General features: G+C 38.3%; 17 protein-coding genes and 1 long non-coding RNA gene across 22 annotated transcripts; 15 read left to right on the top strand and 3 right to left on the bottom strand.

Annotated features, from left to right (window-relative positions):
- Positions 1-3,101: 3,101 nt before the first annotated feature.
- LOC131325548 (lysM domain-containing GPI-anchored protein 2-like) lies at positions 3,102-7,021 on the bottom strand. The gene is made up of 5 exons (XM_058357863.1): positions 6,389-7,021; positions 5,072-5,321; positions 4,021-4,141; positions 3,746-3,936; positions 3,102-3,457 (listed from the first exon to the last, which is right to left on the bottom strand). Exons 1-5 carry the CDS (start codon positions 6,794-6,796, stop codon positions 3,354-3,356), a joined length of 1,074 nt encoding a protein of 357 aa, XP_058213846.1. The 5' UTR covers positions 6,797-7,021; the 3' UTR covers positions 3,102-3,353.
- Positions 7,022-12,903: 5,882 nt separating this feature from the next.
- Positions 12,904-19,633, bottom strand: LOC131325550 (glycerol-3-phosphate acyltransferase 9). Of its 4 annotated transcripts, XM_058357864.1 has the most exons (14): positions 19,261-19,554; positions 19,021-19,089; positions 18,156-18,292; positions 18,002-18,059; positions 17,460-17,578; positions 16,239-16,338; positions 15,687-15,782; positions 15,459-15,555; positions 14,784-14,871; positions 14,609-14,705; positions 14,003-14,088; positions 13,703-13,822; positions 13,470-13,568; positions 12,904-13,325 (listed from the first exon to the last, which is right to left on the bottom strand). In XM_058357864.1, exons 3-14 carry the CDS (start codon positions 18,260-18,262, stop codon positions 13,277-13,279), a joined length of 1,116 nt encoding a protein of 371 aa, XP_058213847.1. In that variant the 5' UTR covers positions 18,263-18,292; positions 19,021-19,089; positions 19,261-19,554; the 3' UTR covers positions 12,904-13,276. The 4 variants fall into 4 exon arrangements, with proteins under 4 accessions (XP_058213847.1, XP_058213849.1, XP_058213848.1 ...); XM_058357866.1 differs by lacking the exon at positions 19,021-19,089 and having other exon boundaries at positions 19,261-19,633; XM_058357865.1 differs by lacking the exon at positions 19,021-19,089 and having other exon boundaries at positions 18,156-18,273; positions 19,261-19,555.
- Positions 19,634-43,230: 23,597 nt separating this feature from the next.
- Positions 43,231-51,277, top strand: LOC131325551 (nitrate regulatory gene2 protein). Its single transcript, XM_058357869.1, has 4 exons — positions 43,231-45,164; positions 46,062-46,273; positions 47,688-47,911; positions 49,710-51,277. Exons 1-4 carry the CDS (start codon positions 43,685-43,687, stop codon positions 50,458-50,460), a joined length of 2,667 nt encoding a protein of 888 aa, XP_058213852.1. The 5' UTR covers positions 43,231-43,684; the 3' UTR covers positions 50,461-51,277.
- A 5,292-nt stretch (positions 51,278-56,569) lies between these two features.
- On the top strand, positions 56,570-61,131 carry LOC131325552 (serine/threonine-protein kinase BSK1-like). The gene is made up of 9 exons (XM_058357870.1): positions 56,570-56,926; positions 57,292-57,427; positions 58,458-58,591; positions 58,681-58,786; positions 58,935-59,020; positions 59,292-59,480; positions 59,649-59,813; positions 59,900-60,013; positions 60,677-61,131. Exons 1-9 carry the CDS (start codon positions 56,603-56,605, stop codon positions 60,929-60,931), a joined length of 1,509 nt encoding a protein of 502 aa, XP_058213853.1. The 5' UTR covers positions 56,570-56,602; the 3' UTR covers positions 60,932-61,131.
- Positions 61,132-63,262: 2,131 nt separating this feature from the next.
- Positions 63,263-65,889, top strand: LOC131325553 (uncharacterized). Of its 2 annotated transcripts, none has more exons than XM_058357871.1 (4): positions 63,263-63,418; positions 64,715-65,190; positions 65,298-65,453; positions 65,575-65,889. In XM_058357871.1, the coding sequence occupies exons 2-3, from the start codon at positions 64,741-64,743 to the stop codon at positions 65,448-65,450; spliced, it is 603 nt and encodes a 200-aa protein (XP_058213854.1). In that variant the 5' UTR covers positions 63,263-63,418; positions 64,715-64,740; the 3' UTR covers positions 65,451-65,453; positions 65,575-65,889. The 2 variants fall into 2 exon arrangements, with proteins under 2 accessions (XP_058213854.1, XP_058213855.1); XM_058357872.1 differs by having other exon boundaries at positions 63,265-63,418; positions 65,298-65,452; positions 65,632-65,889.
- An 885-nt stretch (positions 65,890-66,774) lies between these two features.
- LOC131325554 (uncharacterized) lies at positions 66,775-69,625 on the top strand. Its single transcript, XM_058357873.1, has one exon. It carries the CDS (start codon positions 68,540-68,542, stop codon positions 69,530-69,532), a length of 993 nt encoding a protein of 330 aa, XP_058213856.1. The 5' UTR covers positions 66,775-68,539; the 3' UTR covers positions 69,533-69,625.
- Positions 69,626-71,897: 2,272 nt separating this feature from the next.
- Positions 71,898-72,617, top strand: LOC131327474 (uncharacterized). The gene has a single exon (XM_058360638.1). It carries the CDS (start codon positions 71,898-71,900, stop codon positions 72,615-72,617), a length of 720 nt encoding a protein of 239 aa, XP_058216621.1.
- A 1,297-nt stretch (positions 72,618-73,914) lies between these two features.
- LOC131325555 (uncharacterized) lies at positions 73,915-75,073 on the top strand. Its single transcript, XM_058357874.1, has one exon. The coding sequence runs from the start codon at positions 74,134-74,136 to the stop codon at positions 74,947-74,949; it is 816 nt and encodes a 271-aa protein (XP_058213857.1). The 5' UTR covers positions 73,915-74,133; the 3' UTR covers positions 74,950-75,073.
- Positions 75,074-83,571: 8,498 nt separating this feature from the next.
- On the top strand, positions 83,572-84,405 carry LOC131327475 (uncharacterized). Its single transcript, XM_058360639.1, has one exon. It carries the CDS (start codon positions 83,572-83,574, stop codon positions 84,403-84,405), a length of 834 nt encoding a protein of 277 aa, XP_058216622.1.
- Positions 84,406-88,433: 4,028 nt separating this feature from the next.
- On the top strand, positions 88,434-89,405 carry LOC131327476 (uncharacterized). Its single transcript, XM_058360640.1, has one exon. The coding sequence runs from the start codon at positions 88,467-88,469 to the stop codon at positions 89,403-89,405; it is 939 nt and encodes a 312-aa protein (XP_058216623.1). The 5' UTR covers positions 88,434-88,466.
- Positions 89,406-90,822: 1,417 nt separating this feature from the next.
- On the top strand, positions 90,823-97,821 carry LOC131325556 (protein MAIN-LIKE 2-like). Its single transcript, XM_058357875.1, has 5 exons — positions 90,823-91,430; positions 92,671-93,315; positions 93,433-93,600; positions 93,682-94,239; positions 97,430-97,821. The coding sequence occupies exons 1-5, from the start codon at positions 91,218-91,220 to the stop codon at positions 97,553-97,555; spliced, it is 1,710 nt and encodes a 569-aa protein (XP_058213858.1). The 5' UTR covers positions 90,823-91,217; the 3' UTR covers positions 97,556-97,821.
- A 12,705-nt stretch (positions 97,822-110,526) lies between these two features.
- LOC131327477 (uncharacterized) lies at positions 110,527-116,743 on the top strand. Its single transcript, XM_058360641.1, has 8 exons — positions 110,527-110,822; positions 113,230-113,492; positions 113,574-113,824; positions 113,971-114,159; positions 114,279-114,371; positions 114,463-114,567; positions 114,659-115,016; positions 116,522-116,743. Exons 2-8 carry the CDS (start codon positions 113,240-113,242, stop codon positions 116,575-116,577), a joined length of 1,305 nt encoding a protein of 434 aa, XP_058216624.1. The 5' UTR covers positions 110,527-110,822; positions 113,230-113,239; the 3' UTR covers positions 116,578-116,743.
- Positions 116,744-124,342: 7,599 nt separating this feature from the next.
- Positions 124,343-125,574, top strand: LOC131325557 (uncharacterized). The gene is made up of 3 exons (XM_058357878.1): positions 124,343-124,404; positions 124,580-124,705; positions 124,981-125,574. Coding segments are annotated over exons 1-3 (318 nt in total). The 5' UTR covers positions 124,343-124,402; the 3' UTR covers positions 125,171-125,574.
- A 1,117-nt stretch (positions 125,575-126,691) lies between these two features.
- LOC131325558 (uncharacterized) lies at positions 126,692-127,374 on the bottom strand. The gene is made up of 3 exons (XR_009199739.1): positions 127,274-127,374; positions 126,908-127,160; positions 126,692-126,751 (listed from the first exon to the last, which is right to left on the bottom strand). It is a non-coding gene; the product is annotated as an uncharacterized LOC131325558 (long non-coding RNA).
- Positions 127,375-128,839: 1,465 nt separating this feature from the next.
- On the top strand, positions 128,840-129,664 carry LOC131327479 (uncharacterized). Its single transcript, XM_058360642.1, has one exon. The coding sequence runs from the start codon at positions 128,840-128,842 to the stop codon at positions 129,662-129,664; it is 825 nt and encodes a 274-aa protein (XP_058216625.1).
- Positions 129,665-131,754: 2,090 nt separating this feature from the next.
- LOC131327480 (uncharacterized) lies at positions 131,755-132,579 on the top strand. The gene has a single exon (XM_058360643.1). The coding sequence runs from the start codon at positions 131,755-131,757 to the stop codon at positions 132,577-132,579; it is 825 nt and encodes a 274-aa protein (XP_058216626.1).
- A 1,355-nt stretch (positions 132,580-133,934) lies between these two features.
- On the top strand, positions 133,935-134,944 carry LOC131325559 (uncharacterized). The gene has a single exon (XM_058357879.1). The coding sequence runs from the start codon at positions 133,997-133,999 to the stop codon at positions 134,819-134,821; it is 825 nt and encodes a 274-aa protein (XP_058213862.1). The 5' UTR covers positions 133,935-133,996; the 3' UTR covers positions 134,822-134,944.
- A 3,783-nt stretch (positions 134,945-138,727) lies between these two features.
- LOC131327481 (uncharacterized) lies at positions 138,728-139,572 on the top strand. Its single transcript, XM_058360644.1, has one exon. The coding sequence runs from the start codon at positions 138,728-138,730 to the stop codon at positions 139,556-139,558; it is 831 nt and encodes a 276-aa protein (XP_058216627.1). The 3' UTR covers positions 139,559-139,572.
- The last annotated feature ends 1,338 nt before the right edge of the window (positions 139,573-140,910 follow it).

Raw genomic sequence — 140,910 nt, forward strand, 5'->3', positions numbered from 1 at the left:
TTGCATCGTCATTATAAGAGGAATCTAAAAGGTTAAAAATTGTGATTGAAATCAAATTTTTTTTGAATAAAGATTAAAAATTCAAAAAATTGACGAAAAATTTAAAAAAAAAAAAATTTGAATAAGAACAAAAAATAAATCACTTAACTTATTTAGCCAAACGAAGGCCTTAGTTTGGTTCCTTATTTAGGATGGAAAGAGAAAAAAGTACCGTAGAATTCAAAATGAAAAACTCTTTTCCTTTTTCCTTTCTGTTGCCAAAGAGAAATGTTTTCCTCTTCCAGAACCTTCTCCTCTATTTTCCTCTTTCAGACCTTTTTCCTTCATTTATTTTTCTTTTGAAATCAAACAAGAGAAACTCTTTTCTCTCTTACTTTTCTCCAATTTTCTTTCTAGAACCAAACAAGATAAAGAGTCACATTTTCTTCATAATTTTCCTCTTAAACATTTTCTCTTCTTTTCCTTTCTCTTCCCCAAGTTCCAAACAAAACCTTTAAGAAGGAATTGCAAAACATGGAACTCGAGTGTGAAACGTTCACGCCTACTGATCACTTCCGGACTTCTCCTCTCTCACATATGAGTCCAAATTTCATATAACATTGTTCGTCTCGATGTGAAATTGGAGACTGACTTTGGAGTCTTTTTCTTGTCTTACATGAAATTTCTTCTACTTCGATATATATTTTTATACATTTGTGATTTTCCGAGTCTAGACAAACAATGTGAGGTAAAAATTGAACACAAATCTAATACACAAAATTTAAGAGAAAAATCGAACAACCTGTTTCAATAGATGGTGAAAAAGATTTCGTGAATGGGCCCTTTTCTTTTATCTAGTGCAAAGTTTAGCCTAACTTATTTTACTTTTATAAACTTTCGTTAGTTGTGGATTTGATTTCTTTATTTTTCCAACCAAAACGAGTTAAAAAAGTACTCCCTCAGTCCCAATTTATTTGTTCCAGTTCCATTCTAACTGAATTAAAAAAACTAGTTATATCTTTAAAGTGATAATGAATTTCATATCCAATATGGATCTTGTTTGATAGATCTCGATTTGTTCTATAATTCACTATTATCGAAATCACCTAAAACATTATAAATTACAAGATATAATTAATTGAAAAGTGACATGAACTCCAAAATATGACAAGTAAATTGGGACGAAGGGAGTAAAAATTATGATCAAAAGTTGAGAATTTTCACTTGCTCAAGATTTTATTGGGCTCCCCGTTAGTGAATAGTGAAATTGATTCGTGGTGTTCCACTTTCCAAAAAAAGTACTTTCTGGAAAAATAAAGTAATTTCAAACTCAAAAATTATATGTTTACACAAATAATTTTTCTACCAATATGGATATTGTTTGATAGATCTCATTAAGATCTTTTCAACGGTGCAAAAAAATTGAAAAAATATTTTTCATTTTCATTATATTTGAATTTGAAATTACATTCTTTTTCCAAAAAGTATTTTTTTTGGAAAGTGGAACACCACCATGTAGAGAGTAATGAAAGTGCATATAAGTTGACAAGAACACTCCGCGTTAACCAAAGAATAAAAGCTTGAAAATGCCAACCAAAGATAATTTTTTCCTTATTTTTTTTGGGAGGCGATAAAGACACGACTCCAAATGTTGGTGACACGGTATTTCTTGTTCTCTTACAATTATACCCTTTACTCTCGTCTCTCTCTCTCTTTGCTCTTCTGTACTTCTCTTCTCTCACTGCTGACTGAGCCCATAACTCCCTCTCCTCTTGTTCTTTTTTTTTTTTTTTCACAGCACTCCCTCTCCTGTTCACTTATCTCTCAGTTGCCTCTTTCTATCTCTCATCCCAATCGTTTCTACTTTTTGCCTGGTGAGGAGGCTAGTATAGAGGGCAACAGATTTTGATTCTATGGTTTGTGTCAATCCTTGAACTCTGTGTCACTTAACGCATCAAGTAGGAGTCTACAACATGACAAAATCAGATGGTGGGCTATGATGAAGATGATTCCATGGGGCGGTGGGGAAAATTGGGTCTTGGGGATGTGGTGGTAGTGGAGAAGGGGAAGAGAAGGGCGAGATATAAATGAGTCTAAGGGCAAGCTGTTGTATGTTGACGAGGATTGAAAGCAATGGAAGTGGGTTGACTAGATTGAAAGCTGTTCTAAAAAAAACATCAGGAGAGGGAGTTGCGGGCAGTGAGAGAAGAAGTACAGAAGAGAGGAGAGAGAGTAAAGGGTGTAATTGTAAGAGAACAAGAAAACATCGTGTCACTAACATTTGGAGTCGTGGCTTTATCGCCTCCCTTTTTTTTTTTTCTAAAACTTTTTTCATTTTCCATCTACAGTATTTTCACCTTTTTTTTAATTTTTTCGTCAAGCCATATCGTATGTTCTCACAGAAAATTTAAAAATTCATGAACAACATAAGCCACTTATAGAAATAAGTTGAAATAGTCGAAACTCAAGCTTAATTCTCTCTCTTTTTTCTTCAAGAACCAAACAAGAAAAGAGAGTTCTTCGAGTTTTTTTTCCCATTTTCTTCTCTCTGATCTGGGGACTAAAAATCGGTCCCGTACTTATAATTTTGGCTTTGGCCGGGACCGTCTCTTTGCATTGTGCCCGCGATCTCATTTGTGCCATTTGGTCCGAAAATTTGGCCGGGACCGTCTCTTTGCATTGTGCCCGCGATCTCATTTGTGCCATTTGGTCCGAAAATCAAACGTGCCCTTTCTAAGAAGTATAAGAACCAAGGAATTTGTACCAAAAACAAGAACCAAGGAATAAAGACAATCCGTAAAGCTCTAACATTGACCCTGCAGCATTAACCTGAGGAATCAGTTCTCAGTGGCGCATCGTTGTGATATTCGATTGTGGCTCCAGAAACTCTGGCAGAAATTGGTGTATCGGTGGTCCCCGGACAGCCATTCTTTCGCGCCTAGACTGGTTGTCGAGAAACGATCCTCTCTCGTGTGACACTTGATGAACATGTGACAGTATACGAAGTTTTTGAGGCAGAATATTGTGTCTAGCAGAATATGGGTATAAAGGAATAAGCAACTATCTCAGAGATTCTTGTAGTTGATTATACACATCAAATATTCATGTTCGAAATCATATCAGATCTCAAAGCAGTAAGTTCGAGATTTAATAACAGGAAAATACGGTTTTGTAAATGAAACCAAGTAACTTCGTACAATGACTTTCAAAATGTCAATACAACTCTTGAAGCACGGTTACATTTTCCGTATTTGTTTTGCTAGGCCTAACTTACAAACATCGATCCATGAAACAGGTACATGAGATGGAAACAATCACCCTCATCGCTACTAAAAAGGCAAAAACTGTGATATTTATACAAATATATGAACATCTCAGTTAATCAAACGACTACAGAGCACTACCAAGTGGATGGAGATGAGAAGGTAACTCCAACTCCAACCTTGCAAACTCAACTTTTGAGCATTATTCGCCGAAACTGTTACCCAGCAACAAAAAACAAGTCTCCAGTTAATAAATTTAAACCACGAGAGTCCAACTACTACGATTTAACGTTTTAAGATAACCAATTTTACAACTCATTGCATTGTTATGAGCACTTCAGTATTGCAATTTGTAACCGAAATGTAGAGGCTAACTCTAGAAGTTGCTCTTTTGGGTCTTCTACAGGGCGAAGAAAAGGCATCTCATTTCTTGCCAAATGTCAATATTTGTTAACAAGGACAATGATTGTATTTGGTAAGGTTTTAGTGCATCGGTGACTTACCTGGACAAGTGGACTCAGTGGAAACGGTTGTGAAGATCGTTTGGTTATTGTAACCAGCATAGGCACAAGAAGTGCGATTACAACTTGAAGTTGTGGTGTTTCCAATGTACAAGCTTTCTGCACCTTCACATTGCATAGAAGGGCACGTCTTCCAGAGGTTTGATTTAACTTGGGACGGCACACATTGTAACCTGAGCAATAATAACAAAAAAGATAGTAATGCTCTTAAAAACTAATGAATTTGCAGAAAACATGAAGTTAACAGTGACACTTACGTCCAGTTGTTTGCTGCGTCGCACGTGCACATCACACAGTTGCCAGCAGTAAAGATGTAGGTGCCATTACAGACGAGTAAAGGGTAGTCAAATGAGTTATTTCCCACCATTGACGTACAAGCTGTCAATGCACAATCAAACATCACTCTTTTGAGAAAACAGAAAACATACTACCGATAGATACATGTGTCGTGTGTGTGCGAGCTCGTAGTAAGAACACTGAAGAGAACACAAATCTTTTCAACAAAGCAATCCAAGAGTGGGATTTGCTCTCAATGTGGCCAAATATATCAGACTTCAATGGTCTATGCTTTGTGTTCAGGATGAGTGCTTACAAACTAGTAGTGTCATTCTACTGACCATTTAACTGAACGAAGATATAACTCCTATGAAAACGAAGCCCATTACGAAACATTCTTAGAGCAATTAACAGTGAAAATACTACTTCTATGACAGAGATGATGATTTAAAACTATGGAATTGCTAGGAAATTTATCAAGCACCTAAATGAAAAACTTAATTGCTCAACTCCCAGTTTGCAATCTAAAACTGATCTAGCTCAATTCTCTCAGACCTCTTACTGGTGCAGTTGACTGCTTGAAATTTGAGTCCATGGGAGAATCCGACACAAAACACATTCCATTGGACATATACAAGGTTTAAACAACATACCGCTCAATGGAAACAACATACAACCCGATTGGAAAAAGATTACAATGCGTTGAAGTGTTAGCCAAACAGGACTGCCAATCAAACTAAGGGACTCTAGGACCTAACAAACATATCAAGCAGTAGATACTTGACCAGCCCAGTATATACTTGACCAAGCTTAGTTTAAAAATATAACAAGCTTCAAAAATATGTTTAACTTATTGAGGAAAACAGCCCATCTCGAGCCACCTACATCGTAAGCCAGCCCAGTAATAGCTCGTTTGAGCTTGACTGAACCTTTAACAAGCCTAAAATATGTAACAAACCAGTCTTAAACAAGATTTCACTGCGAACACGGATTCGAATACGAGTAGCTAGGTTCTTTTTGCAGCCTTAATACCTTGAAGTGGAACATCAAGAACAGCACCAGCCAAGAGATCTTTAGGAGAAGCCAGACCATTGAGGGCGAGAAGTGTATCCTGTGTCGTATTATACTCCTGTGCAATCTCCTCCAACGTGGCCCCACCTGGCACCACGTACCCATAATGAACGACTCTCTCTCCACCCACCTCATCACAGCTACACGGCAGTGGGATCCAGAGATCCTCCCCCACATTAATCTTATCCGCATTCGATATGTTATTAACAGCCTGGATTTCAAGAACCAAGCCAGGAATTAGACCAATCTAAATACAGGCAAGAAAGAAAAAGAGGGATAAGGCTACTAGACTAAGCGGAAATAACTTGTCTAACGATCGTAAGCTATAGCATGGGTGTTGGCCTCATCCAAACAGATCTTAGCTGTTCAGTCGGGATGAAATCTGAGCCATCCATCATCGATCATGGACGACCCGGATGAGACCAATACCCATGCTGTCCCTTAGGAGACAGCAAGTCCCCGGGTTCAAGCTATAGACGGGCTTTTAATGGAAAACTCACCCTTATTTCTAGTACTTCACACAAAAGCATTATGAAAAGGTGAAAACTATTAAATTGTTAGAATTGAAAATGTTGTGCAATATGAAAATAAGTGAAGACTGAAGCCATACCATAATTTTAAAAGAATACTCACAAAAGAGATGACAACAAGAATTCAAGAAATTTACCCCAAAAACAAGAATTCAAGAAAATGTGAAGAATCATTTCATGTACTCTGTGCGTTCTAATTTGTTTTTTCAGTTTGAGGAATTCAACTTTAATACTATAAGAACACAATTACTTACACTTTCGTTTACACCAAAAACACATTAGTCCTTGTGAGGAAAATACCCAACAATTTTGAAATTTTGAACTTTTCAAAAATGCCCTTTTATTCGAATTAAAATTGCCTCAATTCTTGAAAGAAGAGTAAAAAACAAAAAACTAAAATAGGGAACAAAACTAAAATGGAACCGATTAGTATAATAATCCATCCGTCTCAATTTGTTTGTTCAATCATAAAATTCTAAATTATTAAAGAAACACAATGATTACGCTCATTTTCAAAAATGCCCTTCACTTCTTTGGTATTCAATGAGAATGCACTTTTTCCCCTACGTGATTTTTGTAAAGTGAAATGGCATTAAAGAAACTTTTTCAAGTAAACTTGTAGTTGGACAAATAATTGGAAACATGTTAAAATAAAAAAATAGACAAACAAGTTGGGACGAATGTAATTACTACAAAAAACTCGAGGGTGTCCACGACAATATCGGCCACCCTCTCGATTTGTCCTTGCCTGGATCTGCTGGTATGTCACCAGCCCGGCAAAAACTTCCGCCGCGATGTGGTACAGTCCGTCGCCTGGGACCACCGTGTATGCCGGGCGGTGGCTCCGGGGGAGCCCGGTCCCGTTGCGGCAGAGGCACCCGAAGGGGATTTGGAGGGTCTCGTTGGCGGCGACGGGGTGGGTGGAAGGGGTGGAGAGATTGAGGCCGTTGGCGCCGAGGAGGTTGCGGAGGTTCTTGATACCGAACAGGCTCTTGATGTGGCCCAGCGTGGTGGCGTTCGGGGACGCGTAGCCTACCAGGCCGTTGCAGGTGGCGCCCGTGGAGTTGCATGCGAATTGGGCTGCTGTCGGCGTTAATGTAAAGGCGGCCACCAAGTAGAAGGACAGGACGGGTAGCACCGCCGTGGTGAAACCCATTACTACTAGCTTTGAAGAGGGATTTTTTAGATACCTTCAGAAAGGGAAAGAGTGGTGGAATTTTGGACACTTTCGGAGAAAGGGTAAATATATGTGGGGGGTTTTAGTGAGGGGGAGTTTTGGGGGGAGTGTGGAAGGCAAGGGTGATTGGTGAACAGAGGATGAGTAAATTCTGAGTCTAGGAGCACAATCTTAGTACAACATAATTCTGGAGACAATTGTGTCCGGACAACGGTGATACATGCTGTCTTATGTATACCATAAGGCTCGGCTGTACGGCACGAATCTAAGGCTCCGTTCAGTTGTCAGAAAAGTGTAAGAAATGATGGAAAAATTAATTTTCTCATAACTTTTGTAATGTTTAGTTGCCAGGAAAGTAGTGAGAAAAATGTTTTTAAGTTTTCCTGCAAAATTTACTTTCTTGCAAAAGTGATTCAGCCAAAAGCATAGAATTTTGCGGGAAAGTTTTCTGCTTTGTGGGCCAAAATAATTGAAGGGCAAGAAAAAAAACGAATGACGCCAATACCAAAAAAAATACGAATTAGGTTCTTAGAAAGACATTTTAAAATTTACGTGAGCAATACCAATTTCGACTACTGTGATGCTTTCTAAGATAATTGTTGTAGAAAAAATTACTAATTGATTTTTTTTTGGAAGTATTTATTTATCTTGTCATTATTCTTCAATTTTATTTTGTACTTACTAATCATCAGTTTATCAATGAGTTTTTGTATCGGCAACTAATCAAGCATAGTTATTTAACATTTGTTTATTTAGTTATCATCTACTTATTTTTTAAGTTTCATGTTAAGACTTTGCATTAGATAAAATACATTTTCCGGTATGTGTTAGTTCTCAAAATTATTTTTAGTCATGGGAAATAAAAAAGTTTCTCATAAGTGTCTTTTTCCGACAAATGAACCACTAAATTTTAGTTTTCCTGCAAAAAAATTTTGTCAAATGAACACTCACAGGAAAATAGATTTCTTTTTCCTTTACTTCACTTTACTTTACTTTTCCTGAGAATAACTTTTCTGTACAACATTCTTGGCAACTGAACGGAGCCTAAATATAATTGTGTTTGAAATCGTGTTTTAAAGATATTCGTGAATCGTGGTATTGCTGGAGTAACTTTTATAGAGTATTTTCTTTTCTGACTTGTCGGAAGAAAGGAGAGGTGGGGTGGGTGAGAAACTTTTTAGTATACCAGGGATAATAACACCCTTGGTATTCTTTCCGGTCTGTTTTTAATTGTTTGGTCATTTTCCGATTACACTTGAATGATCGACTCTGTTCATTTTGTAGAATTCGACGAAAACCATAATCATATCAAAAATCGTGTTCATTGGACTTTAATAGATATATGATCAGCACACGTGAAAATTGCAAAATAAACAAAACTGGATTCCGATTTAGTGTGGTTTTGGATCCAGTTTTAGTTTTCTTCAATTTTCATGTGTGCCGATCATGTATCTACAAAAATTCGATGAACAATTTTTTTTGTTGAGTTTAAGATTCTCACCAAACTCTACAAAAGGAATAGAATCGATCATCCAATTGTGACCGAAAAATAATTGAAAAATTAGAAATAAACCAGAAGGGATTTCAAGGATGCTGGTATCCCGGTATAAAAAACGTTTCTCGGGTGGGGTGGGTGTGTGGGAAGGGAATGAGAAGTGGGGAAAGAAGTATGGTGTTTGTTGGGGAGACTGAAAAACTATTACTACGCGGAGACTTTTGACTTGTCATGATGAGACACTCTCTCTCTCTCTCTCTCTCTCTCTCTCTAGGGTGTTCTTTTGTGTTGGTACCGTCACTTTCTCACAGCAAATACGAGTAAAATATTTTTCTCCCTTAATTAAAAAGAATTTGAAATGTTATTTAACTTATTTAAGAAAAAGACTCAACAGCCCCTTGCATGTAAGTGAATATGCCATCCCAGTGGTTCGGGCAGATACTCAAGTTTTGGAAGTAAAAGTTTGGGGTTTGATTTCTCATCAGATGAGTATCCTGAAGTAAGTAGGGAGTCGTGACTGGTGTTGCCATATTAGCTCTCCCGGAGATTTGGGTTGCACAATCAAGTCCGTATAACGACTTGGTTGTAGCGTTGTTCCTCCGCTACAAAAAAAAACTAAGTGTTCGGATTAATTTACGCTCATCTTGACCTACGAATGAAACAAATTCTTGAATCTCAGGCCTAAACCACCGGCCAACGACAGAGTATGTCATCCTGACCATTAGTAAGATTTAATACGCCACAATTGTAAAACACCATTTCGTTCCTTTTTGAAATCTCCACTCAACCTTGTTGGTATTCTTCTGTTTGCATCATTTTTAATCTCGGGTCAATTAAGCTGATTTCTCAGTGCAAAAATAAATCAGAAGTCAAAACTAAAAGTCGCGTTCATTACGCGAGGAGGGGAAGGTGTCTTAGTCTCATCGGTCAAATGTCTATGCTTTCAACCCGCCGGATTCCTCTAGAGTAAACGATGTAAGTGATCAATTAGCGAGGAGTTGCCATCAAAAGATCGAGTAACGTCTACCTCCACACTAGAGAGGTTCCTACTCCAAGATTATTTCTAATCGCGGGTCGAGCTGATTTCTTGGTGATTGAAAATGACTCAAATTAAAAGACGTCTTGACAGAACTAGAAATCATGTCTTGATTATGAGAGGAAGGGGAGGGATCTTTTAATCTCGTGGGTCAATAATGCCTTCGACTGTGGGAAAACTTGCTTCGTTTTTCCACCAGCAATTCTATCGCCCTCACTCCCGCTGGGTCCCCACCTTAAATGTCAACCCTCTTTTCAAGGTTGCATAAATTGCCTCGAACATTATGGATGTTATCTGCCTTGTGTAATGCATTCAACAAATTTTTTTTATAACTCAGGTGTTTGGATTTGCTTACGCGTACCTCAACTAATCTTAGATAACTAATCCTATTGCCCAATTGCGGAGTCCCATTTAAAGTCACGAGTAGTTTTGTATGAATTGGCCCCAAAAGATTGATATCACTTAAGAAATTTTGAACCTGAAACCTTAGGAGAAAGCAAACTCTTAAATCTCAGGTCTTGACCACTAGGTCAAACCCCCTTAGGGATGGAATACATTTAGGCCGCCATGTTTGATAGTGTGTTAGACCTTAGGATATGATTGTTAATCCTATAGGGTTCCTAACTCTTTGTTTGGTTGCAAACTAAGGATGGGATTGAGAAGAGCATGGAATTAGTAATCCCACACTTACTAATACAATGGGGTACTAGGTATTACCAATCCTATGCCAAGCTCCCTCCTGCAAAATGACCACCTTGCCCATGTTTTTCTAACTCAATACCAATAATACCCTCCGTTGGTTGAAAGAAATTAATAAGGTGTTTCGTAGTTGTCAACAAAAAAATTTCCTCCTCTTTTAGCAGGTACGAATTGGTTTTGTGTGGACTTGGAGAGTTCAACCATTGCTATCTAATATTCATAGTAGACTATGAAGCTTCATTGAAAAGTGGGTTCAACTACATCTCTAGGGCCACCATTTTGTATAAATAGGACCAATCCTTCATCTCGTTTCCAGATCTAATTGGATATTAAGTTTTCTTTCCTATTTTGATTGCACAATATCAATGGCACAACGAGATTGGAGTGAGGAGGAGGAGCAATCGTTGCTCCTATGGCTTTCGAGCCTTTTGGTAAAAAATGTATGCTGGTGGTTGTCCAAAAATTGATTGGATGAAAAAAAATTGCAAATTCGTGAGCTAATCTTCCATGCAATTCCATAGACAAGGTTTTCACCCATGGATATAATTGGAAAATGTAATTTGTATCCTATCCCTTGGTGTTCTAATCAAACAAAGGATTGGGATTGGTAATCACAATCCAATGATTTTATCCTTGCATAATCAAATACCCACTTGGGATTACACTCGGTATTATTAATCTTATCTCCTTACTAATCCCATCTAATCCATCACACTTATCAAACGGGGCCTTAACCAATATTTGTTCTTAGTCCTCTTGAGTATGGTTGTGGACTAGACGGTCCAGTTATGCCCTTTTTGTGGGTTATTTTTGGGTTCAATTTTGATGATCAAAACTGTTCACTTTAGAACTCTTTACAAATATCAACTTGATTTTTTTGCGTGGTTGATGATCCAGACAAACTTTTGTAAATGTATACTCCATTTTTATCATCAAAGTGAATCCAAAAAAAGAACCCACAAAAAGAAATAAAGTAGACTGTTTAGTCTCATTACCCAAAAAAAGAGAGGACTGTTTAGTCTAAAACCAAGACTAAATTAAGAAGACATGTTTCCCCTAGAAATAATGGAGAAACGTCATATTTCAAAAATTACTCGAGAAGAGATTAGGTACAGTATTATCCATCCTATTTAGTGTTTAGTGGAATGGGGTCTTTTAACATGTGATGCAAGGGTGTTAGAAAAGATTTGTAACAATGCATTTCAGAATTGGGAGCTTATAAATTAAAGCCCACACTTCCAAGCTCAAAAACCAAACTCTTGGCATTTGTGTTGTCTGTCATCTTACCACAACGAAGAAGATTTTCTTTAAAACGAAGAGGGTTTTCTTAGGTGTTGAATAACGAGTTAACTAAGAAAGCAACTAAAATAGAGGATTGAAGGATGCAAAAGAAAAGCAAAATGCACACTTGAATATGAATTTCAATGAAGAACTTATACATATAAAAATAAAATACTTCTTCTACTTTGAATCGAACTCAAGAACAAGGAGATGATTGGCCTAACTATCTCATGCTTATTCGCACATTGATTTATTTAATGCACCTTCTATTAATTTACCCCAAACGTTGTCGTTGTTCGAAGGTTTACCTGATAGCCCCATCGAGCTGTGTGCCCGTATCCAATCAATAAGTCTACGTTTCCTGATCTTGGTGCCCGACCCAACCCCCGACGTTGATGTAACAGGTGGGCCCATGCCACATCAGCAACAGCCCAAATTAAAAAAGACAAAAAACAAAATTGCTGAAATTGTCCCCCCACCCCCTATCTGGTTTTGAAGGACTTCATCAAGAAAGAGAGAGAGGAGCACCACCACCGGCTCCACTTCTGGTAACCAACCCTTCATACTTGTGAATTGAAACTGACCAATTCTTCTAGTATTACTTTTCATTAAAAAACATAACTCACAATTCACAAGAGAATCAAATCATGGGACAAGACAATATGAGGTTCCTACCACGTCTGAGTTGATTGTCTGTTTGCTTCCAATACTATTTGCCAGCAAACAAACAACACACAGCTCACAGTTGTCTGCTTTAAACGCCTCAATATGGAACGATGATTAAATTTCAATATCTGGATCTTATAATTACAAAGAAAATAATAAAAAAGGGCTAAATATTACCGAAGAAAGTGAAGTGAAGCAATCTGAAAATTTCATTTCAGAATGAAGTAAATGAAAGTAAGAGAAATCAAAATTAACAACATTCCCATTGTAATGAGCAAATGGGTGTGGATAAGCAAATTTAACAATGCTCAAAAAACACCCTACATTGAAATAAGCAAAATTATAAGTCTTTTAACAAATAACTAAATTTCACTAACTTTTACCAATAACCAAACTCAGAACTCAATAACTCAAAAACACTCCACATTGGAATCGTCTCATCGAGACGAATAATTTGGTGTGATCGGGTTTGTGATCGGACAAATGTGCATTGTGTAATGTGGGGATTTTTTTTGTTTAGGGATACAAAAATAACCAATGTGGAAGTAGAGGTTGTTAAGTTTGACTATGGACTAAATGAATAATTAAATGCTGACGTGACACATTTTGGTTATTAATTTTGATTATTATCATTACGGATGCTCTAACAGATACTGAATGCTCGTACAGATATATCCATACGTAGTTTTACTCCCTTCCTTTCCTTTTATTCTCCCGCCAAATCAAAAAAATGATTTACTTAGGCTGTGTTTGGATCACGTATACAGGGAAAGATTTACTTAGCTTCTTCACATCTTTTCCTTTTCCCTCCATAAACCTCTAAGCAAATCCATGATCCAAACGAAACCTTCGCAAAAATTAAATTGCGAATATGTTCTCCGACTAATACACTAACCAAAGAAACTGCGCTAGTAACAATCCTTTAGTTCAAATATAAGATCGTAAAGCACATACAAGTGCGTAAAACACGAACAAATTATCTAACCTAACTGTATCTAACATCAGCAAAACCATATCGAGCCCAAATATGAAATAACTACTAAAATTTCAGAATAAACTACAAGCAGAATTTTAGTGAAGTCGAGGGAAGCAACTAGCTTATAACTGTTCCGGAGTCGCACCAAATAATCCTGCAGAATCTAGGGACAAATTTTTATTCAAGATGAGAGTAATTGAGTGGAAGGCGGCAACCTCCTATTTTGAGATAGCTAACCGGGGATACTTGTAATTACTTTCAAAGAAACAAAGAACATACAAAAGGCGAGAAGAAAGAAGTAATATTTCATTTTTCCTCCAAGCGTCGCAGCACTGATTCTGCAAAACTTTGTTGCCTGCACAAATCAAAATAACCAAAGTGCTAAGCTATCCTTTCCACCAAACAAATACAGAAGGAAGCATAACTTCAAAGATTTTTTTTCCTCCATACACCAAGATAAGATCACTCGGAATGACTAAAGCACAAAGAGAAAACTCACTTCATCTCTCTGTGCTTGGGGCTAGGGCGAGAGTATTTCAAATATCCATCCCAAGGAACCTTCTTGAGACCTGCTCGGACTGAAATAATGTCCCTGACCCTGACAAGGAGCATTGATTTTCAATGAGAAGCTGACTGCATTTCTGACAGCTCTAAAACATGCCGTTAATTCTAAGTAATAGAAACTGTATGTTACCAAATGGACATAATGCAAAACTGGAAAAGATTAATCACCTCTCCGCAAATTCAATGGGTGTCTCTCCGGGCTTCAGATTTTGAGGCTCCAAGTACCACACATCACAAACAACAGCCCACGATGTCATAAGCTGCAATAGATGCATTGTGAAGGACTGCCTGCAAATACAATATGAAATTCGGGTGCTATTACTGCCAGGTCTGTTAATATTCAAGTTCCAGGTAGAAGGGTGTGGGACATAACCAAACATGTGAACATATATCTTTTAGTGGATACATACACCAACAGCTGGTCATATGACTGTAAACATAAAATTAGCTTCTTTAAGGAGCTCTTACTTTCTACTGTTCCAAAAGGCATCCACAAAGATTTTGTTATACTTGATTGCTATCGGGCAAACAGTGCAGCCAAGCTCAAATGCACCCTAACCACAGAAGAACAAGCATGAGTGAAGTAGACAACAACCACCAAGAAAATGAAGAAAACTGGTCAAGTGAAGAAACAATCAGTTCAATTTACTTTGCCACCAAAAGTAAATTCCCACTTCTACAAAAACAACAATAACAGAACCCATCTAGTCCCCAATTATTGGGGGTATGAGCGGGGTAGGATTGGAGACAATCTAGTCCCCAATTATTGGGGGTATGAGCGGGGTAGGATTGGAGACAGACCTAACCTTCGGCAATGTATGCACAAAGTGGCTACTCTCAAAATACCACTACAAAAGTGGCCCCCTTACACCTCCAACAACCAAGGACCTAAAGGAATGTTTTGTTGTGAAACCGTGCCCCCAAATCAACACCGAAAGGCATCCGAGAAGGCGGGCCTAGAGACCCAAATTCCCACTTCCAATAAAAGAAATTATCTTCGACTCTATATATGATGCCAAATGTAGATTGTTCTTGTGAATAGATGCCACAAATGATGACTCCACACATATATACCTTTTTAAACATAACGGTATAATGGTTATTCACACAAGTTCCTTCAGGGAATATAAGAAGGGGATTATTGTCAGCCCCTTGAACGTGATCCCTCAACCTGAAAAAGAAAGCCATATTTTCAAAATTCTATAATATGTTGTAACAAACAATGTATGTCCTTTCCACTAACACATACTTTTTTGCTACTATTTCACGATCCTTTGCTTCTGAGCGATGGAACCAGATACATCCTACACTCTCCAAAATAGTGCTTTGCAACAATCCTGCGTAACAATACACCCAATGTTTAGCCCCACCAGTACCTAAACCCACCTCTGTGGTGGTCTCTGTTTTTTGCTCAAATGTCCATGCTACTCTTTTCAGAAGTAAATTTACAAGGGTAATAACTAATAAGCCAAGGGTAATAACTAATAAGCCCAGACATTCTTATCAAGCAAAATCATCATCAGAGCCCCCTAATCCTTGGCTACTTGTACATAATAAGTCAAACCGAATAAATAACGTTGAAAAATGATTTGGAATAAAAAATGTGCCAAAGCAATATCACCCTAGTAAACCAAGTCCTTCAGACAAGGAGGTACACCACTGTAGCTGAAGAAAAAAGGATGAGGAGAAATAAACAAGATTCATTTCAGTAGGTTACGGGCATAGATAATATGAGGAAAGTAAAACGCAGGGCACACATTTTTCATGGATAGGATAACTGCCAATCACAGAAAGTATGAAGCATAACATACCCTATTTTTCAGGATAAATCTTTTGTATTACGTTATGCAGAGAAAAAAAGATGGATGAAGACTGAATCCCACCAAAATATAGACATCAGAGACTCCAGAGTCTAGACACTAACCAACCCATCCAGGATGCTTCTGCATAATAACAGCAAATGCAGTCATCTGCTCCAAAATAATGAAGTCAATCATTGAAGTATGATTGGACACAAACACCTGCTCAGATCATGGCAAGGGAAACTCAGATCCATGCTCAAACACACGATAAGTCAATAACAGAATTATGCATTCACTGAAATAACTTTAGGCAAACACCTGAAAGAATCAAGGCTTTTCGTAAGAGATACCTGCTTAGGCCGCATGCTAGGCCGCGGTCCATGATACTTGACAACCCCGGTCCAAGATGCAACAAAAAAGCTGCAAATTAACTCCACCAGACCCCTCTGAGAAGAGAACACCAACACAATGAATGCTCATCAGGACCAATAGAAGGACATCAATTTACCAAAATAAACTGGGAATAAACTCCTCTTGATTAGTGCACCAAGTGCATTTAATTGGTTATCTTCCTCCAATAACACTAAGATAGATAGTGAATGAAGCAAAACAAGAGTAAAACATGAGAAAGGGTGACAAAATCCTCTTCCGAGATTTATAGCAAGAGAGCTCAAAAAATAATACATGGGATCTGTTGTTGTTTGTTGTTTGTTTGTTTTAGAGCTCAAAAAATAATACAGTTCCCCGCTCTGCTCAACTATCTAGATCCGTATTTAAATATCCTACTACATCGATATCACTATCTTAAGGAAACATTTTAAATACCTCTTGTAGAAAGAGCAACTGTTATATTGACCAAAACAATAGCAAGGAAGTGCAACGTAATTAGCAAGGGAGCATACCTCAAGCTTTTTCCTCAACTTATCATGCCCTTTCAAAAGTACATGCACAGGGAAGTACGCAGAAAGAAATATTATCCATCCGATTGTCAAAACCAGAACCCTGCAGATTTAAAAGAGATGATTGACCGTAAATTAACCAATTCCTGGTAACCATTAAAAATGCAAACTCGTGAAGATAAACATAAATTGTAATCACATATCAACTCCCCAAACACCTGGTCTCTTAAAATAATCTCGGATTAAAATACGGGGTCATTTGTTTAGTGATGAAAATAATGATGTCACTGGGTACGCTATACCTATGTCAAACTCAAAATAGACCACAAAAAATATCAACTCCCCGAACACCTGGTCTCCTACAATAAGAATGATGTTGTCACCGGGTTACGCTAAACCTATGTCAAATTCAAACTAGACCACAAAATATCAACAACTTCACTTTGGAAAGAGAAGCAGAATACTTGTATAGAACTAACACAATAGACAATTTAAAGAGGAAACACAGAGTTATGAGGTAGAAAGCACACCAAGACTGAAAACAAATGATGACAACTTTTTCAACCGTAAAAATCATTCAAGCATTACCAGCAAGTTTATAGGAACACTCTCCTAAAAGTTAGTCTCAAGTCTCTACAGGCACTATCTAACAATGCTGTGATACTCGATTTCAAAAGTTGGGCCTTGATGATTAAAGAGAATATGACGGCCCATCAAATAACTTCTAATAAAACATTCAACCTTCAGACGCTATCTAACAGTAGGCATCTCTTGTATTCCAAATTAGAGTAAAACCATCAAAATGCATTTAACATTGGTATTGGAAAATGTGGAACATCCGGAGCCTCATCAACCTACAGCAAACTACAAATTCATTAAAGCAAAGTGAAAAATATTCAATAGACAACAGAAAATCTCGTGAATACTTCTCCAAGGTAAGACATCATCTATCTTGGAATTTGTATGTGAGAGAAGGAAATGTCGCTTCAACAGACTGTATTAGAACTCTAATGGGGGTAGTTTTACCTGCAGAATTTCTTTCATATGGAAATCTATATAGCAAGGATGTGTGGAGGACATTTTCCTCTTCTGAGTCCATTGCCAGTGGTACGCCACTTTGCAATAGGCTCTCAGAAACCATCTTCTCTTTGTTTAGAACAGACTTCTCAAAGCACTTACATTGAAAAGGAATTCCACATGTTATTCAAGAGTGCAAGAGCTAACCTTAGCGGAAAAAGAATCAGATATCTAACTCCCACTCCTAAACACCAAAGAGGAAACAAATACACATTCCAGTTCCACGGCTCCGGAGGAATTGACTTGAAACAACGTGTAAAAGAGTCCTGCTCAAGAATCAAGGAAGTTTAATGGAGTCAAAAAAGCGAAGCATTGCATTATAACATTGTCAATGGTAATTATATTACTGCAAGGAGCAAGCGAATCAATGTCACAAAATAAAAATGCACAACGAACTCAGAATACACCAAAAATTATGCAATTAACATAAAAGCACACTTAGCAACATTGGGGCTCATAATGTGCTGAAGCTATGGATGGTAAATATACAATGGTAAGGGAGCATCCCACAGGATTCCCAGCAAATGCAAGTCTCTCCATCTTTCTACTGTTATTATCTCAAATTACCAATACCACTGAGATATAAACATCGCTTGCGGGAAAACAAGTATAATCAAAAGAAACAGGACAGACAGAAATATGATTGAGAGGAAAGAAAGATATTGTGCTAAGAAACATTAAAAACTTACATCGACGATGGCTCCAGCTGCTTCAGTCAAAGTTGGTGAAATGTCGAGTAAATCACGCCTGATCAAAATGTGTATTTATATGTTATGCATTCAAAAACAAAGAGAGGGCGGGCATGCGGGGGGTGGGGTGGAAGAAATAGAGTGAGAGAATTACAGGCGAAGCTCGCCGTTAGGCTCTTGGATGCATCCATAAGGGAGATAATCTTCGATATTGGGCCTATCCAAGTCCAACTCAGAGCTTGATGAGTTCATTTTACTCATTTCAGGCCTCCCTGTAGCTCTCACCGTCAGCTACAACCAAGAGAACAAACAAAGACCAGAGAGAGAGAGAGAGAGAGAGAGAGAGAGAGAGAGATTATGACAAATTGAGATAACTTACCCTCCAACACGAAATTTAAGCATATGACTCCTCAATCAAAAGAAAAAGTGCCACCTTCGGACAAGTTATACCCACGAATATAATATACTAGTGCAAATATGGATGCTACTCCCCAGAATTCGGGTATAATACTCTCTCTCTCTCTCTCTCTCTCTCTCTCTCTCTCTCCATGAAGATACATGTGACTAAATTTGATTCTAAATAAAGTTGGACCTTAAACATTCCAAGCTACAGTACAACTTGCCCAAGTTCATTGCCTCAGGGAAAAAAAACTTAAAAACTCCTGAAACTTCAAGAAAGAACTCACCAACCATATAATTCATTCATGCCTAATTCATACTACAACAAAGCAAAGCTAACAACAATAGGGGGTACTATATCCAGACCGGGAATTCCCCAGTTCGTCTACGAAAGTAAACGAGGCGAGCTAAATAGAGCTTTGAAGTGCTTGAGCTCGACTCGTCTAAAACCAGTATAGCTTGAGTTCGGCTCGAGCTCGAGTTGAGCCCAAATGGTCGAGACTTGTTTATTCTGGAGTTGTTTGATCTTGGCACGTTTATTAAACGAGCCGAGAGTTACAACAAATTCGAGCTCGGCTTGTTTAAGAAATGACCTTAAAACTCTAGCTCGACTGGTTTACCAACAAGCCGGTGGCCTCGAGTTGCTCGCGAAAAGCTCGATGATTCCTTGCAGCCCTAGTTTCAATCACCTACGACCATAAATACGTTTTCGTGTAAGTTAACATGTCCGGCAGATCGAATTCCTATCAAGTGCACGAATAACATACATGTTGCGGATATAGACACGTACAGGGCCGGCCCGGGAAGAACGAGAACCCTAGAAAGCATCTCTGCTAACCGAGAGAGAGAGAGAGGGGTACCTGGGTCGGTTCTGGACTGGTTCTGATCGGGTAGAAGATGGACGTGTGTGGCGAAGATTAGAAATGAAAACCCTAGAATACTCCTCGTCGCGAATTACTCCCTGTGAATTGGAACTTTTTTCAATTCAAATCCAGACGACTTCTGATTTAACAAACAACCAACCCTCTGTGTAACATAGTACTCGATTTCTCTCTCTAGAGAAGAGTGAGATTTGCTATGTTCTCTCGGTTTGTAGTGTACGGAGTAGTTTCGTAGTAGGAGTACTTTTTCCTGGTTCGTTGGTTGGAGAAACGATCCCCTTCACGCAATCCAAGGCAAACTGGCTACGCCACGTGTGTACGTACGTGTCGTCGACCAACCACACACTTCTCACCATGTGGGACCTACACCTAAAAAAAGGGGGTCCACGTAGGGTGGAATTCATGCATAATTCTACGATCACAAATACTTACACATAGCCCCTTGAGCCCGCTGTCGTCATGTTGCGTTTCGCGGCAAGACTCTTGAGCCTGCGTCAGCTGGGCTGGCTCCCACATCGAGAGTTTAGGTTTGTGTGTGTGTTAGAGCATCCGCAATGGGAATAATTAAAATCGATAATCAAAATATGTCACGTCAGCATTTGATTATCCATTTAGTTTATAATCAAACTTAACAAATTTGATCTCCACATTGGTTATTTTTGTATCCCTATAAAAAGTCCTCCCACAATACGCAATGCATTTATGTCTAATTGCAAACGGGTTCCAATCACGCACCCGACCACACCAAATTATTCGTCTCGATGAGACGATTCTAATGTGAGGTGTTTTTTAATTTTTTAGTTTTGGATTTGGTTATTGAGTTTTGGTTATTGGTAAGAGTTGTTAAGTTTGGTTATTCAAAGGTCAAAATTTGATGAGTTGCTAAGAGGTTGCTAAGTTTGGTTATTACAATGTGAGCACTTTTTTGAGCAAACATTGCTAACTTTAGCGACCTTTTAGTTTTGATTATTACATTGTGGATGCTTTTAAAGGGTTCACTCTACCTCTCCCTAGTCAGCAATTGCTTAGGTGAGTTTGATAGGTGAAATTACTCACTTGCTCTTCCTCAAAAAAAAAATACTTACACACACAATCACACAAATTCACTCACATTAAGTGACCTGATGTGGGTGAATTTATGTGCAAGAGCATCTCCAATAATTATCCATTTTTCCACCTAAATTTGAATAGAGATTTAGGTTAAAAACTTGATTTTGGTAAGATATCTTCAATGCTAAATCCTTATTTTTAGGGTAGTGATAATGCAAAAATTATTTTTGTTGGTTCCAAAACTCCTATGCATAAAATTATTGTACATTGCACATGGTACCAGACTTTTTTACACTAGAGTTTTTGCAACAACAAAAACAGTTTTGTCATTATCATTTTCTTATTTTTATCCAAATTTATTATTGGATAACACACTTGTAATTAATGAGTGGCACGCTTATAATTAAAGAAAGTGAAAAGAGGGTTTGAAAAAAATGGGTATGGGTTTGAGTCTCTCCAAATTTGAGTGAAGAAATAGATAGAACTCAAAACGAGTAGGCAAATGGGTACAATATTGAAGATTAGTTTTTAGCCTTTTTACTCAAATTTTGAGTAAGTGTTTGTGGTACTAGCATTATTGGGAGCTCACGTGTATGTGAGAGTGTTGTGGTGGGTTGTACATTCAGTTAGTCTTTTTTCAATTTCAAGCTGATTTATATAAAAAAAGAAAAGAAAAGAAAAGAGGGCAATGGTAAGAGGTGTAGTTGGTGGGTGTGTACCGATCATTTCTTATTCATTTGTTCAACTTTTTTTTCTTTCTTTTTTGGAATAAATAAATAAATAGTACTATGAGAGTCTACATATACTCGTTCCGAGATAGGAAAAATTTTCGATTTACCAAAAAATAGAGAGAGAAAGAAGAAACACCACTCTTGTCATTTTGGAGTTTAATACAAGGCATACAATGAGAAATTAAAGGAAACACCACTTTGTTAAGGACAAATCTTCCTCGCAATGTAATCGTGATGGTTCTAATAATACCATCTATTATCGTTTGAAAAAAAAAAGAAAAAGAAAAAAAAAATAGTAGTAAGAATCTTGTCGTGTATGTAGCATTATTTCTTCTTCCAAGCTCGATACAAAAAAACCGGGCTGTGCTCCATGGGGCCTATCGAACATATTCTCTTCTTTAGCTGCCAAAAAGGTAATTACAGCATTGGAAAAGGCACAGAAGCATACATCCTTTTCAGATCCAAGGGGATCAGACAAAGGGGATGAGAACAAGGGGAGGAATGTGAAAAAGGTGACAAAACAGATGGTTTAAGTTAAGTTTATGAGGACGCGTTCTTATGAACTTAATTTAATCTGAAAATTGTCGTTTTTTAAATTTTTTTCGCATGTGTTAGTTTTGCATCAAATTTTTGTTATTCTTGTCGAGACGAATCAATAATTTACAAAAATTTGACGCAAAACTAACAAATACAAAAACAATTCAAATAAAAACAAAATTTTCAAATTTAAGTTAAATTTATAAGAACGCAGGACAAGTTATGGAATGAATCGAATAGTTTGCAGCCCAGAAATCAATGGGCTCGGCCTTATACAAATTTGGGCCGTTATTTGACCCAACTTCACTCCAAGTACCAAATTCTCTCTCTCTCTCTCTCTCTCTCTCTCTCTCTCTCTCTCTCTCTCTCTCTCAAACTTTCCAACCCATCTATTTATCACACTCCAAACCATTTCTGTGAAGTCTCCAAACCATAAGTTGGCCCACGTTTTTCTTTCAAAGAGGGTCAGGGAGAGGCAGGAGAGATGACTACTATTTGACTCAAAACCAGCTTATTGAGATATTCCACTTCGTCCCTTACTATTAGGTTCGTTCCGAAAATGGATAACCAATTTATAGGGCGAAACAACGGACCCGGATCCAAAATTTACCCCATAAAAAAAATAAAATAAAATAGACTGATGCGTAAGAGTCAGATTCATTCCGAATAGAATACACGTCGCATTCTCTGATAAGTCATACATTTCAATTAATGAGTGATGTTATGACAAAGAACTACTTTATAAGTCCATGGTATTCTGCTAAGATAATTTGGATTTTCTGGCAAATATATGGAAATCCAAGGCTAGGTGCAATTTCCCCGTAAAGAAAACCCTAGGGCTTGTTTGTTTGAGGTCTCAAAATTTCTGAGCACGATTTTTAATAAAATTTTTCTAACTATTTCTTTTCATTTTTTTTTTAATAGTTTCTCTTCATTCATTACACTTAAAAACCTTCATCAAATCCCAAACCCAACAACCCCTATTATGTGACCTTTAGTGGGTATATGATATCTAATGCAAAGCTTCTGGGTGAAAATATTTCTGGTTTGGTCCTCCAGCTAGTAGCGTAGCAGCTAGGTTTCACCCCTACGGTCCATCTCTAAATGATGTAGATAGAGACTAACATAAAAGTGGCAAATTAGGTGGTAGTGTATGGAGAAAATAAATTCTCTACTTCATCAATTTGGGTTAAAAGTTGGAATGACATTTAGTTGGTGGGCCTACTCAAACAACCAATTAAGTGAATGTGGTACTCCATAGCTAAACAGTGATTTTTTTGGGGGGTCTTTATATATATCCTACTCAAACACCCAATTAAGTGAATGTGGTACTCCATAGCTAAACAGTGATTTTTTGGGGGTCTTTATATATATATATAAGGAACCACTTGTCTGAAGTGATTCAAAAGTGGAAAATGGATGGCAGTTGGCGTGATCTCAATCATCCAAACATATTTCTAGTAGACCAGATTTGATGAAAGTATCTTACAGGCAAAGGTATATGGACCACTTTCGCAAATCTAGACAATCAATTGTCGAGATGAACGACCATATTGAACGGCATAGGCTTCTCTATGTAGTGGGCCGAATATGCTAGTACAGCCACAGTCACTACGTTCGGCTGAAGGCCAGGTCAAACTCCTTGATTCTGTCTGATCCGATCAAGACATTGACCGGGTTGCTAGATTGGGACGGGCATTAGGACAAACAGATTCGAACGGCCAACTCATTCTAAGGATTGACCCTCTCTATGGTTCGGACATTAGGGTTTGGCCCTTAGTCTTGCATTGTCTGTGTAGGTCAAGCAAAGGGTTAGGCGAACACAGTCGCTGAAGCAGGAGTCTCAAGAGAAGTTAACCGATCTTGATCGAGAATCCCACACTCTGCAACTGGATAGGAAAGAAGCAGGTCCTTTTTGAACATCATATTATTGGTGCTTGGTTGATTGCCATGTGATACTCCTGTATAATTGCACTATTATAGATGCTTGCCCTCCGGAGTGAAAAACAAGAGGGACACAGATAGTACAAATAAAGCAATTTGACAGAGAAAATAGGAGTAAGTTGAATGATTAACATTTTGAACATCTAACAAGTAAGGACACCTTTCTTCATGTGCCATGGCCAATCAACTTTTTTTTCAAAACTTAGAAAGATTGGGAGAGATTTTTGGGAAGAGCATCCAACATAGCAAGTTTTTCTTGGACTTCAAAATAAGCTTCATTCCGAGCTCAAGAAATGATTTGCATCGTTCATTTCGTAGAACTCAACAAAAAGTTAAATCATCGGACATCTAGTTTAAAAGTGTATTCCTAAGATTATATTTGTCGTTCATTTTTTTGCGACAACAACGTAGTTCGATCAATGGGTTATTAATACCTGATCAACTTGATTTTTTTTATTTCAAAATATTCTACCAGCCGAGCTCTGTAAACTATGACTCAGATAATTTGTTTGTGCTCTAGATGAAGTCCAAAAAAAAGGACTGGACCACTTTGTTTGGCCCATGTTGCACTTGACCCCATTGACTTCGGAATTCCTTCCTTTATCGATTGTAATTTTGCTCCATTTTGAGAATTTGAAGTTTTGAACCACAAATGTGATGTAATTGCCGTAAGAATGAAACACTTTTACCAAAATCATAGTGCCGTCTCCTCTACTACATAACAATTTTATGATTACCAAATTGAAAAAAGACCAAATTAGTTGGGTATTGACCCCACTCCTTGAAAATCTTGACTCCGACCCTAGCGATGAAGTTCATTTAAGGGACTCGGTCGGTGTTAGGCCTGCATTTCACACTCCCTCCGTTCTCATTTTTTAGTCACTCGTTCTACCCTAACCGGATTTTAAATTGATTATATTTGTCAATTGGTGGTATTTTATATTTACAATATAAATCGTGTTTGATAGCTCTCGATTGGTACTATTAAACAAAGTTATTCAATTAATTATCTAAAATATTAGAAATTATACGATATAATCAATTAAAAAGTGGCACAAAGTCTAAAAAATGACTAAAAATTGGGACAGAAAGAGTATTTTTCCTATTTACAGCAATAGGGGTGTTTCCACTAATTAAAAAAAACTAGTAAAAACTTAATGCATTTTATCATTTCGTTTTCACTAACAAAAAAATTTCAGCAATTTATTATTTTGTTTCCACTAACAAAAAAATTGTTAAAAATAATTTTTTTGTTACAGTAATACTACTCACAAACCCATCAACAATTTATTCACTATCGTAAATAACTTATTCACTGTCAAAAATATTTAATAACTTCTTAACCACAAATTTTTTACTACCAAAAACTCTCCTAAATAGTGCGTAGTTTGATGATAAGTAAAAAAGCAGCAGTAAATAGATTTGCATGTGTGAAAAAAGTCCAATCTCCATGTCCAGAAAGAACTGAAGAAAAAGAACAAACGCCAGAAAACAAATTGAAAGGACACAAAGTAGTGATGTCTGACACGTCCTGGGACCAATACTTGTCAAGCCAGATTGGATGCAATCACTTCCTGAATCTTTTTTGTGACATGAAATTCAAGTCCAACCAATCATAATAAAATAAGGAAAAAAAATTCGAAAAGAAAGAAAGAAAGAAGAAAAAAAACACTTTAATTGATGAGGTAAGAATGAGCCGACCTCTTCTTTTCTGTTTGGTTGGAAAACTACTCCAGTTTGTGTAAAATCAGAGGGATTCCGGTTTCTTAAAAAAATAACTTTTTGAAAAAAAAAAAATTTCAAGTTCAAAAATTATGTGTTTACGTAAATAATTTTTCTAATAACATGGATCTTATTTGATAGATCTCATTAAGATATTTTAAACGTTACAAAAAAAATTGATTTTTTTTATTATATTTAAATTTAAAATTACATTCATTTGAAAAAAAAAAACTTTTTCCAAAAGTAGAACACCACCCAACACGAGAACCCAAGGAGTCCCATCATCCCTAGCTATAAACCAGAAAGGGTAGGGGTCTGCACCCCGAGCATACAGATAACTTTGAGGCCCATCTCGGGTTCGATCAAAAAAATCAGAGTCGCTCATGCTATTGAAAACATATTGTTTAAGGTTATTGTAAGAACTCAACTCGATCGGATGTCGATAATAGCACTTAGAAAATATTCAACTTTGTTTTAAATTTTGACCTGAACGAATATCTGATCGAGGAAAGAAACCAGCCAACCCCTTCTTTTTTGTTTGTGTTTGGTTAGAAAACTACTCCAGTTTTTTGTGTAAAATCAACACAAGGACACAAGGGAGTGGGTCCGTACCAGGTTCGACCTAGAAAATCGGGGTTGCTCATGTTATTCAAGATACATTGTTTAGAGTTGTTGTGGAAAACTCAACTCGATCGGATGTCGATATCGAGAAAATCGGGGTTGCTCATGTTATTCAAGATACATTGTTTAGAGTTGTTGTGGAAAACTCAACTCGATCGGATGTCGATATCGATAATAGCGATTACAAGGAGTTTTCAACTTTGCTTCAAACTCTGACCCGGATGATATTTGATTGAGATGACACGAGGAAAGAACCAGCCAACCTCTTCTTTTCTGTTTGGTTAGAAAACTACTCCAGTTTGTGTAAAATCAAACACAGTTACACAGGGGAGTCCCATCATCGCTATCTGAGGATACCAAATTCAGTTCTTTTTTCATTTCCCCCATGAAAACACGAGAAATTTTTGGGTGTCGAGCATGTATTACTTGGCGGTACTCGTTGATGATTTCAATTATCTAAATGTGTTTTGGACGGCTCAAATTTATTCTCTCTCTCTCACCCCACCACTCTTCCTCCTCTATTTTTTCTCTCTAAAATTCGAATTGTTCAAATCAAAACACGTTTCAACAGTTGAAATCGTCGACAGATACACGTGGTACCTTTCAGGCACCAAAAACTTCTCTGAAAACACTTATAGGACTGAGATTCCCTGCAATTTATCAGTCCATCTTGGTGGGCCAATTACATATTTCACTTTAAAGATTTATTCTCGTCTTTTATATTAATGGTCTGGCTAATTAATGGAGTATTCTCGTCAATATGAGTTGAACAGTCGACCATTAGACGTCTGATCAAATCACCTTTTTGTCTTCAAAAAGATATGTACATTTTACATAATAGTACTAGGCTAAGTTCCCCTGAGCGCTTTTTGGGATTTTTGAATTTTTTTTGATTTGTTTTTATTTAAATTTTTTTAGCGTTTGTTAATTTTGAGCTTAATTTTTATGAAATATTAATTCGTCTCGTCACAAGACGAATAAAAAATATATTTTAGAATATTCACGATAAAATCAAAAAGCCCCAAAAACCGGCTTACCTATTGTTTGGAAAAGTGTTCTTCACTCCTGATTTTCTTTGTTCAAAAGTGTTCTTCGGAGAATTGGTGCTTGTCTGTCGTTTAAGTGAAAAGGCCTTCATCTTGTTTTATGCAAAGAGATATACTTATTGATGGAGCCGCTGTAACAATCTTAGCCGTCCCTTTCGACATTGGACGGCTCGGATTAAAAACAATCTATTAACGGTATTAGATAGATTATTTTTAATCCGAATCATCCAAAACACTTTTGAACAGTCGAAATTGAACTCCGCAAACTTTATTTACGGAACCTCCATGATAAAGATTTTCTCTTTATGCAATATAACATTTAAAGTTCAATTGGGATTTGACCACTGATTAGTCAAATTGGGTTTTGTACTATGAAGAGATATTGAGTATCAAATGACTGTGCCCATAGTCACATGCACTCTAATTACTTGACCCCAATGCCAAAAATATCCTACTTTCGCCCTGAAAAAGGATATGCATACATACCTGTATGTACTTATTACAACTATTTAGCTAGTCAGGTGGTCAATATTGTAGTGCGGATACGAATACATACACGGCGAAGGACACCGACACGGATACGGGACACAAGGATTCTTAAAAAAGAGGTACGCAGGAGTACGACATGGAATGCGATAACTTTTTTAAACAAATTTTTTTAGAGATGCGAAACTACATTGTAATCGCTATGTATTAAGGTCGAATATATTATTGACCGTCGGTGTATGTCCATACACACACATGTAGTATATTACGCTTTGAGTATTTTACCCCGAAGAGCTTTTAATTATTATAAAAGTTACCGTGTCGCGCGCGCCCCTCTGTGCATGTCTCCATGTATCGCCCGAGTGTCTGACACGGACGCCCGACTTTTTCTAGAAGTGTCGGTGCTTTAAAGCTGGTGGGTACTTTTTTTTTCTCACCATTTTCTACCCTTGTAATTCTTCAATAAATCTTATATACCGACGTTCAGGCAGAAGACAAAACAATAAAACATAGGTATGGAGCATTGTCATTTCCCTTTCGCTGTCTTTTTCTTTGAAGTTAAAGAAGAACAGAATCAAACGGAATTATTGACTTGAAATGGACACATGGTGTGGCTTTCATCTCCTGCACATGATATTGTTTTTTTTTTTTTTGGGCCAGAAATCTGGAGAATGATTCAGGTGATTGAAGGGTCAGCTGAAAAAACAACACAAGTGACAAGAAGAAGAAGGCGGATTTGGGGGGCTGCTGTCCCCGGCGATCAATCTCACCCTCCGTTTCGGCAAACTTTTTATTAAATCCGGACATGAAAATACGTATACTTTTATAGACAGACAAATGACATTTGCCAATCTCAAAACTGATAGACCAAAACAAGGAGACCATTTAACTTTGACCATTTTACTTCTTACTAGCTACTGATTTGATCACATGGGGTTGTGCCAAATTGGCAAACTTTTAGTAATAAGATATTTGAGATAAAATGATCAGAAAAATAAGATATTTGCACTGGTTCAAACGGATTGAAAATTGGAACACTTATTTTTTTTTTCCGTTAGTTTCGTTAACGGTGTTAACGATTTTTCCAATTTGGAACGTAAAATAAACTACATGAATGAAATTGGAGCACTTTGAAACTAGAGAGACGAAAGTGAGACAACCATAAAATTACAGGGATGACTACGAAAATTTGCCCTTGAATAAACCTTATATCTTCAAAGGAATTGATAACACGTGAGACTCTAAAAAGGAGCAAATTGTCCGAGGCCTTTACCACAGGGCCTTCAAATTTAGAGTACATTTGGGAAAAACTAGATTGACACACTGATCAAGACTCATTTATCTCAATAAAAGTAATGTTGAGCTCATGTATTGATCGCTATAGAATCAACGGAATGTTTGGCATAATTCGACCCAGTTCGTTTAAGGGTTTTAGATTTTGGATTTTAATTCTTATCTTATTTCTCTTCAATTATTACTTTCATTTTTCTCTCTATCTCTCTCCAATCATTATTTCTATTTTCAATCATTACTCTATTTTTTTATGCACTCATTACCTACAAATCTAAATCCAAAATCCCAAAACGAACGAAGTCAGTCTCAACGACTTTTACAAAAAAAAATGAACATCACCAATCACCGTTAAAGTCGCAAGATGAGGATCCAAGCTAATTAAGTCACATAAATTTGTGTTTGCGTGTATGAGCGAAATTACAAATGTGAAAGCGTCTTTAAAACACATCATACCGGTAAAACTCAGCGAACGCGGTGATTGAAAACGCGAGCATAACACCATAATTGAGAGTGAGAGAACAGAACGTTTTGAAGTACGGATTTGTGTAAACGGTGGTAGTACTAGTACTGTGGTAGTGGGGTGCCTCAGAAAGGACTTTTTAGGACCCATATTGCAGTGCACTATTAGGGCAATTATGGACCCTTCACACCCAACTCTCCTAGCTGCATAATAAGTGCAAATTTTGACAGGAAAAATTCTGATTCTCTCAACTGCTTTTCACTCCTCCAAACTTCAATTCTCACATAGTCCTGTAAAAGCATATCCTCATTTGGGAGGGGTCCGGCTATCATAGAAGTTTTGCATTTGGATTCTGAATAAAGATCATTAACTTTTGTTCTAGGGCCTGCATGGATATTCTCATTGATCCTCTTTTCGTTTTTTTGTTTTTCCCTGAGAGAGAGAGAGAGAGAGAGAGAGAGAGAGAGAGAGAGAGAGAGAGAGAGGCTGTATTCAAGATTACTGTTATATATTTGGGGAATTTCTTACTCTTCTACCAAAAAAATATATATATATTGTTATATATTTGCACACTAACATTTTAATTTTGAAGATAAACATGCACGTAATTTTACACTAAAATGTGTAGTCAAAACAACTACCATAATGATTAACTAGAAGGTGCACATTATGTGTGCACTGCTGCACTTAAATACAAGATCGTATCCCTTTGGAAAGAGGTAGTTCTTTTGATGTATGGGGGGGTTTTGAGTCAATTACAATATTTTTTGATCGGCAAAAAAACATTTTCATATCATTACAATCATATAAAAAAAAAAACCCTGTAGACTTACAACAAAAGAAGTCCTGCATTGAGATAGTCTCGAAGGGGCCAATTATATTGAACATGGGTGGTTAGATAGAGAGCATTTTTACCTTTTTGTCCTTAGGCATGAGAAAGCACAAACAATTCAATTTTCGGGTGATTTTGGAAAGATGATGAGTCGACACAATGGAAAAAAAAATGGGGACACCAAGTTGATGTGCTCTCCTTTTAATATTGGAGAATAGATTATTTACGGACAAAGGAAATTAAAAAGAAGTGAAAAATGAAAAAGGAAGGAATTTTTCATTTAATGTTACAGTACTGTGTTAGAGCAATTATCATGCATTTCTCTGACCCTATCATCTGCAGACTACCTTTGGGGGCGTTTCGACTAAATTTTTGGTGAAAAAACGTAGGTCATTTTAACATCTTGTTCACACTAATCGACAAGTGTTAACATTTTAATTTGTTATTTACACTAATATATTCATCTCCAACTTATCCACTTTTGAAAAGTCGGAAACAATTTGACATTTTTCAACAACTTATTTACTATCGAAAACATCTGAGAACTTGATTGTAACGATTATAAATTCTTTCACTATCAGAAACGCCCCAAGAGTTTTACCCCTACATGCTAGCAGAGCAGCCAGCATGTGGGTGGGACGTTGGGACCAGGGACCATGTGATTTGTTAAGTAGTCTATGATTGGTAGTCCATGTCCGCTCTAGCTTAGCTCTTAAGGTTACTACCGATTTTGTAGCTATCCTTTCAAGAAGTCTTTACCGTTGCTCCATCAACGATGTGGATCATTGTCCAATCAACATGGCACCACTTTTTTTTTTTTAAGGTTCTTCGGAAAATACCATGTCCCCACCAAGCGGCTGGATCATGTTGCTCGAAGAATCCGGTTTGTCTGTAGTCCAGTTTTAGACTGCAGAGGTGCGGTCCAAGTGATTGCAATTGTAGGATGGTATTTTTCATGGTCCTGATTTATTTTTATATTCTTACCGGTAAAAAGGTAAAAGTTTTAGCAAATCTAAATCATGATTATCAAGATGAACGGTTCGGATTGAGCCGCACACGCTTCTCTGCAGTCAAGCCGGATCCTTGCTTGAACACCCTTGTAATTTGCACCGGTTACCTGTAGTTCAAAATTCTAACTGTCCGAAAATATTTTAATGGTCTAAATTTAAGAGATACTTTAGCCAAAACTTGATCATTAATTTTAGAAATTGATGGCTCAGATCGCACACTACACCTTTATTTACAGGGCCCCCAGGTCCCTCGTGATTAGAGCTTCTCCTAGCTTTAAATTTGGAGATGTCAAGTTATTTTAAAGTTGAATGTGCTAATTTGTCGTGTTACTTTAACCAATTTGTGAAATGTAGTATTCACGTATATATTCATGTTAATCTGTTTTTTTATGTTATTAAGTTACTTGACGGTTAAGTAAAGGAAAGAACAGATTTAACATTTTACTCTTTTATATTAATCAAATGTAAGGATTACAAGAGATTAAAAGGACAAGAGCATAATGGCATCGCAACGCGAGGAAAACATTCCAACGAGGTTGACACCCAGACCACACGATAACTAGCTATATGCCACTCAAGACCTAAAAATGGTTGATAACGACTACCAAAAACGATTTACATCATTATGACTCGATAGAGCCATTGTCTCTAGAACAAGCAATATATGGATCAAAGATAGCTTTTTGAACGATTTCTCCCAAGCTTCTTTTAGGTAAAGTTGATGTAATGTAGACCTAATTAACCTGGGTCATCAATTCGGGTAATGGAATAGTTCATCTCAATAGCTCCGCTGAATATGTTTTAGATATTGCGTGTTTTGGATAAACTAGCAATCGGCGCCCACGCAATTCACGGGTTTGATACAGTATCTCATTGTTCTAATTAACACTGTAATAAATGTATTTCTTCTACCGCTTGACATCCCAAAAGCAAACAATTAAGGCAACAAAATAAGATGTACCCTATTGCTCGGAAAAACACTTGTAGTCTCAATCAAGGAAAAGTACGTAAAATTTTCATTTTCTAAAAGCATGCTGATTTTAGCACTTTATTTTTGCACGCAGGCGTTTCATTTTTAACGTGAAATTACTAATAACTTCATGTACAAAGAAAAGCGCGAAAATCGATTCCTTTTCTAAATTCATGTGAGCGAATAGACTTTCGATTGCGTACGCAACTTGATCAATCTAATCAAAGTTTTCTTGATTTCGTTGGGAATGTCTAGTAGCTCTTATAAAAACGGAAACCCCACTGAGACAAGCTAATAAAAAGTTTTTTGGCTTCTTTTCATGTGAGTGAATAGCACCAAAAAGCAGAATGCAAAAAGCAAGACTTGCACTACTGCCAGATTTTTGCACTAAAAATAATGCATTTTGTAAAACGTCCAATGCACTCTTTCTCCCCAATCCTGAGCCTAACCAAACAAAAGGAAAATAGGTGCAATTTGTTTTGACGTCCGAAGCACTCTTTTTTCTCATCCTAATCCTAACCAAACAGAAGGAAATAGGTTTATCTTAGGTTTCAAGAGAGATAGATAGGAGATAGGAGGGCTTTGGCCCAGCGTGGCATCAGAAGTGCATTTAAGGTGTTAGGAGATAGGAGGTCGGAAATTCAACTCCTCTTTCAGCTAGGGGTGATAATCTAACAATTTTTAACAATATCGACTTTCGCCAATAAAAAAAAGGTAGTGATTTTCGCACTCCCCAAATTATTAATCGCACTCTAAAAGGGGAGTGAAAATCAAGTCCATATAGCTAGTAATTGATTTTTGCACTCTCTTTTTGAAGTGCGGTTAATAATTTGAGGAGTGCGAAAATTAATTCCCAAAAAAAATAAGGTCATTTCTTGAAGCATATTATTTCGTTGATTTCATTCTTTTCCCATTCATAATGCATTTTCCCATCACAAACACACACCCACGCAGATAGTGGCGGACATAGGAATTTATGAGGAGGGAGCCAAATGTCAAATTATTTTGAGTTTGGAGGGTGTGGTGAAAAATTCAAATTTAAATAATTATCAAGATTTTGAAATGGCCAAAACACAGGCGTTTAATAAAAATCAATATACCTCTCCAAAAAAAATATTCATAATCAATACAAAAACATATGTAGGAAAAACAATATTACTCAAACGTCGTGCCCCCCACCCGCACCCATTCCGTCCTCCTACACACAAAAGAAGTTGTATCTTTTCCAATAGAGATCATTAATTCTACATTCTTCAAATATATTAATCCAACAAAAGTTTTTGATGGTGTGCAAGTTTAAACCACCAATTTTTGCCAATTCGGTTGGCTTTACAGAAGTCTAGAAAAGCTTGTAGGAAAAAACACACAAGAAACGAGTTATATTCACAAGTAGATGAACAACCATTTAAGTATTAGAATGGGGTTGATCTAATCTAATAATCAAATACTACAGTATTATTCTTGAGTTAAGAAATCAATTTCATGTTGAACCAACTCTTGAATTTACATGCTAATTAAGTACGTTTATAGTAAATTGGTTTTGTTTGTTTCTTTCACTTTTCAACTTTTCCTTTTTGCTTCTTGAAGCATGCCTATGCTTTGGACAAAGGAAGTGACAAAAGGTGGCCCCTAACCTAACTGCATGGGTAGCAAGTCTTAATTAAAAGGTATATAAAGGAAAATTTGCATATGTTTGGTTGTACGTTTCATTCTTGTCTCATGTTTAGATAAGCGAGCGTAGTGAACGCTGTGACAGGGACATGTGAGCCCTCTGCATCGAGCCAAGCTCGTCGTTTAAAGGATTTTGAACTTCATTTATTTTATATTTAAAACGCGGATACAGAGTCTAGGACCATTCACTTAACATTCCGTTTGATTGATCTCGACATAAAGTTTGGATAAGTTAGGGCCGGTTTGGCTAATAAAAACACTCCACGTTCAATTTTTAAAATAGAATAATCCACCTTTTATATTTAGGCCAAACCGGTCCTCAATTTCTTATCGATGAATGCTGATTTTAGGGCTCTTAATTGACAAATAGTATGTCCATTCATAGGACTACAAATTCCCGAATTTTCTCGCCCGGAACCCTCTCATTGGTTCGATAGGACTCTATAGCAGTGGATTTTTTTTAGTGGGTCCTATTTTCAAAATGCCTTTAATCATGTAAATTTGACAAATTCCATCGTATTAAATGGGTTCAGAATGCCTTTAATCATGTAAAATAGGAAAATGTTAAAGTCCATTTAATTAAACGGTTCATGTCAACAAGGGAGCCCAAGGTTCAAGTCTCGTCAGAGGCGTTTGGAGTTCAGGGCTATGAAACAGCTTCTGAATTCTCTGTGGACTAACTAACTAATTCTCCCGCTAATCCCCCATTGATATATGCAATATTGGCAAATAAACGGTTCATGTCAAAAAACAGAAAAATTTATTGAGGGGTTGGGATCTTCTAGAAATGGACGAGAAGTAAAAGGGCGGAAAACAAATTAATTGGTGAATAGGAGATCTGACTTGGATGTTTAGATCTCATATAATATATACTACCCTTTAGGTTTGAGCATTTTTCTCGAATAACCCTTTACATAAACGCAGGGAACGAGTTAAAAAGGAAGAAGAGAGAGGTTAGAATTGGATTCTCTCTCTTCTCTAGTTTGAACGGACGGGACGATCCAAATCTGAATCGTCCATTACTGCAACCAAAGTTGTCAAATCCGTTCCGTACCGGCACGTACCGGTGCGTAAACGGAACGCAAAAAGTCATGTTCCGTTCCGGTTGAAATACCGGCCTGTTCCGGCCAATACCGGGTGTACCGGACAATACCGGCCTGTTCCGGACATATTCCGGTGTTCTGGCCGGTACAAAATTACCCTCTCTCTCTTTTTCTTTTTTTTTTTTAACATTTTATTTATGTTTATACTTAAAATATGGTAGATATATATTAAATATATATATAAAATATTAATTGCGGTAAATCCGGAACGGTACCGGGATACAGCCCGGTACCGGTACGTACCATTCCAGTAGTGAAAACGGTACGCTGGCCGGTACGGTATTGACAACTTTGACTGCAACTAATTGTCCGAATTTATTTAGAGACTCTTACCCATGCATGTACTCTTCTGATCCAAATTTGATTGTTCATCGTTTTATCTTAGTATTTTGAAAAGCCGAATACATTTTTTTGTCGAGTTATTTTTTGGTATTTTTACTTTTTGCAATTTTGTAGCCTCTGTTTTAGTAAGCAAATTATTATTTTTTTTCTAGTATATTTCAAAAAATTTTGCTTTTCGCATTTTTTTTTTTATAGCTTTTTGTGTGATTTCTCTTGTCGAGACAATAAGCTACTTGTCTTTGTTTAGCTTCTCATCGTCTTAACAAGAGGAATGAGAAAACTATAAAAGTGAGCCAAAATTGAAAAAAGTTACTAATACTCCCTCCGTCCATTTTTAAGTGTCCTGCTTCGTAACTCTAACTTATTAAAAAGACATTATCATTATACCTTTCACATCAATTTTTTCCTCCACTTTCTTTACTTACCCATCATCATTACACTTTTACTCACTAATTTTTTAAAATGGAATATATTTTTAGGGACAAAATAGATAATATACTAATTTTTACCCACGAACTTTACATAATGGATACTTATTAAGGGACAGCCCAAAATGAAATACTAGACTTTAAATAAGGGACGGAGGGAGTATATGACAACACTCTAGACAAAACATATGATTATTTTGTTTTAGACTCCTCTTGTCGAGACGAAGATTGATCTAGAAAATATACTGTCGAATCTAACAAAAATTCAGAAAAGACGGATAAAAATACCAAAACCCAAAGGACAAGAAAAGTTTGGAAGAATGAGACCTTACCTCAATACAATAAATTTTGTTCACCCACCCTTAAAGATGGTGCACATTCCTTTTTTTTTGTGATTGGTGGAAATTGTATGGGTCTCATTACAAACTAACTCATTATTATTAAAAATTGTATTGATTCCGTGGACTGTACACGATTCCTACCAATCACAAGAAGGATATATAATGTTCACACCCTCTTTAAAGGATGAGGTGAACAAAATTATTCTCATAATTTTACCAACTCATGCATATTCTATTGGACGTAATGGTCAAAGTTCTTACAAACACTTTAGTCATGTAAAGTAGGAGTATAATAAAAGTTGAGAGAGAGAGAGATAGAGGAGTATACACATGTTAGAGAGAGAGAGAGAGAGAGAGAGAGAGAGAGAGAGAGAGAGAGAGAGAGAGAGCGTACACTGTATACACATGCATGTTAACATTCTTCATTAGTGAGTCAATCTGATGCCCCCAGGCACCTTTTGTCCATATACAACCCCTTATACCACGTGCACTCGTGGGGTGGAATTTGAATATTCCAAATCAAGCAACTTAATTTGAATAGAAAAATACTCCCGGTTAACTTAAAAGACTTTCTTCTTAATTGGTTTTGATCTTTTACTAATTTGAATTCTCGTAGGGTAGGGCTCAACAACTTCTTCATCTCCATTGTTTTATCCTTTGTTTAGGGTTCCAGTCAAACTAATAGATCAAAAAACAATGGGTTAATTCCTACCCTCTTTTGTGCTAGTATATCCTTCTGGGAAATAATAAAATATAACTTCTTTTCCTTGGAAGAAAAAAGTTAGGAGTTGGAATAACCGAAATTAATACTCCCTCCGTCCCTAAATAAGTGTCCGATGCGCAAATTTAGGCCTTACAAAATATGCATATTTTTCGTTAAAAAATCTAAATTTTTTTCACAATCTAATAGAACTCATTGCTATCTATTCATTTGTGAAAAAATTTTGATTTTTTTAACAAAACAAATGCAACTTTTTAAAGGTCTAGATTTGCGCATCGGACACTTATTTAGGGCCGAGGGAGTAGTAATTATGATTGCATTTCCAATATTTTGTTTCTAGCTGAAAAAACCTCTTTTTTTTTTTTGCGCCTCCAAATCCAACCAACGGAAGCCATTTGGAAACAAACCATACAAGTTTTTTTTTCCCCATTCGTTAATCATAATTTACACTATCCAAGTTCACAGCGTTATTTTTGTATTTTCTAGACGATGGCTGCATAGCACTCGTGGGTCTAGGATACGTTTAATTGCAGAACTATTATCAAAGAATTGGAAACTATTATGAGATTAAGGAGGAGGTTGGTTAGGGGCATATGGAGGGTGATATGATTGTTTACTTAATTAAAAATATATTTGGTTTGGGTTAGATACAAAATGAGATGAATAATAAAATTATTATTTTTATTGCTGAATATTTGAGAAATAGTCACATATGCCCGGATTTATTAATAATATCTCTCCTCAATGTGGTGTTATATAATCTATAGTACTCCCTCCGTCCCTTATTTATAGTCCGGTATTCCATTTTGGGTTGTCCCTTAATAAGTGTCCATTTTGTAAAGTTAGTGGGTAAAAGTTGGTGAATTGTCTATTTTGTCCCTAAAAGTAGATTCCATTTTAAAAAGTAAGTGAATAAAAGTGTAATGATGATGGGTAAGTAGGGAAAGTAGAGGAAAAAGTTGATGTGAAAGGTATAATGATGATGTACCTTTAATAAGTTGGAATTACGAAGCAGGACACTTAAAAAGGGACGGAGGGAGTATTATATAAGCTCTAATATAAGATACTAAAACAACCAAACAATAGTAATTATGTGCTATATCCTTCTGGAAAATAATAAAATATAACTTCTATAATTTCCTTAGAAGAAAAAGTTAGGAGTTGGAATAACCGAAATTAATAGTAATTATGATTGCATTTTCAATATTTTGTTTCTTTCTACTGAAAGAGGATTGGGAGATGCTGCCAAGCAGAGGTGCTTGGCAGCGGTGCCGAGCGCATAAAGAAGGCCCCTTTTTAATTTGCGTCTCCAAATCCATCCAACGGAAGCCATTTGAAAACAAATCATACGAGTTCGCAACATTATTTTTGTATTTTCTAGACGTTGGCTGCATATCACTTGTGGGTCTCTAGGATACATGTGATTGCCGAACTATTATCAAAGAATCGGAAACTATTATGAGATTAAGGAGGATGTTGGTTAGGGGCATGTGGAGGGTGATATGATTGTTTACTTGATTAAAAATATGTTTGATTTGGGTTAGATACAAAATGAGATGAAAAATAAAATTATTATTTTTATTGCTGAATATTTGAGAAATAGTCACAAACGCCCGGATTTATTAATAATATCACTCCTCAATGTGGTGTTATATAATCTATAGTATTATATAAGCTCTAATATAAGATACTAAAACAACCAAACAATCTTAAATTAATGATTATTGTCTATTTTGTCCCTAAAATTATATTTCATTTTGAAAAGTTAGTGAGTAAAAGTGTCATGATAATGGGTAAGTAGGGAAAGTTGATGTAAAAGTTGATATAAAAGTTCCAAACTTTTCGGCCACTGACAGGTATGCTTGGTTGTTAACTTCAAGACTTCAGAATTAGTTAAGTTACACGTGTTGGGTACAAGGAATTTTTCCTCAGTGTTTTCTCTCGTTTTGTGCTTGATTATTTTCGTGCATGTGCTTAGAAGTGTGAATTGGGGTCGGAGTCTCGACCCAATAGCACGCAAAACCACATGCTTGCACGGATATCCGGTTATAAAAAAAAAAAAACCTTCCTCCCTAATCTACAGTATCTCTAGAAGTAAACAAACGCGGCGACAGAGAAAGACCCCTAGTTGATCTTGAACCCGTTTTGTTTAATTATGTGAAGAAGACGGGTCAATATTCTGATAGCTACTTTCTTTTGAAATGTTGACTCATTGATTAATTCTCAAAAGATACAGTTTGGCAAAAATAACGGCGGTTCATTGGACAACAACAAAATTTACAGATATGCCCATCAAGTTCTTTATATACAAATCCCAAACTCCGGAATGGGATGCTGCCAAGCAGGTGCCGAGCGGCCGACCCGGCCATTCATCTCGACAATCGACGGATCGAATCTTGATCGAGTAATGGATGATTCAGATTTATATGCATTCAGATTCAATCCAAGCAGTCTGTGTCGAGGTGAACAATCTAATGCCGCTCGGCACCCGCTTGACAGCATCCTCGGGTATCCCATCTCCACATGAATCAAGGTGTTCGGACTAATTTATGTACATCTCGACTGATTTTGGGATGCCGATCCCACCAACCACCACTTAGGGGAGTCCTGATTAAAGCCAGCTGAGCCAACGCATAATTAGCAATGACCATTGAATGTTATAGTACATAATTGTGATTCTGAAATCATTTGTCCTTAAATCCTGATAAAAGCACCAATTCTCCTTGAGGATTTCCCTCGACTCTTAAATGATTTGCCATAAAAACTGGTGATATGTTGGATTTTATTTGTCACTATTGTATATATCAGTATACATTTCACGCTAAATTTTTGATATTTTTTTATTTTGATATTTTTTTTGTCTTTTCTGAATTTTTGTTCAATTCACGTTTTATTTTTCAGACTAATTATTCGTGGTCGTTGAGAGGAGTCTAACAAGTTAACAATTATAACCAAAAGTAAAAAATAAAAGTTCACTATTGGCGAAAAAAATACAAAACAGCTGGTATTGTTTTTGTCTACATGTCATCTCAAAAGAAACTTTTTTTAATTTTGGTCCATATTTTAATATTTTTTCAATTCCTCTCGACGGGACGAACTATTAATGCCAAAAGTTACGACGAAAAGCTAAATAAAAAATTACGAAAGACAAAAAAACGTAGCGTGAACTCAATATTGAATTGCAACTATCGAGATCGAGAGGAAACAAAACGAAGGAATTCTTTTTTCTTTTTCTTTTTATGAAAAGATCAAAGGAATTCAATCGTTCAACAATATCTAGCGCTGAAAAGATAATACTGTAATGTATTCGTCAACGATCAAGACATCGACTTGAGTTATATAAACTTCTTGCTAAAATTAAGGTATACGAAGACAATACTTTCAAATATATTTTATATTTAATTATTTATATCCCATAATAGTAAACAACGTTAAAAAGCAACAATATATTTGAGTGGTCCCTCAACCATATTTGGTATGGTTTTTTTTTTTTACTATTTTCCTTTCCCTTCAGTTGAGGTCAGGATCAAACAAAGTATACAATAAGACATGACTTGCAAAAGAGACATTTAGCCCAACGTCTACGTCAGGAACGCACTTAAGTGTTCGGAGGGATGAGAAGGTACTCTTAAAGCTCCGTTTCAAAAAGTCAAATAAGTACTTATTTTTTAAGAAATCAAATTCAAATTTAAAAATAATGAGCTTATTAAAATTTAAAAATAAGCAATATGAATCTTGTTTAAGAGATCTCAATAAGATCTTTAATACGATGCAAAAAAAATTGAAAACTTATTTTTCATTTACATTATTTTTGAGTTTGAAAATGTGAAATAAGTACTTATTTTTTAAAAAGGTGTTCTGAACGGGCTCTAATCTAGCTTTTTTTTTTCCTGTAACAATACTGATTTTTGCTGATTAAAAAATAAAAAAATAAGACTTGACTTTTAAAAAAATAAAAAAAATTGAAAAATGATCGAGTGCTTCTACCCTCTTAATTCTCTATTTTAAACAAAACCCTCTTTCGTTTTTCTCTTTATCTCTCATCTTATTTCTTCACTGTAGCTTAATGTTTTAAACCACCGAAACACAAAAGGCCCAATTTTTTTTTTAAAAAAAAGATGCGGAAAAAATGCCGGGTTCTATTCTGATAGATCGGTAAATTACTTTTGTTAGGGCATCCGCACCAGACTCTCTATATTTTGGACCAATTTACACCTTAAAAAATTATTTTATTACTTTAACTATCTATTTTTAAAATAACTACTGCATTAGACTCTTTACTCTCACTCTCCTCTCAATAAATAATAAAACCTACCTCAATTAAATACTCTCCCTTGCCTTGGAAAGAGAAACAAAAGCAGAAAAGGTATAAAAATCAGAAAAAGAAAGAGAGATGGAGTACAGAGAGAGAGATTGGGAAACAATATAAAAAAGAAAAGCAAGTGAACAGTAGCTCGTCTGTTCAAACGAGCTACTATAGACGAGCTACCGTAGCAATGTTAGAGTTTTTTCAAAGTAGAGATGAAGGAAGAAAGACTGATGTTGGGGGGTTTTGGGTGTTTTTTTTTGTCTCTTTAATTTAGTTTGAAGAGGGGACTGATGTTGGGAGTTTTTTGTTTTTTTAGCTCTTTAATTTAGTTTGAAGAGGGGAGTAAAGAAAGAAATGTGGATGCTCTTATATATTGATGGATGATTAACGTAAAACATGTGAATTGTTTTGGAGATATTACGGATGATTAACATTTAGGCTCCGTTTGTTTGGGCGTAAAATATTTTACCTATTTTTCGGTGTTTGGTTTGTATAAAAAATTAGAAAAATATTTTACATGTAAAATTTTTTTCATCAATTAAATGAAAATGACTTACTCTTAAATATTCCATAAGTTATTTTTCGAAATGAACCCGCTGTCTTGTACTGCAATTCTCACTGCTTAGTTTTCTCGATCGTCAGTCCTGACCCACGTTCGATTCTAATATTCTCAAATCTCTCTACCGTTTAAGTCCCCCCCTCTCTCTACATTATTTTGTCGATTTCTGAAAATATTTTCAATTGCCAACCAAATACCGAAAAATAAAAATTTAAAATTTATTTTCTAAAAAAACATTTCACATTGTGAAACATTTTACATCGAAACAAACGGAGCCTTTAACATTAGAACACATTTACCTTTTCGAATTTTAAAACACAATATCCCTCTATCATTCAGGATTGATCTATTCAATTTTCACCACCCCAAACCATGAATCCTGGCTACGGCTAGGATCGAAACAAGACTTTTAAAAGCCTAAAACTAATTACTCCATTAATACCAATATACTAATACCCATAGAGTACTAATGAATTACCCTTTTCTCCCAATTTAATACTATTAGTACTACCTCCCAACGGTCAAGTGACAGGCAGGGAAGATGGAGAGGATCCACTCTGTCCTTTTATGCAAATTGCCCTTCGCAACCAACATGATGGATCCGTTCTGCAAGTTTCGATTCCTAGAATTTATTGCACATTATGGCAGAATCAATTTGTGCATTTCAGCACCATAAAGTTGATGAGTATTGGAATTTCGTCCTCCCCTGAGTGGTCCTTGTCTTCCTTTCCACCTTTTATATGTATATCTACCATTTCTACCTTGCTTCACGGTGGTACCCTTTGCCTTTACTTCTCTTTAACTTCCCCATCACACCCACCCTTTGGAATTCCAAGCACCCCCATAAAGGAAAAATAAATTTGACAAATAACTATTCAATTGGAGGAGTCGCATACCGCCAGCTCAAAGATATTTGGGGTCGAAGCAGAAGTTTTAATATCTCCGCATCTTTGAACTAAATTTTGCAAAATGCTGGGAAAAACGTAAGGGGTGGAGATTCAAACCCAATTCCTAAAACATCCAAAGAACAAGCTGCCACACGACCAAAAAAATGTTACTTGAAAGCAATTAAAACTCATTATTTAAAACTCTAAATTGCTTAAGTCGATTCTGGAGTCGCACGCTTGGTGATGAAATCCATACAATAATACATTAAAAGCGGCCCTTGAAAGAATTAAGTGACATGCTCCAGGAGCAAGTAAGTAAGGTGTAATTATTTTCCCTTCTTGCATCAACCTTGCTTTTCTCCATTTTCTGAAAATAAACACCCCCCCCACAAAAAAATAAAATAAAATAAAATGAAATAGACAAAAACTACAAAAGTAAATTTACATGGAAGTGAAGGGCATTTAGGGAATGCTACGAAGGTGATAACGTCACAAAACTGAAAAACAGTAGAATGGCCATAACAGACGTCAAAAGCCGCTGTCAACACCAAACCAAACGCCCACTAGTTTCTCTCTCTCTCTCTCGCTCTAAAATCGCCCTCTAGTTTCTGTCTCTCTCTCTAAAATCTCAGGTCCAATTCCAACCTTCACCGCGTGGAATGTTGGAGTAAAAAACCCGTCCGGTGTGAGCGAACTGAATAACCCTTTTTCGGTTACTATAATAATCTCCCCAAATCTCAAATTAAAAACTCAAATTTGAATTTTTTTTTTGAATTTATACAAATTTTTTAAATCCAACCCCAAAAAAGTACACTAGTTCCACACACACACACTCCCATAAACCCAAAAATAAGAAAAGTACTGTATAGATACAGACATACATACATGCAACACACTCACCGACGTTGCCCATTTCTGCAGCCTTCTCTCTCCACTTTCACCCTCTCTCTCTCTCTCTCTCTCTCTCTCTCTTTCTCTCTCTCCTCTGCTACATCCCGACGAAACTCCCCGCTGTCAAAAGATTCCCCTCACCCTGTCCTCCCACCTCCTCCTCCTTATCATCTCTCTCCTCCCAATCTCCCTCACATATTCTATCCCCTCTCCTTCTGTTCTTAATTTCGCTCTATGCTTACTTTTTTAAATTCTCGTTCTTTCAAATTCAAATTTTAATAGTACTGGTTGAGATCTTTTCGAAATACGCTTTCACGTCTGCGCACTCATGTCAGGTGAATTAAAGGTCACAATCCCCTTATCCTGCTTGAATACCTTCCCAATCCCTCACTCCCACATACTGTAACACCCCCTTTAATTTGTTGCTATATTTCATGTAAAAAGCAGCAATGGGCTGCACAGGCTCCAAGCTCGACGACCTCCCGGCGGTGGCGCTCTGCCGCGACCGGTGTCGGTTCCTGGAGGAGGCAATACGCCAGAGGTACGACCTCGCCGAATTCCACCTCTCCTACCTCCACTCCCTCAAGACCGTTGGCGTCTCGCTGAACCGGTTCTTCGACCGGGATCTGGGGGGCTACGCCGCCGTCGTCGAGCCCCCGTCTCCGGTTCTCAACCTCCCGGCCCAGCGGAAGACGGTCGATTTCGAAGAACCCTCCGGTTCGCCGCACCGTAAGGCGGGTCACTTCCACTCCCACTCCGATTCCGGCTCGCACCTCCACTTCCACTCCGGCTCCGATTCCGACGACTCCGCTGACTCTCCCCTGCACCACCACTACTCAGGGAATAATTCCCCCCTGCATCATAATCCTTACGGCCAGATCGATTACGCGGATCACGAAACCCTGGGTTCGTACGAAGAAAACGGGTATATGGGTATGAATTATCCTCAAAACCCTAGTTCATATCCTCAAAACCCTAGTTCATATCCTCAATATCCTCAAAACCCTAGTTCATATCCTCAATATCCTCAAAACCCTGGTTATTCATATAATATGAATATGAATTATATGAGGAACAAAGCCACGCCGTCGGTGTTGTACGAGCAACGGCCCCTGAGCGCGGAGACCGTACGCATAGATGAATCGCCTTCTTCTTCGTACTATAATAATTACCCTCAAAAGCCTAGTTCTTCTTATCCCTATAACGGTCCTCCAAGTTACGGCGCCGGCGGTGGAGGGGGTGGAATGAATGGGTTTTTCGGGGGGTCAAATCCGCAGTACGGTGGTGGTTCTTATCTGCCGCCTCCGGCGGGGTCGATTGCGGGACCGTCGGAGGCTTCAAGCTCGAAACAGCCGCCTCCTCCGCCGTCGCCGCCGAGGAGCTCGGCGTGGGATTTCCTTTACCCTTTTGAGGGTTTTGAGAGCTATTACCCTCCTTACACGCCGAGTCGGGACTCGAAGGAGTTGAGGGAGGAGGAGGGGATTCCTGATTTGGAGGACGAGGATTATTCTTCGCAGCAAGAAGTGGTGAAGGAAGCGTATGGAAAACGCCAGCAGAGGTTTGTTGATGGTGGGAAAAGTTATGCCAAAGCAGCAGGGGATGTTGAAGAAGAAGATGATGATCATAGGGATGTTGTGAAGGATGGGGCGGATTCGGTGTACCGTAATAAGAGGCCTAGTGTTGTAATGGAGAGTGATCCAGTTGAGTATGAGGTGCATATGGTGGACAAGAAAGTTGTGGATAATGAGGAGAGGTCAGTGGATAGAGGAAATGTGGCTGCTTTCAAGGCTCCGGTTGAGTTGAGGGGAGACGCTGAAGTTTTGAAGGAAATTCAGGTTCAGTTCGAGCGAGCTTCGGAGTTGGGGAGTGAGCTTGGAAAGATTCTTGAAGTTGGAAAAATTCCGTATAAGAAACACGGCGGCTATCATGGTATGAAACCGTATATCTTTTCTCTGTAGTTGACATTTGAATAACTAATGGGGCTAAAAAATAGTTTGATCTTGCCAATTGCTCTTCTTTAAGTCAATTGTCTGTCTTTTTGGTTGCTTGGTATACCTGTGATGAACAGTGGACTGACATATGACCCTGGGGTACGGGTAGGGGTAGTCGGTTGGCGTAGTGGTAGTCACCTTGCAACCCTCTTGCAACCGGGACCTCAGGAAACTGGGGTTCAACTCCACTTGCACCGTTGTGCAATCAATTCATGTTTTGGGCAATTCTATACGGGTTGTGTCCTGACTTCAATTGGCTCCTAGTGGATGGTGGGACGGTCCCTGGATTAGTCTGTATGTTTGGCCCGATATGGAGTTATAAAAAAAATTAATGGACGCAGTACGCACATAACCATGTTTTGTTTTGTTTTTTGGAGTGCTATTTTACATGAGTTTGATTGGATGGATGTGGATTTCGAATGAAGGGATTTGATGTTCTGTTTTAACAAAATGTAAGAAGTGTAGTTATAGGGAGGTTGTGGAATTATGGTGGAAGCTGGGAAAGAACGATACGAGATGTGTTTTATTGGTATCATCATTGGTTAAGCTAGAATCCCCTGGACGAAGAATTCCATATCACCTATATGAAAGAGCTCTCCTACCGAAATGCCTATGTCAGCGATCAACTTAAATTTTACTGTTATTGAATGATAATAACAAATTTGTTTGTTTGAAATCCATTGATAATCCAACTGGACCTTAAGCACTTTGGAACATAATCCTTAGATGTATTTTGGAATTCGCGTGTTTGCATAAAGTGAATTTATGTCATTCCGATTGATTGGATTTCTTTCATATGCCCTTAATGTCAACCTTGTGGATTTCTTTGAAGCAGTTTCTTCCAAGATGTTGCATGTATTTACACCTTCGTTACCACTAGTATCATCTCAGCCTTCTGCTTCTATAAATGCCGAGCCATCCTCTATTGCCAATGCCGATCCTGCTTACTTGGAAAATGATGATGATGTGGTGGTGAGGTCTGGAAATCTTTCTTCTACCTTGCAGAAGCTGTACCTATGGGAGAAGAAACTATACGAAGAAGTAAAGGTAAGTTGATTTCTATTGAAATGCTTCCCTGGGTTAAATGCTTACAGCATATTGAACTTTCTATAACGTAGAATGGTTAATCTTGAAATTTTCAAAAGACTACAGATTTATGTGCATGTATATCAGTATGTTCTTTACCGTGGCGGAGTTGGGATTGGAACTTGCAGTTGACACTCAAAAGATCAATATAATCCCTCCGTCCCAAAAAGAATGTCCGATTTGCAAACCGAGAAGGTGGATGTGGCCCCCATGGCCGAGATGCTCAGGTCGTTTTGTGTGCCGAAGTCCGGTCAGCGGCCATTCCGAGCTCTCTTTCGGGCGCGGGGCCAGCAGTTCGTCGTTCTGGGTTCTGGGTTGTTGCTGTTGCTGGTTGTCACCGGAGGTGTTCATGATTTGTTGGGATTGTTTGGGGCGTGCTGGTGATTGGTGGTGGTTTGCTCCCCTTTGGCTTGATTGCTTTGATTTTCATTGTCGTAGACCGGGTTTTGCCGCCGGTCTCTACAACTGGGAGAGGCCAGCTCGGCTCAACGGTGGGGCTGGTTTTCTGGTGGTATGTGCGGCGGTGGTGATTGAAGTGGTTAGGGTTTTGGGGGCTGGATTGGGTGGGCCGGTCCTCAGGTGGATTGGGTTAGGGTGTTTTGAGCTTTATTCTGTATTATTTGGGTGTTGGGTTGAGCTTTATAGTTTTTTTTGTCTTGGACCCTTGTTGACCTTTGGGTGGGTTGGGCTGTGCCCTTGTGATGATTCGTCCAACTATTTGTTGGATCCACTTCCCCTTTCCTCCATTTTTAATAAAATTTCTTCTTTTGCCGATCGAAAAAGAAAAAGAAAAAAAAAAGAAAATGTTTTTATTTCATCAAATTCAAACTTTTAGTCTAAGATTAAAAGAACTCGTTCATATCTAGTATCTTGTGAAAAAGAAGAAGTTATGTAAGTTTTTGAACTAGAATGCATTACTCTTTCTAAGTTCTCCTTTTGCGAAGTGGACTATTGTTTGGTTTTTTTTGTCTGGGAGAGTATTTAATCCCAAAAAAGTACACGTGTTCTAAGATTAATCGTATATAATACCCAAAAAACTACATGTTTTCATAGGTTAATCGTCCATCAACAGTAGTCAAACAAGAGCCATTAAAATTGGTGGGAGGCTGTGAAGCAAAACAGTAACTTTTGGTGGGAGGTTGGAACGCTCCCCTTAAAAGCTCCGCCCCTGGTTATGTACATGCTTTCTACATGCGTAGAATACTGCGTGCATGTGTTCATAAATCTACGCAATAATAGTGGTAGAAGCCTGGGTAACCATGGCCACCATCAAGACGATGTCTAAAACACGTGGTTATGGAATCGTTTAAATGTGCCACACTTGTCATTCTTTCTTCCCTTGCATATCTTTTAATGCATTTTGTTGCTTTTGCAGGTTGAGGAGAAAATGAGGGTACTCCATGAAAGAAAAAGTCGTAAGTTGAAAAGTTTAGATGAAAGAGGTGCTGAGGCCCATAAAATTGATGCTACAAGAACTCTGGTCAGGAGTCTTTCCACAAAAATAAGGATTGCAATTCAGATTGTTGATAAGATATCTGTGAAGATAAACAAATTGAGGGATGAAGACTTGTGGCCGCAATTGAATGATTTTATCCAAGGGTATGCTATTCTTTGAATTTCTTCTTCTTTTTTGTGTGTTTGGATAAGACTGTAAGTCTGTAACTAAGAATGTAAAGAAGTCGGCATCAAGGGATGCCACCCATGTACAAAAGGTCACAGACAAAAAGACATTAATGCACTACTCTGCATGTCAGTAAGATCTATCAAATCAAGGAATGGATAGTTGGATTAAAATCCTTCACTCCAGCTATACAAACTACTAAGAAAAAGACTTTTGAAGTCTATACAAAGAGCTTTCGATGCCCATCAGAATGCCTCCTCCCTACTCTAGCCCCATGCCAACCATGAAGCAGCTCTGCCCAAGAATGGACCAATGCCCATAATTCCCTGGCCAACGGACAACAATGGGGAAGTGAGCCACCAACACCCCATCTATATCAAGCACATGCAACACCAAGTAATAATAATTTTCTTACGGCGGCTTGGATTATATATTTAGGATTTTATCTTGAGCAACCCACCGCACAAAGAAGAAACCTTGGCCAGTGCTAGGTCTTGGGTGGCTCACCTCGCGTAGTCTGAGTCTCTGCTCGAGTCGATCGCCTCACCTCATCAATCTGTACCTCCTCGTGTTAGATTCTATCCCACATTGCTCACCTAAGCCGCCTAAACTTGGTTAATATAATCTAGAGGCTACTCCATGTAATGCAAATTGGTTTTAGGTTGAAACCCGCCAAAAAATCTGAAAATGTTTATCAATTTTGGCTTAAGTAGATCACAGATAAAAGTGGAAATGATGTGTTTGGGTTGCCATTATTTCACCCACAGGGGCAGAGAGGGGTTTTTGTTTTTGGACGTGTTGGGAAGGCGGTGCTACTGGTGGTGGAAACTAATTGTTTCTCTTCCTATATTCTTGAAAGGGTAAAGTTTGAGGTGACTGGATTTGGTTCAGTAAAGCTGATATTAGGCAATTAATTTTAAGCGAGGGGAAGCTTGAAATTTATTTCTGACACTTTGACTACTCTTATTATCTAAAAAATTCACTGGTTCTTTGTGGACATTTGTTGGTGAACTGGAAGGAGAAAAGAAAAAAAAGGGAGAATAATGAAGAGAGTAGGCAAAAATAGCAGATGCAGGAGATGGTGTTGCTTCTCAACGATATCAGGCCCTCTCATAAGAAAATTTTGTTTGCATGTTTTTTTTTTTTTTTTTTTTTGGCATTTTGCGAATTAATAAACTGGGGGATTGAGAGGATTACATCCCACATGTGCTGTTGCTGGCAGGGCTGAGGGTGCCATAGAAGTAGTAGTCAGGTGTCACAGAGGAAGAGAAGTGAATATGAAAAGGCTTATCAAAAACAGAGTGAAGAATTTGAGGAGGTTGCTATTCCTCCCGTATGCTGTCAAACAACCTTGTCTGCATTCTTGATTACTGGTTGAGGAGGAAAAGTAAGAACTGTTAAGAGTAACAGAAAGTGAGACATGATAGGTAAAGACAGGGAAAACGAGAAAGTTGATCAAGGAAAGTAATCAAGGCTATGTGAACCAAGCATGCTATTAAACCCAAGTGCTTTCACCTATATTATTTGGGCATGATCTTTTAGATCAACACTTGTGGCTATTTTTACTCCGACCAGCCGTTTGAGGTTTTGTTTTCGCCTTTATTTTTGTTTCTGGGTTTGTTGTGGTTTAACACTTGGATTACTAATGGAACATGATGCAATCAGTCTTATTTAAGGTGGGTACGATTTCCTCTTACACCAAGTTGTTCTTTATGAGTCACTTTTTTTTTGCTGCATTGTTTAGACGGTTGATACGTGCTTTTTGCCTACTAACAGGTTAACTCGAATGTGGCGATCCATGCTTGAATGCCATCAAAGCCAACGCCAAGCTATTTTACAAGCTAGACGATTGGATGCTGTTGCATCCCACAAACACTTCAGCGATGCACATCTTGAAGCCACGTTGCAGCTTGAACACGAGCTTCTGGAGTTGACATTCAGATTTTCATGTTGGGTTGGTGCCCAAAAGGGTTTCGTCAGAGCACTGAATGACTGGCTTCTAAAATGTCTTCTGTACGAACCTGAAGAAACAGCTGACGGAGTTGTTCCCTTCTCACCTAGTAGAATAGGTGCACCCCCCATATTCGTTATCTGCAATCAATGGTCACAAGCTTTGGGGAAAATTTCTGAGAAGGAAGTGGTGGATTCTATGCGAGATTTTGCTAATAGTGTGCTTCAGCTTTGGGAGCGGGATAAGCAAGAAATGCGTCAGAGGATGATGGCAAACAAGGATATGGAGAAGAAAGTTAAAAACTTAGAGAGAGAGGACCAGAAGATCCAGAAGGGGATTCAGGCATTGGACAAAAGGATTGTTCTGGTGTCTGGGACTGGCGGTGGACTTTCGGTTGGACATGTGTATCAGAGTGAAACTAGCAAAACTAGTAGTTTGCAGGTGAGTCTGCAACATATTTTTGAAGCCATGGAGAGGTTCGCTGCAAACATATTGAGAACCTATGAGGAGTTGTTGCAACGTATTGAGGAGGATAGAAAAGAGAGACTTGCTCGGGAGAATGAGGAAGTTTCATAGCCATAGGGCAGTGAATCTGCTTTCTCACTTTTGAGTAAGTGATTTGGTTCAGCGTTGCAACATGCAGTCCTCTAGAGAGACTGTCTAGAGCATGGAATATGGAGGGGCAAATGGTTGAAACTTTAAAAGTGACACTCTCTTGTGGACAATGTTTGTGCTGGCCTGTGTCTTCGGCCGATTCTCACATCATAGGCCAGGGGGAGGAAGCTGGGGGCTAAGTTATGGTGTTGAAACTCATGGCTGGTCTCCTTTGGTGGGTTGTAATCTGCCTCTGTTCCGTATTGGTGGCTTGTATCTTGCTCGAATTGGAAGGGCCAAAAACATCTTTGTGGTCTAAATTCCAATGGTAATACACTTCAGCTAAAGCAAGAGATGGGTCAATCGTATCCGATAAAGAAGCTTCCTTGATATGTCAGACTCGTTCGACGATGAGAGAATTCAACAGCTGTAGCTGTCCATATGGAGGCAATGCTGTGCAAGATATCGACATAGACTTGTTGTACAATGGGCCCTTGTTTCTAGCCACCTTATCAGTGATCGGTGATCTAGGAATGAAGACCGGTTTGGGCACATGGCCTGCCAAGTCTTGGCGGGAGGAGATTTACTTCAAATTTTGCGTTAGGATATGACTAGATGAGGCATAAGTTCAGGCATATTGGCTGTTGTTTATTAGTGACGCAAGTCATGGATATGCCCGAGCATCAAATGTTGTATAATAGGATAGGAACAATTCTTGTAGTGATTAGTAAGTTAGTTGAAATTTATTGTACAGAATTCTTTTTAGTTGATAGTATCATAATGTGAAATCTGTTAAATAGACCGGTCTTGCCTCGTTTTGTCGGGCGTGATTAGACTCTCTTCCAAATAATTGAGATTAACATCAGTATTTTCTGGATTAATATCTCTTTCTGTTTCTAAAGGTTGTGTGTTTTGTTGACATTGTTAATTTGTTATTGGCTTTATATTGCAGTTCCGTGAGCCAGATAAACGTTGTACAATTTTGAGGGCGATGGCACTGAGCTTGAGATATAAAGTCAAGTTTGAAGGCTTGGTATTATCTGCTCACACATCAGCCTAACCCCTTGTCTTGTCCCTTTGCCAGGCATCATGGAGTATTTCTTTCACAAAGTCTACGCCCACTGCTCAATTTTTATAGCTTTCCTCACCGCTCTCAATCAAACTATCTAAAAGTGTTTTGGACGGTTTAGATTTTAAAAAACTCTTCCTAGAAGATTTCTCTGAAATCCGGGTCATTGATTGCTAAGACAGACAATGAGATGTTGAGCCGTAAAACAGAGTGGTGACGTTGCGCTGTATTTCTTTATTGGTCATGGAGCCAAGGACGAAATTTTTACTAGAATCACAGTAGTATTTGTCTCAAAAACTTTAAAGTTACATAAGTTCAAGCTCCCAATATCATTTTCAACAATCCAACACCCGCCCAATCAAGAGTTTGGGTAAAAAAAAACATACTAGTAGTATTTTTGAAAAATATTTTTGATGTAATGAGTGGAGAAAGATAGATAAAACAAATTATTGAGAAACGTGAAGAGAGAAAAATGGAGAAAATTTGTGCTGGTAAAATTAATATCGCCCTTTGTATGTTAGTAAAATAAATCGTTTCTATGTTTGCCCCCCAAGCTTGAAATCTCGTGTCTGTCTCCGCTTGGAGCACTATTGTGTATCCGAGCACTCTTCTACATCAAACATTCATGTCGAAAACACTTTCCTACACCATACATTCATGTCGAATCCGTACACTAAAAATTCTAAGTCCTTTTAAATGTGTAGTGAAAAAGACAAAAATAGTGCCCCGAAAAACCCAATAATTTTCAGCTAACATGAGCCGTGTGGCTCTATATCGGTTGCAATCATACACGTGAGTTTCAAGATATAACATTTGATTTTGAGAGTGATGGGACTAAACTTGACAGTAAGGGATCTATCAATTGTGAGACAAAAAGTTTCCTTTGAAGGCTTGGTATTCTCTGAACAATTTGGTAGGAAGAAACCCCAATGAAACAGTCCAACCTACAAAGTCCCCCAGGTACATCCTATTATTTCCGCTCATTTGCGCTCCAATTACAATAATACTACGGGCACCTCACTCGGCTACACCCCGACCACATCACTTTCATACCGACTCCATTTTAATGGTAGTAAAATGGCATCTTCCCAATGCAGGTGCACTAAAGTTGAATGTAGATGGAGTCGGTATAAAAGTAATGGAAAAATGGGATTCGGGGGACTTTTTCGCAATGATGAGGGAAAATGGATTCTTGGCTTCTATGGTAAACTAGTGTGCAACTCATAAAGCTTGAAAGCAGAGAAATTTGGGCGATCTACTGAGATTTCACTATTATTTTGGAGAAGGGAATGGCTAACGCTGAGATTGAGACGGACTCCTCACAAGCGGTCAAGTCGATCAAAGGAGGACCGGTTCCAAACTGTTCAAACAGCACTATAATTGGGGATGCAAAACATATTCGATTAGACTTCGGACTAATAGTACAATCGAGTACATAAACCGTCAAGCCAATCAGAGCGCGGACCATTTAGCTCGCCTTGGAGCCGAGCAAGAAGAGGACCTCATTGTATGCGTCAAGCCTCCCCTTCGGTGCGTCGCTTCATTATTGAAGATGCAATGGGCCAGGGCTGCTTCAAGGATTAGCCCTTGCCATTTGTTACTTATGTTTTTGTTCTAATTTCTGATCTCTAAACTTTCTTTTTTCTGTTATTCCGAAGTACCAAAAAAAGAAAGAAAGAAAGAAACGTCATCCTTGTCACCTGCACATCAGCCTAACCTCATCTTATCCCTTTTCCAGTAGCATCACGGAGTAATTATTTAGTGGTCTTGGAACACTATCGTCACATGATGTATGAACACTCTCCAATACCATATACATTCATGTCGAACCGGTAAACTTTAGTTCTAAGTCATAGAGAATGTGTTGTGAAAGGGACCGGGTAGTGTCCTAGAGAACCCAATAATTTCTAGCTAACGTGAGCCGTGCGACCTTTAAATTAAAGGTGATGTATTATGAGCGAATGACCTGTCTAGTAAAACGAATAAAAATAAAAACTTTAGCGGAACGGGACCTGATTGCAATCGTTAACGTGAGTTACAAGATATATCTTTAATTTTGTCTCCTATACTAGTTTTAGAGATTCATCACAATCAGATGCCATCAATGTGTTTTCAAGTGTTCATTGTCACTGTCTAACTTCCATTTTTGATGATGTTTGCATATTTGCAAGGAGGGTTTTGCGACTATCTTCCACATACTTCCAAGGCTTCCAAAGATGATAGCGTGTTGCAGATGACTTTTTCTTTTGAGATAGTCTTTTCACGGAGGCTCTGTGAACAGATTTGTTCACGGAGTGACGCAATCTCAGCTATCTATTCACGCAATCAATAACTCAGATTCATTTTTAATTATAACTGGCCACAAATAACTCTTTTTTGGAAAAATTTCATTAACATCTTGACCGTCCAAAGTACTTTGGATGCTGTAACACTTGTTTACAACACCTTCGTAAAGAAGATTTTCTCTTTTTTTTTTTCCTTTTCGAACTTAAAAAGAGTTGAAAAGAGGGCGGCCGAAATAATTCTCTCTTGCGAGCACGAACATATGCGGAAGTTTGGCTCGATTTTCAGATTTTGGGCAGTTTTAGCATGTCCCGTCCAGATAGTGGTCACTGGTCACTGCTCTCCGGATGGTCCTCTCAATGCTCAGTTCCGGAAGCTTTCGTTTTCCTTTACCAGACGGACCTTGTAACCTTTCGGACTTTCCACATTACACAAACGAAGTGAGTGGCGGAGGTAGGAGTTCGTTCAAGATGGGGAAACCATTTTTTCAATAAACTAAAAAAATTCACTGTGAAATTTAACGAAGAAATACTGAGCACAAAATTATAAGTATTCTTTAATATGCACAATAGCTGTGGTCTGATATATTCAAAAGATTCAAAACATAAGCACAAAGGATAAAAAAAACGAAAATCCTATTGGTACCGACGGTACCCGTAGGGAAAATGCACCGACGGCCATCGGAAGGCCGTCTCCGGCCACCGGATGGCCGATCCGAGCCGTCCAAAAATTTTAAAAAACAAAACCGAGTGGGCTTTCGCGAGAATCAATGGCATCCGAGGTGTGTAGGGTATATACACGAAAAAGGGGTGCTCGGATCAAGTACCCTACGCACCTCGGATGCTATTGATTCTCGCGAAGGCCCACTCGGTTTTGTTTTTTAAAATTTTTGGACGGCTCGGATCGGCCGTCCGGTGGCTATCGGTGTATTTTCCCTACGGTACCGCGGTACCAATAGCATTACTCTAAAAAAAAATACTAGCAATTTGCTATTCGCCCATTTGAAATAAGTGTTTAATTCTGTAAATGGTACATGTTGGCTCTGCCCCTGTACGAAGTCCAAACTCCCATAACGGATTCCTAAAAGACTAATGAAGGACTATTACCGTAAGCAAATTCAAACTACTGTATAAAAAAGAGCAATTACGTAAGTCCAGTTACTTTGCCGACTCTTCTACCGCCAAGGAGGTGGAGACGATCCTTTATTTTTGAAAAGAAAGATTATTATGCACGGCGTTGGGCTCGCACCTCTTTTGTCGGCCGGAACACACATTGAGGGAATAAGGTAGAACGATGAATAAGAGATGAATATTACATCGGAGAGAGACGTTTTCATGTCATAAGACATTAGCTACTCCTTTTCATGCTTTTGGTGCACACTCGAGAGAGACGTGTCTATCACTGTATCCATAAGCCTTTTAAATTCGTATTTTAATGACATGCAAAAAAGCAACGAGAATCCATTCCCTGAACTGTCTCCATGTGGGCGTTTTCCCAGATGTACAAAAAAAAAATCGAAAAAAGAACTGTCTCCATGTGGGTTTTGGTTCAGGCCCACATCATGCCACGTCAGATCCTATGATTACGGTTTCGAATCCGAATATAATAATTATAGCTCGTGCGTACTTCGATTAATTACGAGATTTTAAAATTAACGACCGGTAATTAGAAAGCCTTGCGCAATTGACGTGGTAATAAATCGGTAGACATCTTATGCTTCCATGCATTTAATTAGAGTTCAAGTCTCACTAAGGGTAGAATTTATAAAAACATATTCCTACGAACTGAGCTAACATCCGTTATGGTTGTCACCGTTTTAGAAATGTACATGACATTTCACGTGATTCAAACATTTAGAGTTCTTTTATCTGATGCATGCGTGTGTTACGCGCACAAATAAATATGTATATGTTGAGGCATAACTCACATGATCAAACTTGCTCCATCATAGAGCTCCTTCATCTACGAGGTCGGGAGTTCAACTCTCACTACACATACCTTCTCGATTAAAATACATGTTAGAAATTGCCTTGTCTAAATCCATAAATATTAGCATACTCCTTCAACCAGTTTTTAAAAGCCTATCAATTGACAAATATATCTACCGTTTAGCTTCAAAGTTCAAACACAGTAAAGAAAATGAAAGATTCTGATGACTTCAACGTCTCCCAGGTTGAGGTCAATGGAAACTTCCATACTGATTATCACGAAAATGCTACACATTAAAATATCCCAAAGCTCAAGATGCTCCTTCTTTAAACCAACTTAATATTAGATTAGATTTTAATTATGCTTTGTTTATCAACCACTAGAACTGATTTTAATTATGCTTTGTTTATCAACCACTAGAACTGGACCAATCCCAAGAGCCTCATATAAACTGTGCGTAATGTGCCCCCAATGAACCACTGTGAAAAAATACTCTTTGCAGTGTTGAAGAGACAGTGAAAGAAAGAAAGAGCCAAGATCAAATCAAGAAAGAAGAGAGATAACCCTCTCTCTGCTCAAGTACCCTTCTCTCTCTCTCTCTCTCTCTCTCTCTGAGTGTGTGTGTGTGTGTCATTTTCTTGATTTTTTTGATATCAGTTTATGTACAACTAGAGATTGCCCCCAAAGAATCACTGTGAAAAAATAACTCTTTTGGAGTGAAGAAGAGACAGTGAAAGAAAGAAAGAAAGAACGAAGAACCAAGATCAAAGCAGGAAAGATACCCATTTCTTTACTACCCTTCTCTCTCTCTCTCTCTCTCTCTCTCTCTCTCTCTCTCTCTACATGGGCTGCTGTGAATCGGCGTTAGGGACACACCCAGAACAGGAGCATCAACCCCAGCAGCAGCAGCAGGGCCTAAACCCACCGTTGAACACCCACCCACTTTCCTCCGCCGCCACCACTGCAGCTGGGGGAGTCCCTTCCTTCTCTGAATTCTCTCTATCTGACCTCAAGGCAGCCACCAACAACTTCAGCCCGGACTACATCGTATCTGAAAGCGGCGAAAGAGCCCCCAATCTTGTCTACAAGGGCCGCCTGCAGAGCCGCCGTTGGATCGCCGTCAAGAAGTTCACCAAATTGGCCTGGCCTGATCCCAAGCAATTCGCGGTAATCGTGTTGTTTCTACTGGGTTATGTTCGTTTAGTCAAAGCTTGATGTTGTATTGGAGTGTATTTGTGCATTACTTTTGATGGTTATATCATGTTTTTTCTTCTGGGTTATGTTTGTTTAGTCAAATCTTGATGTTTTATTGAAGTGCATTTGTGCATTACTTTTGATGGGTATATCATGTTATTTCTTCTAGGTTATGACTTATGATTGTTTATTCAAATCTGATGTTGTTTTGGAGTGAATTTGTTAATTACTTTTGATGGGTAATAATGATGTTATTGCTTCTAGGTTATGGTGGTTTAAATCAAATCTTGATGTTGTTTTGAAGTGTTTTTGTGGATTACTTTTGATGGGTATTTTAGGAAGAGGCATGGGGTGTTGGGAAGCTGCGGCATCGGAGGCTTGCGAATTTGATTGGGTACTGCTGTGATGGAGATGAGAGGTTGCTTGTGGCTGAGTACATGCCCAATGACACTCTTGCTAAGCATCTATTTCACTGTATGTATATACTGGTTTATTGCCCTTGGGATTTTGTAGTTGGGTAATTAATCTTTTCGGATATTAGCCTGGTTCTTTTAGAATGGTAAATTACCTGAATATTGAGCTAGGCTGCTGTGGCAAATGTCTAAATTGGAGTTGCCTAGTTTTATAGGCATTTTAATAGGAGCTAGCATTATGTACGCAATCAATGGAATTTTGAGTTTATTACCTTCTGCCTAGTTTTAGGCTATGTCTACTGAGGAAGACTGCATCATCGGTCCTTTTGGACCGGCAAAATTGGCTGATTTTTGTATATGTTATATGGTCATTTCACTCATTTGTCTTCAGTGGTTTTATGGATCTTCGTTACTCATAAGTATTTGATGAGATTAGGTTCCCATTGTTTTGCAAATTTATCTTCATCCATTTGATTGCTTAAATTATCTACTCCATACTTTTTAGGTAGCCTGTTGTGGTCAATGTCTAAATTGGAGATTTTGGAAGTTTTTACCTTTGACGAATATGCACTCATATTAAAACATATGCCTTTGAATGAAATAAAATTGAACCCATGCCCATGAAAGGATTAATTGTTCAAGTTTAGTCCCTTCTGCTTTATGTTAGGTTTCGTGTACTTAGAAAGACACGGATGAGTTGTCCTAAGGGATGAATGTGTTGAAGATCCAATTTTATTTTAAATTTTAGGTGCAGTTCAGCGCGGATACTGCTTGTGTAAGGTTTAATTCTGTTGTCTTCAGTGGTTTGGCGGATAGGATGTGTCTAACAAATGTATGTCATATTCATTTGCACCTGATTTTGGCTAGAATAGTTTCACTTGGTTTGGAAATGCAGTCAATTATTTGCTCCACGCATTGTATAAAAGAAACTTTGGAAGTATGGGTATTTGATTTTGCAGTTCTACTTTTCCTTCCAATTCAATAAGATCTACTGATCTCCGTCTTCTGATCCAGTAAGAAGTTTTAGAAAGTATAGTGGAGGCGCTTCCAATTTTGTTCGATTAAATTGTGGTACTTGTTTCTTCTTTTAGGGGATAAGCAGACTATTGAATGGGCAATGCGTTTGAGAGTAGCACTTAATATAGCTGAAGCCTTAGACTATTGCAGCTCCGAAGGTCTTCCATTGTACCATGACCTGAATGCTTACAGGGTTCTTTTTGACGAGGTATTGTATATTTATCTCCTAATACATTGTGAGTTTCTATTCTCAGTTTTGCATATGTGTGTGATCTTATATTTAGGTGGACATTGCAGGATGGTGATCCACGGCTTTCATGTTTTGGCTTGATGAAGAATAGTAGGGATGGGAAAAGCTATAGCACAAATCTTGCCTACACACCTCCAGAGTATCTACGAACTGGTATTTTTCTTCTCTGCATTCAGTTTTTCTTCATATTTAACCCCAACCAATTGAAGGGTTAAAAAGTGTTATTACTATGAGTCTATGGCTAGCCTTTCGTCTGTGGTGCTGTCTTATGCCTACCAGAATTACTTATGGTGCATTGTAGGAAGGGTCACTCCTGAAAGTGTTATATATAGCTTTGGCACTGTCCTTTTGGATCTGCTTAGTGGAAAGCACATCCCTCCGAGTCATGTAAGTTGCTTTTATCTTTTGAGTGCATTCTGTGTTCATAGGACATTTGTCATAAAAAATATTTTGGGTATTGTTGGAACCTTAATGTGCTCTATTTGGGAACCATATCTGAAGTGCGCTCCCGCTTCCCTACTCAGACGGAGAGTCTTGATGATTATGTGTTTGCTATTGCACTCCAACTATAATGACAATACCATCGATTTGTATTTTGTCTATGTTGAAACAAGATACAAGTTTGACTATTAATTTCATGTACCATTTACTTATGTAGGCTCTTGATATGCTACGCGCCAAGAACATTGTTCTCTTAATGGATTCACACTTGGAGGGCAAATTTTCCGCAGAAGAAGCGACAGAGGTGATTGGTCTCGCCTCACAATGTTTGCAAAATGAACCTAGAGAGCGGCCTAGTATCAAGGGCCTTGCTGCGTCTCTTGATCCACTGCAAACGAAATCTGATGTGAGTAAATAATTAAATATGATCAATGTTGAACTTAGCACATTATTACTATACTATTCTAGTTTCATATCTTTTTGTGACATTCCCAATCTGCTGAGGTCGTCAGTTTGTCAATCTGTCAATCGATCACTGCTACATCAATCTGATCATGGTGGTTCTATTTATCAGGTTCCTTCTCATATCATGCTTGGGATTTCAAAGCAAGTGGAAGCCCCGCCAACCCCTCAACGCCCTCTTTCACCAATGGGGGATGCATGCTCGCGGATGGACCTCACCGCAATCCATGAAATCTTGGTTAAGATGCATTATCGGGACGATGAAGGAACTAATGAGGTACTGACTTGTACAAGAGGGCCCATATCTCCATTCACTTTTTTGGTTCTATGATATAAGGTTTATGCAGTGGTTGCTTGGTTCAGTTGTCTTTCCAAGAGTGGACCCAACAGATGAAAGAGATGCTGGATGCAAGAAAACGTGGGGACTCTGCCTTTCGTGACAAGGATTTTAGAACTGCCATTGATAACTATTCTCAGGTACGGATTCATGGAACTTCTGTCGAAGAATATACATCATTATGCTGGGAAAGGGCCGTGAGATGTTTAAGATTTAGGGTCAACCCACTTTTTGCCAGAAAACTTGAGCTCATAATTTCTGGACACTGTTATTCCCTCTTCGGTGTTCTTTTATGGTTAAGTTTGCTGCAGAAAATTTCCTTTGTCGTTCTTTTTCTTATCTTTCATGGCAATGGGCCTTCTGTCCCTATCGTAGTCATATTTCTCTACTGCTGTTGAGGGGATTTATAAATTAAACTCCTTTTTCTCCCCCTAAAAGGCTAAAACCTCCCGCCACAAGGAATTTTTAGTAATGGAAAGAGGGAGTAACGATACTGAGGGGGGACATAGAACCTTACCGTACTAAAAGCAAATCTGAAAAAGATTAACAAGGATGGAAGAAAACTTTCCTAAGCATAAGACAGATCTATAGTACCCAAAAGAAAAGCTCCCTTCATTTGTGTAGCACATTATGGGTTTTAGTTTGTCTCTTCGCTCTGTCTTCCAGTAGATCAGAAATTGGTGCATCAGCAAGAGACTTCTGCTTTTTCAATTTTGTTGAAAGTACAAGCTGAATCAACAAAAGGTGGTAATAGTTGGGATTTGATGTTCTCTTTGGTTCCTTTTGTGTGGTTGGGTGTGCAGTTTATCAATGTGGGAACCATGGTCTCCCCAACAGTTCACGCACGGCGAAGCCTATGTTATCTCCTTTGTGATCAACCCGATGCTGCTCTTAGAGACGCAATGCAAGCACAAAACATCAGCCCAGATTGGCCAGTCGCCTTTTACATGCAATCGGTTGCCCTTGCGAAGCTGGACATGCACCAGGACGCCGCTGATATGTTGAATGAAGCTGCTGGACTTGAAGAGAAGAGGCAAAAGGGTGGGAGAGGATCATGAAAATGAGTACTCTGGAGAAGAAAGAATTGGATTGTGATGAATAAAGAGATTCACCACACATCTATTTTTCGCTCAACGCCTAATCCAGTTTGCACAATCTGAGTAGGGAATTGGAGTTTTTTTTTGTCTTCTCAATTGCAAGTGTATATTATAGCAACAGGTGGTTTTGATCACATTAATACAAGCTTCTTATTGCACCACTTTTCTTCATTCTATTGACAAAGTACACACATCTGCATTGTCTTAAGATGGATGAATCAAAATCCTCTTATGTGATATCCTCTCATGTGAGGATTGTCAAGTAGGACCGTGGTTGGTTCCATTTTACCTCGCATGAGAGTCACAAAAGAGAATCATTACGTGAGAGCATCCATACTACGGGATAAACCATCACTAGTTGCACGGTATTTTTTTTATTTGCTAATATTGCATATATCAGTGGGGGTTAGTGGAGTGTTAGTATGTCAATCCATAAGGGGGTTCAGAGGTTGTTCATAGCCCTGAATCCCAAGTTGCCCTTCGCGGGGTTCAAACCATGCCTCCACTGAGGGAGGCATACCAACTGAGCTAAGAGCTCATTGAGTTGCGTTGTATTGGTCATAAGAGAAATAGGTAGTTAAACAGTGAGTATCAATTTCTCTTGTGACAATTATGCTTACTTCTGGTGGATACTAATGTTTTTTCGCGAGGAAATGAAAACATCGAGGCCAACAAAATAAATGGATTGAATCATCTTGTAAGACTGTGGTACGTTACATTTTGCATCACATGAGACAATTCATACTCAAGGATAAACCAACTACAACTAGTTGCAGGGAATTAGAGCATGTACACCAATGAGAGCCAAAATACCTAGTAAAAAAGGTACAAAACGAATTTTACCTATCCACCCTACACCAATCTCTCTACCATATTCTCTTTATTTATTAAATATCATAAAATTAATGCAAAAGAAGAGAGAGAGAGGAGCTGTCTGACCCAAAAAATAGTAAAATAATCAATTGCTAGTGAACAGTCAATGGCTAAAGTTACCGAGGTACGGGAGCTGGAGCAACTCTACCGAGGTCTTTACCGAATCTGGTGCATGGTCCACTTTCATGTTTTGACTAGGTAAAGTAGCTTAAATGCATGTATACCTAGTTTGGTGTACATGCTCTCAAGGAGCAAGGATACTCTAAATTGACGATCCATTATGTGACACAAAATGCAACCCATCACGGTCCCATTTTGACTATTCGAGCCTTTTTTTTTGATCTCTTTGTAAATCATCTGTGCTATAAATCAACCTCATCGGACATTTGTAAAGGTTTGGCCGAATCATATTTGTTTTGAGAGCAATGGATGGATTCACAGAGGACATTTACTCCTCTTTCGACAAACATGGTTCGTTTTAATGGATACCGATGTCCGATCAACCTTATTTTTTTGCATGGACGACGTGCACATCGAGACTTACAAAATAAACGATCAAACAAATATAGGGCTTGCTTTGAGTTTTCTGGGGCCCAATGCGGACTTTTTCAAATGAGGCCCTTTATATAACTCACAAATAATTTTAAAAATGATTTAAACAAAATGCTACAAGTATTCAGAACCAGAATAACAAAAAGCTAGATAATTATTCCCTTCATTCGAAATGTATTACTTAAACATCACTCTTCTTGCATTTTTCGCAGCAAAAATATCAGAACCAGAATAACAAAAAGCTAGATAATTATTCCCTTCATTCGAAATGTATTACTTAAACAGCACTCTTCTTGCATTTTTCGCAGCAAAAGTATCAATTACGCTCTCGTAATCAAGTTTAGCCACCCTTTCTTTTTCAAAGTAGAGCATAACTAATCTATTTAACATTTTCTTGGGATATAGTTGACTGAAGACCGAAGGTTGAGTTAAGATTGAATCCTTGGAAACGGTGTAAAAAGGAAAATTGAGAGCGGGGTGTATTTAAAAGGTTATGAAAAATAATACTACTATTTTTAGGGCGCGGCTATTCGCAACCCTTTATTTTCTTCATTAGTCTTTTTTTGAGGGAAGGCAAGAAGGTAATTTCACCTAACAAACTCACCTAGGCAATTGCTGACTAGGGAGAGGTAGAGTGAACCCTTTAAACACACACACACAAATCCAAACTCTCGATGTGGGAGCCAGCCCATCTGACGCAGGCCGAAGAGCCTCCGTTAGTCTACTTCCTTCCTTCGCATAATCCATTCCCAATATTTTAAAATTAAAATTTTCTCCCCATAATCCATTAATTTCTCCAAATCTTCCCATTATATCCCTATTCTCCTAAAACTATAAAACCCACCCAAATCAAACTCAAACCCTAAAACAATCGACATCCACTTCCTTCACAGAACCCACTCAACTCCAACCCACCGCCACTCCTCTGTCTCTGTCTCTGTCGCCCTCTCCACCATCCAGCCCGCCATAGCCACCACCTCCGCCATAGCCACCACCGCCACTCCTTCTCCTCCTCTCTTCAAGGTATCGTTCTCTCTCTCTCTCTCTGGGTATATACATACAATAACGGCAATTAGATCCCGTGTTTCTGTTGCAATTTTGGTAATTAGATCCCGAAATTGGTAGCCAAAAATCGTATTACACTTCCTGCAACTAGAGAATAATTATCTACACATCTACAAAAGGTAGACAGGAAAAGACCGAACTCTAACCTTCAACAAGCTTCGCAGAAAGCTCTTGGGATTTTGCATCTGCTTCTGAATATACAGCTCCAAGATGCTTTAAAAATTTATGCATTGGCTTCATTTAGCGTGATGGACTTCCAACTGTTTGTGTGAATCAAATTAGACCTATTGAGGAATAGCAATCGCACCAAATGCTGGAGACAGATATCAATTGAGAATCAATAGAAATAATGCAAGATGAACACGCCCTTTTAGGCACCTTTTCTCGACTTAAGACCGGGTTTTTTTTTTTTTTTTGATTGAACGAATAGTCAAACTTAGCACTTCTTTTGTTTAATGGGACTGGCAAGAAGGTAAAATTGTTTACGGTATTGCTTCTACTCTAATTGAATTTACCATTTCAATGAAGAAGATGTTATCTTGCTCGACACCAGATTTTCAGAAATAAATCGAAGTCTTGCCTTTGCACCCATATGTTGTTTACATTCTTCACTAGTTGCCTTCTCCTCAGCTATTAGGTCACCATAGCAGCATTGTATTTCAGGAATATGACTTTGCGACTGTCTTTTTTTAGATGTTGATGTCGATACTCTTGGTTTTTGCTCTTCTAAATGCGGCAGTATGAGTACTTTGGAGAATGTTATTAAGTACAAACACATCTATTCTATGCAGAATTTCTGCTCTCATTTTTTCTTTATCTGTTTGGCTGTTGTGGTGATGATGGGAATGTTAAATTGTAACTTGTAATGTCATTTGAAGTGTAAGTTGTATGGCCAGGAGTCATGGCTCATTTATGTGTTGTGGCTTTGAGGCAGTGCAACAGTTTAAGAGTTTTGTATGCATCTCCTAGTGCGGGATGTATTCTTCCTCCTCTGTTTTTTCTGTTATTTTTTTTCTGAGAAACAAGTGCGGGATAATACATATACTTGTATGTACGGGAGAGATTGGTTAGTAGACCCAATTTTGATAGTAAGGTTCAAGAATTTGATTCCATTTCAATTTCGAAATCATAACCTAGAAGTGGGTCATCTTTTTTTTCAATGGAAGGACTGTAAAGGAGTTGAGCTACGTTCTTTGTTTTGTGAAGTAGGTTGTACTGATAGTTTGATACACATGTCTCTGACTTGTTCCACAGGAAAGATTTGAAATTGTCACTTTGTCATGGATTCAGTGAAAGCGAAAGCAGATTATGCAGCATTTGAAGAGAGGGTGAGGCGGACTGTTTACGTTGACAACCTTTCGCCTCAAGTCAACGAAAGTATTTTAAAATCAGCATTCGATCAATTTGGGAATGTCTGCAAAGTTGAGTTTGTTCCAAACTATGCAGAAGAAAGTAACATGCCACGCTGTGCATTGGTGGAGATGGACTCTCCAGAGCTGGCCAAAGAACTTGTACAGGCAATGAGTAATCAACCCTTCATGGTTTTTGGGATGCCGAGGCCTGTTAGGGTATGTGCTGCTGAAATGGAGATGTTCGAGGATCGCCCGCAAAAGCCTGGGACGAAGATCACTTGCCAGTGGTTAGAGCCACAGAACCCTGATTTCACCATTGCGAAGAAGCTTAAGGAGTTGACAAGGAGACATGCAGCTGAAGCCTCATTCTTGCATCAGGTGAATTGAGGTTCCTTCCTTTATCATCCAATGCAGCTGGTTTATGATGCATACTTCTTCAAAGTTCAAGTAGTTGTTTTTACTTCTTACTTCTATTTCCCCCACAGTATCAACTGGAAGAGGAAGAGTATCTTGCAAAGCAACAGGCAGAGACCCTTGAGGCAAATTATAAGAAGTATGAGCTGATAGAAAAAGTCCTCAAGGATGGCACCGCAAAAAGGTTGGGTCATTGTTATGGCATCAACGAATTTAATGCTTGAGAGGTATGTCGATACATTTGAATTGGTTTGTTTTCTTCAGAACTTGGAAGTAATTTTGTACATCAATATAAGTTCATCAGTGCCCCTTTTAATTCCTCCCCTAAAAAATTTTCATTTCTTTCAGCTTCTCTGGTTCCCCATATTTTTGCAAGTCAACTCATTTTTCGCATGTTCTGTGCCGGTGTAATGGATCCAGCTCTTTTGGAAAACGAAAATTTTGGGTTTTGTTGCTGGGATCATCTGCGGTGTCTCTCATGATCTGTCCTTTTGGCTCTGGGTGTCTTTGGGTTTCTGACCTTGTAGTGGAGCTGTGAATATAATCATGGTTTAGTACCCTTGTACTGGATGTTTTACTGATCTTTGTATAAATCTGCCCTGCTTCCTGATGCTTGCAATCTCTATTATGAAATGAAGCCCTGAAAACTTGTGTTTTGGATTACGGATTCTTGCGTTTGAATTCGATGGGCAATTATTTCATTGAAGGCAGGTGTTCTGTTTTTACCATTTAGCAAAGCCCTTAGCCCAAGTGCTTGGGCATTTCTAGGGTTACCTCATTGGTCCGGTGATCAAACCTTGGTAACTTCTTGCGCAAGGTTGCTCCATCTACAGGGACAATAAAAGAATCTAAAATGACTTTTTTTGGGCCATTGTCTTTCAAGAGAGCATTGCTGCAAGTGGTGGATTTTCCAGCTTGTATCCCAAAGGTAGTAGCTTCCAGTAAATAAGCCATTGCTAAAAGAAGTAGAGAATCAGTATCTGTACTAGAAAATGGCTCAACTTCTGAAGCATTTTTCTTGGTTATGAGCCCGAAATTGGAGAAGTTTGATTGATGGGATCCTTAACACTAGAAATGCGCCTAGCCAATGGTTGTTCCATGTTATTTCGCGATTATGCTATCTTACAATCAACTTTAGATGAATCTTTTTTTTTTTATACTTATATTAATGCTTCGTTTGGATGATGTTTTAAAAATTTTTGAGTTTGGTTTTTGGGTAATGAATGGAGAGAGAAATTAGGGTAGTGGTTGAAGATATGAGTAATAAGGGCAGGTTTTTCTTCTTCTTTTCAAACGTACTGAAGAATTGCAGGGGGAAGGGGAGGAAGATAATTTAGGGGTTTTGGGAAGGGAAGGAAGATAATTTAGGGGTTTCGGTCATAAGGGCATGTAGGTCATTTCATGTATAGGTATAAGTGCAAGTAGGTCATTTCGCATTGGGGGTCATGTTGTAATTAGTTGGAAAATTTTAACGGGCTAATGGAGAAATAAAGTGTTGTGAATAGCCGCCGCCTATTTATATTACAAAATCTAACCACAAACTTCAAAAATTACATCTTTTACCATTATTTTTTGAGCCTTGTAATATACGTCAATTAAAATCGGGGTCTGTCATATTTCTACTAATTTTATATCTATATACTTGGGCTGCCCAGCGGATGGTTCAATCTGCTCAAACCGCCCAAACCAACTAATCCACAACCAGACCGATTCAACTGAACACACTCACGGATGGTTTGCGGATGAACAAAACGATAATCCGCGACAAGCGGATTGGTTCCAAATTGAACCGAACCGCTCAAATAATAGTTTACTAGTATATAATCTGCTCAATCAGCCCAAACCGACCAATCCGCAACCGAACCGATCCATCCAAATATACTCACGGACAATTGGCGGATGGAGAAAACGGCAATCTTGATCGGATTGGGAACCGGACCGATCCGCACAGAACCGATCCGCGGGTATATACATAATACAAGGAGTCAAGGACACATAGGGCCCCTAAATATACGTGAAAATTGGGGGATGCAGCTTATGCCCAAAGTCGGCCCTTGTCAAATGGAACAATGATGGGTCCCACTTTGTGCCACATGAGGAATCGCATGAGAGATCGTCTGATGAGATGATCTTGTTCGGGTATTGAGACTTGAGAGCCTGAGAATTCTCCCAGTGACTCATTTACCCACTTCTTGAGGATTTTTTTGCCACAGATGTGTATGGTGGTTGGCAGCAAGTGTTAATTACCGAGTGTCTTGATACTATCCATGATCCATGTGAGATCAAAAAAAGAAAAAACTACCTCATTGCTCGATTCCATTTTTTCTCCGCAATAATCTTGTGTCCGCGGCCACCCGAACCAGTTTCCTTATCTGGATTAGTTGCTGTGTTGTAGCTAAGTTGGATTTCTAACCTGTACCTGACAGTATGATTCTGATTTGAATCACATGCTAATCTCAGCTATGTTTGTGCCATGTTTCTCTCCCACAAGTTCTACAGCTCGGCAACTCTTATTTGGATTAAAACTCACAGGCCTACCTTAGGACGATTCTTGATTTTATTGCAGTGCACGAGTTGCATTGACACCCGATTTCTTGCATTGTTGCCTCTCGTGCATTGCTGGTATTGCGAAATATGCAATAGAAAAGAAAATCAGATAGTAAATAGATAGCATTCTATTTAGGGAACATGAAGGAAGCAATATAAACAGATAGCGTTTATGCTGAAATCTGTTGTGAATTTTGAAGTAGAAAAACGTTGGGTAGTAGTTTGGAACCTGGTGGTTATGAGACATTCCGTAAACATACCCAAGATTTTCCATATGGATCCACAATAACCTTTTGAGTACCACACGAACCAGTTTACTTATCTGGATTACTAGCTGTATTCTAGCTAACTTAGATTTTTAACCTATACCTGACAGTCTGATTAGGATCATATGCTAATCTCAGCTATGTTTGTGCCATGTTTCCCTCCCACAAGTTCTACAGCTCGGCAACTCTTATTTTGATTAAACTTAGGCCTACCTTGCCATAATTCTGATTTTATTGCTGTGCACGAGTTGCGTTGATGCCCTATTTCTTGCAAATTTTCCACTCGTGCATTGCTGGTATTGCGAAATATGCAATAGAAAAGAAAATTGGGTAGTAGTTTGAAACTTTTTGGTGGGGAGACAACCCACAAAACATGGCCATGATAAGCAGTTAGATCCAAATCACAAACCTGGTGGTGAGGAGACAATCTATGAACATCTCACAAGATTAGCATTTAGATTTTAATACAATCATGTTACATTTCACTGATAATTTAATATATGAGATTCTTAATGTCTCCTCCAGCCAATGTCTTATATAATGGAGCTTATGCCAAGGGAAGAGTCACATCTCACAAGATTGATCAATTGTTCAATCCAGTGCTAAGCCTATATTCCAAACTTGAAAGAACAAAAATGTCTTCCTCTCCTTTGAGATCGAAATCCTACCATGCCCGATCTGTTAGCTTGCCTTCTAGATCCCATCCTCTCATTCCTCAATTCAGCGAGCATTTGTGTAGACTAAGTACTTCTGAAGCCACCTCCTCATCATTGCCCTCGATATCAAATAGATTAAGCGGCCTTGAAAATTTGTATGACTGTGTCGATGATTTGCTGCTATTACCACAAACCCAACAAAGATTAGCAAGAGAATCGAATGAGAAATGGGCTGGAGAAGCCTTAGATGGATATCTCAGGCTCTTGGATGCTTGTGCAGCCACTAAAGACATCTTCTTACAAACAAAGGACGATGTGAAAGATCAACTCTCAGTTCTACGAAGAAAACGAGATGCAAGTGACATTGGTGGGTACTTGGCCTCTAGAAAGAAGGCGAAGAAGGTGATCCAGAAGTTACTGAAGGATTTGAAGAGTATTGAAAACAAAGACACACTCAATGTTCCGGCCTTGGACAAAGATCATGAATCTGTTGCAACTTTTAGCATGTTGAAAGAGGTTGAAGCTGTCACTGTTTCCGCACTGGAGTCCTTGTTGTGCTACACTTTGGGAACGAATGTGCAATCAAGGAGAAGTGGGTGGTCTTTGGTTTCCAAACTGATCCACCACCAGAGAGCAACTTGTCAAGCTAAGGAGACATTCATCAGTGAGTTTGAGAAACTAGATGCTGCAGTGCACTCTCCCATCAATTTTGAGACGATGCAAAACCAACTAGGAGAGTTGGAGTTGAGCATCCAAGTAGTGGAGGAAGTTCTAGAGCGCTTGCTTAGGCGTTTAATTAGAACAAGGGTTTCCTTCCTCAACATTCTCAACAACTAGCCTAGGAAAACGTGGAGCCAATGCGCTCATACTTGATATGTAGATGAGAAATAGACTTGTTTTTTGTCCTCCAATTATAAATCAATATACTTGGCACGAAATTTTTGACTTATACATCACTTCTTTCCTTTTCTCCGACTATTTGTTCACTGATCAGTTGAAGATTAGAGTAACACCATGCTTTTTTTTGTAAGTGAGTGACACCATGTTCCATATGCTGTAGTTCTTCAATTCCAAAAGTAATGGTGAAGTCAATATAAAAACTCTTTAGCTAGAGGGAAACAATCATATTGAATGATCTCAAGGGTGTCCCTGTCAAAGTTGAAAAACTTTGAGTTTAGAAATTTGAATCATTACAGACGAAGCTTTTTTACTTTTTTACTTTCCAACTTCTCAAAATAGAAGAAGAAATGTGTTGTTGAGTCCAAATGAAAATTGATCACAATGGAATGATTTTAAGATCTCGAAATTCTAATTTTGCGAGGGGGATGAATATAGACTGACAAAAATATTATATGATTGGCACGGTAGTTCCTGATCTGATACCTATTAAGAAATAGTAATATGCTTGCTGTCTTTCTGTTTCGAGGACAGTATTATCTATGCTAATCAGACTCGCTCCATCATTTGTAGACGTGGGAGAAATCCATGAGGATCTTGCTGACTTCTCAGAAAACAATTCCGAATGTTGATTATAGTAAACATAATGCATAATATCCTAATGACACATGAGGAATCAGGTTATTAATGATTCACATGCTGTCAAGATTCCAATTGTCTCAAGAATAATTACATTGAAAAAACTGTAATTAAGACTCACACGGAAATTTAGAGAATCTCGGATTCTTTAAAATTTGAATAAGTTGCTAGCTGTCTTTTTCTTTGGGTACACTCAGATTTGGTTCATGTTATGCTAACAAGGGATTGCACCATTTTCAAGCATTAGGAAAATCTGTTTATTGCTTATTAACTTTCGTGCATGGCAGCATGAGGGAAAAAAGAGGGGAATAAGGCATTGTCTTGATAATCATTTTAAGTGATTCAGTCTGTTTATGATAAGGACTACAGCCAAACAGTTTAAGATATTTTAGTGTGATCGGGATCTAATCACTATCTATGCTGAATTGTTTTGGTTTTTATTAATGTGAAATTTTATTGACGAACAGGCATTATAGAAAGACAAGGAAGGCGGACCTTCCAAAGTACAAGATGTTATCAACTAAAACAACTATGAATATCCCATCAAAGAAAAAAAAAAGGAGCTACGAAAAAGGGTCTGCCGCTTACATGTGTTAAAAGTTTTATGATTACATGACCGTGATTAGGATCGAATGCTATCTTGGCTATGACAGGCAATGTTTCCCTCCCACCACTTCTACAGCTCAGGATCAATCAGTTTAACCAAAACTCACAGGCCTACCTCAGCGTGATCCTGATGGATGCAATGCACGAGTCACTTTGCCTCCCGGTCCTGCATTGTGAAACAGGAAAAATAGAAAAACGTTGGGTAGAAAAACGTTATGAATTTATGCTGAAATCTGTTATGAATTTTGAAGTAGAAAATTGTTGGGTAGTAGTTTGGAATCCGGTGGTTAGGAGACATTCTGTAAAGATCGCCAAGATTTTCCATATGGATCCACAATAATCTTTTGTGTACCACACGAACCAGTTTACTATCTGGATTACTAGCTGTATTGTAGCAAAGTTAGATTTCTAACCCATACCTGACAGTCTGATTAGGATCATATGCTAATCTCAGCTATGTTTGTGCCATGTTTCCCTCCCGCAAGTTCTACAGCTCAGCAACTCTTATTTTGATTAAACTCACAGGCCTACCTTAGCATAATTCTGGTTTTATTGCTGTGCACGAGTTATGTTGACACCCTATTTCTTGCAATTTTGCCACTCGTGCATTGCTGGTATTGCGAAAAATGCAATAGAAAAGAAAAAATTGGGTAGTAGTTTGGAACTTTTTGGTTGGGAGACAACCCACAAAACATGGCCATGATAAGCAGTTAGATCCAAATCACAAACCTGGTGTTGGGGAGACAATCTATAAACATCTCCAAGATTATCATTTAGATTTAATACAATCATGAGATTCCTAATGTCTCCACCAGCCAATGTCCTATATAATTGACAATATGCCAAGGGAAGAGTCACATCTCACAAGATTGATCAATTGTTCAATTCAGTGCTAAGCCAATATTCCAAACTAGAAAGAACAAAAATGTCTTCCTCTCCTTTGAGATCGAAATCCTACCATGCCCGATCTGTTAGCTTGCCTTCTAGATCCCATCCACTCATTCCTCAATTCAGCGAGCATTTGTGCAGACTAAGTACTTCTGAAGCCACCTCCCCATCAATGCCCTCGATATCGAATAGATTAAGTGGCCTTGAAAATTTGTATGACTGTGTTGATGATTTGCTACTATTACCGCAAACCCAACAAAGATTAGCAAGAGAATCGAATGAGAAATGGGTTGGAGAAGCCTTAGATGGATATCTCAGGCTCTTGGATGCTTGTGCAGCCACTAAAGACATCTTCTCACAAACAAAGGAAGATGTGAAAGAACAACTCTCAATTCTACGAAGGAAAAGGGATGCAAGTGACATTGGTGGGTACTTAGCCTCTAGAAAGAAGGCGAAGAAGGTGATCCAGAAGTTACTCAAGGATTTGAAGAGAATCGAAAACAAAGACACACTCAATGTTCCGTCATTGGACAAAGACCATGAATCTATTGCCACTTTTAGGATGCTGAACGAGGTTGAAGCTGTCACTGTTTCCGCACTGGAGTCCTTGTTGTGCCACACTTTGGGAATGAATGTGCAATCAAGAAGTGGGTGGTCTTTGGTTTCCAAACTGATCCACCACAAGAGAGCAACGTGTCAAGCGAAGGAGACATTCATCAGTGAGTTTGAGAAATTAGATGCTGCAGTGCACTCACCCATCAGTATTGCGACAGTGCAAAACCAACTAGGAGAGTTGGAGTTGAGCATCCAAGTTGTGGAGGAAGTTCTAGAGCGCTTGCTTAGGCGTTTAATTAGAACGAGGGTTTCCCTCCTCAACATTCTCAACAACTAGCCTAGGAAATCATGGAGCCAATGCACTCATACTTGATATGTAGATGAGAAATAGACTTGTAATTTGTCTTCCAATTATAAATGAATATATACTTAGCACGAAATTTTTGGCTTATACATCACTTCTGTCCTTTTCTCAGACTATTTGTTCACTGATCAGTTGAAGATTAGAGTAACACCATGTTCCATATGCTCTATTTCTTAAATTCCAAAAGTAATGGTGAAGTGAAAATAAAAACTCTTTAGCTAGAGGGAAATAATCATATTGAATGATCTCATGGGTGTCCCTGTCAAAGTTTGAGTCTAGAAATTTGAATCATTACAGATAAAGCTTTTTTACTTTCAAATTTCTCAAAATAGAAGAAGAAATGTGTTGTTGAGTCCAAATGAAGCTTGATCGTAATAGAATGACTTTAAGATCTCGAAATTCTAATTTTGCAATGGGGATGATTATAGACTGACAAAAATATCATATGATTGGCGCGGTAGTTTCTGATCCGATACCGATTAAGAACTAGTAGTGTGCTGGCCGTCTTTTTGTTTCGAGGACAGTATTATCTATGCTAATCAGACTCGCTCCATTAATTGTAGACGTGGGAGAAATCCATGTGGATCTTGCTGGCTTCTCGGAAAACCATTCAGAATGTTGATTATTGTAATCATAATGCATGATAGAGTAATAACACACGAGGAATCAGGTTATTAATGATTCACATGCTGTCAGGATTCCAATTGTCTCAAAGATAATTTCATTGAAAAAACTGTAACTAAGACTCACACGGGAGCATGATTACATGACTGTGAAAACTGGCAAGATTCCTATTGTCCCAAGGTTGATGGAGATCTAACAAAAAAAAAGCGTACCACATGGGGAATGCAGAATCTCAGACGGTTTAAAAACAATAAAATGTGTACTGGCTGGTTCTATGTTTGGGTCTTGGGGACACTCAGATTTGGTTTATCTAATACTAACAGTCCTTGTGTTTCTTGGTGCCATTTGTGATGCTCAACTTCTCAATGATGCTAATAAATATGGAAACTAAATTAGTATTCAAGTCTAGATCTGTCATTATTACATACACATTGCCTCTGGAAACAGTAAGGGGACATAAAAAATATGCTTGGATCGTATGCACGAATGTACATTGATGAATGGAAAGCGGAAGAGAGTGGATGGCGCTGACACTTTCATTCCAGAGGAGACATCTGGTATCAATACCCTTGTGCATTGCATTTTTTTTGAACCAACCTTTGTAAAATATTGCATTGCACAACCATTTTAGTATCCTATTTGGTGGGGGACATTAACGTGAACATCGCCGCAAGAGGATATAGAAAAAAACCAAAATCATGTTGCTGCCAGGTGATGGTTAAAGAGAGATGAGATTCCTTGTCTCCTTCTTCCTCTTATATATTGAGCCTAAGAAGATGGAAGGAACCACAAGTCCACAAGAAGTTTTGACATTTCACATTTGATATCCATTTCTAGTTTTCCTTATTCCCAATTGGAAAGAGAAATGGATTCTTCTCCTTTGAGATCAAAATCCAACTACCACTTTCGTTCTATCAGCTTGCCCTCTAGACTTCACCCACTCATTCCTCAAATCGATGAGAATTTGAAGCTTAACGGACTTCAAAATATGTTTGACCGTTTGGATGATTTGCTTCTATTGCCACACACCCAACAAGCCTTCTCCCAACGACGACACAAGACATGGGTCGAAGAGGTTTTGGAAAAGTATCTCAGGCTCTTGGATATTTGTGCTGCTGCTAAAGATGTGTCCACACAAACAAAGCAAGATGTGCAAAGCCTTCTTTCCATATTGCGGAGAAGAAGGGATACAAATGACTTTGCAGCATACTTGACTTCTAGAAAGAAGGCAAAGAAGGTGATCCAAAAGTCTCTGAAGGATTTGAAGAGTATCAAAAGCAAGTCTGCTGTTATAGCTTTCGACCAAAGCCATGGAATTTCGGAGATTGTAAGCTTGTTAAATGAGGTTGAAGCAGCCACGATTGAGGTGTTTGAGTCTTTATTGTCCTATATTGCGGGGACAAAGATGGAATCAAGGATGATTGGATTTTCCTTGGTTTCCAAACTGATGAATCGTAAGAAAGTTGCATCCCGAGAGGAAGAAACAAACACCAAGGCATTTGAGAAATTTGATGCTTCATTGCACTCACTCAACAGCCACAAGACAAGCGAGACTGATGGTGTGCAAAATCAGTTGGGAAAATTGGAATTGAGCATTCAAGACATGGAAGAAGGACTAGAATGCTTGTTTAGGCGGTTAATTAAATCTAGAGTTTCCCTCCTCAACATTCTCATCCACTAGCCAAGAAAATCTTGGAGCAGAAATTTTGATGTTCATATGTAGTATTGTAAATGAGACAGTACACCTGTGATTTGTCCTAGCTGTTAGTGAATATACTTTGAGCAAAATTATTGCCTACAAATAACCTTTTTTTCCTGTGATCTTGAAATTTATCCATTAATCAGCTGAAGATGAAAGTAAGCACTAAGTTTGCAAATACTAGTAATACCAATGAGATTGAAACAGCAGTACACGAAGAGGAAACAGGCATTGACATAAGTTGGATGGTGAATCAGATGTCGACAAACATGGAGGTTAGAAATTCGAATTGCCCCCGGTTAAAGCTTTTTTGCTCTCCAGTTTTCTCAACATACAGCAAGAATTATGTATGACTGAGTCCAAGGGAAGATTTAGTAAGTGAATGATATCAAAGATGTCGATATTCAAATTCTGTAAAGGGGATGGCTATAGACTGCCCAATAATTACGCGAATTGGCACGGTAGTTTCTGATCATATAAGCTTGTTCGTTTTGCGACTCTAGACTCAAACTTTTCTCTTTGCTCACGGTCTCCAATAAATTTTTTCCCCTCATTTCTCTCTCCACTCATTATCCAAAATCCAAATCCAAAATTCCAAAACGAACAAGCGATTGACTAGGAAACGGTAGTTTGCTGGTTAATCAGTCTCACTCTCACCCCAGCATCTGTAGACGTGGGAGAAATGCATCTGGATCTTGCTGGCTTCTCAGAAAAACTGTTCAGGCTTTTGATTAATCATTATTCAATATATATTTTTGACACACGAGCTGAGGAGTCAAGTTATTGAATGATTCCCGAGCTGTCCGGATTCCAATGGCCTCAACGGAAATGATTTAGCAAACATTGTAATTAAGACTAAAACGGAAATTTAGAACAATCATGTGACGAAAAAAGTCTATGGTAGTTGTTGGTGACGAAATTTTTTTGTCGCCTAATGTAACACGATGAAATTGGTTTCATCACTGAAAGCAACCAAACTATAAAAGTAATATTCAACTCTGTTGGAATTGCTGGTGCTCGTATTCGGACTCACGACCTCTGGTTCTCAAACTACCACTCTTTCCGTTGTATTGCTCCATTCTTGTTTTTGCTGTTCTTAGATTAGTCTTTGCATTATGTGTTAGTTGGTTTTTGGCCAATTTTCTCAACATTGTAAACGTCTAGAATTCTGCAAATGGCTGCTTCAAGACGTTATTTAACCCAACAAGTTAACACCAAATTCTCTTATTTGATAATAGGTTGTCTCCTAAAAAGAGTAATCCCAAAGTAGAATGTGGGATCAAAATACCTAGTGAGACTAGGTCTAGTTGTCCTTTCGGGATCATTTGATAAAATTGGAATGGTACAGAGACTAGAGACTAGGTCTAGCTCCTTATATTTCTCCAATGATGCAATCTGTAACTAACTTACACATCAGAAAATGTGTGGGATTAGTTCAAAATGCCTAGTGAGACTAGGTCTAGCTGTCCTTTCGGGAACATCCGATAAAATTAGAATGGTACATAGACTAGGTCTAGCTCCTTATATTTCTCCATATGATGCAATCTGTACCTAACTAACTAACTTACACATTAGAGAATGTGGGATTAGTTCAAAATACCCGGTGAGACTAGGTCTAGCTGTCCTTTCGGGAACATCCGATAAAATTGGAATGGTACAGAGACTAGGTCTAGCTCCTTATATTTCTCCATAAGATGCAATCTGTAACTAACTAACTTACACTAATGCCTATATAAAGAAGAGCAATATTACTCCTCTCATATATAGTTCCCTAAATTAGTCACTTAGCAAAAGAAAAGAAAAAGTTCCTTGATTTAGTTTTTGACACCATAACCTAACCTTCTCCTCTTTTGATCAGAGAGGAATTTCCAAAAAAGCTTCAAATCGTTTTCCTTCTTACGGAGTAGAAGGATAAAATCACTCCCACTCCAAACTAAGAGTGTACATAGAGTTCTGCTCTGACTTTAATTGAGATCCCCGCAAGTAAGCAGTGTGATTGATACCCTAAGATTAGTCATGGTGCGCATGAACTGACCCGGATACCTGAGTTAAAAAAAAAAAAAACTGCTGAATCCTGACGCTTTCCCCTTCTTTGTTTACAACCACCCAATCAGGTATGATCATTCTTCTCTATTATAAATGAATGCTTTCTTGCAGAATGGAACATATAACCTATTGCAGAATTAATTTGTATTCAAGTATGAGCTACTTCTTTCTCTTGCTGAATATTGAAATTTCGTGTTCCTCTTTAATACACTGAGGACTTCTCTGTATTTCTGTTTATTTTTCGAAAGTGATATGTTTGTATATCCTCTTCCTTTTCTATTTTTTAGAGCTCTTGTTTTAAATATGTACAAAACCAAACCTAGCTTTTTACTTAAGTTCCAATTATGAGTGACGCAGTGGTTCGATGATTTTGGGTTCCTGTGTTTACAGAGGGATTTTAATGGAGAAGATGAAGGGTGTAATTTTTAGCCTTTATAATGTTATAATGGTAGGGCTCCTTGTGGTCCTCTATATCGTTTCTACTTCATGATCAAACAAGAAGTGCCCGCACGGGAATTTATTCGACTGTTTGCTTCTCATGGATGCGGACACTTTGTTTGATTGTGAAGTATAACAACGATATGAAGGACCACCAGCAGTCCTATCATTATAATGTTATAAGGGCTAAAGATTGCACCCTTCATATCTTCTCCATTAAAACCCGCTGTAAACACATGAATTCAAAACCATCGAACCACTGCATCACTCATAATTGGAAATTAAAAGGCTAGGTTTGGTTTTGTACATATTAAATACAATAGCACTGAAAAATCGAAAAGGAAGAGAAGATACAAACATATCACTTTGGGAACTAAACAAAAATACAGACAAGTCCTCGGTGTATTGAAGAGGTACTCGAAGTTTCGGTGTTTGAAAGAAGAGAGAGAATAGCGAGTGAAAGCAAGAGAAAGAAGTAGCTTGTACTTGAATACAAATTCTGCAATAGGTTATGAATTTACAAATTCTGGGGGAGGGGTCCTCCACCTCCCCCCCGCTCCTCCCCCTCTTCTCCCACCTTCCTGACCTTCCTACCGTTGTTTCTTCCCCGTTTTCCCCTCTCGTTCCTTCGATTCCGGTCTCTGTGTCTTCTCCGGTGGTTCGGCACTTGTGACGGGGTTCCGTCCGTTTTGCTCGGCGAATCTGGTGCAACTTAGAGATGGATAGGTGTGGCGTGTGGTAGTCCGACAAGCGGCGGGCGTCGGTATGGCTAATAAAGGTGAGGCTGGTAGTTACGATTTTTTTCTGTTGCTTTTTTTCCTTTTCCGGGCTGTTTGGCCCGGTGGTTTTCCGGCTGGTTTACAGTCCGGCTTATACTGGTGTAGTTTTTCTAGGTCCAGTGGGTGTTGGTGGTGGGTTAATAATTTTAGGTTTAGCATCGTTTGGGTTGCTTGGCCGGAGTCTTCATCAGCGTTTGGGTTTCGTTGCGTGTCTAGATTGTGCCGGCAGTTTGGTCGCGTGATTTGGCTGCAACTAGAGGTTTCGGTGTTCGTCCAGATTTCATATGTGCTTTCTTGGGTTTGAGCTGGGGTCCGTTCGGATTTCTCTACTACCTGGACTTAGATTGGTTTCTAATCTAGGCGTTTCGTCGGTCCTGCTTATGCAGGGGGTGCCTGTATCGACGTCTTGGTAGTTTTGGTTCATTCTTATATCATTTGATGGAATTTGTGTTGCCTTCGGGCTTTGAAATGAATCAGAAATGATATTGGTACCGACCTCGTCGGTACCGAAATCGTAGGGACGGCCGCGCCGGGCCGTCTCCGGCCACCGGACGGCCGATCCGAGCCGTCCAAAAATTCTAAAAAAAAAAAAACGAGGGGGCCCACGCGGGAATCAACGGCATCCGAGGTGTGTAAGGTGCTTGATCCGAGCACCCTTTTTTCGTGTATATATGTATATTCGCGGAATATACATATATACACGAAAAAAGGGTGCTCGGATCAAGCACTTTATACACCTCGGATGCCGTTGATTCTCTCGTGGGCCCCCTCGTTTTTTTTTTTATAGAAATTTTAGACGGCTCCGATCGGCCGTCCGGTGGCCGGAGACGACCCGGCGCTGCCGACCCTATGATTTCGGTACTGACGGGGTCGGTGCCTGTTGCATCACTCGAAATGAATTTGACATTTTCAAAAAAAAAAATAGAACTCATGTACGAAAAATTTCTGGCTGATTGATCTATTAAATATCATGTATGAAAACAGGCCTACTCGACCTCATGTATCCACCAAGTAGCTGAAAACGATGCCGCTGATCATCTGCAAATTGACAGAGAGAAACAAATTGAAACAGGCCTACTTGAACTCATGTATCCACCTTCTGCCGCTCCGAACCATTTATTTTAACCAACACTCACAAGCCTATACTCAGCATGATTCTTATTTGATGCAATGCACGGACGGATTTAACTATTGGTCCTGCACTGTGAATCACGCAAATAAACATGAGGGTGGGGGAACAGAGAGCATTTTCTATGGGGAAAGTCTACCATACAAACCTCTTAAAATGGTGTACCATATGCACCTATTTTATGATTTATTCGTAACATTTTAGAGTGTTTCGTAACTTTTGTTTTAGAATTCATAACTTTTTAGCAATACGATTCGTAACATTTTCATTATGATTCATAACATTTTGGTGTATCTCGTAACCTTTATACGATTCGTAACTTTTTAGCAATATGATTCGTAACATTTTCTCTATAATTCATAATATTTTGGAGGGTGCATATGATACACACCCAAATAAGGGGTGTGTATTGTAGTCTTCCCCCTTTTCTATGAATTATAACTTAATGATAATTGACGATCACATCAGAGAATGTGGGATTAGTTCAAAATACCTGGTGAGACTAGGTCTAGCTGTCCTTTCGATAACATCCGATAAAATTAGAATGGTACAGAGACTAGGTCTAGCTCCTTATATTTTTCCATAAGATGCAATCTGTAACTAACTTACACTAATGCCTATAAAAAGAAGAGCACTATTACTCCTCTCATATGCAGTTCCTTAAATTAGTCACTTAGCAAATGAAAAAAAAAGAGTTCCTTAACTTAGTCGTTGACACCATAACCTAACCTTCTCCTCTTTTGATCAGAGAGGAATTTCCAAAAAAAGCTTCAAATCGTTTTCCTTCTTACGGAGTAGAAGGATAAAATCACTCCCACTCCAAATTGACTGTGCAGATAGAGTTTTGCTTTGGCTTTAATTGAGATCCCCGCAAGTAAGTAGTAAATTAACCTGGATACCTAAGTTACAGGGAAAAAAAAAAAAACTGCTGAATCCTGCCGCTTTCCCCTTCTTTGTTTACAACAACCCAATCAGGTATGATCATTCTTCTCTATTGTAAATGAATGCTTTCTTGCATAATGGAACATATAACATTATAACCTATTGCAGAATTAATTTGTATTCAAGTATGAGCTACTTCTTTCTCTTGCTCACTATTCTCTCTCTTCTTCCGAATATTGAATTTTCGTGTTCCTCTTCAATACACTGAGGACGTCTCTGTATTTCTCTTTATTTTTCGAAAGTGATATGTTTGTATATCCTTTTCCTTTTCTATTTTTTAGAGCTCTTGTTTTTAATATGTACAAAACCAAACCTAGCTTTTTACTTAAGTTCCAATTATGAGTGACGCAATGGTTCAATGATTTTGGGTTCCTGTGTTTACATAGGATTTTAATGGAGAAGATGAAGGGTGTAATTTTTAGCCTTTATAATGTTATAATGGTAGGGCTCCTTGTGGTCCTCTATATCGTTTCTACTTCAAGATCAAATGAGAAGTGTCCGCACGGGAATTAATTCGACTGTTAGCTTCTCATGGATGCGGACACTTTGTTTGATCGTGAAGTATGGCAATGTTATGAAGGACCAGTAGGAGCCCAACCATAATAATGTTTTAAGGGCTAAAAATTGCACCCTTCATATCTTCTCCATTAAAACCCGCTGTAAACACAAGAATCCAAAACCATCGAACCACTGCGTCACTCATAATTGGAACTTAAAAGGCTAGGTTTGGTTTTGTAAATATTAAATACAATAGCACTGAAAAATCGAAAAGGAAGAGAAGATACAAGCATATCACTTTGGGAACTAAACAGAAATACAGACAAGTCCTCAGTGTATTGAAGAGGTACTCGAAGTTTCGGTGTTCAAAAGAAGAGAGAGAATAGTGAGTGAAAGCAAGAGAAAGAAGTGGCTCGTACTTGAATACAAATTCTGCAATAGGTTATGTAAATTTACAATTCGGTATTGTAAATTTCGGTTTTAGCCCTTGCTTTCTTGCACGAAAAATTATTCATTCATAATTTAGCACGCATCAATTTGCATTCCGGTTAATGAAAACTTTTTTGTTACATATGCAGCCAATGTCTTTCATCATGTGTCACGACTATGTTTTATCCTTGAATTTGCCAAAAATTGTATCAAGGTGATACATTGATTCTTATGTGCATAGTTTTTATTTCACATTGAATGAAACGAGTGGTTGTAGTAATAAAGGGCTGAGTGAGTTGGGACATGCCCCTGTATATAAGTGTTAGTTAAAATGCAGGTGACACAAAAGAACTAATCAATAATAAAGATTGCTAATGGTAGGCTTTGTTACAAGGATGGATTGAGGGGCGGATGAGCCACAAGGACAGATCGAGGGCCAGATGAGTCCGGACGACCGCCATACCCAAGTTTCAAAGTTGTTTAGAGCTATAGTTGTTTAGACATCATTTTTCAGCTGCTAGGTGGATACTTGTATTTGAGTAGGCTTGTTTTAGTACAAAACATTTAACTTGCCTTTCTAAACTTAGGTCATTACATGAAGATCACACCCGGAGCTACGTTCCTAGTTGGGGTTGCATATGTAAAATTCTTTTACCATATAGTTTGAAGTATCTGGTTATTGTTCGAGAATCGATCAAGCAAAAGTTTGTGACTCCTGAATATTAGCCATAGTCTTCGAAGTTTATAGTAAACGAAGTTTTAAATATCCTCTCACCAAGGAATGTTGCTTCGGGTGCACTCTTCATATAATGCCCCGACTTCAGACAGGCAACCAAGAAGAAAGAGTTTCCGGCTGATTGATCTATAGAGCTATTAAATATCATGTACGAAAACAGGCCCACTCGAACTCATGTATCCACCAAGTAGCTGAAAAATGATGCCGCCATCATCTGCAACTTGAAAGAGAGAAACAAATAGAAACAGGCCTACTCGAACTCATGTATCCACCTTCTGCCGCTCAGAACCATTTATTTTAACCAACACTCGATCACAAGCCTACTCAGCATGATTCTTATTTAATGCAATGTACAAGCGGGGATAGGAAAAAATTGTGATCCAAATGGTAGTTTCAGATCTGATACCATTCAAGAATTAAAAATTTGTTTTTTTTTTTTTGTTGAGGGCAGGCTAATGTATGCTAATCAGACGCGGTCCATCCGTTAAACAGTGTACAGCCACGTGGATCTTGTTGGCTTCACATCAATAATCACCTGCTAGCTATTTTGCCTCATTGACTGAAGTTCTTTGGCTTATAAGCTTGAGATATGCCTTCCTATCTTTGACACTATCTTGCCTAGCTAATTACCGTTTAACTCGTTATACTTTGTGTTTTCGAGTCAATAAAAGATTTAAATTCCCTACATAGATACACAGGAGAATCAAAGTGAGGAAGTTTATGAGATGAGCACAGAAAAAGAAAAAGAACAGAAAAGATATGGCGGCGGAGTCTGTAAGACGAAGTTTGTAGTTCAAATTTGGAAGCACTCTCTATTGAGGTTTTTTTGACCACTCATAAGCTTTATTTCATTCCATATGGTGACAGCAATTAGCTTTTCGCCCTGTGTTCTTATAAGTGCATCACGATCTTTGGTTTATGACACAAAGATAATTTTTGAGAAATTTGAGTAAGTTACGCTGCACGTGGAGCATGATTACATGATTGTGAAAGCTGGCAAGATTCCTATTGTCTCAAGGTTGATGATGATCTAATGTAAAATACAGTGTATCGCAGGGGAGAAACGCAGGATCAGACTGTCTAAAAACAATACAAAAGTGTTAGTCCTTGTGTTTCTTGGTGTCATTTATGAATCTGAGCTTCTCAATGATGCTAATAAATAAGGAAACTAAATTGGTATTTCAAGTCCAGATCTTTCATTATTACATACACATAACCTCTGGAAACAATTAGAGAACATAAAAAAAAGATGCACGGGATATTGGTGAAGGAAAGCAGAAGAGAGTAGATTGTGCAGACACTTTCATGCCAGAGGAGACAGCCGGTATCAATACCGGTTGTGCATTGCATTTTCTTGAACCAACCCTTGTAAAATATTGCGTGCACAATCGCTGTATATTTGGTGGGGGACATGGAGTGAACATCTACATAAGAGGCGATGGATCCAAATCAAAATCACTTTGTTGTCTGTATGGGATTCCTTGTCTCCTTCTTCCCCTTATATATTGAGCCTAAGAACATGGAAAGAACTACAAGAAGTTTTGACAGTCCACATTTCACATTCCATATCCATTTCTCATTTTCCTTTTTCCCGATTGGAGAGAGAAATGGATTCTTCTCCTTTGAGATCAAAATCGAACTACCACGCTCGTTCTGTCAGCTTGCCCTCTATACTTCACCCGCTTATTCCTCATATCGATGAGCATTTGAATCTTGACGGACTTCAAAATATGTTTGACCGTTTGGACGATTTGCTTCTATTGCCACACACTCAACAAGCCTTTTCCCAACAACAAGAGGAGACCTATGTTGAAGAGGTTTTGGAAAAGTACCTCAGGCTCTTGGATATTTGTGCTGCTGCTAAAGATGTGTCCACCCAAACAAAGCAAGATGTACAAAACCTTCTTTCCATCTTCAGGAGAAGAAGAGATACATATGGCTTTGCTGGGTACTTAACTTCTAGAAAGAAGGCAAAGAAGGAGATCCAAAAGTCTCTAAAGGAGTTGAAGAGCATCAAAAGCAAGACTATCGAAATAGCTTCCGACAAAAGCCATGGTATTTTCGAGATCCTTAGGTTGTTAAATCAGGTTGAAGCAGCCGTGATTGGGGTGTTTGAGTCTTTGTTGTCTCATATTGCGGGGACAAAGGTTGAATCAAGGGTGAGTGGATTTTCTTTAGTTTCAAAATTGGTGCGCAGGACGAGCGTTGCATCCAAAGAGGATGAAACAAACACCAAGGCATTTGAGAACTTTGATGCTGCATTGCGCTCACTCAACAGCCACAAGACAATCAAGACTGATGGTGTAATAGACCTGGAGATTGTACAAAATCAGTTAGGAGTAATAGAATTGAGGATACAAGATATGGAAGAAGGACTAGAATGCTTGTTCAGGAGGTTAATCAAAACGAGAGTTTCCCTCCTCAACATTCTCAACCACTAGCCAAGAAAATCTTGGAGCAGAAATTTTGATGTTCATATGTAGTATGAGACAGTATACCTGTAATTTTCCCTCCAGTTATAAATCATTATACTTTGAGCAAAATTCTTGCTTATTCATCGCCTTTTTTCCCCTTTGTCCGGCTATTCATTTATCAGTTGAAGTTGAAATCAAGCTCTATGTTCACGACTGCTAGCAATACCCATGAGATTCAAAAAGAATTATAGAAGTCATGGACCGGGTAATGGGCCTTCACATGTTGAATGATGAACTTTAAGAATTGTTGATGAAAATTAACCATTCGGAATTTTTATTAGAGTAATCATTATTCATAGTATAATTTGGACACACGAGGAGTCGTCTTACTTAGTGATCCCCAAGCTGTCAGGATTCCGATTGTCTCAAGGATAATGATTTAGCAAAGAGTTGAAATGAAGACTCACACATGGGAATTTAGCATCGGATACTTTAAAATTCAGTAAGTGTACTGGTTGCCTTTTTGTTTGCATGACACTCAGACTTGGTTCACAATATACTAATTAGGCATGGCACCATTTTCAAGAATTATGAAAACTGTAGGCAAAGCGTCTCGTGCAACAATCATGTGAGCATTATTACCACCACAATCGTGTATCCGTGCGAAATCTGTCAATTACTTACTAACTTTCATGCATGGCACCATGAAGGGGAAACAGAGAAGATGGCTTTTGGAACTTAAGGAAAGAAATGGAAACATTTTTTTGGTTCCATTTTCCTTAAGGCGCTGGCTGTCATTCTGTTTCGAGGGCAGTCTTATTCAATCTAATCAGACTCACTTCCATTATTCCATAACTTTAATTGCATCTAGCTGGTTTCTTGGAAAAACCATTCAGATTTTTATTAGAGTAATCGTTATTATTCATAACATACTCAGGACACACGAGGAATCATGTTATTTAATGATGCCCAAGCTGCCAGGATTCCAATTGTCTCAAGGGTAATGATTTTGCATAGAATTGTAATTAAGAGTCGCAAGAAATTAGAATATCGGATGCTCTGAAATTGGAAAAATTGTATCCGCTGTCTTTCTTACGGGACACTCAGATTTGGTTCATGTTATACTCACTAGGCATGGCACCATTTTCGAGCATTATGAAAAATGGTGACAAAGCGTCTCCTGCAACACTCATGTGAGCATTATTACCACAATCGTATAAGCGTGCAAAATGTTATCATGCTTGTGAACTTTTATGCAGGATAGTAGGCTTTGTCTTTAATATTTACGGAGATTCTGTATGTTTGTGATAGTGACTACAATCAAACAATTAAATGGACCAATTAAGATATTTTAATGCGCACAAATGATCGGTAGATTGAAGAAAGAGTGAGTTTATGATCAAAATATGGTTCCAATCGAGGTCTCAGCTCATGAGTTTATGCAATTTCTCCTTCCCACACTGTCCTAAATCATCACCATTTATTTTTCCTCATAATCAATGGCCTATCTAAGCACATATCAAGATTCAGGACTATTTTACTTTTCATGCAGCACACTCTGGCATATTACTCTGAAATGAAGAAAGACCAGTACCATTAATTTTTTTTTCTTTCTACATATATAGCCTACATTTATCTCAGGTTGATCATGGAAGATTTATGAAAACACGGTCGTTATTAGGATGAAATGCTATCATGGCTATGACAGCAATGTTTCCCTCCCAACAGCTACCCAGCTCAGCACCAAATTTTAACCAAAATTTACAGGCCTAACTGAGCATGACTCCGATATAATGAAATGCGCGAGTGGCATGACTGGGATCAAATGCTGTCTCAGCTATGACGATGTCAGCTCAGAAACTACCGCGCCAATCATATAATCTTTTGGGCAGTCTATAATCATCCCCATCACAAAATTAGAATCTTGAGAACTTAAAAGTATACTATTACAATTAATCTTCATGTGGAGTTAACTTTTAACACATTATTTCTTCTATTTTGAGAAAATTGGAACGTAAAAAAGCTTTATCTGTGATCATTCAAATTTCTAAGCTCAAAGTTTTTCAATTTTTACAAAGACACCCTTTAGATAATTCAATATTATTGTTTCCCCTCTAGCTAAATAGTTTTTTTTTACTTCACCATAATTTTTAGAATTCGAGAACTACAGCATATTGAACATGGTGTTACTCTAATCTTCAAGTGATCAATGAACAAATAGTTTGAGAATAGGAAGAAGTGGTGTATAAGCTAAAAATTTTGTGCAAAGTATATTGATTTATATTTGGAAGAAAAATTACAAGCCTATTCCTCATTTACACTCAATTAGAATGCATTGGCTCCATGATTTTCTAGGCTAGTTGTTGAGAATGTTGAGGAGTGAAACTCTAGTTCTAATAAAACGCCTAAGCAAGTGCTCTAGAACTTCTCCCACAACTTCTATGCTCAACTCCAACTCTCCTAGTTGGTTTTGCACCGTCTTGATATTGATGGGTGTGTGCACTGCAGCATCTACCTTCTCAAACTCACTGATGACTGTCTCCTTCGCTGGACACGTTGCTCTCTTGTGGTGGATCAGTTTGGAAACCGAAGACCACCCACTTCTCCTTGATTGCATATTCGTTCCCAAAGTGTAGCACAACAAGGACTCCAGTGCGGAAACAGTGACATCTTCAACCTCTTTCAACATGCTAAAGGTGGCAACAGTTTCATGGTCTTTGTCCAAGGCTGGAACATTAAGTGTGTCTTTGTTTTCGATACTCTTCAAATCCTTCATTAACTTCTCGATCACCTTCTTTGCCTTCTTTCTAGAGGCTAAGTACCCACCAAAGTCATTTGCATCCCTTTTCCTTCATAGAACTGTGAGTTGTTCTTTCACATCTTCCTTCATCTGTGAGAAGATGTCTTTAGTGGCTGCACAAGCATCCAAGAGCCTGAGATATCCATTTAAGGCTTCTCCAACCCATTTCTCATTCGATTCTCTTGCTAATCTTTGTTGGGTTTGTGGTAATAGCAGTAAATCATCGACAGTCATACAAATTTTCAAGGCTGCTTAATCTATTTGATATCGAGGGCAATGATGAGGAGGTAGCTTCTGAAGCACATAGTCTGCACAAATGCTCACTGAAATGAGGAATGATGGGAGGGGATCTAGAAGGCAAGCTAACAGATCGGCATGGTATGATTTCGATCTCAAAGGAGAGGAAGACATTTTTGTTCTTTCTAGTTTGGACTATGGCTTAGCAATGGATTGAACAATTGATCAATCTTGAGAGATGCGACTCTTCCCTTGGCATATGCTCAATTATATAGGACGTTGGCTGGAGGAGACATTAGGAATCTCATATCTTTAATTATCAGAGAAATATAACATGATTGAATTGGAAAGTAAATTTTAATTCTGGAAATGTTTATAGATTGTCTCCCCACCACCAGGTTTGTGATTTGGATCTAACTACTTATCATGGCCATGTTTTGTGGATTGTCTCCCACCCAAAGTTCCAAACTACTACCAAATTTCTTTCCTATTGCATAATTCGCAATACCAGCAATGCACGAGTGGCAACAGTGCAAGAAATAGGGCGTCAAGAGCACATTACTATTGCTTAAACTGCTTATCATGGCCAATTCTGCAGCACAGGCATCAATGACTTTAACCAAAATTCACAGGCCTACCTAAGCATGGTTGCTAAGTAATGTAATGCAAGAGTGGCATTGACTCCATCAGTGAAACAATAAAAGTAAAGAAAATACTCAAGTACTATTTCAGGGAACACGAAGGGAACAATATAAAAACATAGTGTTTATGTAAGGGACCTGCTATGAGTTTCAAAGTAAAAATTTCATTGCCTAGTAGTTTGTAACCAGGTGGTGGGAGACAATCCGTAATCATCGCCAACATTTTCCATACAGATCCCCCTTACCCCCCACATATAATTGATGTTGGTGACATTCCTTGTCTCCTCCAGCCTATGGTATATGTATTGAGCATATGCCAAGGGAAAGGTCACAACTCATGACAAAATTTTGATCCATTGTTCCTTCTAGACTTCCAGTCCTAAGTCAAATTCCCCTTGAGAAAGAAGAAAATGGCATCCTCTCCTTTGAGATCAAAATCCTACCATGCCCGTTCTGTCAGCTTGCCCTCTAGAACTCGTCCACTCATTCCTCAATTTGATGACCATTTGTGTAGACTTAATGCTTCTTCTGAGGCTACCACTTCTTCATTGCTGTCAATAAGCAATACAATAAGCGGCCTGGAAAATGTATATGACTGTGTTGATGAATTGCTCCGGCTACCTCACACACAACAAAGACTAGGCCAAGAATGTAATGAAAAATCAGTTGAAGAAGTGTTGGACGGATATCTTAGGCTCTTGGATGCTTGTGTGGCCACCAAAGACATCTTCTCACTGACAAAGGAAGACGTGAAAGAACAACACTCAAACCTGCGGAGAAAAAGGGATGCAAGTGACTTTGGTGGATACATAGCCTCTAGAAAGAAGGCGAAGAAGGTGATCCTGAAGTTACTAAATGATTTAAAGTGTATCAAACACAAAGATATACTTCGTGGTCTTTCCTTAGATAAGAGTCATGGAACTATTGCTATTTTTAGCATGTTGAAAGAGGTTGAAATTGTCACATTTTGTGCATTGGAGTCCTTGTTGTGCTATGCTTCGGGAAGAAAGGTGCAATCAAGGAGAAGTGGATGGTCATTGGTTTCCAGACTCATGCACCATGAGAGAGCAGCCTGTCAAGCAAAAGAAACAGTTGTTAGCGAATTTGCGAATATTGATGCTGCGATCCGTGTGCTCGTTGGTCATCAGCCAATCAAATCAGTCCACAACAAGAACATCGAGAGGGTGCAAAACCAGCTAGGAGAGTTGGAGTTGAGCATTCAAGATGCGGAAGAAGTTCTAGAGCGCTTGCTCAGGCGTTTAATTAGAACCAGAGTTTCCCTCCTCAACATTCTTACATTCTCAATAACTAGACTAGAAAATCCTGGAGCTGAAAGTTCATACTTGTAATTTATCCGGCACTTACAAATCAATATAGATTGCACAAACTTTATGGCTTATACATTACTTGTTTCATGTTCTTAAATTTTTGGCTTTGTACATCACATGAAAATTAGAGTAACACTAGGTTTATTAAGGTTGTTACACCTTGGTCGCTCGTCGTTTGTGGTCTGGGGTTTAGGCCCTCCATGAGCGGCCGTCAATGTGATGACATCTGAAAGAGTGGGATGGAGTCTTACGGTCCGAACAACCGTCTTGATCTCGGAAGATATATCGATGGTGCAATCCCCTTTTTTCTTTTGGTGCTTGTTTGAATGATTTTCTGTATTCCTTGCTTTTTGTTTTTGTTTTTCAAGTGATGTAATAAGACATATCTTGGCTCCAAATGAGCTGAAATGGTATCACATGAACCAAAGGCATCTGAGAATGTCCCGGGATGCATGAAACATAGAAAGCACCAAACCGGGAACTTAGCGTACGCAAACCGTTAAGGCCCCGTTCTCCTAACTAATTTAAATAAATACTTATTTTTTAGGTTAAAAGTGATGTATTGTGAGAGAATGACATATCTCGTGAAAAGAAAAATAAGTACTTAAAAATTAAAAACCTTAGTGGAGCGGTGTCTTAATTGTGGCCGCAAATCTCGAAGTATGCTGCCACAAAACTCAAAGTTTGCGGACTCAGTCAATGCACCTGAGGATGCATAAGGAATGAATTTGGAACCTATGGAAAAGAAAATAAAGAAAAGCAAAAATTATTTTCTCTAGTTTGATTTGAGAGGTTACGGAGAGGAAAATAACAAAATGAAGAATTACGCATAGTGAATTTTGCTCTACACTTTCCTCAAAACTTTCTTTTCTTTCCTTTCCTTTATTTATTTTCCTAAAAAGAGAAGAAAGGAAAATTTAAAAAAAATTCCCTCCCATTGTTTGGAACATGATGCTCCCAATTGTTTCCAACCGTACCGTTGGATTGTATAAGTGGATCTCGACCATTAATTGTCAAAACATCTCAGTAGTGAATATAGTCATCCAATGTAGTAAGTGTATCCATGTAAAATAACGAGTGTTGCTTTAGTAAATGGTAAACTAGCATAGTTGGTAAGTTCATGTTCCCTCTGGGGTGGCCCCAAGAGGAGCGGGGTTTGGGCCCTTTAGAGTTTCCGGGCTATGGATAACCTCTGAGCCCCTGTTAACTAATATCGTATCACCAACCCCCGCTAACCATACAATATTAGAAAATTTTTTTTAAAAAAAACCCTGTTTATATGGTAAGTAATATTGCAATTTTTTTGACAAAAAAAATAATAAAACTATCTCGTTTTTAACAAATTCACCATACTTTTTATGATTGGTTTTGATTTAATGCCGTGATTTACATATTTTTCAATTTAAGGGTTCATATTCAATGGTAGCAGACTGAAATTTTCCACTTCCCTCAGATTCCAAACAGAGGGTTACGTTCCAGACGGGCCGGAAGGTTTTTTATGTTCGTTTTATCGTGGCCACTTTCTTTATGCCCAGATGGAGTTTGCGTTGGTAAATGTCTGGCGGCGTGACAAATAAGCCCCAAAACGCTAACTTTTCTCTCCCACTCTCTCTCTCTCTCTCTCTCTCTCTCTGCGGTGTTGGTGGGCAGCAGTGGTGGTGGTGGTGGTGGTGACTGGATTGGGAGCTAGGATTTTAAGATTGAGGATTTTTTTTCGAAATTAGGGGTTGGGATTTCTCTCGGCAGTTGGCGGTTTTCTCGGGGGAATAGGGTCGCGAAATCAGGGGTTGAAGCTTCCGGTTGTGGTGGTGTTCCTTGTCTATCTTCGCGGCCATGGCTGCAGGTGGTTCTAGTTCCGCCGTGGTTCCGGCTTTCGATCCGGACGAGTACCGGCCTCTGCCGCATGAGTTCGAGCCGGTGGGTCTAAAGCTGTACCAGCAGAAATCAAGGAAGATAAATAAGCACCGGAAAAAGAAAGCAAGGATACTCGACAACGAGGCAGTGCCACGAGAGCCGGAGATACACTTCTCAGTGAAGAACAAAGAGGTAAAAAAACTCTCAAGGTTTTCAAATTAAACTTGGTCCAATGTGTTATCATGACAGTTGCTTTCGTTCCTAGAACGAGAAATGCTATTAGATTTAGGAGGAATGAAAAACAAGTAAAAAAGGAAGATACATGCATGGTGATGGATCTTGATTATATGCTCTCATGATGACAGTGACGTAGCCAGAAAACTATGTAAGTGGGGCACCTTTTAAACACATTTCAACCATAAAATTTCGTTTTAAGCAATGTTAAAACATTTGTGCTAAGAATTGAAAAACCTAACATAATTTTTTAATATAGTAAAATACAAAGAATATAAAAACAATCAAACTACTTGAATTGTCTTAGCGGATAAGTCTAAAAGCAATTCACTACACAATATTTAGCATTATTGCTCCCATTATTAATATTTGCTAAAGTATAAAACATATAACCCATGGTTTAGGCATTTTTGAATTTTAGACATTATGCATTAGAGAGTTCCAAATAGTAAGTGGTGGCTATTTTTCACATTAGATATCTCATTTCGCCGGTATAATGACAATGTTCAAATATGTGGAAAATAAATTGAGAATGAAATGATATTCGACTAGAGAAAATACAATTATGAAATACTTAACTAGAGAAAATACAAAATATACATTTTAAAATCTTAAATTTAAAAAAAAATTGAGTGGGGGCGCGTGCCCCCGCTCGTCCTATTCTCCCTCCGCCATTGAGATGAAGTCTTACAGACACATAACTCCGCTAATGCGTTTCTTATGATGCATGATTGTTTTATTTTCTGAATGTACCTGAATGTTCAAATTTTCTTGATGAAAACATGGACTAACTGATAGGATTGAGTGATGATTTTAAACCTGAGGACGCTGCATGCTGCGTCTAACCTTCGAACACTCCTTCGAATTATGGGTAGATCATAGACGTTGAAATAATACTGCCCCTATGTATGTTTTAAGCCCTTTTTAGCCTTGTTTATGCTTTGTTTATGCTTTTGATCCATGAGATACGACTAACTGTCATTATTATTCTACTGTAATGCTTAGGATGCGTGAATGCTTGGAACGAGGATTATGGTGTGTGATGAACTTTTGCACTACTGAATTCGGTCACCATGTCATCCATGACCATTCCAATCCATGCTTTTAGGGTGCATGTTTGGATGCATGATGCATGAATGTTGTTTGAATTTACCACTTATATGCTAACTCCCTTTTCTATTATCGTTAAACCTTGTAGGCAAAGGATTACATCAGGGGCTTCGGGGGTTCAGGGAAGGTGAAACAATGGTATGAGACACTCCCCCGAAGAGCAAAGGAGTTGGTAGATGGCACAGGCTTTGGGGGGTTTGTACAGCTGCTAGGCGAGACTAGTAACGATCGCTTGCAGCTTACAGCCCTAGCCGAGAGGTGGTGGGATACTACCAATACATTTCACCTACCCTTTGGGGAGGCTACACTAACACCTCTGGACTTCGCGGCAATTACTGGGATACGGGTTGGGGGAGATCCGATTCCATTTGATATTGGACTTTACAAAAATAGGTCTGCTTTGGTCTATTTTCTCGGTCGGGTGCCTGATATGACTGACACAGGTACCGTGCGTTACTCATGGTTTTACGAGACTTTCAAGAAGCATCCTTGTGTAATGGAGAGGGATTATGAGCACGTGGCCCGAGCCTTCCTATTGTATTTGTTTGGGGCCGCATTGTTTCCGAATAAGGATAGTCGGGTTCACCTGCACTATTTGGCTGGGATGAAGGACTTGTCCACTGTCAAGGACTACGATTGGGGAGGTGCTGCACTTGCTACTCTTTATGGCCATATGGGGGCCATCTCCAGGGGGACCACATTGAGTATGGGGGGATACTGGCGGGTTTGGGAGGTAAACCGTTGTATCAATGTTCTTTGTTCCTATTGCTTTCACTTGTTTGCTCCTTTCCTTTACTCATTTATGCATCGTTATTAGTTTAAAGGTTTCTAGTATGCATTTTTAATGCAGATATGGAGTTACGAGTTTTTGAGGATGCATGTTCCAAAAAATAGCTATGCAGACCCTTCGGTGATCCCCCGAGGATTGAAGTGGGCGCGAGACTCTAGGGGAAAGAAGGAAGGTAGGAAGAACTTGACGACATATCGTCTTTTCTTGGACCAATTGATGAAGGAACATGTAAGCTTATAATTTTTTTTGGTTTCATTGGATCTTTCAATCTTCAAAACTATTCTTATCGATCTTTGGCATTAACTGCAGGTGATTTGGGATGTATGGGCGGGGGTTGATCCAGTGGTACACGCTGATTTATTGAGGAGTGGACAGGCCAATGGTCGGAGGATTTTGTTGGAGGGACCATTTTGCAGACAGTGGTACCTGGGGGAGAGAGTGGTGAGACAGTCCCTAGGCTACGACGTATTTAGGGTGCCGAAACCGATTCCCACTTCTATGCTGAATACGAGGAGCTTGACAGTAGAGGATGTGGCGCGATGGACTAAGGGTGAGGATGCTGCCACCTTTTTGGAAGAGTCCGGGGACTACGAGGAGCACATGGTACAGAGGCTTACGCCTGTCTTGGGTGTAAGTAGAGTTCAGAGAGGCCCTCCCCCAGGACCACATGCTGTAACTGTGCCATCGGCGGCAACAGAAGCAGCTCCAACAGAAGGAGGAGCTGAGGTTCCAATTGGTGCTCTTTTGGTGGAGCTTCCTCAGTTGCCATGGCAAGTGGACTACTACAGTAGAACGGGGCAGAGGCGGTACATTGACATTCCTAGTCCAGAGCACGGGGACTTCACTCTCCCGCCTAATGTCCAACAGGTTTGTTTCCTTTCTTCAACCTTGAATTTCAGTCTTCACTTGCCTTTTATGTTTACTTGCAATGATGCACGTGCTGCACGTGGAGTTTGTCAAATTATGGAAGTTTAGTTTATGAAATTTGCAGTATTTTTCCTGACCTTCACAAGTTGCATACACAAATGCCCAATTTGAACTTTTTGAAATGATATTTCGACACGTTTTTCATTTGGTGTAATCTTGGAATAACGTGGTTTCTCAACTATTATTGAATTAGAACACAGTTGCTTTCCAAAGTACTCAATTGACAACCATTTGTCTCAGTTATAAGCATATTTACCAGCAAATGAAGATAACTTTGTAAATTTTGATTCTCTTTATATATCAAAACCTTAAATTTCTACTGTGCAATCATGCTAGCACCCAGGAACAAAATAATTAAATTCAAAATAACATTTAAAATTAGACCTAAACCATCACAATCCATTTCTCATCAAATTCTATTTTTGCATCAAGCTCTTACCAAATCATATGCTACTACACATTCAATTGTCGTGCTTTTTACAAGATTAGATTATGGCATTTATGCTACTCTTTGCCTTGACATTTAAGGTCCTTTGCATACCTTGTAATAACCATTCAGAATGATAACTATCAATATTATCAGTTCAAACTCCAACCGGGGATAGTCACATGCGAATAAACAGTTTAACACATGGACAATTTGCCTTCACCGGCTTAGCACATAAAATTTACCTATAGACAATAAGCACCTTGAACACAATATCATCGTTTTTCCAAAACGATCTCCCATATAAATTAGAATCCCCAAAGAAGTATTAATTCAACTTATCCACTGGAATGTTCAATGTTTTGTCTCGTTAATTGAATTTACATGTTAAGGGATTTTAAGATAAAAAAGGCTTAGTGATCCGCTCTCCACCGCCCAACACACTACAATGGATACTTTTTTAGACATCCCACTTAGTGCGAGTGATTCAGTTCAAAAAAACTTTAGATACGTTACGGTGTTGACTCCGAAGGAGCTTAGCGATTCCCCTCCCCATAACCCTAAGCGCAAAAGTATCCCAATCAATGTGTGTGAAGCAAAAGAAGGAGAATTTTAAACTTAATGGACAATACATGGTGAATGGCTTGAGATGTGGAAAATGTATGATTTTATTTGGATTACAATGTTTTTTCAAAGTTTAAATTAATAAGTTAGAATTATATTTTATATTTTTCATTTTGGACTAAGGTGGCTTTTTTTTGCCTCGGTATGTAGAACATAGGTAAATTTTTTTTTTTGCAAGACTTAAGTATTGAATGTTGAATATTGATTTGCTTTCCTTGACTTTTGCTTCTCTTAATCTTTTCTTTTTCGTAGTTATCAATTCTTCTAGTAATCTATTTCTACGTTAGCCTGCCAGTTCATTGTGCCTTACTAAACATTTAAGAACACAACTTAGTGGTGGATCAAGAAATATCATGTTCATATGCACTATCAAGTTAAGAAGCACATACGCAGATACATAAGGCACAACACGGACACGAGGACACGTTATTACTCTAAAATGTATGACCCGGACACATTGAGGATGCGATGATTTATGTATATTCAGTAATTTAGTTAGGTGTACATAGGACCATAGGTTTGCATTTCAAATTTACAAAGTAGAAAAGATACAATAAATAATGAAGATTCTAAACAGACTCGAGTTTCAATAAATCCTTAAACGTACGTATCCTTTGCACTAATCTGCACATTTTCGTTGACGTTTAAATATGATTAAGCATAACAATTATATTTTTCTAACTTGTTTAAGAAAGTGATATGCCACATTCTAAACTTTCATAATTAATTACATGTTAGTAACCGTCTAAGAAGTGTCTACTATATGTTAGTTTCTCAGTAACACATACCTATGAAATCCCGAACACGTCCCCAAAATAGTGTGGGATACTTGTCCCAATTAATGTCCTAGAGTATTCTAGAAGTGTCGGAGTTGACACGTAGGACATGAACACTCCACCTTCTTTGAAATGTCCATACTACTTAGCTATCACGTATCAACACATGACCAAAGAGTAAAATATTCAACAAAAAAGAGAAGGCTATGTATTGAGAAGTTAAGCTGTGCATCATTTTGGAGGGGAGAGATATAATTTGGCTTTACAGTAATAGAATCATCTTAAATATAAATCCACCAAACGAAGGTCTTTTTATTTATATGCAAACCCAACAGTAATCTTGTCTAAGAAGCACTCACACACCTAAGTCATTGCCATATTCATGCAAGAAACGCTGGGGATACTGGCACTCCAACAACACATGTGAATATTTATAGGACACACTAAATGACTTGTCCAGTGAATACAATAAAATCAATAGGGCACACATTTGAGATACACTGAGGACACGTGTGTCTCAAGCGAGACACATTTAACGACTTAGAACTTAGTGTCACTCCGTAATGTAAAAACTTAGTTCAAGAGTTAAACATATAACTTATGATTTGTCTTTTTTTGGACGCATAACTTAGGTGCCGGAGAAGGAGGAGCCTGCTGGACTGGGGTCTGGAAGGGTGTGTGGTTGGGAAAGGGGAGAGGGAGGGATTTTGTGAGACGATAGAGAGGGAGGAGAGGGAGTGTTCTAATCTCAGCCATTGAAATGAATGGCTGAGATCTTGTGTCGAAAGTTGTGTTATTTGTTGTGTGAGGGGAACTAGCCCCATATTAAAGACATTTTCTCTTTTAATATGATATTTTCTCTTTTATATTTATCTCGTCTCTCGTGTTCAAGTCCTCAATACTCCTCATTAATTTAGAAGTACTCTCTGCACTTACTCTATGAGACTGCATTTCAATTTTTAACTTTGTAAGTATTCATCAACTTTGGGCTTTGAACTTGGAGTCCAACGTAAGACATGATTAAATCTAGAACAATGCAAGTCTCTTTCCTTTGGTTTTTTAATTTCCCTGGTTTCGCAGTACTATTTCTAAGATTTCTATCCAATGTTTAGAAAAATGGTTTTATTTTGATCTTTTTGCCTAGGGGTTCTAAAACTGAAGCGTTGTATTGTAATTTGTAAATACATTCTACTTTTGAGGCTATATTTGGAATGAAAAGTGTGGGAAACAATTTAGCCCCCGATTTTTTAAAGTAGAAAGATAAGATATGTGGAATATGGGTCCGATCAGTTTTCCTTTTCAGGTGCCCCGGGAGTATGTGGAGGCGTGCTTTCGTAATATAAGTGGCTTAAGAGTCCTTGTCCGACAGCAGGCAATGACGGACAAGACAGTGAGACCTCCTCAGTTGGGGAGCGAGGATGAGGAGTAGGACGAGGACACAGAGTTGGCTAGTATCGTGGCTTCACCTTCGGGGCTTTTGGCCAAGAAGCCCCGTCAGTGGCACTCAGTTCTTTACTTTCCTTTATGCTTGTACGTAGTGTTAGGGTAGATGATTTGTATGATGATGCTCAGTTTATACCCTATTTTGTATTTTGCATCGAACGGTAATCGCACTTATTGCTTTCGATTAGTCTAGTTGATGCCATAGTTCTGATTTATGACCCTTTTCTCATATGAAAGTCGTGGATTCTCAAATTTGATTTCGATAGTAAGTCCATAATGAGTATGGCTATATACTACAAATTCTTGATGGCTGTGTTTGGATGAGACGATGGGCGTTGGGGCATGCGAAAGAAGCGAGGAAGTTCTGTCAAACTTATGCTGCGAACAGACCTTGCGGCCAAAAAATCAGAGGTTGCAGCCACAAGTTTCAGGTTTGCGGCCACATATTTGTTGTGGGAAAGAGTTTCAGAACACCAGATTACAAATTGCGGTCGCAAACTTGGTTCTGCAGCAGATAAATCCTATGGCATTTTGGTCAATGCCTTGTTCATGGGGCTTCACTTTCAGCATGAAATGAACAGTAGTAGTTCTTGATGACCTCAAACTCCATTTCCCTTGCCTCCAGTGAAGTTGCAACCCTCCTTTAACTCTTGAAAACTACCTCCATTGGCTCTTCTCCGATCCCCCTCAATGGATGGATGAACTTGACGGGATATACCAAATGAATTTCGTAAGTTATGGATCTTGCATTTGTAGACAGGGGATAAATCCATGTGGATTTTTCTGGCTTCTCAGAACACCATTCAGGATTTCGATTAGAGTAATCGTTATGCATAGTATATTTTGGACACACACGACGAGTCATGTTATTTAATGATGCCCAAGTTGTTGCGATTCCAATTGTCTCAAGGATGATGACTTAGCAAATAGGCATACCCAAGCATGAATGTGATTTAAAGAAAACACACGAGTGGCAGTGCCTCCCTAGATCTGCTATGAATTTCCAGTTAAAAAATCCATTGGCTTGTAGTTTGCAGACTGGTGATGGGGAGACAATCCGTGAACATCGCCAAGATCATCCACATTACCACTCAGTGGTAATTGAGGACGGTGAGATTCCTTGTCTCCTCCAGCCCATGGTATATATTTCGAGCATATGCGCCAAGGGAAAGGTCACAACTCACAAAGCTTTGATCCATTGTTCATTCTAGACTTCCCCTTGAGAAAGAAGAAAATGGCATCCTCTCCTTTGAGATCGAAGTCCTACTATGCCCATTCTATCAGCTTGCCTTCTAGATATCATCCGATCATTCCATAGTTCAATGAGCAGCATTTGTGTAGACTTGGCAGATCTTCTGAAGCTATCGCCTCCTCATTGCCATCAATAAGCAATACATTATGCGGCCTTGAAAATTTATACGATTGTGTGACAATTTGCATTCATTTTCAGAGCTCGTTTTCTTTGTTACTCCCAAGGCATATAGAAATAAATCTCTTTTTTTCTTTTTCTTTTTTGAAGTTTCTTATGTAACTGAGTGGATGCAAATCAGCACGAAATCCCAAATTAAGAAAGAAAGATTTTATCCATGTTGTCGGCAACATGTTTTCCGCAGATCAGTTGGCGGTGTTAGAATCTAATGTAGTTGTTTATGCCATAAAAATGCAGGACCATATGCCTGTTTTTTTTTTTGGCAACTCATATGCTTGGATTATGTTCCATGAGGTGAGGTGAGGGGGAAGTTTTGATGGTCAAAATAAAGACTCTTTTTTTCTTGGAAATGAAAATCAATTCATCCAAAATCCTGATTATTGATTCAAGAACAATCACCTGTTTCATTACTTTTTGTACTATCTGACAATAAAAAAGAAAAGTGGAATCTAAGAAAGAAAAGTGGAATCTGTCCAAAGACCTACCAAATTTAGGTCCTTGGATATGCGTGCTCTATGGTTAGAACCTCTGGGTCCAAATGGGTTGCACTTGAGTAGGCTGAAAAACATCAAATGGGTTGCACTTGAGTAGGCTGAAAAACATACAACTCCGGTGAGAACGGCGTTCCGCTGAGCATGCTCCTTTAGTTCTTTAAATTCCGTGGGAGGCATACATTTGAGACTTGAGAGGATGGTTATGTGCAAGTTTTAAAAAATGATAGTGGTCAATCCGCATTACGCCCAAACCACAAGGTGTCAAAGTGAAGTTTACGCGTTTTCCTATCATCGATGTACTTTCGATTTCCTTTCCTCGCTTGTGTTCCATGCACGCACTTTTGCCTGTGTATGAGAGAGAGAGAGAGAGAGAGAGAGAGAGAGAGAGAGAGAGAGAGAGAGAGAGAGAGAGAGAGAGAGAGAGGCAATGGCGACGTCGTCTTTCCTAGGAAACAGATACTGGGTGTTGAGACATGGTAAAAGCATTCCAAACGAGATGGGTCTTATTGTCTCATCCATGGTTAGTCGTCCTTCCTTTTTTTTGTCCATTACATTTCGATCGATCAATTCTGGGGTTAGAAGCTTTTGTTTATGGTGTTTATTTATATTCGTCTTTGATGGTTTCCTCATAAGCCGGGGCGTGTGCGGGATCACGAGCAAGGATTGAGAGGGCGAGCATAGAGCGAGGATTGAGAGGGGGAGCGAATGCCATTTTGAAGGATTACGTGACCATGTCTCCTGCTCTGTTTTGTGCTTGGTGATTCTTTGAATTGCATTGGGATATAAGGAACAGGGTTATCCGAATTTTCGCCAAATGTTTTAACTTATCTATTAGGAAATAATGCGGGTAATACAAAATACCTGCTGCGGATTACACAAAAATAACGGATTGAAGACTTGTCTTACGAGCCCTACCAATACGCACACCCTGCACAAAGAAATATTAGAAACCCTTGCTCGCAGGTGTGGAGAGGCTACTAGAGTCCTCCACAAACTTCACACGTTTCAAATCCCTAGGGGCTAGATGGTGCCCTAGAGAGAACTATGAGAGAGAGACTACTAATTGATAACTGAGAGAAAATTCAACTGATATCTTTTCTATTGTAGGCTATCGGAATATATAGATGAGAAGAATAGAGATATAAGACTTATTTATCTCTATCACTTAAGTAGTTTGAGTCCCTGTAGGACTCATCACCTTAAGTGGTTGAATCCACTTAATATTTATTATGTAAAGTTGTAGAGTCCACACTTAGGACTTATCACATATTCAAAATACATGATAAATACAACCAAGTATTATCCCATGTGGACGCACCCATGGGTCCCATGCAACATCTCCCACTCGTACACAGTGGGTATATATATTGAATCTCTCGTTCAATGAATTCCTCAATCCTATTCTCCTCTTCATACGGGAAAGTGAAACGTGCGACCAAGCAAGAAAAGTACTAAAACGAAGTGTCATATTAAGCCACCATCTAACTAACATAACACTCAACATCTCGTCTATACCCCAAATCATCTAACCACACCAAGTCTTGCACCTCTGATCCCTCACGTAGTATAACAGAGCCATGCAAGACCTCTTAATGCATTTGTGCTCAAAGATTGTATCGAACTATCATCGATACAATCGCCCGGGCAAAGAGCCACAAATCATTAGTGTAATATCAAATGATCTTTCCTTAGACACTCATGTCAATCTATCTAATCTTGACTGCTTTCCTAGACATGCTCCGTTAGACCTTATATCTCGTGATCCTTGGATGACATGCTAAAGTAGCAACATCAAGCTTCAACTTCATAAAATAGTTCTAAGTCCCAGAGGGTATATATGTAGAGGGACTACATAGTCCAAGGGCTCACACAGTGACGAAGTAGGGATCTATTCTGTCACACCCTTTCACGGTCGACTCAAAGCACATACAAAATGATTTGCATGCTATGGTGGAGCTCCCACTTAGGTTATGTCACACTTGTACACCATATAGATCTTGGTCCAAACGCTACTCAAGCGCCTAACCTGAGTTTCTGAGACAAGTTCTACTAAAGTTCCTTCTCAAGAATCTCACATCCGGCTTTATACAGGCTGCATGGAGGTGTGGAGACACTCCATGTTCAACTTGTTCAGTCTCATCTTAGCCCTCGCTAAGGTGACAAATAATTATTTAGTATAAATTCTAGCTCACTCTCCAAAAGCTACGGAGATCACACATTGTGATCATTTTGAGTCTCATCCCGCGCGCTACCTAAGCACCGGGGCGATCTCCCGTGTGAGAGGGACAATCAAAAGCCTGGTGACAAATTTTTAATTACAAGATATGTGCACTAATTAAACAATATTCCAATTTTCATATGAATAATTGAAGACAAATTTCATTATTGCATAAAATACCAATAAAAAATGTCCATCAAACTCAAGCATATCAAATCCTACGTAAGCCCAAACCCCTAACATGTCTATGAAATATGTCTCTAGCAACGGGTTTGGTTAAAGGATCAGCAACCATGTCGCTCGTAGAGACATGCTTTAGGACAACCTGTCCTTGCGCAATGATATCACGAATGAAGTGATGACGGGTGTCAATGTGCTTTGTTCGACCATGGTACTTGGGATCTCTTGCATAAGCTATTGCTGATGTGCTATCACAATAAAGCACCACAGCCTCACCCAGATGTCTTGTTACACTCAAGCTTTGTAAGAATCTCCTTAACCATATCGCTTCCTGAATAGAAGCAGTGCATGCCACGTATTCTGATTCCATTGTAGATAAAGAAACACACTGTTGTTTCTTGCTGCACCATGTAATGGCTCCTCCTCCAAGTATGAAAGCATAGCCAGAAACAGACTTACGCTCATCTCTATCAGCAGACCCATCTGCATCACTATAGCCGACCAATCTAAGAGTGCCACCTTGGTAGCATAATGCGAAGTCTGCAGTCCCTCGCAAGTATCGGAATATCCTCTTAACTGCACTCCAATGGGCAGTACCAGGATTACTTTGATATCGGCTGACCATCCCAACTGCGAAACATATATCGGGTCGAGTACACATCATCGCATACATCAGACTACCAACTGCACTTGCATATGGAACATTTGTCATTTGCCTTTTCTCTTGTTCTGTTTTAGGACTTTGCTCAGTGCTAAGAATTTGACCCTTCTCGATTGGAGTATCTATGGGTTTGGAATAGTGCATACGAAACCGTTCCAAAATTCTCTTTATGAAAGTCTCTTGAGACATACTAAGATGTATCTTGGAACGATCTCTTGAGATCTTAACCCCAAGCACATAATCTGCTTGACCCAAGTCCTTCATCTCAAATGTAGAGGACAACCACTCTTGAGTGGCTTTGATTAACTCCAAATCATTTCCTGCCAATAGAATATCGTCCACATATAATGAGAGAATGAGAAACTTATTCTCAACTCTCTTAACATACACACAATGGTCCTCTTCAATCATCATGAAGTCAATACTAATAATCGCTCGATGAAATCAAATGTACCATTGTCTAGACAATTGCTTTAGGCCGTAAATGGAACGTTTTAAGCGGTACACCTTGCGCTCTTGTCCCTCGACCTTAAAACCCACTGGTTGATCCATATAGATCTCTTCGTCTAGTTCTCCATTGAGAAATGCTGTCTTCACATCCATTTGGAACAATTCCAAATCTAAATGTGCAACGATAGCGAGAATGAGGCGAATGGAAGCAAATCTCACCACAGGGGAGAACGTTTCCTCATAATCTATACCTTCACGTTGGGTATAGCCTTTCGCCACGAGCCTGGCCTTATACTTGTCAATTGATCCGTCAGCCTTGCTAGAACCCATTTGTTGCCAATGGTCCTACGCCCAGGCGGAAGATCAACTAACTCCCAAACTTTATTCTTAGCCATTGAACTCATCTCTTCATGCATAGCAACTATCCATTTTTCTGAAGCAGGTGGCTTGATAGCTTCTTCAAAAGAAGCTGGCTCATCAACATCCACCGAAACAGTCATGAAGGACTCTCCTTCAATCTCGAAGCGGCGACGAGGAATTGTTCCACGTTGGCTTCTTCGAGTCTGTGGATCTTGAGAGTCTACTAGTGGTACACTCCCACTAGGTGAAGGATCGCTCCCACTATCTCCAACAACTATAGGATGAGGTTGCATATCCTCATCTTGCCTATGTGATGGAGATAAATCTCCTTGTGGTTCCTCTAACTCATAGAGCTCAAGGTCCTTCTTAACCTCACCAATGCTTGGAAAATCCTACTCTAGGAAATCCACATCGCGCGACTCAATTTCAGTCATTCCCCCATCTGGGTGTTCACCATACAGAACGTATCCCTTGGAGTCACTACAAGAAATCAGTCTTTCTGCGATGAATTTTTTAGCGAGGATGTCTATTTCCTTGCTAAAGGAAGAGTTTTGGCGAGGAAATTACTGTTTCCTCGCTAATGGTGTTTTTTTGCGTGGAAGACATATTTTCCTCGCTATTTAGTTGTCGCTAAAGAGTATTTGTGACGAAGTTTTAAAATTCCTCGCAAATTGTTGTCGCAAAAAACGTGGTGGGAATTTTTTATGTAGGCAGGGAAAATGAATTTGCGAGGAAATACAAAATTTTGTCGCCAAAAGGCTGTAGTGTTTTTTTTGCGTGAAACTGTTTTGGACGTTAAAGTTGTAGACATTTTGCGAGGAATTATGTTTCTTGCAAAAATATTAGTTATTTGCAAGGAAATAAAGAATTGGTTGCTAAAGACATATACTTACTTTTTGAGGAAAATTGTGTTCCTCGCTAACTTACTTTTTGAGGGGAATTATGTTCCTCGCTAAAAATCCGAAGTTACTTTTTAAGTCCCACAGCCCACCTCCAAAGACACCTCAGTAGGTTCATAACTGGGAACTACCCCTTAAAAGGAAAGGCATTTTCGACTCCGTAGTTTCTAGACAACCAAACCAAATAAAGCAAGTCAGAGGATCATTTATATGCTACATCAGGCTAAAATTGACAGAAAATGGTAGAAAATAAAGGGAAAAAACAGGGGTACTCTGCAATTAAAAAGCAATCTTAGAATCAAAATTGGGTTCCGGGCGAAACCAAATAGATGAAGAAGAATCACCCAGAAATAAGAAGATAAGAAAAAAAAGGGTTTCTTTTCACTGCCAAATCCGAAAAATCCAGCCCTAAATTGCAAGTTCTAAGCATCAATTGTAAGGATTTAAGTTGGGTTTGTTCAAAGTTCCAGCCATTGGCCGAAATCTCCACTGTCAAGAAACCAAGGTAACGCCTCCACTCTCTCTTGCACCGAACTCTGCCATCTCCCTCTCTTTTCTCACCTCTTCTCATCACCCAATCGTTAAACCACCCATCTCTCACAAAACCCTCATCCCACTGCCCTAACCAGTCCAGAAATCAAACCCTAACCCCCTTCCAAAATCTGTCCGAAACTAGCACCCCCATGGCTCGTTTTGCATCTTTCCTCAGCGAAACCACCGAAAACCTTGCTACGTAGGGCTTATCGATCTACTCCCTCTCCAGAGACCTGGAACATAGTGTAAGGCACCTCTCTCTCTCTCTCTCTCTCTCTCTCTCTCTCTCTCTCTCTCTCTCTCCTCCCTTCGATTTCTCCCCTTATTCCTTATTCCATTGTTTGCAGCTATGTGTTTTACAATATATTATAGTATATACTTGCCCATTAGCTGAACTGTTTTGTTTCATGTTTTAAAAAAATACGTTTTCTATACAAAATAGCAAAATCTAGTAATTAATACTAGATCTTCTTGGTTTCTGTTAGTTCACAACAAAGAAAAGACAAAAAGGAAGGGCAAAAGCACTTGACTGGGACTCTCTCTCTCTCTCTCTCCCCCGTCATTTAGTTCATAGCAAGCCCTAATTAGAGTCCTCATTGTAGTCTAGCTTTAGGAATTCAATTTAATTTAGGGCTTTTGACTCCTGTTACCCAATAATATATAGCTCTAATTGGCAATTGGTTCTGTAAAATAAAAAGAAACATGCTAATAGGAAAAAAATCCTAGTGGAAGTCAAGTTTTTAGTTTAAAATTAATCACACTTTGTATATAGAATTACCTACTTATTTATTACTTAGTTTATTCGGTGATTTCTTTTGAAACCCAAAACAATTCCGTTGGATCCCAGCTATTTGGTGCTTTCACATGCTCAACATGATATTTCATGTGTTTTTTCTTGATTAGTAGTCTTATCCTTGGATTGTCATTCCCAATATCGAATAATAGTGGTTCTTTCTTAATTACCAGGTCCACATTATGTATTGCACATATTTAATGACCATCCCTTTACACAAAGTCTAAAATATGGACTACTTTCTATACTTCTTAATAAAGGGGTTAATAAAGTACCTTTTACTTTCCACATCATGTATTCCACATATGTTTTGTTTGGGGGGCTAGATGGGTTTATGAGGCTCTGAGTTTCTGAAGCAGTTTGGTTGGGTTTTCGTGAGCTTTTCGTTATGAATTTGGTTCTTCTTTTGGCTAGTGGGTTGCTGTTAGTTTGATTGGAATTTTTTGGATTTTGTCAAAACCATTTGAGTCTGTGTTGTTCATTTTTCATTTGGGTATGGGAGAGAGTTTTTATTTTATCTTGTCTAGGCACTCCGCCCGGTGAATGAAGAAATGTTGAGAAGCTCATGCCTTGAATGATGCTCGAATTTTGTATGAAGAAGGTATATGCATTCATGTGCATTTAGTGTAATGATTTTCCATGCATCACTTCTAATTTCGTGTCTAATCTTTAACAGAATAATCACGTTTTTAACTCTTAAGTTATTAGCGCTCTTTGTTTGCTTTTGTGGGTGATGGAAATTTTTTTCTAAGGCTTAGAGTGGTGGCTGGGCTTAGAGTGGTGGCTGGCCTTGGTTTGAAAGAGCAAAAATTTTTCTAAGGCAAAAAATTAACAGAAGGCTATGGTAGCGGAGCACCTTAGTAGCGTGCTACCACTTGTATGCGCCCTAAGAGTGCTAGGGCTCTTCGGTGGCGCTATTCAAGGCGTTCTTGATTTTTTATTTAATTTTAATGCCTGAGTTTGAATGGCGCTCGCGGAGCGCCTTAGCAGCGCGCTAGCGCTAGCTCGCGTGCTAAGAGCGCCCCAGCAGCGCGCTAGCACCCCGGCGTGTTGCTTTCTCTTTGGCTAGCTCTAGATTTGTACCAGCACATATATAAGCATATTTTTCACTCTTTTAGGGCACCCTCTCTTGTATTAGCCCACTTTAGAGAGAGAAAATCAATTTCACTCATATCCCTTGTGTGCTTATGCATTTGAGATGATCTAAATTGAGTATTTGATCATCCTTTGTCATCCTAGAGAAATACTCTAATATTCAATGTATTCTCTCTAGGTTGATTTGTTTTTCACAAAAACTTCATCTCTTTTTTAAATCCATACATTGTTGCCTATGACTCTACATGGCCGGATGATTCCAGAGTCGGCTTGACCCGGAGATCGAGGTGGTGAACTCTTGGTGGCTATGGAATCAAGAAGGGGCTCGAAGAGCTATATCAAAGAGCGGAGTTAGGTGTCACAAGAGGCTTGTGGGTAATTCCTAATTTGTATTCTCTTTGTAAACCTTTTGATTTATAGCATTTTGGTAGATTAGGCCGTGGTTTTATGCTTATGTGAGTTTACCCTAAGTAGTTTCCACGTATATCCTTGCATTCGAGTTCTTTAGTTTTATTGCTATTGTCTTTAGTTGTTGAATTGATAGAATAGCATGGAACTTGGTTAATGATTAAAATAGGAAACTGCATGAATTTTTAATTGATTGTCTTATTTTTAGGCTGTGGTTGGCTATCTTTTTGGAGGTTTTCTTATTGATATTGTAGTTTTCTTTCAGTTCATAAGGGCTTAAGATGGATAGGAGTTGGATGGAAATTCGTAATAGAAGGCACCCTTTGTATATTGAAGGAGTCAAAGAATTTATCAAATTTGCGATTGATCATATGCCACCTAGTGAAACTCTCATTTGGTGTCCATGTATAAGATGCAACAATTTCAACAAGATGTCATCCGGTTAGAATGGCCGCCGACCGGACTTCGGCACACAAAACGACCTTAGCAACTCATTATAGTTAGTGTCATCCGGTTAAGGACTATTGTTGCTTGATTTCTTGTGGGCTCCGTCCGGTCACAATCTACTTGCTAACTAGTTGGGATACTCATGTTTAGTAGTATGATAAATTCATTTTTAAATTATGACTATAATTTGTAAAGCTCTTTATTGTGTTCTGTATATGCAGATTGCTCAACAATCGATGGTGATCATTTGGTGCATGGAGATACAATATTGGAGTAGGAGATTGGAGTTAAAAAATGTTTTGGAGGACAAAGCTGCTATTTGCCTTGGTGTTTGAATTTGCACTATAGTTAGACAGTGCATGTTTTGTCCAGTTAGTAGGTGCTGGTTTAGAGGTACATTGAACTAGATTTGTCATATCAAGTGAAATGGGATAAGTAGCTATTGGTTAATGTCATGTATTGACCTCCTTTTTGTTATATGAACTGGAATGTCATTAGTACTTGGTTTTGTGTATCAATTGGAATTAGAGTATCGATCACTTGTTTTGGATATGAATTAGTGTACCCTATGTTGAACAGACACGGACACGGACATGGAATATGGCAATTTTTAAAAAAATGGGGATACAGACACGGCGGGAACACGCTACATGTATAAATTAATAAAAAAATGAATTTATAATTTTTTTAATGAACCATTGTATATGCTAATTATCGAATTGAAATTCATAAAGTGTCCTCGGCGTGTCCCCAACCATGTCTCCCGCGTGTCCCCTATCAAAAATAATAAAAAAATTTGGACACGACACTGTTTTGGAATGTCGGTACTTCATAGACTGTACCAATTGAAATTAGCTATTATTCATTGATTGAAGAGGGTTTTTTTCTCACAGAATGGTGGTGCTTGGGCGCCAAACATGGGTCTGTGGGAGGGCTAAGAGTTTCTCTTTTCAACTCCCGACTATGGGGAGGGCTAAGAGACAAATTGGTTATGCAACTAGCTTTGAATGGCTGGGTATTGATGTTTGGTTATAATTACCCTTGATGAAAATGTTGTGTTTTGCTGCCTAGTTCATGAGGGTATCTTTCTGCTACTGGATGACCACATCTAATTTTTGGAATGAGGCCTTGAAGAGATTTTCCATTTTAATAGGATTGTTACTGCAGTTTTGTGTCCAATGGATTGGAATACTAATTGATGCATAAGCAGTGAAAGAGTATATCAAGTGGGGGTCATGCGGCTGGATGAGTTTTGGTTGCTGTTATAATGTGCCGTACCTGCGGCTGAATTTCAATGCTGATGAGGGATATGGTTACACTGCTCCATTTGTTTTCTTGTTGCTGGTGATGTTTACTCTGAGTATGAAGCTGATTTTGATCTCAAGAATACCATGTTTCTGTTTTTGTTGTTGGGCCATGGATATTGCTGGTCATGGATTAAAGATTCACATGATTGTTGGTATCCTGTGAGATCGTGACTATTCGGTTTGATGTTAGGGTGATGCCACTCTTCCTTTTGTGGCTTCATCCAAAGTTTCATTGGGTATTTTTTCTTTTCTTTTGGCCTTCTCTTTTGCTTCAAGCTAGGTTCTTCATGTAGCTTGAGTTTTGGTCACCTCGATGTACTCTTTGCTAGTTTCTAATAAAATTTTGTTGCTTATCAAAAAATATGGGTCTGGTTTTAGACAAAAAAAAAAACAAGAAAAAACAAAGCAATGCCATCCATCACTTGAACACAGTTTTCCTAACCATCACTGCCTAATTGTGATAACTTTGTTTGATATTACTGCAAATTTTAGTCGCTAAAAGCCTAATTGTGGTAACTTTGTTTTATACTAACAATAAAAACATTTTGCAAGGAAATGTGATGGTTGTCAAAAAAAAAAAAAAAAAACGTGAGTATTATTTTAGCGTGACCCTTGGTAGTTTTATACTATTGTTGCTCTTTTTAAAAATAAATGTCATTATATCTTAGTTTTGCAAAAAAAAAAAAAATCATAATAATATTATATTTTAAATAATATTTCAAGGTTTTGTGAAATATGGATTAATTAAATCATTCATTACAGTTAATCATGTATTCGTTAGACACTTGACTAGATGAGAAAATAATTTTTCAATAAGAGCCAAAAATTTACATGAATGGCTTAATCAACATGCATAACAAAATCAACGATCTCGATCGTCATGATTATGTCGCGACCGTGTGGTTATTGTACATCAACAATTGAACAAGACTTTGTTTACTATAAATTGCATCCCGATGAAGGGGCTTTCTAAACTTAATTGAGTAAAAAATTTACATGATTGCTATAATCAATAAGCCCAACGATATCAACGATCTCGATCGTCATGATTGTGTCATGGTCGCGTGGCTACTATACATTCAACTACTGCACAATATTTAGTTTACTATCAAATAAGTTGAATGTATAGATTATAAAGATCATTGTCAAGTATATTTTTTATAATGGTCGATCTAAACTGTTAGGATTTCACCTTTTACTGATAACATCATTTCTACTAAAATTTGAGATCATCAGATATTGATAATCACATGATCAGAAGACATTAATGCGTCTGGGGGCATTAAAGTCTTTATGATGCATCACTCGAGCCCACAATGAGGTCTTTTTTTGCCATCTGAGTCGTCTATCATTTTTAAATAATATGAATTAAATTATTTTTGTACCAGCATGAAGTTAATCACCTATCGTTAGATGTTTGATCTAATGAAACGTATCGTTTTATTAATGAATTTGTATCTCGATCGATGAAGCGGTTTACTGAACTCGATTGAGCCAAAAATTTATATGACTGATTTCATCAACAAACACAGTGAAATTAACGGGATCGATCGTTAAAAAATTTATGTGAGAGGTTGTGTTTGATGTTGTGTTTGAATTGTTATATATGTAGCACTGTTGTACAAGAAATCAATATTCACAAAAGAAAATCATTCAGCGAGGAATAATTTTCGTGTCATTTGTCCTAAAATTTCCAATTAATGAATGGCGGGATTGGGAAAAAAGAAAGGCGCGCGGGAGGGAAAAAAAAGGACAGAAGGGCGGCACCGTTTGGGTATAAAAGGGGGATCGAATACTACTCCTACTCGCCTCTCTCTCTCTCTCTCTCTCTCTCTCTCTCTCTCTCTCTTCTCTTCTCTTCTCTTATGAAGTTGCAGAGAACGATGACTTCTCATAACCAACACTGACTTATTTTTCGATCGGAGCCTCAAGCAGCACAACTGGGTTACTTTCTAATCGCTCTAGTCTGAGATTTTAGGTACGGTGGTAAGTTTCCATCTCTTTTGCCATATCTTTCTCCAAAGATCCTAAATCCTAGTTGATTTGTTGTGATGATTTGGGGCAAAGGTTCCATAATCTTATATACATATTTTTACATGGTTGTGCATCTTGGGATATTTAGATGAAGCCTTACAAGTGTTTGACGTAATGCGTGATAGAGGGGTGCCGTGTACTGGTCATTTATGGAAGTCATTGGTTCTAAGTTATTGTAAGAGAGGGCTGGTGGAGGAGGCGGAGTTGCTGAGTATAGAAATGGAATCCCAAGGTTTCTTTATGGATAAAATTATTTACACTACTCTTATTAATGGGTATTGCAAGAAAAAGAAACTGAAAATGGCTATGAGGCTATTTATGAAAATTCTGAAGAAGGGTTGTCAGTCTATTGCACAGATTCCCTTTGTCATTGGTTTAGAAAAATGGAATGCTGTCCTGGGGCTGGAATAATTGTATTGTAATTGAGGTGAAGTGCTTTGGTTGGGTTGTTAATGGGACTTTTGAAAGAAGAATTTTGGTAACAGGGTGCTTGCAACTATTATGTACCACTGACTGATTGCCATGCAATGTCTCACATGCGCTTGGATAAAGCCTGGGGTGAGCCAAGTATCCCAACAGTGACAGATGGGTGGGCCTATTTTGCTATTTGTTTTTGTGTGTTTTTTGTGGTTTGGTTTCAAATTTTAGCATTGAAGACAATACTGCGACTCTGTGAGTCTTGGATCTGGATTGTAGCATTGAACAGCTGATGATGCTCAGAGTGAAATTATCTGTTCACCAAGGATTTGACATGTACTCTTTGTTAATGATTGATATCTTTCTGTGGTTTCAATGCGTACAAAGGACATTTCAGTATGTCCCATTTGAAGGGGGATAAAAATAAAAGATAGAAAGAGTTGTAGAGGCTTTATTGACCTGCATTTCTTATAAAAAAATTATTAAGTTGCATCCTTTACTTTTTTTTTTACCCGTTGAGTGTTGGATTTGATGTTAATGTTTTTATATGTAAAATTATATTAGATTCTAAAGGAGTAAAACACCTAAAATCCCGTTGAGTGGGGGTTGGGATTAGGTTAGGCTTTACACTAAAACACCTAAAATCCCAACTCTCACAATAATGAAAAGCTGAATCTACTGTGTGGAAATCAAGAATCTTGAAACAATATTAGAGAAATCCGTTCGGAGAGACCAAACATGCATGGAATTTATTTATTAATTTTTTTGCTGATCATGAAATTAAGCACATGCAGGAGCTGCTTAGAAAAGTAAAGAATTTTTATTTCCTTCAAATAGGAGATTGTTCACAACCTTGACAAAGCTGATTAGGAAAGTGAAAAATCTCTTTGATCATGAGGAATCATTTCCTAGGGCCTTTACTTGAATCATTTCCTAGGGCCTTCACTTTGAATGTCTTGAAGAAACTTCGTTGCCAATATTTATCTGAAGGTATATTGTTTTGATAAGTTTTTGTTGCGGGACACTTCCTAATGCCCATTGTGAATTGAATAAAAAGAAAGTGCGACAACTATGATGGGAAAAAGGGCTAGTGGCCCCTAGGATTTTGAGGCATATAGGGAATGTCTTCCAAGTTCCAATTATGGCTTCCAAAAAAGGTCCAGCTATTTGAGTAGAAACTTTATTGTAAGGAGAATTTACTTGCGTGACAATTGGAATAAGGTGACTGTCGTTTAGTGTTTTGTAGCTCAATTGGCATGATTGAATTGTTTGGGAAGAAAGTTAGGAATTTAGCCCACTTAATGAAGATGCTGATTGAGATGTAGTATGTGTGCCCCTAAACTTTAATTGAGGGAGGTGTGCAATTCAGAATTCCTGAACTAATACCTCAAAGGCTCAAATAGGTTGGTGTCTGTCAGGGACGGTGCTAAGAAGTCTTTGATTTGGTATGAGTTCCGCTGTAGAAGAGAATGAGCATGCCATGAAAAGGAATATAGGGATATTTTGAACTAAAATGTGCCGCTAAATATTTATTGGTATGACGAATTAGGATATCATGGATAGACATTAGGCATAATGAGTTCTTTTATGAGACTATACAGAGTGAAATTCAGCTGTGTACACTATCTCACTACTTGTTTGCTTTCCATGAAAGAGTCGAAATCGTATTTATTGTTTCAATATGCTTCCTGCAAAGACTTCAACTAATGAACCAATTGGCTTACTAAAACTAAAACTAGGTCTCATACAATCACTAAACTCTATTTACTTCACATTCATGAGAATAAGTTATCATAATTTTTTCAGTTGGATGCTTTCAAGTTCAGCCTTTTCTTTGCTCGGGATTGTATTAGACAACAATTAGATATTACTAATTTTGCGCATCTTGGATGTATTTGATGGTTGGTCTATTCTTATTTTTGTCAGTCTTATAGATACGCAAAGATGTCTACTAGAGGTGGAGGACGAGGAGGACGAGGAGGTCGTGGAATGACAGGTCATGGAATCACTGCTCATGGTGTGACTACAAGATCAGTGCTTACTCCTGCTGTGCAATTTTCGCCAAATAATGGTGCGACTACAAGATCAGCGATTACACCTGTTGTGCAATCTATGCCAAATAATGATCCAGAGCAAAACTCATCTGCCGCTCTACACATATCTGAGTCTGAGCAACCAAATGAATCCTTGACACTTGGTACTTGTTAAAGAATGCATTTTTCACTTGCAATTTATACAATGCAGTTTCATACAAATCTATATTTCCTTTTTTTAAAAGGTACACCTATAACTAAGCAAGTACGTGGGAGAACTAAAGGTTTAGCGCTAGCTAAAATTCGAAGGCGTGGAGAGAAGGTTAAGTTGGGATTTTCTAGAATGCTAGGACAACCAACGAGTGACAACGAGGATGACTTGACTAGGTACACCACAGAGTTAGGTATTATTGTTTGGCAATTCGCTCCTCTACAGGCCAAAAGCTGGAAGGTGGTGCCCCAAGATGCAAAGGAAATGTGTATTGCACACATTCGTGTAAGTATTAGTAGCATTCTGAAGTAGTTTTGATAGTTTGATGAAAAATATCGCACATAAGAAAGATAATGTGAATCGTTTTGCTTGACATCGAATTTGCTGTCTCTATATATGCATTTGACTGGATGAATTTGTGGGGCAAATAGGAAAAATTTGATCTTCCTGAAGCAACTTATGTAGACAAAGCTATACTGCAAAGTATGGGTAAGCGATATTGTGATAGCCGATCCCGCCTCAAGAAGAAGTTCAACAAAGGAGCTGTCGATTGCCCTGCACACATAGAGGGGGCAGATTGGGGATATTTGTCTAACTTATGGCAAGACAAAGTCTATCAGGTATGTAGTACTAATTTGCTATAGTTAAGATTTGGTAATATCTTCACGACCCCCAACTCTTACTATAAATTCTAACATATAGATATTGTGGTACTCCTAATTGGTTATTGAAAACGCAGGAAAAATGTGACAAGTACAAGGATAGTCGATATAAGCCTAGGAATCACCATGTTGCTGGATCAAAGGCTTTCTACAAGGTCAAAAATCATTTGGTATTCCTCTATTATTTCCTTACAGTTTTCAATATTTGTTGAGTACAAAAAAAAGTATATGATTTTTTTTTTCACGAACCTAATTCACCAGAGAGAGAAAAACAATGGCGTGAATCCTGACCTTCCTGAGACTTGGAAGAAGACTCATTACAACAAAAAGAGAAAATGTTGGACAGATGGTTCAGAAACTGTATATGTAAGTGAAAAACATCTCATAATGTATTAGTTTTATCTTCTAGAAAAATTTGTTTTCATTGTCAAGGCATAATTTATTGTGATATTTGCAGAAAAAATTAAAAGATGTTCAAGATCAAGCGATGGCAAATGGATCTATTCCTTTGACAGATGAGGAGCTCTCATGTACAGTTTTTGGACCTAAACCAGGATACATACGTGGTTTAGGACATGGTCCCAAGCCTAGCTTAACAAAATCTGGCCAAACTTCTCGGGCACAACTTATAAGAGATGCTGAAGAGGCTAGAGAAGAAACTACAGCAGCGCAGAAGAAGTGTGAGGAGGCTCTAGTTAAAGCAACACAAGCTCGTAAAAATACAGATCAACTAGCAGAAACCATAGCTAATATGCAATCCCAATTAAATTTCTTGTTACAGCAAAATGATCGCAACATGCCTTCCAATGATGCTAGTGAGTTTTTATTCCTCGCTTTTTTTTATTTTTACTTTTATAGACTTGTAGTTGGGCAGAAAAATAGTGACGACATAGTTTTATTTGCGCTATAGTTGAACATCTAATAACATCGCATACTAGACTGAGACTTAGGTTTGTATCTTATGGTTTTTGGTTTAGGAAGTTCGAGTATTACTCAAGGAGTTTCCACATAGTGAATGCAAGTCAAAATTTTTGGACAAATGCAATATGGAGATGTATTTTTCTGAATTTTCTAGTAATCCACTGTTAGGCGGATGTACGTTTTTTTTTTACTTCATAGATGCTTTGTTTCCTGCATGAAATTTTTTGTATAAATCTAGAGAAACTTGATGATTGGGCCTCTATTCTCTAGTGCTCCAACAAATTATAAATGTCTTTTAGTAATAAGCTAAGATGGACTAGGTTGAAAACTGGTGGTTGCTGCCATTTCTGTTTTGAAAAGAAAAGAAGAACAAACTCCTAATTGTAGGGTTTTCAATGAGGAGTTTTTTGAGTTGTTGAATTGATGATTAAATATGAAGACGAGGTAGAAGGCTCAACGGAAGGTAGAAAGCCATGCTACTTGCTAAACCCTACGGGTTTGTCAAAGTACCATTGATATCAGAAAAGTCTACATCTGTAGTGAGTATGAACTCCATTAGGTGGCTAATCTCTCTTGCTGCAAATTTTGAATATCATCAACAGTTTGATTTGATGAATGCCTTCCTCAAATGGAGCTTGGAGGAGGAAGTCAATATGGATAATCCACCTGATTTATCATTTCTTACAACTAATAGAAAACGATGCAAAGCTGAATACAGCCCTTATGAGTTAAGGCAATCCACTTGAGCCTGTTTGATTAAGTTTTTCAAAGCTATATAGAATGTAGCTGCAGCCATATATAGTGGAAACAAAAAGGCTAACGTTTGATGGTACATTATTTTCCTAATAACTCCTGATATAAATATTGGTTAGATTGTGGTTACAGGCGATGATATAGAGTTATGCAATGAATAAAGACTTAAACTGGCTGAAGAGAGATCTGTTTTAGGAAATGAAGTTGCTTTGTCTAGGATGATTCCTGACCTATTGATGGAGGCAAGAGCAGTGGGTTGTGAACCTGTTGATAACTTGTTAAGTATGAAGTCAAACAGATTCAAATGTGGTCGGAATTTGATATCCGGCTTCATATCAGCGTGACAGGAATAGTTCATTAGCTATATAAGTGAGTTTTCATCCACCAACTGTAACGGCATTGTCCACTTTGGGCTAGGGCAGCTAGGCTCTCTTGACTTCAAAGTGCGTTACCACTTGGAAGCGCTATGAACTTTCTTATTATACCCCAAGGACTTTTCCTATCTAGTTGATGTGGGATGGGGTGTTAAGGATAGCTGTATCAGTAGTCTTATGTTAAGCATGTTTAGCAGTGATGGTTTATTGTAATCAAATGGTAATCCAAGACTAGAATTTGTAAATCTTTTCGTTGTGTTACATTTATGCAGATTGCTCAATAAACGATGGTGATCGTTTGGTGGATGAAGATGCAATGGATTACTAGATGGGAAACCAATGATATCTTTTGGTCGATGAAGATGCAATGGAGTACTAGATGGGAAACCAATGATGTTATCTTTTGGTGGATGAAGATGCAATGAAGTGTCAGATGGGAAACCAATGATGTTTGGAGGACAAAGTCGCTTCTTGCCTTTTGTTTTTTGGGACATCTAGATGGAAGAAGGATATTGGAAGGATGCAATTAGTTTTTGGTACTTAACAGTACATAATATAGTGCTTCATTGTGGTTTTTGTAAAGATACTCGATACATGATATTATCTTTTGGGAATTGAGGTACCAAGTTATGAGATTTGTGAAATTGTTTTAATGTTCATGCTATTAACTTTGAGTTTGATGGATTATGCTATTTGAATTATATAGCAGATTATTGTATGACAGGAAGCAAAAAGAGTTATTTGTGAGGACGAGTTTCCTTGCAAAATGCATTTCCTGTTATGGGGCTACTTATTTCCTAGCCAAAAAGTCAATTGTTTGCAAGGGAATTTGGTTTGTTGCCACTGAATGCACCATTTTGTGAGGAAATGTTTTGTCGCTAAACATGTATATTTTGCGAGGAAATTTGGATTGTTGCTATTGAGTACACCATTTTGCGAGGGAATGTTTTGTCGCTAAACATGTATATTTTGCGAGGAAATATTTTGTCACTAAATATGCATATTTTGTGAGGAAATTTGAGTCGTTGCTATTGAGTATACCATTTTGCAAGGAAATGTTTTGTCACTAAACATGGATATTTTGCGAGGAAATTTGGGTCGTTGATATTGAGTACACCATTTTGCGAGGAAAATATTTTGTCACTAAACATGTAGATTTTGCGAGAAAATTTGGGTCGTTGCTATTGAGTACACCAATTTGCGAGGGAATGTTTTGCCGCCAGAACTTGTATATTTGGCGAGGAACGGAGTATTTATAGCGACGAATTTGTTTTACATCACCGTCAAATGAATTTCCTCGCAAAATGGTTCACTCAATAGCAACGAACCAAATTTCCTTGCAAAAAATAACTTTTTGGCGAGGAAAATTATTTTTGTCGCAAAAAAGAATCGGAGACTACCCATTTGCGAGGAACGGACGACGAATTAATTTTCCTCGCAAAAACTCTTTTGCGAGCAAAAAATTGCATTTAGCGACGAAAATGCTTCCTCGCAAAAGACTTGATTTCTTGTAGTGAGTGCTCAGAATATCTAATAAAAACACATTTATTAGCTCTAGGGCCCAATTTCCCATGTTTGCGGGAAATATTGTGAACATACCCAGCAGTTCCCCAAGGACGTAAGCCCTCTAAATTAGGCTTTTCGCCATTTCATAACTCATATGGTGTGGAAGAAACTGATTTGGAAGGTACTCGATTAAGGACGTAGGCAGCAGTCAAAAGAGCATCTCCCCAGAAACTTATCGGGAGATTGGCTTGTGCCATCATCGACCTAACCATATCAAGAAGTGTTCGATTCCTTCTCTCCGCAACTCCATTTTGTTGCGGAGTACCAGGAATCGATAATTGTCTGCATATCCCTTTTTCCTCACAGAATACTTTGAACTGATCAGATAAGTATTCTCGACCCCTATCGGTTCGAAAGACTTTCAAGTTTCTCTCTTTCTGATTCTCAACCTCTGCCACAAAGTGCTTAAAACAATTCAAAGCTTTAGAGCGGTGAGACAACAGAAATACTGAGCCAAAGCGTGAGAAATCATCTTTGAATGTTATAAAGTAGGATGCGCCATGACGTGCCTTGACATTTATTGGTCCGCATATGTCAGAATGGACTAGCTCTAACGAATGAGTAGCCCTAGAAGCCTTACCAAAAGGCTTCCTGCATGCTTTACCAGCCAAACAAGGCTCACAGGTAGGCAGGCTTACTTTGGCGAGAGGGCCCAATAGCCCTTCTCTAGCCAGTCTAGCCAATCTTTCTTGGCCTATGTGGCCAAGTCTCGCATGCCATTTTATTGAATCAGACACAATATCAGAAGAAGAAGATGCAACATAAATAGCAGAATTATTATTAAAATCTGAATCCAAATCCAGCATAAAGAAATCATTCTGCAAATACCCATGACCATAAAAAGTTTCACCAAGATAAATAGACAAACTATTATCCTTAAACTCAAAAGAAAAACCTAACTGCAATAATGTTAAAACTGAAACTAGATTACATCGGATAGAGGGTGCATGAAGCACATCATGAAGAAGTAAAGAACGCCCAGAACGCATCTTTAGCTGATAGGTTCCAACACCCAAAACCTCTTCTTGCGCTCCATTGCCCATTATTATGTAGTGTTTACCGACTGGCATCCGATGATAATCTACAAACCCAGCTCGATCTCTAGCTACATGTTTTGTTGCTCCCGTATCTACAATCCAACCAAGGAGAGAATGAGTCATAAACACATGTGAACAAACAAAAACTTTTAAAGAGCTAGTTTTAGGGTTTACCTTCTTTGGCTCAGAACACTCCAGAGCAAAGTGACCCTTCTGTCCACAGTTATAGCATTTCAGTTTGGACTTATCCTTTTTAGCACGCTTGCCTTTTTGATGCTTGGTTACCCTGCCTTCTTTTGGCCCCATCTTTTCAGCCCTTCCTTGTCTTGCTCCCTTTTGCCGTCCTTTGCGCTGGGACCTATGTCCATTGCGCTGTCCAGCTCTAGCGACAAGTGCAGCACTGTGGTTCGCATCAACGCGCTCCGCCTCCAGCTCAAGGTGCCGAGAGATGTCATCAAAATTCTTTATCCCTTCATTGTGTGTTAGCACAATTTTAATGTTTTTCCACAAAGGATCAAGAAGGGATCTGATCACAGCCAAAATCTATTGCTCATCAGTGAGATCATTACCAGCTGATCGCATTTCACGAATCATGGCTGACTTCACCCTAAGGTGCTCAGCCATGGTATGCTTTGGGTCCATCACGTATTGATTGAACCTCAATGTTAAGGCACGAAGCCTTGTTGCTGATGTGCCACCATATTTTAGGCGCAATTGATCCCACATTGCTTTAGCAGTTTGGAAATTCTCAAATTCTCCAAGAAGGTCATCGTGCATGCAACTTAGCAAGGTAAAGCATGTACTTTTGTCCTTCTTACGCCAAACGTCATAGGCCTGCTCATCACGACGATGTTGTGCAGTGGTCCCCTCCTCAGGCGGGGTCATGACATTGGTCAAGTGATCAAGTGACTCTTGCTCGTTAAGAAGGTACTGAACCTTCCTATGCCAGATATCATAGTTGGTTCCATTAAGTTTCTCTCCCTTATTAAGATCAGCAATAATATTCTTGGATGCCATTTGACTACATTCATTGCACAAGGAATTAATTAGGCACATATCATAATATTATGTGCCATTTGACTACATTCATTGCACAAGGAATTAATTAGGCACATATCATAATATTTTATTCTCAAATTTAAAGACCGTGAAATTCTTTCCCACATTATAAAATCGAAAAATTCGCATTTTTAGGTGCTAGTAATCATCTCCCATAATGTGAGATAGAATTAAATATCTAGTTAATTTGAAAATAAAATATGGGGAACAACTCCCATTTTCCACATTATCTAAACATGTGACAATATGCAATAATAATAATAATGCACTGAAACAACTATTGCATAATTTATTTGAACGAATCAAAATGACAGGCTAGCAGTAAATCATTGAACTAATCAATTACTAAACAAAATGGCTCTAACATGTTGAACTTATCAATGATAAAGATGATAGCCATAAAATTTTATGTAACATATGCTAGCAGAAGAAGAAAAAAAAAAAACAGAACATCTCTTCCTTTTTTTTTATTTTTTAATGGAACATATTGATCATCAATAAAAGAACAGGGAAAAGTCCAGACAACAGGGATACTCCGAAAACAGATTTTGGTCCCACATAGCTTTTACATATGCAACCCATACGTCCAGTCAACTTCACACCTAACACTGTTAAGGAGTAAAAACAACCAATTAAAATTGATATGTCAAAAGTCTGTACACAACCAGAGGGACTAACCCAAACTTTTCCATGCAAAAGAGACCTATGTATGACGTGTTTTTCAATAACACAATCTGTAGAAGTCCTTTTAGGAGATAAATATGATACATGGAAAAACAGGAGGATTAAATGTGGAATAGCCATAAAATATTGAACTAATCAATAATATTGAACTTATCAATTAAAGCAGTACAACAAACAAAGTCAGGGAAACAAGCAGATGTCCTCATGCTCAAACCCTTTTATGCACATTCAACAAAATAAAATAAAAAACAGATCTATCAACAAGAACATTATTATTTTCTGCTGTAAAAACAATTATTAATGGGTTATGCACAAAGCATTAATTATTAGTAGCAAGCTTAGAACATGAAGCAAAATAAGAGTTGTATATCAGTACGTAACAAGAATGATCTGCTATAGTGGTGTCATGCACGTGCCCACAAAAAGCTGTGCCATGCCGTTTCGGCTCCCACTGGATTCAAGCCACCACACAATTTTGATCTCAATTGAACACATGTCAAAACTGATGCAAACCTTCACAAGTCACCGTTTACTCTACTAAAAACAAATCATCTGTTCTCTGTTTGGTTTGAAAGCTTAAAAAAAAAAAAAAAATACTGCATACTTTCAATCTACGTAATTCTTGTTCACGAAAAACAAAAAATATTGGTCAATAATAATAAAAAAAAAAACACAGATGGTTTTCCGTTTGTTTTTTTTTTTTTTAAGCAATTCAACCGTATGCATATAAAAGGCGAAAACAAGCATCGAAGGCTCTGATACCACTGTTAGGAAATAATGCGGGTAATACAAAATACCTGCTGCGGATTACACAAAAATAACGGATCGAAGACTTGTCTTACGAGCCCTACCAATACGCACACCCTGCACAAAGAAATATTAGAAACCCTTGCTCGCAGGTGGAGAGGCTACTAGAGTCCTCCACAAACTTCACACGTTTCAAATCCTTAGGGGCTAGATGGTGCCCTAGAGAGAACTATGAGAGAGAGACTACTAATTGATATCTGAGAGAAAATTCAACTGATATCTTTTCTATTGTAGGCTATCGGAATATATAGATGAGAAGAATAGAGATATAAGACTTATTTATCTCTATCACTTAGGTAGTTTGAGTCCCTGTAGGACTCATCACCTTAAGTGGTTGAATCCACTTAATATTTATTATGTAAAGTTGTAGAGTCCACTTAGGACTTATCACATATTCAAAATACATGATAAATACAACCAAGTATTATCCCATGTGGACGCACCCATGGGTCCCATGCAACATTATCATGTTATTTGGTTGATTAATAATTACTAATTTCAAATCGTGATGCTTTCTTGGGGTTTCTTCAAGAATGTGGTTTACTGTGCTGTCAATAACATAAAGTAGATAAATTTAGTTATTTCGATGAACAGAAGCCAGAAAATGAGAAAAAGAGAGAGAATTTCAGTTGTGTTCGTTGTAAATCCGTCTTCAACCCTTCAAACTTACACTTGAATTGAGTAGAAGTTTGAATGAAATGCGTCATTGGACATGAAACACTCCAATCTGCAATCTCAAATTTAAGTACAGGGAAAATTGCAAGGTGTCTTGTTTGAGTAAGACGTGCGTTAGACCGTTGGAGCATAGTTTGTCTGAATTGCAGAATTCACAATTTGATTCACGATTTTTGCAAAAAATGATACGAATCTTGAGGTGAATCAAGGTTTATCATAATTGTTGCATTCGACTAATATGAAACCATTTTTGCGTAATCTCACAAATCTTAAAACTTTTGTATCCTCCAAATCATAGACCAGGAAAGGGCTCAGAACCTTGGACGGATCCACATATGTTGGCAATGTTGATATATAAGCTAGTTTCGTACCTATTGGGTAACAAACTGTTATTGTGTTATGGCTAAGCTTTCATTTCTATCATGAATCTTTACCATCTATGTTCACATCCGTTTACTGTAGTATTTATTTACCACTATGTCACGTGTCTTTCCTATTAGACCACGTGATCATCGATCAATAATGGAGAACAAACTTCAATATTGATTTAAGCTTAAAACTTTTAATTTTAAATGCATCTTTATTATGTAGATGCATAGATATTTTCTAATGTATTTTTGAAATTTGGACTGAATCATTACGATTCGTGATTTGATTCGATTCACGATTTGGAACAGGGTCAATTTGATTCTTGATTCGATTCTCTATTTGACAATCTTGCGTTGGAAAGGAGAGGAATGGAAAATTTGGGTAAAAGTTGCAATTATCTACTTGGGTACAATGACAATTTGAGGAATGTAATGAGTAACTCACCAATGATATATTGGATGACTGCTCTCAATTGGATAAATCTTCAACTTTGCTGTACATAACGAAATTCCTATTTATTATTGCGAAATATTTATGTTGAATAATTGTCTTGCTCCTATCCTACGAGTTTTTCTGTGGTTTATATATTCAAATGGTTCTGCAATCTAAAGGATCTCAAGTTTCTATGATTACCGTCAATTTGTTAATAGCAATTGGTATTTTGACAGGAAAATGGCACACTTGAGGAATACAGTTTAGCTCCTGACGGTGTAAATCAAGCATAATTGGCAGGAGAATTATTTCAAAAGGTAGATTCCAATAAAGGTCTGTCTTATGGGAACAAAGAGGTATGCCTCTGTCAAATATCCAATTGGCAAGGATATTCCTCTAAAATACCTGGGTAGTGGTGGTCCAAAGCAGCTTTCGCAAGCTAATTCTAAAGCTTGCAGTTAGAAAGACCTGAATGAAATCCAGATTTTGATAATCATTTCCATAGTGTTGCTATCTTTGAATGGGCCTGAAAGAGAAGATATGTACGTTTGCATACCAATAGTCTTTCCCTCGGTTCCTTTCTTTTACAGATACTTATACCTGTACATATAAATTGTTTTTAGAGGAGAAATTAATGTGCAGGAACTGACGGAAAAGAAATACCGGTCGAAAATGTGCGAATTTGCTACTCCCCCTTCTCAAGAACAAGTCACACTGCTAAAGTCGTTGCAACTGTCTTGGATATACCATTTGATGGCCCTCAGTGTAAGGCATGTTATCCAATCTTGACAGATTCATTCCCTCAAGGATGCTTGAAAGGAGGACAGACTTTTGTTACATGTTACTCATTTGAGGGTGATGTTAAAATTATTGTCCTAAATTAGCGCGCGAATGTTATATCTAATGTCAGCACTATAAAATTGATTAGATTCTATGCGCTTCATGGCTCTTTTGGACCTGATATATACTTAATACTCCTGTGCATCTACAGTATCATGTTCTTAATTTTTATGTGGGCCTTGTGGTTAGCTTAGATGTCTGCATTAAATTTTGACCCATGAACTAGGAATTGGATCAATGTAACCAAACTCCAGGTAAACTAGGACAAAGGTTTTGTTCAGAGTAATTATTTCACCAGGTCACTCTTTGTTCTTCCACAGAGGGGATGTCCCTAAATAAATTAAGTTCTGCTCCCATTTTGCTTAGAATTTGATACCCATCACCAAGCATGTATACTGTGTAGCTTTGTTTATTATAGACATTTACCACCCTCATGGTTGCCTGCGCTCTCTGAAACTTTCTGCCATGAATAATGGGATAAACTTGCTTGTAGATCCCCACGCATAGTATGGATTTAGGTTTCAAAAATGTGGTTTGAGAAATCGTTTTAAATTTTCAAAAATGTGGTTTGAGATATCGTTTTAAATTTTCTCTTCAACTGACTTACATAAATTTGCTGGATAGGTGGTAGAAGATCTCCGTGAGCATTTCTTTGGTCCTTCATTGGAACTTTCATCTCATGATATGGAATGCAATCCATTTAAGGAACTAAAAGTAGATTTTGTTTGAAGTGGAAGAGGCCGGTGATTGGCTTATGCTATAGCACTTAACAGTATCAATTGAGTAATGAGTTGATTATTAAACCAAGAATTGGGTATTATTTTCGGTTTTATATCTGGATGTTGTGCTCTTCCATGTACAGTATTCAGTGATATGGCCTCTGGATGAGAAATATCCGTTTGTGAAGCCAGAAGGTGGAGAAAGTGTTTCGGATGTTGTTTCTAGACTCATGAAGGCTTTGATAACCATTGAGTCAGCGTTTCAAGGGTAAAAAAATCTTCTCCTTATTTTGTTTTCGATTCTAGGTCTGGATTTCTAGTGTAAAAAAGTGTGCATCTATTTCTACACCTAAAGTTAGGCATGATGGGTCCAAATGTTGAAGATATGAGGGCATGTAATTATACTACTTTCACTGACCTACATTATTACCAACTCACCTCCTTCTTAGGTTTTACTAATCACTAGTTATTCTTAAATTTCAATGTTTCACCAACAGTCATCAATAAAGTTTGATATTCGCTAAGAATGCTTCTGTGTTGCAGCTGCACAATCTTGGTTGTCAGCCATGGTGATCCCCTTCAAATCTTGCAGACAATACTCCATGCAGCTAAAGAGCGTGACGGACCCAATTGTGACTTGGCATCAAGAATAGAGGCAGTTAAAGTCCCATCTGTTCTCTCACGACACCAGAAGTATGCCCTTCTAACTGGACAACTTAGGGCAGTCATATAAATGATAGCTTCTACGGAGTGGGCAAAGTGCTAATTAGCTACTGAAATTGATTTTCATTTATGACTACATTCTTGTCATGTGATGTTATTGGAGTGAAGCAACAATAATATAGCCTCCCAAAAGGTTTGTGCATATATAGTGGTGTTTCAATTTGATGAAAACGCCTCAATATAATGTTTTCAAAGGCGATTCCAGGGCTCGCCTCAAGACAAGCCGCAGCAAAACCGCTCCTGGGTGTTGATTTTTTTAGCAGAGAACCACAAAAGATTCTGTTCTTTCCTTATTATTATTATTTTTTGGGGTGAAGAAGTGAAGAGTTGCGTTTTTTCCCAAGCTGTTAGGGCTTTGTATAGCGCAAACACAATCCCCTTGTTTTATGGTATTTATTATTAATTTTCCATTTTTATTTATGAAAAGTAGAACTCCAAAGGCTGCACCTCAATGCCTCGACTCATGAGAGGTCAACTGTATCGCGTAGCACTTTCGCTTCTGAAAACTTTGAATATGACTAGGAATTAGCAGGTGAGTTGCCAGTCCTTGACAAGTAAGATGACATTTATATACTACGTAGATATCTAAACAAGACGCCAGAACTAAATCCTTTCTTGTCACAACAAGTTACTACATAACTGAGAATTAAATAGACTCTGACACCAAAGCAACCCATCAAGGTTGTAGGGATACAAGACTCAGAGCTTCATTTGGTGGCGGCAACTTGAGTTGCTCAGTTGCCTGCGTAGTCATTCATCCAATCTACCGATTTTGAGGCTTTACACCGAAAGGTTCAAGAGGAATTGAGCCGGTTCAAAGTTTGCTGCGCACCTAAACTTGCGCGAACTATACTTCTTGTATACACCATTCAGTTTTCCAGCTTTCAGGGATGGTAAGTAACCATCAATCTTGAGCAGGGGCGGACCCACGTGGAGGCACGTGCTCCCACGCATTTTTAAAATAATAAAAATAAAAATAAAAAATTGATATAAATTTGTAAAAGTTTCCTACATTGGTACTAATCAATAGTATGGTGGAGCGGTTATGTGCACTGTGAAAAGCTCTAGGCAACATGGGTTTGATTCCCAGGTATGCCAATGCTTGTGTTTTTTTGTTTTTTTTTCTATTTTTGTTCTCTCTTTCCTCTATTTTTTTTCATTTTTGTTCTGTCTCTTTTCTTTATTTTTCATTTTTGTTCTACCTCTTTCCTTTATTTCTCCATTTGTGTTCTACCTCTTTTTTTTTATTTCTCTATTTTTGTCCTATCTCTGTGTGTTTTCCTCCAAATCCAAAATATTATGAAAATCAAATTACTAAATTCTTTAGTTTACTTTCTATTAAATTTACGGTTGCCACCGTGATAGTTGAAAGAGTATTTTCAAACATGAAGATTATCAAAAATTGGTTGCGGAATAGAATGAGTGATCAATATTCAATTATTGAGCGATAATTTAGTGGTATATACACAGACAAGTATTTTTCAAAGTTGTAAATAATAGGTGTCCCCAGTATATGAAATTCCTGGGTCCGCCACTAGTCTTGAGCAATCCCTGTAAACACAATAAAAGTACCACCTTATCCGCTGGGAGGCTTTTATTAATGGAAAATTCTAAAATCAGCTCAATGGGCTATCAATAGTGAGTGTGTAAATGTGTATTAAATGGTATAAAAAGTACACATAAATATGTGTTTTTCTTTTCTTCTAATGTACTTATCGTCAGCCTAGTGGGCTCATAATAGCAAGACCATTTATTAATCTGCATAATTTGTGGACAAACTGGCAGGAAACTAGGAGAATGAAAGAAATTAAAAAAGCTCACATAAGCTGGTCTTCCGTGGAGGTGGTGTGCCACTCAGTGGCTTTAGTCCACTGCTTAGACCTGTGAAGACTACACTGAGCAGTGAAAATGGCTGCTGCCGCCAGCACAGAGGGTGGAAACTTGAGCATCTCATACTCAACCAGGGCAAGCTCAACGATGAAGATAGACAGAGCCTCAAGCTGAATCCATTTCATTAGAAGCATGTAAAAAGAATCATTAGGATTTATCTTGCACGCGGGTTTTCATCTTCCACCTAAGTTGGTAAATAGTTCGTAAGAGTCCTCGTACTAACCTTGTTATCGGCTTGAGCAGCCTTGAGAAATCTCTTCATAAATACGTAAAAGTGTTGGAACTGACATGTTGAATTGCAGTGCATTCACCATTTCCTTCTCCTATAGGCACAGACATAGAAATGAAACTCTTTAGATTCTTAACTGTCTCAAACTAGAACATATACTTGTAATTCGCCCTCAAACTATAAATTAACATACAGATTCTTGCTTATACATCCCTCTTTCCTTTCCTATTCTTTTCTTTTCTTTTTTTCTTACCTTTTCTCATTTCTTGGGTTGGTCGTACCTGAAATTAACACCAACACTATGTGACTATGTCCATTATTTTTTAGCTCTTTGATCAAATCCTAGCAATGGGATTGAACTTAAAAGTACCTGGAGGGAAAAGAGGAATTACACGTTGAATGATTTTAAGATTCTAAATTTGCCCAAGTAAAAGTTGGTATAAGTGAAATAAAAATGAGATTTGGCTACCCATATTAATCATAAAACCTTAAAACTTCTACTTCTTCTATCTGCATTTGTTTTTCTAATATAAGAAGTTATATATAATGGCGTATTACCATTTCGGATAGAAAAAAATTTGTGATCCACAGGGTAGATTGAGGTATGATTTCATTTACGAATTAAAAATGTGCTATCTGTGTTTTTGTTATGTTAATCAGACTAACGCCATCTGTTAGACTAAGGAAAGCCACGTTGATCTTGCTGGCTCCACATCAATAGTCATTAGTCACCTACTAGCTATTATGAGTCTTTGACTTAACCTTGGGATATGCCTTCGTATCTAGTATCTTTGATGCCATCTCGATAGTTACCGTTTAACTTGTAGTTAAGGGCATTATGTTTGTTGTTGCAGTTGCACCACGAAGATAATTTACGAGACAGTCAAGTATGTTGTGCTACTACACAAGGATCATGATTGTGTTGCAAAGCTGTCATGATTTCAATTGTCTCAAGGTTTCAATGATGGCGATCTAATGATATATAAAGAGATTAACAGGAAATTCAGAATCTCAAGACGGTTTAAAAACAATGAAACGTGTGTTAGCTGTCCTTTCGTTGGGGGACTAAATCGGTATTCAAGTCTAGATCGGTTATTATTACACACACATTGCCTCTAGAAACGATAAGAGAAAATAAAAAAAAAATGCTTGGATCATGTGCACGACTATTGTATAGTGATGAAGGGAAAAACAAAAAAAATGCTTAGAGTGGATGGTGCTGACACTCTCAGGCCAGAGGAGATAGCTGGTATCAATACCCCTTGTGCATTGCATTATTCTGAACCAACCTTTCTAAAATATTGCATATACAACCATTTTTGTACCTATTTGGTAGGTGACACTGCATGAACATCGCCGCAAGAGGATACAGAACCGAATGAAAATCACGTTGCTGGCAGGTGATGGTTGAAGAGAGGATGAGATTCCTTGTCTCCTTCTTCCTCTTATATATTGAGCCTAAGAAGATGGAAGGAACCACAAGTCCACAAGAAGTTTTGACTTTCACATTTAGCATTCCATATCCATTTCTAGTTTTCCTATTCCCAATAGGAACGAGAGATGGATTCTTCTCCTTTGAGATCAAAATCCAACTACCATGCTCGTTCTGTCAGCTTGCCTTCTAGACTTCACCCGGTCATTCCTCATATCGATGAGAATTTGAACCTTCATGGACTTCAAAATATGTTTGACCGTTTGGACGATTTGCTTCTATTGCCACACACTCAACAAGTCTTTGCCCAACAGCGACACGAGACATGGGTCGAAGAGGTTCTGGAAAAGTATCTCAGGCTCTTGGGTATTTGTGCTGCTGCTAAAGACGTTTCCACCCAAACAAAGCAAGATGTACAAGGCCTTCTATCGATCCTGCGCAGGAGAAGAAATGCCAATGACTTTTCAGGGTACTTGAGTTCAAGAAAGAAGGCAAAGAAGGTGATCCAAAAGTCTCTAAATGATTTGAAGAGTATCGAAAACAAGACTAGTGCAATAGCTTTCGGAAAAAGCAATGAAAGTTTGGAGATTGTTAGCTTGTTAAATGAGGTTGAAGCAGCCACGATTGGGGTGTTCGAGTCTTCGATGTCCTATATTGCAGGGACAAAGGTGGAATCAAGGGCGAGTGGATTTTCCTTGGTTTCCGAACTTATGAACCGGAAGAGCGTTTCACCCGAAGAGGAAAAAACAAAAACCAACGCTTTCGAGAAATCTGATGCTGCACTGCACTCACTCAACAGTCACAAGACTGGTGGTCTAATACACATGGACGATGTCCAAAATCTGTTGGGGAAGATGGAATCGAGCATTCAAGATCTGGAAGAAGGACTAGAATGCTTGTTCAGGCAGTTAATCAAAATTAGAGTTTCCCTCCTCAATATTCTCAACCACTAGCCAAGAAAATCACGAATTGTAAACGAAATGAGAGATAGATAGGTGTAAATTGTCCCCAGTTATAAATCAATGTACTTTGAGAGCAAATTCTTACTTATACATCATTTTTTGATCTGTTGCCTGGACATTCATTAATTAATTAGTTGAAGATGAAAGTAAGCACTATGTTCTCAATGCTAGTAATCACCATCACATCGGCATGGGTGTGCAAGGAGGGGAATCGGGCAGTGTCGCGTGTGTCGAATGATAAGTTTTAAGAATTGCAGTGTAAAAGTCGATAAAAATGAGGTTATTGCCTTATGAATCATCATTGATAGAACTTTTTTTTCCCTCCAATTTCTTCAAGGAATATAATCATATGCATATTTTATAATTGAGACCACATAAGGATGTTTGATACTGATCGAAAAACACGGTGTTTGGCATGGCTGTTTCAGGCCTGATACCATTTAAGAAACTCACACCATCCTGTTAAATTTGTTTCCGTTAAAAAAAAAAATCCCGGTAAATTTTTAAAAGACAAGAGAATGCCTTCTGGAATTCGCTTCTTTGTCATCGACAATCATTTAACTTCCAACTAATTAGAGAATTTGACTAAAATGGAAGCCACTTTGTCCATATTGCCAAAGGTTAGGTCTGACTCCAATCCTCCCCGCCCATACCCCCAATGATTAGGGACTACATGGGTTCTGTTGTTGTTGTTGTTGTTGTTGTTATTGTTGTGTATATAAGGAAATCTTTGTGAGGGGATTTATAGGAAGAATTTGAAGAAAGAAAAAGCATCACACTGGTGTCCGATAAGTTAAATTTTTTACAATGAATTCGGAAGCACTGCTTTTTAAATTTTTTTTTCTTTTTTGAAAACTCACAAGCTTCATTTCCTGTGGTGGAAATAACACACTTTAGCAACCAAGTATTAGTTTTTGTTGCACGCACAAAGACAATTTGTGAGATTTTTCCAACAGTAAGATATTAAACAGGAGGAGCCTCATTACATGATTGTGCAAGGGTGTCAAGATTCCATATGTCTCAAGTCAGTGATTTAATCTATGAAGCACCGACATCTCTAGAGGTCGAGGTATCGCAGTGTCGGACAAGGGGACACCGCGGGGATACGTACGGGACACGCCACGTGGCGTGTCCCATAATTTAATTTGAATTTTTCATGGGGACACCGCTGGGACACGGCTGGGGACACAGCAGGGGCCAAACTGCAATTTTTTTAAAATTTTGGGGGCCAAACTGTAATTTTTGAAAAAATTTGGGATCAAATTGTAATTTTTTAATAAAAAATTTGGGGCCAAAATATAATTTTTTAAAATTCCTGAGTGTTAAACAATATTTAATTAATTATTTATATATATATAAATAAATAAATACATATACACGTGGCGTGTCCCTCGCCGTGTCCGTGTCCCCATTTTTTTAGAATTCCCGTGTCCCGGTGTCGGTTTCGGTGTCCGTGTCGGTGCATCATAGGATTTAATGAACAATTATGAGACGCGTGCAAGTTTAGAATCGTTTTGGTATAGAAGTTAGTGATCGAAAATGTGCTGCCAGCCTTTCTGTTAGGGAACACTCAGATTTGTTTGGTATTATTTGGAAATCTTAGCTTCTAAATGATGCTAATAAAGAAGGAAGCTAAAATTTCCCCCCAAGTCTAATCTGTCCTTATCACACAAATGTTGCCTCGATAACACAAAGATAACATAAAAAGATGCCCAGATCATGCGCACGGTTGAAGACGGGGGGAAAGAAAAGCAGGAGTAAATGGTGCTGACATTTTCATTCCAGAGGAGACAGCCATGCATCAACTCGACTCGTGCATCGCATTTTCTATGAATCACATGGTGCTGTAATGTACTATTTGGTGGGAGACATTGGGAAAACATATGGGTGTAAGTGTGTAGATCTAAATCGAAACCACGTTCTAGCCAGCTGCTGCTTGTAATGAGATTCCTTGTCTCCTTAAGCCTAGTATATATGTGGAGCTTAAGAAGAGGGAAGAAAACACAACCCACCATAAGTAACTTGACATTGAAAATTTCACATCCAGTCCTAAGTGTCCTTGTACCCAATTGCAAAGAAAAATGGCTTCATCTCCTTTGAGATTAAAATCCTTCTACCATACTCGTTCTGTCAGCTTGCCTTCTAGACTTCACCCAGCTATCCCTCACGACCATGAGCATTTGAGGCTAAGTGGCCTTGAAAACATGTATGATCGTTTGGATGATTTCCTTCAATTGCCTCACACTCAACAAGCCTTTGCTCAACAACGCCATGAGAAATGGGTTGAAATGGTGCTGGAAAAGTATCTAGGGCTGTTGGATGTGTGCGCTACTGCTAAAGATGTATCCTCACAAACAAAGCAAGATTTACAAGGCCTTCTTTCAACCCTACGCAGAAGAAGGGAGGCGAATGACTTTTCAGAGTACTTAAATTCGAAAAAGAAGACAAAGAAGTCGATCCAAAAGTCCCTAAAGGATTTGAAGAGCATCAAAACCAAGCATACCGTCGTAGCTCTTGGAAACAGCCAGGAAATTTTGGATTCGCTAAATGAGGTTGAAGCAGCCACTGTTGGGGCATTCGAGACATTGTTGTCCTATATTTCAGGGACAAAGGCAGAGTCAAGATTGAGTGGATTTTCTTTGGCTTCCAAACTCATGCACCGCAAGAGCGATGCATCCGAAGATGAAGAAACAAACAAAAACATGTTCGAGAAATTTGATGTTTTATTGCACTCCCTCAACAATCACAAGACAAGCAAATCTGATAACACAGTACGCGTTGAGAATGTGCAAAACCTACTGGGGAAGATGGAGTTAAGCATTCAAGAAATCGAAGAAGGACTTGAATGTTTGTTCAGGCGGTTAATCAAAACCAGAGTTACCCTCCTCAACATCCTCAACCGCTAGCTAGCAAAATAGATAAAAGCCGCGGTTCAATACTTTTGAACCAAAATGTCTGCAAAGAGTTTTGATTAGCTGTACATACTTGTATATGATGAACAAACTTTCTATTTGTACTTCAATCATATACGAATATACTTGACACAATTCTGTGCACAACTTTATTTCTCTCCTTCTACATCTTCCAATCTATAACACTTGGAAATGAATGAAAAATAGTAACATGCTCAGTCCTTCAAGTTAGTTTCCCGATTATAGTTGGATATGGTAAAAGGAAATCAAATATACAAGAAATGGAAAAGTAAAAGATACTCACACCATCCTGGTAAATTTGTTTCTGTTAAAAAAAATCCTGGTAAATTTTTAAAAGACAAGGGAATGCCATCTGGAATTCGCTTCCTTGTCATCCACAATAATTTAGCTTCCAACTAATCATAGAATTTGACTAAAATGCAATGAGTTAACGTTGGTTGAAGTACTAATGATTTCTATTGCCTATATAAGGAAATCTTTGTGAGGGGATTTATAGGAAGAATCCGAAGAAAGAAAAAGCATCATGCTGGTGTCGGATAAGTTAAATTTTCGACCAATGAATTTGGAAGCACTGCTTTTGTTTATTTGTTTTTGAAAACTCATAAGCTTCCAATGGTGGAAATAACACACTTCAGCAACCAAGTATCATTTTTTGTTGCACGAACATAGACAATTTGAGATTTTTTTCTACAGTAAGATATTAAACGGGAGGGGCCTGATTACATTATTGTGCAAGGGTGTCAAGATTCCATGTGTCTCAAGTCAGTGATTTAATGAACAATTATGAGATGCGTGCAAGTTTAGAATCTATTTGGTATAGAAATTAATGAAAATGTGCTGGCAGCGTTTCTGTTAGGGAACACTCAGATTTGTTCGGGAACCTCTTGTTATTATTTGGAAATCCCAGCTTCTAAATGATGCTAATAAAGAAGGAAGCTCAAATTTCCCCCAAGTCTAATCTGTCCTTATCGCACAAATGTTGCCTTGACGATGCAAAGATAACATAAAAGATGCCCAGATCATGTGCGCGGTTGAAGATGGGGGGAAAGAAAAGCAGGAGTAAATGGTGCTGACATTTTTCATTCCAGAGGAGACAGCCATGCATCAACTCCATTTGTGCCTCACATTTTCTATGAATCACATGGTGCTGTAATGTACTATTTGGTGGGAGACATTGGGAAAACATATGGGTGTAAGCGTGTAGATCTAAATCGAAACCACGTTCTAGCCAGGTGATTGTTGTAGAGGATGAGATTCCTTGTCTCCTTAAGCCTAGTATATATGTGGAACTTAAGAAGAAAGAAGAAAACACAGCCAACCACAAGTAACTTGACTTTGAAAATTTCACATATCCAGTTCTAAGTGTCCTTGTGCCCAATTGCAAAGAAAAATGGCTTCATCTCCTTTGAGGTTAAAATCCTTCTACCATACTCGTTCTGTTAGCTTGCCTTCTAGACTTCACCCAGTTATCCCTCATGACGATGAGCATTTGAGGCTAAGTGGCCTTGAAAACATGTATGATCGTTTGGACGGCTTGCTTCTATTGCCACACACTCAACAAGCCTTTGCTCAACAACACCATGAGAAATGGGTTGAAGTGGTGCTGGAAAAGTATCTAGGGCTATTGGATGTGTGTGCTACAGTTAGAGATGTATCCTCGCAAACAAAGCAAGATTTACAAGACCTTCTTTCAGTTCTACGCAGAAGAAGGGAGGAGAATGACTTTTCAGAGTACTTAAATTCGAAAAAGAAGGCAAAGAAGGTGATCCAAAAGTCCCTAAAGGATTTGAAGAATATCAAAACCAAGCACACCGTCGTAGGTCTTGGAAAAAGCCGGGAAATTTTGGATTCGCTAAATGAAGTTGAAGCAGCCACTGTTGGCGCATTCGAGACATTGTTGTCCTATATTTCAGGGACAAAGGCAGAGTCAAGATTGAGTGGATTTGCTTTGGCTTCCAAACTCATCCACCAAAAGAGCGTTGCATCCAAAGATGAAGTAACAAACACAAGCGTGTTCGAGAAATTTGATGTTTTATTGCACTCCCTCAACAATCACAAGACAAGCAAATCTTATAGCACATTACGCGTTGAGAATGTGAAAAACCTATTGGGGAAGATGGAGTTAAGCATTGAAGAGGTTGAGGAAGAACTTGACTGTTTGTTTAGGAGGTTAATCAAAACCAGAGTTACCCTCCTCAACATTCTCAACCACTAGCTAGCAAAATAGATAAAAGGCCGCGGTTCAATACTTTTGATCCAAAATATCGGCAAAGAGTTTTGATTAGCTGTACATACTTGTATACGAGGAACAAACTTTTTATTTTTACTTCAATCATATACCAATATACTTGAACAATTCTGTGCACAACTTTCTCTCTCTCCTTCTACATCTTCCAATCTACAACACTTGGAAATGAATCAAAAATAGTAACATGCTCAGTCCTTCAAGTTAGTTACCCAATTGAAGTTGGATATGGTAAAAGGAAACTAATTACACAAGAAATGGATAAGTTAAAGATTCAATATCTAAATGGTATATTTTCAACGCCAACATTACAGTATCACAAATTGTGAAAGAGTCATGGGAAAGCCATCTGGAATTCGCTGCCTTGTCGTCCACAATCGTTTAGCTTCAATTAATTAGCTAATTTGACTAAAATGCAGTGAGTTAACGTTGGTCGAAGTACTAATTATTGGAGTATTGTTTTGCCTACGTAGATAGATACGGAAATCTTCGAGAGGGGGTTTATAGGAAGAATCCCAAAAAATAAAAAAAACATCACTGTGGTGTCTGATATGTTAAATTTTCCTGAATTTGGAAGCACTGATTATGTTATTCTGCTTTTGAAAACTCATAAGCTTCATTTCCTGTGGTGAAAATAACAAACATTAGCACCCAATTTTTAATTTTTTATTTGTTGCACGAACAAAGGTAATTTTTATTTGTGTCAAGATTCACACTGTCTCAAACCAGTGATTTAAATTTAATGAACAATTATGAGACGCGTGGAAGTTGAGAATCTGATCTAGTTTAGAAATTAGCGATAATGTGCTGGCAGGCTTTCTGTTTGGGAACACTCAGATTAGTTTAGAAACTCTCTCTTGCTATTCTAATCTCAGCTTCTAAATGATGCTAACAGATATGCAAGCTAATTTTTCCCTCGAGTCTAAATCTGTCCATGTTCAGATGCTGCCTCTATAGCACGAAGAAAGCATAAGAGATGCTCAGATCATGTGCACGGTTGATCATCGGGGAAAGGAAAGCAGGAGTAAATGGTGCTGACATTGTCATGTCAGAGCCCAGAGGAGACATCCGTGCATCAACTCCACTCGTGCATCGCATTCTCAATGAATCATATTGTGCTGTACTATACGGCTACTTTAATTGTCAACTGTTTTCTAAAATTGTCGTGTGGGATCTATTTGGTGGGAGACATTGTGAAAACATTTCCGTGAAAGCGTGTTGATCCAAATTGAAACCATGTTATATCCAGCTGGTTGTTGGAGAGGATGAGATTCCTTGTCTCCTTTCAGCCTGGTATATATGTGGAGCCTGATGAAGAGGAAAGGAAACACAACCCAGCACAAGTAACTTGACATTGAAAATCTCCCATCCAGTTCTAAGTGTCCTTATTCCCAATTGCAGAGAAAAATGGCTTCATCTCCTTTGAGATCAAAATCCTTCTACCATGCTCGTTCCGTCAGCTTGCCTTCTACACTTCACCCTGTCATTCCTCACTTCAATGAGCATTTGGGGCTAAGTGGCCTTGAAAACATGTATGATCGTTTGGACGATTTGCTTCTATTGCCACACACTCAACAAGCCTTTGCTCAACAATGCCATGAGAAATGGGTTGAAGTGGTTCTGGAAAAGTATCTAGGGCTATTGGATGTATGCGCTACTGCTAAAGATGTATCCTCACAAACAAAGCAAGATTTACAAGGCCTTCTTTCAATCCTACGCAGAAGAAGGGAGGAGAATGACTTTTCAGAGTACTTAAATTCAAGAAAGAAGGCAAAGAAGGTGATCCAAAAGTCCTTGAAGGATTTGAAGAGTATCAAAACCAAGCACACCGTCGTAGTTGTTAGCAAAAGCCGGGAAATTTTGGATTCGCTAAATGAGGTTGAAGCAGCCACTATTGGGGCATTCGAGACATTGTTGTCCTATATTTCAGGGACAAAGGCAGAGTCAAGATTGAGTGGATTTTCTTTGGCTTCTAAACTCATTCACCGAAAAAGCATTGCATCCGAAGATGAAGAAACAAGCATAAATGCATTCGAGAAATTTGATGCTGCATTGCACTCCCCCAACAATCATAAGACAAGCAAATCTGAAAACGCAGTACGCATTGAGAATGTGCAAAAACAGTTGAGGAAGATGGAGTTAAGAATTCAAGAAATCGAAGAAGGACTTGAATGTTTGTTCAGGCGGTTAATCAAAACCAGAGTTACCCTCCTCAACATCCTCAACCACTAGCTAGCAAAAAGAAGAAGATAAAACCCGTGGTTCAATATTTTTGACATTCCAAAATGTCGGCAGAGAATTCTGTTTAGCTGTTAATACTTGTATGTGAGGCATATATAGACTTTTTATTTGTTTCCTTCAATCATATACCAATATTCTTGAGACAATTCTGTGCACAATTTTATCTGTCTCCTTCTACATCTTCCAATCTTAACCACTTGGCGTTGAATGAAAAATAGTAACCATGTCTAGTCCTACAAGTTAGTTACCTGCTAAAAGTGGATATTGTAAAATGAAAATATACAAGAAAGGGAAAAGTAAAGAGATTCAAAAATCTAAATGGTATAATTTCAATCTACAGTTCTACATCTTCCATAGCACTTGGAAATGAATGAAAAATAGTAACATGCCCAGTTATTCAAGTTAGTTACTTAACCAGTTGAATATGGTAAAATGAAAATATTTAAGAAAGAGACTAGTAAAGATTAAAATAACTAAATGGGAACTCGTGTATGTTGTAGTTTAGTCAGCCCTTCTGGGAGTTCATGCCTGTTAATTCATGCAACAGCTGGGAAGATTCCAATTGTCTCAAGTAAAATTATCTTAATGCTACCAAAAGTGATAGTGGACTAGATGGTGAATTGATGGCGGTGTAAGAGGTAGTGTTACGGTGACAGTGTTGGTAGTGGAGGGGTAGTTTTTTGAAAGAGTTTGAGCGAATTCATAAGGCATTCCAGACTTCATCAAAGCGCACAAAATCTGTATAATCATCGGAATTTTTCAAAGACATACGCCCAAGACAAGGCTTATACATTTACAAAACCATTATTTTATTCCACATGGGGATAGTAATAACTTTTAGCTCCGAGTTCTTATAAGTTCATTATGTTTTCAGTTACACGAGGAGCATGATTGTAAAAGATGGAAAGATTCCTATTGTCTCAAGTTTGGTGATGATCTAATGGAAATAAAGAGAATCACATGGGAAATGCAGGATCCCAGTTGGTATAGAAACAATGAAAAATGTCTGGGCTGTCCTTATGTTTGGGGACACTTGCTCTCTTTTGGTTTATATTATATACTACCAGTCCGTTTGGTTCTTGGTGTCATTTGTGAATCAAAACATCTAAATAATGCTAATAAAATAACAAAACTATTGGTATTCAAGTCTAGATCTGTCATTACTACAAAAAAAGCCTTTGAAAACAAGAAGATAACCTTACAAAGATGCTCAGATCGTGTAGAATATATAATGGACGTATATTAATGGAAGGAAATGGAGAAGAGAGTAGATGGTGCTGTCACTTTCATGCCAGATGAGACAAACGGGTATCGATACCACTCGTGCATTGTAATTGTTATAAACCAACCATGTAAAATATTGCATATAGTAATATACAACAATTTTAGAACCTATTTGGTGGGGGACATTGCGTGAACATCTCCGCAAGATGCTGTAGATCCAAATCAAAATCACGCTGTAGCTGGGTTATAATTGAGGAGAGTATTAGATTCCTTGTCTCCTTCTCCCTCTTGTATATATTGAGCCCAAGAAGAGGGACACAACCACAAATCCGATAACTCAACACAAGTTTTGAAATTTCACATTCCACATCCAGTACTTCTAGTTTGCCTTGTATCCAATTGGAAAGAGAAATGGATTCTTCTCCTTTGAGATCAAAATCCAACTACCACACTCGTTCTGTCAGCTTGCCCTCTAGACTTCACCCACTTCTTCATGTCGATGAGAATTCGAGGCTTAACGGACTTCGAATATTGTTTGAGCGTTTGGACAATATGCTTCTATTGCCACGCACTCAACAAGCCTTTGCCCAACAGCGACACCTGATATTGGTTGAAGAGGTTCTGGAAAAGTATCTCCAGCTCTTAGATATTTGTGCCGCAGCAAAAGATGTGTCCACCCAAACAAAGCAAGATGTACAAAACATTCTTTCCATCTTGAGAAGAAGAAGGGATTCAAATGACTTTGCAGGGTACTTGACTTCCAGAAAAAAGGCAAAGAAGGTGATCCAAAAGTCTCTAAGAGATTTGAAGAGTATCAAAAGCAAGAGTACCATAACAGCTTTTGACAAAAGCCATGAGATTTTTGAGATTTCAAGCTTGTTAAATGAGGTTGAAGCAGCCACGATTGGGGTGTTCGAGTCTTCATTGTCTTATATTGCAGGGGCAAAGGTGGAATCAAGGGTGAGTGGATTTTCCTTGGTTTCCAAACTTATGAACTGGAAGAGTGTTGCACCCGAAGAGGAAGAAGCAAAAACAGATGCTTTTGAGAAATTTGATGCCGCATTGCACTCCCTCAACAATCCCAAGACAAGCAAGACTGATGGTCTAATACATATGGACAAAGTTCAAAATCAATTGTGGAAGATGGAGTCTAGCATTGAAGATCTGGAAGAAGGACTAGAATCCTTGTTTAGGCGGTTGATCAAAACTAGAGTTTCCCTCCTCAACATTCTCAACCACTAGCCAAGAAAATCTTGGAGCAGAAATTTTGATGTTTAGGAGTGTAGTTGTAAATGGAACATTATACCTGTAGTTTCCCCTCCAGATATAAATCAATATACTTTGAGCCAAATTCTTGCTTATACATCGAATCAAACCGTTTTTTCCTTGTTGTCAGGGCATTCATTCATTATTCAGTTGATGATGAAAGTAAGCACTAAGTTCTCCAATATTACCATGAGACTGAAATAAATGTACATGGAGACTGAAATAAATGTACATGGTTTCTTTCTTCCCCTCCATTGTTCTCATGGAACATAACCAAGCATGTATTATAACAGAAACCAGCCATAGAAAGATGTTAGAGACTGATATATATTTGGAGCCTGATGAAGAGGAAAGGAAACATGACCCACCACAGCTAACTTGCCATTGAAAATTTCACATCCAGTTCTAAGTGTCCTTATTCCCAATTGCAAAGAAAAATGGCTTTATCGCCTTTGAAGTCAAAATCCTTCTACCATGCTCGTTCTGTCAGCTTGCCTTCTAGACTTCACCCGGTCATTCCTCATGTTGATGAGCATTTGAGGCTAAGTGGCCTCGAAAACATTTATGATCGTTTGGATGATTTGCTTCTGTTGCACCATAAAGAAGATAATTTATGAACCAATTTTGTAAATTAGGCGACGCGAGGAGCATGATTCCATGATGGTAAAGGATTGAAAGATTCACATGGGAAATGCAGGATCTCAGATGTATAGAAACAATGAAAAATGTTATGGCTGTCATTATGTTTGGGGACACTCTTTTTTGGTTTATATAATACTCCCTCTGTCCCATTTTCATTATCCATTTTTGAATTGCGTGCCATTTTTGAATTGCTTATAGCTTTTAATCTGTAATGTTTTTCATAATTTTGAAAACCTTGTATTATAGAACTAATCAATATCTATCAAATAAGATCCATATTGCATATTTTTCAAGATCTACACAACAAGATATAGGCAAACGATATAAAAGAGACAAACAGAATAATGGACAATGAAAATGAGACGGAGGGAGTAGTAAAAGTCTGTTTGGTTCTTGGTGTCATTTCTGAATCTAAATATCTAAATAGTGCTAACAATTACTAAGAAAACTATTGGTATTCAGGTACTCTAGATCTGTCATTACTACAAACAATGCCTTTGAAAACAATAAGATAACCTTACAAAGATGCTCAGATCGTGTAGAATGGATGTATATTAATGGAAGGAAAAGGAGAAGAGAGTAGATGGTGCTGTCACTTTCATGCCAGAGGAGACAAACGGGTATCAATACCACTCGTGCGTTGTAATTGTTATAAACCGACCATGTAAAATATTGCATATATTTAC

Source organism: Rhododendron vialii, chromosome 5a (genome assembly GCF_030253575.1).
Source record: "Rhododendron vialii isolate Sample 1 chromosome 5a, ASM3025357v1".
Taxonomy (NCBI): Eukaryota; Viridiplantae; Streptophyta; class Magnoliopsida; order Ericales; family Ericaceae; genus Rhododendron; species Rhododendron vialii.

What these genes read in the sequence shown, in the direction of transcription:
- LOC131327476 (XM_058360640.1), top strand. Translation starts at nt 88,467, where the DNA reads ATGGCATCCTCTCCTTTGAGATCAAAATCCTACCATGCCCGTTCTGTC.
- LOC131327480 (XM_058360643.1), top strand. Translation starts at nt 131,755, where the DNA reads ATGGCTTCATCTCCTTTGAGATTAAAATCCTTCTACCATACTCGTTCT.
- LOC131327474 (XM_058360638.1), top strand. Translation starts at nt 71,898, where the DNA reads ATGCCCTCGATATCGAATAGATTAAGTGGCCTTGAAAATTTGTATGAC.
- LOC131327475 (XM_058360639.1), top strand. Translation starts at nt 83,572, where the DNA reads ATGGATTCTTCTCCTTTGAGATCAAAATCGAACTACCACGCTCGTTCT.
- LOC131325548 (XM_058357863.1), bottom strand. Translation starts at nt 6,796, where the DNA reads ATGGGTTTCACCACGGCGGTGCTACCCGTCCTGTCCTTCTACTTGGTG. An exon ending in TGACATACCAGCAGATCCAG is followed by an intron (nt 5,322 to 6,388) that starts GCAAGGACAAAT and finishes CTTGAAATCCAG; the next exon opens with GCTGTTAATAACATATCGAA. An exon ending in GACGCAGCAAACAACTGGAC is followed by an intron (nt 3,937 to 4,020) that starts GTAAGTGTCACT and finishes ATTATTGCTCAG; the next exon opens with GTTACAATGTGTGCCGTCCC.
- LOC131325550 (XM_058357866.1), bottom strand. Translation starts at nt 18,262, where the DNA reads ATGAGTAAAATGAACTCATCAAGCTCTGAGTTGGACTTGGATAGGCCC. An exon ending in CTGATTCTTTTTCCGCTAAG is followed by an intron (nt 16,339 to 17,459) that starts GTTAGCTCTTGC and finishes TTAAATCTGCAG; the next exon opens with GGTTCTGGTTTTGACAATCG. An exon ending in AGTTGAGGAAAAAGCTTGAG is followed by an intron (nt 15,783 to 16,238) that starts GTATGCTCCCTT and finishes TTCTCTTCTCAG; the next exon opens with AGGGGTCTGGTGGAGTTAAT.
- LOC131325555 (XM_058357874.1), top strand. Translation starts at nt 74,134, where the DNA reads ATGGATTCTTCTCCTTTGAGATCAAAATCCAACTACCACTTTCGTTCT.
- LOC131325556 (XM_058357875.1), top strand. Translation starts at nt 91,218, where the DNA reads ATGGCTGCAGGTGGTTCTAGTTCCGCCGTGGTTCCGGCTTTCGATCCG. An exon ending in ACCAATTGATGAAGGAACAT is followed by an intron (nt 93,601 to 93,681) that starts GTAAGCTTATAA and finishes CATTAACTGCAG; the next exon opens with GTGATTTGGGATGTATGGGC. An exon ending in TCCCGCCTAATGTCCAACAG is followed by an intron (nt 94,240 to 97,429) that starts GTTTGTTTCCTT and finishes TTTCCTTTTCAG; the next exon opens with GTGCCCCGGGAGTATGTGGA.
- LOC131325552 (XM_058357870.1), top strand. Translation starts at nt 56,603, where the DNA reads ATGGGCTGCTGTGAATCGGCGTTAGGGACACACCCAGAACAGGAGCAT. An exon ending in AGCACATCCCTCCGAGTCAT is followed by an intron (nt 59,021 to 59,291) that starts GTAAGTTGCTTT and finishes TTACTTATGTAG; the next exon opens with GCTCTTGATATGCTACGCGC. An exon ending in CACTGCAAACGAAATCTGAT is followed by an intron (nt 59,481 to 59,648) that starts GTGAGTAAATAA and finishes TCTATTTATCAG; the next exon opens with GTTCCTTCTCATATCATGCT.
- LOC131325553 (XM_058357871.1), top strand. Translation starts at nt 64,741, where the DNA reads ATGGATTCAGTGAAAGCGAAAGCAGATTATGCAGCATTTGAAGAGAGG. An exon ending in AAGCCTCATTCTTGCATCAG is followed by an intron (nt 65,191 to 65,297) that starts GTGAATTGAGGT and finishes TTTCCCCCACAG; the next exon opens with TATCAACTGGAAGAGGAAGA.
- LOC131325557 (XM_058357878.1), top strand. An exon ending in ATTGAGTCAGCGTTTCAAGG is followed by an intron (nt 124,706 to 124,980) that starts GTAAAAAAATCT and finishes TCTGTGTTGCAG; the next exon opens with CTGCACAATCTTGGTTGTCA.
- LOC131327479 (XM_058360642.1), top strand. Translation starts at nt 128,840, where the DNA reads ATGGATTCTTCTCCTTTGAGATCAAAATCCAACTACCATGCTCGTTCT.
- LOC131327481 (XM_058360644.1), top strand. Translation starts at nt 138,728, where the DNA reads ATGGATTCTTCTCCTTTGAGATCAAAATCCAACTACCACACTCGTTCT.
- LOC131327477 (XM_058360641.1), top strand. Translation starts at nt 113,240, where the DNA reads ATGTCTACTAGAGGTGGAGGACGAGGAGGACGAGGAGGTCGTGGAATG. An exon ending in GGCAAGACAAAGTCTATCAG is followed by an intron (nt 114,160 to 114,278) that starts GTATGTAGTACT and finishes TTGAAAACGCAG; the next exon opens with GAAAAATGTGACAAGTACAA. An exon ending in CATGCCTTCCAATGATGCTA is followed by an intron (nt 115,017 to 116,521) that starts GTGAGTTTTTAT and finishes ACATTTATGCAG; the next exon opens with ATTGCTCAATAAACGATGGT.
- LOC131325559 (XM_058357879.1), top strand. Translation starts at nt 133,997, where the DNA reads ATGGCTTCATCTCCTTTGAGGTTAAAATCCTTCTACCATACTCGTTCT.
- LOC131325551 (XM_058357869.1), top strand. Translation starts at nt 43,685, where the DNA reads ATGGGCTGCACAGGCTCCAAGCTCGACGACCTCCCGGCGGTGGCGCTC. An exon ending in GAAACACGGCGGCTATCATG is followed by an intron (nt 45,165 to 46,061) that starts GTATGAAACCGT and finishes TCTTTGAAGCAG; the next exon opens with TTTCTTCCAAGATGTTGCAT. An exon ending in AACTATACGAAGAAGTAAAG is followed by an intron (nt 46,274 to 47,687) that starts GTAAGTTGATTT and finishes TTGCTTTTGCAG; the next exon opens with GTTGAGGAGAAAATGAGGGT.
- LOC131325554 (XM_058357873.1), top strand. Translation starts at nt 68,540, where the DNA reads ATGAGATTCTTAATGTCTCCTCCAGCCAATGTCTTATATAATGGAGCT.